Source organism: Molossus molossus, unplaced genomic scaffold, assembly GCF_014108415.1.
Source record: "Molossus molossus isolate mMolMol1 unplaced genomic scaffold, mMolMol1.p scaffold_m16_p_2, whole genome shotgun sequence".
Taxonomy (NCBI): domain Eukaryota; kingdom Metazoa; phylum Chordata; class Mammalia; order Chiroptera; family Molossidae; genus Molossus; species Molossus molossus.
Window position 1 is genome coordinate 91697669 of NW_023425355.1, and position 139425 is coordinate 91837093.

The 139425-nt window shown below is 52.4% G+C and overlaps 6 protein-coding genes and 2 pseudogenes across 8 annotated transcripts; 3 read left to right on the plus strand and 5 right to left on the minus strand.

The window, feature by feature from the left end:
* Positions 1–12657: 12657 nt before the first annotated feature.
* Positions 12658–27237, minus strand: BGN (biglycan). Of its 2 annotated transcripts, none has more exons than XM_036270825.1 (8): positions 27130–27237; positions 17439–17690; positions 16978–17090; positions 16214–16427; positions 15623–15733; positions 15338–15431; positions 15114–15252; positions 12658–13859 (listed from the first exon to the last, which is right to left on the minus strand). In XM_036270825.1, the coding sequence occupies exons 2-8, from the start codon at positions 17686–17688 to the stop codon at positions 13662–13664; spliced, it is 1119 nt and encodes a 372-aa protein (XP_036126718.1). In that variant the 5' UTR covers positions 17689–17690; positions 27130–27237; the 3' UTR covers positions 12658–13661. The 2 variants fall into 2 exon arrangements, with proteins under 2 accessions (XP_036126718.1, XP_036126719.1); XM_036270826.1 differs by lacking the exon at positions 27130–27237 and adding an exon at positions 19549–19672.
* A 7741-nt stretch (positions 27238–34978) lies between these two features.
* On the minus strand, positions 34979–41081 carry LOC118635395 (extracellular matrix protein 2-like). Its single transcript, XM_036270104.1, is given in 9 exon segments — positions 34979–35034; positions 35744–35864; positions 36669–36990; positions 38977–39116; positions 39582–39739; positions 39966–40026; positions 40028–40107; positions 40546–40650; positions 40952–41081. Coding segments are annotated over 9 exon segments (1173 nt in total).
* An 11291-nt stretch (positions 41082–52372) lies between these two features.
* On the plus strand, positions 52373–80335 carry HAUS7 (HAUS augmin like complex subunit 7). The gene is made up of 10 exons (XM_036270939.1): positions 52373–52530; positions 53432–53547; positions 59009–59076; positions 61676–61737; positions 72018–72109; positions 72545–72700; positions 72792–72888; positions 73411–73623; positions 74761–74875; positions 80097–80335. Exons 1-10 carry the CDS (start codon positions 52432–52434, stop codon positions 80165–80167), a joined length of 1089 nt encoding a protein of 362 aa, XP_036126832.1. The 5' UTR covers positions 52373–52431; the 3' UTR covers positions 80168–80335.
* A 1923-nt stretch (positions 80336–82258) lies between these two features.
* On the plus strand, positions 82259–83922 carry TREX2 (three prime repair exonuclease 2). 2 transcript variants are annotated; one of them, XM_036271426.1, is made up of 2 exons: positions 82259–82296; positions 82918–83922. In XM_036271426.1, exon 2 carries the CDS (start codon positions 82949–82951, stop codon positions 83657–83659), a length of 711 nt encoding a protein of 236 aa, XP_036127319.1. In that variant the 5' UTR covers positions 82259–82296; positions 82918–82948; the 3' UTR covers positions 83660–83922. The 2 variants fall into 2 exon arrangements, with proteins under 2 accessions (XP_036127319.1, XP_036127320.1); XM_036271427.1 differs by having other exon boundaries at positions 82275–82296; positions 82915–83922.
* Positions 83923–99251: 15329 nt separating this feature from the next.
* ZFP92 (ZFP92 zinc finger protein) lies at positions 99252–102394 on the minus strand. Its single transcript, XM_036270105.1, has 5 exons — positions 102362–102394; positions 102007–102133; positions 100884–100988; positions 100450–100555; positions 99252–100335 (listed from the first exon to the last, which is right to left on the minus strand). Exons 1-5 carry the CDS (start codon positions 102392–102394, stop codon positions 99252–99254), a joined length of 1455 nt encoding a protein of 484 aa, XP_036125998.1.
* Positions 102395–113226: 10832 nt separating this feature from the next.
* Positions 113227–113324, minus strand: LOC118636774 (annotated as a pseudogene).
* Positions 113325–113426: 102 nt separating this feature from the next.
* Positions 113427–113823, minus strand: LOC118636409 (annotated as a pseudogene).
* A 7903-nt stretch (positions 113824–121726) lies between these two features.
* On the plus strand, positions 121727–124415 carry LOC118635397 (paraneoplastic antigen Ma6F-like). The gene is made up of 3 exons (XM_036270106.1): positions 121727–122090; positions 122196–122246; positions 122677–124415. The coding sequence occupies exons 1-3, from the start codon at positions 121727–121729 to the stop codon at positions 124413–124415; spliced, it is 2154 nt and encodes a 717-aa protein (XP_036125999.1).
* Positions 124416–139425: the final 15010 nt, after the last annotated feature.

Consider the following 139425-nt stretch of genomic DNA (forward strand, 5'->3'; position numbering starts at 1 on the left):
AAGGCAGCGGTGAGCTAGTCCTTGGGATGTGCTGAAAAACCCTTCTGGAGAACAATTTGGCAGAATGAGCTCCAGTCTGGGCACTCCTCAGGACAGGGCGAGCATCACCCACTGAGGTGCTCAGCAGAGCCTCACCTATGAGAATGAAATGAATCTGACTGCCTGGATCTCCACAAATAGCCAAATAATTAAGCGAATTACACTCTCTTGAGAGAATATTATTCATCCATTAAAAATTGTAATTACAGCCCTGAGGACCGCCCTGATACATCCTGGGTGCTTGATAAATAGCTGTCGAATGAGTGGATGATCATTTGCAGTTCCTTCTTTGCATAATTCAAGTTCTTTCTTTATTTTTGCAATAAGCACTTACTGCTTTTACAGCCTTAAAAAAATTAAACTATAACCATTTTGAAAAAATTTCATTTAGGAAGGGATTATATTAATAAGGAAAATGTGTATGTGAAATAAAAAATAGATTACACAATTATGCCCATGGTATAATTACAGTAATGTGAAAATAAATAGCCTATGCAAAGAAAACGGAGCGGAAACGAGTTCAATAAAATGGAAGCACTGGCTTGTGTTTTGATGACAGGATGGAGGGGGCTTCCAATGTCTTCTACTTCTCTGTGTTTTATGAATTTTATATGTTAACAGCATTATATGTAAATGGGAAAAAAGTGAACGTTATATATTTTTTAAACCCAAGAGTCTCACCTATGTGTGTAGAGCCGCCCGGGCCTCTCGGGCAGGCCCCAGTAAGCCATCCTGAGCACAGGGCAGGGGCCTCATCAGAAAGGAGCAGGGCTTTGTCTCCAGCTGGTGGGCCAGGGCCACTGGGGTCAGCATGGGGCCTGGGCAGGCTGGGCATCCTCAATGCATGGTGGGCTGTTCTCTCTCACCTCCCTCCTCCATGGAGTGTGTGGGACACCTGGGTGAGTGTGGCAAAGGCCCCAGACTCTCCAGGGGACTGACAAGATGCCCTTCTTAATCCACTCCCTCTCAAAGAGCCATGGGGGGGGGGGGTAGGCATTGAGTCTGCATTGGCTCTAAAGCGACACCGTGTGACAGAACCTTGTGGAGTGATAGAAATGTTCTCTGTCTGCACCGTCCAATACAGTAGCCACCAGCCACATGTGGTTACTGAGCACTTGAAATGTGGCCAATTTGACTGAGGAACTGAATTTTAAATTTTATTTAATTCTACTTAAATCACCACTTGTGGCTACTGGCTACTGCATTGGACTGTTAATCTCTAGAAAGTGCCTTGAGACTGTGGCTGCAGTCTCTTTTAGATTTCTTGTCTGAATAAAAGGGTTCCCTTTTACTGAAGGAACCCATGTACAAAATGCCAAATCAGGCTCAGAATTCCTTTACATAAGGCATTCTCCAAGGATAATGACCATCGCATCCCCTTTGCACAACTCTGATTTGGACCCAAGTCTCTGGAAAGCTCTTGTGGCCCAAGTCCCCTGCCAGTTCTTGAGGTGAGACTTGGGGCAAACCTCCAGCCCTTTGCTCCCACCTCACCCTGTGGCTCTGGTTAGGGTTCTGCCACCTATTCAGCCATGTAACCTTGGTCTTGTCCCCTTCCCAACCTTGGGCAGTCCAGGATGCCTGGCCTTTGATCCTACATCTGAGATCCTCTTTCCCTCCGTCCTGGTGACGTGCGGCCTCAGATCCTGCTCTCCAGGCAGCGCTCCCAGGCCCACTTCCAGCACCTCCCACCCAACAGAAGGTGCACAGGCAGAAGAGGGCTTTCCAGCCAGGCGCCACTTGGCCTGGCTTCTGCCAGCTCAGCCAGGGCGGGGAAGAGAGAAACAGTGAGGAGCTGGGGCCCCAGATAAAGAAGTGGCCTTCTGGGAAATGATGGGGGGCAGGGAGGAGACATCTGCATATTCCAGGTTTCTGCTTGCCCTGCCCAGCAAAGTCACAGCTAGAGCTGGCGCCTGGGCCCATCTCAGATATAGCACTGGTGAGGCTCCAGGGCAGCAAGCGTCTGTTTTTGGTGCTACAGCCCAGGTCCCAAACTATCAGCTTCCGTAAGTACACGCTGAGATTGCCTCTTCATAGAGATGCACTGGAGGGGCCACGCAGAAGACTTACTGAATCACAAATCATTCCCTAACTTGCTTCAGGTTGATATAAATCCACGGTTTGTTGGTTTTTCTCAGTGAACCGATGAGGGGCACAGGAGGCTCAGCTTCTGAGCCGTGGGGTCTTCCCCAGGCTGGAAATGCCCTTGACAAACAGTTCACATGCACAACGTTCCAATCTGCTGAGTTCAACAGAGACTTCTAGAGATTATGGAACTAGTGGCTACATAAACAGACAAAACTCAGGAGCCTGATGGCCTGCCTTTCCATCCTGGTTTTACCATCCACTGGCTGTGTGACCTTGGGCAAGTTGCCTAACCTCTCTGGGCCTCAGTCTCCTCATCTGCAAAGTGGGGATAGTAATAGCCCTTGCTACATTTGGTTGTTGTTTCAATGAAGTGAGGGGATGTCTGTGAAGCACTGAGAACGACGTCCGGCACAAGACGAGTGCCATTATTATTATTACTGTCATTACCTACAATATTTGATGTGCTAGTAACCTCTGGTAGAGACAGCAACCACCAGTTAAATTACATAGCTCCTCAGTTTAAAATTGGAAGAGTGCAATGGGCACAGCCGACATCTGTGCCTACAACTCACTTTGTAAGGTGGGAGGAAGGAAGCTGGGCTGAGCTTTGCTGGCTTAAAGAGTCCCAGCTGAAGGTCAGCTCTCAAAGCCCCCAGGGGCCCAGTACACTTTTATCTTGTCCACCAGGAAGGCGGGGGGTGGGGGAGGGAGGGGATTAAGCGGACCCCAGCACCCTTTGGCTGCCTCCCTGGACTGGGAGAAGACGTTCTAGGATGGAGAGAGTTCACTGACTCACTGCCGGGTCTCTCCAATGATTCAACCTCTGAAGCTTCAGCTGGGAATCCTGAAATGTCATCGTAGTGCACTGAGACCCCCGCCACTGGAGTAGGGAAGGGGCTTGACCAAGGTCACAAAACCATCAGTCCCAGAGCTGGCAGCAAACCCAGGAGCTCCTCTAAGCCTTCTTTACCTATCAGGAGCCTGCTACAGTGCCTCTGCGCCTGTGGTTGTAGCTCTCTCCCCAGTCCCAGCACTCTTAGCCCAGGGTTTCCGTCCACAGAGGACTGACTCTCCTTCTGGCTCCGTACAAAGCCCCCTCCTACGCCACCCTAGTGCCATCTGCCTGCATTACCCCCCCCATGTCTGTGCCAGAGCCGCCTGCCCCTTTGCTCAAACCACCTGGCAGCCCTGGGCATGGACCAGGTTGATCTGTCCTTGGCCCTGCTTCTCCTCCAGGCTAGCAGCAGGGACGATCAATACCCGGGGACCACAATCGCCCAGCCCCTTCCAACGCCCTCAGACCCTCTGCCAGGCCTCAGTTGAGGCCCTGCAGGGACCTAGGCAGCCCCCAGCCTTCCCCTCTGAAGGTTAGTTTGGGTTGGTGTTCCCACTGCCCAGGTCTGCATCCCAGCTCCTCTCTAATGAGCCCCATGGCTTTGGTTTCCTCAGCTGTGAAAGGGGCAATAAAAACAGCAGCTCACATTTGGCGCTGTTGGTGAGACTCAGCTGAGGGTCCAGGAACTCTCAGCTTGGAACTGTGCCTGGACCTAGAGTGTCCCCATCTATCTGCCCATCCAGTCAATGCAGGTCAAGTCCTTTCCCCTCTCGGGGCCTCAATTGTTTCATCTGAAAAATGGGGACAAAAACCTTGGCTTTGCCTCCCTCATTGGGTGATTCTGCACATTCAGTGAGGTCAAGGTCATGAATGTGCCACACAGAAACCTGTGCTCAGTCTGAGCCACACCTGGGCTGGGCACTTGATTAAGAACTGGCATAGATTAAGAACCAGTCCCTGCCTTAAGATGTTCACAGACCAGTGCTTAGGGCACAGAGCTAGTGGGCAAATGAAGGAGATGCTTGCTAGGCTGGCACCCAAGTCCTTGCAGGGAGACAGGGGAGACTGGGATGGCCAGGGTCAGCCTGAACTCAACCCTGCAGCTGCCAGGGACACACTTTAGGTTGGAGGCCCAGTGACCTCATCTTTGAAATACTGAGTGGCTCCACTCCCCACCTCTGTCTGGGAGTGTCAAATGCCTAGTTCAGGGATGCTGGCCCTTCCCTGCCCCTTGAGGAAGAAGCTTTTCCCCCACTCTGTCCCAGTTCCTCACCCGGGCCCTCACAAGGGGCTTTCCCAGGTCCCCACCAGGCCCCCATCTTGCCTGCCACCCACCCTCATTTGGCCTGGCCACTAAGCCCTGCAAAGCTATCAGAAAATCAGAGGACTGTTCAAGGGGGAGATCCAGGGCTCCCTCCTTGGGGACATGCCCCCTCTCTCAGTGCTCCAAATTCCAGAATCCTAAACCCTTGTGAAAACTGAGGCCCAGACAGGAGAAGCCTTCTGGCCAAGGTCACACAGGTGAGGAGGGGGGAGGACAGCTGTGCATGGAGGGATGGAGAACGAGTTACCCAAGTGTGGCCAGGACGGCTTGCCATTCGCACTGCTCATGCCAGCGGAAGGGTCGGCTGGGTGTCTGTGTGGGCGTGCGGGGACAGTGTGGGAACGTGTGCGGGGTTTCTCAGACCGTGTGTGTCGGGGGAGAATAACAGTGTGAGGATGCGGGGGAGGGGTGCTGCGAAGCTCCGGAGGTGCGTGCGCGAGGCCAGCTTGGCCCAGGTCCCACGCCCCGACTGTGCCCTCCCGGGACCCAGCCCGCAGCCCCCGGCGGCCTTTTTCCCCAGATGCAGATGCGCGTGCGCGCGGGATGCGGGGCGCAGGGTGCTGGATGCGGGGCGCTGCCCACCAGCCCGGGGCTGCGGGGTGACGCGCGGAAGCGGCGCCGCAAGGACACGCAGGCCCCGCGCGGGGTGCAGGTGCTGCGGGCGGGGACCCACGTCCCCCCACCTGCCAGCCTCGCCACCTGCCGGATGCCTGCCCTGCCCCGCCCGCGCCCACCCCGGGGAGCCGGTGCGCCCCGGGGCACCACTTACCAGGTCATGGGCACGGCCGCCGCCGCGGCCTCGGCTCCGGCGGGTGCTGTCGCTGAGGGCGGGCGCCCGGCCGACAACGATCCGCTCCAAGGACGGAAAGGCCCGGGCACAGGGCAGCCTGGCCGGCGGCGCGGGCGCGACCCTCCGCGGCGGGCGAGGGCTGCGGCCGAGTGCTCCCCACGCTCCGCACCGGCGGCGGCGGGCGACGCGGCGCGCTCGGCTCCAGCCGCAGCTCTGAGCGCGGAGGGAGGGAAGGAAGGAAGGAGGGAGAGAGGGAGGGAACGAGGGGGGGTGACGAGGGAGGAGGGATCGGGCGCGGGGGGCGGCGCACTGCGCGGGGGCCGTGGGGCTCTGGAGCCATGCGTCCGATGCGCACCCTTCTGTACCCCAGGACGCTCGGGGTGCCTGCCCTTCCCGGTCTGGCAGTGCCCCTGGAGGGCAGGGCGATGGCCGAGGTGGGGTGGGCGCGACTGGAAACTGGGGGCCCTGGCAACTGGGAGAGCAGAGAAAGAGCTGTGAGCATGCGACTGGGACACAAGGCTGTCCCTCTTTCTCAAGACCCCTGCCCTTAGAGTCCCTCTCCCTAAAGTCAAATGGGATGTGGAGCTGGCGCGCTGATATGTAGTACGGGGTCCACAGGTCCCTACCTTGGGGGCGGGGAGCATCGTCCTGAAACTGCCTTCTAACCGCTGGGAATACAACATCTAAAGGTGTTTTCAGAAGGGAAGCTGGAGCTTCCAACAGATTTTCGAGGTCAGTGACCCCAAAAGGTTATTACACAAACCCCATTTTACAGGACACTGAGAGATATTGCACACAGGTGGACACCAGAGATAGACACACGGAAACATAAACATTTGTGGACACAGACATTCGTGGACACAGTGGAGACAGACAAACCCCAATGCAGAGAAGACCATACCCACAAACGCACGGATGTACATCTGTGGACAGAGACCCAAGTGTGTGCCCATGGACACCCAGGCGGGAACTGGCTGGCTTATGCCACTCGTCTTTAGAGCCTCAAGCTCCACAGTTCCAGGGACAGTGGGTGCCTCTGAACCCACATCAGGCCCTTGTCACCATCTGTGAGCAGACAGCAGAAGTGCAAGGGGGTGGGGGTGGCACAGGGAGGGGCTGAGTATGTAGGCGAGAGAATTGACAGGCCCACAGTGAGCATCACCACCCTGGAGCAGGCAGGGCTTAGAGCCCAACAAAGTGGCAGGTAGAAGACACAGCCAGACTCTTTCCTGCCTTGGACAAACAGAGCCCTAGGGCATCTTGTGTGCCAGGCCCAGACTGGGCACTAGGGACACAGCAGGGACCACAAAACAGGGAGCTGGCAGGCAGAGAGTAAACGCATGGTCACACAGTGGGGGTAAGAGCCCGGGGAGACCGCCGTTTGTGGGAGAGGAAAGATGGCACTGAGAGCTAAGGAAAGGCTTCTTTAGGAGGTGCCACTGTGGCAGAGACCTAAGGACACAAAGGCACTGCAGGAGCGCTTTGCTGGGCCAAGAGACTGTCACACCTTCCTACAGTCATTTCTGCAGGAAGCAGCTGGCTCCTTGCACAGCCTTTGAGACCTGACACTTCTCAGTGCAGGTAGAGGTCACGTGCACACACACGCTCACTCACAAATGCTGACACATGCATGCTCACACATTCATGCACACTCACTTGCACATCCTTACACACATTTACTCATACACACATGCTCAATCATACATGCGTACTCACACGGGGCCACACATACATAGTTGATACTTACACACGCTCAAACACCCCACACATGCTGACACATGCGCAGCATGCTCACATACACTCACACAGCTCACTCATGCACAGTCACTATGCCACACACTCACACCCAATTATTCACACATAGTCTCATGCTCTCACACACACTTGTACACATTCAGAGTTAGTCACACACATGCCTAGTCACTCAAATTCACATTTACAGTTATTCACATATATTCACAGTCACACCCACTCAGTTACTCAGTTACACTGTCACACACACATACTCACTCATAAGTCTCACACAGACTCACAGTTGTTCACACTCTTTCACACACATTCATTCACACATGCTCACTCAAGCATTTGCTCACACACACACTCCCCTTCCACTCCAACCCAGCCACTTCCCTGGGTGTTTGCTCTTGGAGTGACCTGCCGATCCTGCAGGCGCGGGAGGAAGGTGCCCCAGCACAGTGGTCTGGCTGTTGTGGGCTCAGCCCCCCTTCGCCCCACAGCAGTCCCAGAGCCTGGCCTGCCTGATCCTCTGTGCCCAGATAGGAAAGATAAAAGCTGAAGCCAGCCCTGATTTTCTGAGAACCAATCACAAGCTTGGCACTAGCTGTGGAGTCTCATATCATTGTGTGAGAGCCAGCCACCTTGGAGTTGTTCTTCTTGCCATCTCACACTTGGAGGGGCACCAGACCTCACCTTAAGCTAGTTGTAAAGCTGGACTTTCACCCTGGCTGGGAGATGGGGTGCCAGCCGCCCCTGGACACCCACACAATGGAAGAGGAGCTCCAAATGATGGGAGCACCTCCTGAGAACCCTAGGCCTCCCCTCCCTGCCAGATCCAGGTTGGGTCCCCTTCTTAGCCTTCCACAGTGTGACAGGCTCCTTGGGCATGTTCTTCCGTCCTGGGCCTTGGGTCCCTGGCTCCAGAGCCAGAGGAGGTAGGGGTAGGCTGCCTCCTTGGCAGGAGGTGCACCCTGGCTGATAGCAAGCACCTCACTTATCAGCCAGCCCCCTAGCAGACCTGTGTGGGCAGCTCTGGGACGACAGGAGTGAGGAGGAAATGGAGGCTGAGAGGGGAAAGGAGAGACCACATGTGCAGGCCTGGAAGTGGCTGAAGAAAAGAGAAAAGACTCCCTTGGGACTATGTCGTTGCCTTCCCTTAGAGACCTAAGCAGGTAATGAGCTAGGAGAGGTGATGGCCCCCATCCCCGATTGCCCCTGGGGGCATGTTCATTTTATTGATGGCTGCTGCCCACATGGCCGCATTAGCACCAGCATGTGAAGTCCGTCCTGCTCTCAGAGCTGGGAGCCAGCTGCCTTGGTTGGGCAGTTACATTTGGCCCCCTTCTCTTCCCGTGCTTGGCACAGGCCCCCTTTGATGAGAAGGGGAGAAAGTTTGAGGCAGGGATCACCAACCAATGCCCCTGTGCCTCTTCTCCCCCACCTGGGGGCACTGCCCAAGGCGAGCCCAGGCAAGAGTTGGCCATGCCACATGCCCCTGTGATGAGGTATGTGGCTTTCAGGAGGGCTGAAGGGATGGAGTCACAGACCTTTAAGATGTCATCGAAGACCTCAGTCCCTAGCCAACAGCAATCCCCGAGCAGCTAATGGGCCAGGAGAGGGGATGGTCCGCTTTCTGTGGTTGGAGTCGGTGGGTCCCCAGGCCTGGAAGTGAGGGAACCTCTGGTATGTCACTGATGGCCCTTGTTCATTGGCCAGCCCCTCTTGGCTTCTCCATCTATATACAGGTGAGTGGGGAGAGCTTCTTTAGGAAGTTCTTCCTTAGGTCAAACTCTATCTTCTGTACTGCAAATGCTTAGAGGGCCGCCCCAGGGAGGCCCATAGCTGGGGCTGGGGGTGTGGCAGGGGAAGGTGCCTGGCCTAGTGGCCCAGACCTCCCTGCTTCCCCGTACCCTCCCCCATCCTTCTCCTCCTGTCCCATCCCTAATTCCCACTGTGTCCTTGTTCCCTTCCGCCCCTCACTGCTACGTTGTCAACAGCTGCCTGTCCACTATTACCTCCTGCTCCCCTCTGGCACTCTCTGGCTTAAGAAACAAAGTCAAGAACAAGAAGCCTGCTCTCAGCCCATGCCCCACACACTCTTCATTTTCTTCTGGCTCATCACCCCTCCCTCATTTCTTGCCTTTAGCCCTCTTCAGCCCTCACTCTCCTCCCCTGAATGCTTTCTTCCCCTGGTCCTCAGCCACTGCCTATCACCAGGCATCTCCTCTCTGTGGGCCTGCAACTTCCACCCCTTCTCCCTTGTCTGCTTTCCCTCCTGCCACTTTTAGTGTGACTGTCATAGCCTCCTCTAGAAACAGCAACTCCTCAGCCCACCCATGAATTGAAGGAACCTCTGGCTGGGCCCCAGGTCCCCTCTCTTCTCTGTGTATTCACTCCTTCTCTGGCTGAGATCACAGACCCCCCCCAAGACTTTGGGGGCACCGTGGCAGGCTGAAATGCCCCCTGGGAGATGTGTAAGTCCTGAGCCCTGGAATGGGACTGAGACCTTATTTGGAAATAAGGACTTTGCAGATGTGATTAACTTACGGATCTTGAGATGGGGAGATCATCCTGAAATATCTGGGCAGGACCTAAATGCAGTGACAAGTGTCCTGGTAAGAGGGAGGCAGAAGGAAATTTGACAGAGACACAGAGCAGGAGGTTATGTGAAGATGGAGGCAAAGACTGGAGTGACGCAGCCACAAGTCAAGGGACACCTGAAGCCACCAACAGCTGGGAGAGGCAGGAAGGACTGTCCCCTAGAGCCTTCAGAGGGAGCATGGACCTGCTGACACCTTGATTTTGGACTTGTGGTCTCCAGAACCATGAAAGAATCAATCTCTGTTCGAAGCCACCAGCATTCGGTCCTTCGTTAGCCATTCCCCCCCCCCCCCCGAAACTGACACCAGCCTGGCCTGGCCGACCTGTGCCCCACCTCCCTTCAGATCTCCCAGATGCTGGATCTCAATAGATGATGGAAAGCCAGAGTGCTCTCCCAACAGCTCTGGGGGTGGTCCTTTGAGCACAGCTCCCTCTTGCGAGACTGGCTCCAGCCTCAGGGCACTACTTCCCTGTCCTGGCAGCCTTTGTGCAGTGGGCACTGGGGCTCTTCCCTGGTGATGGTGCCCCACGTGTCCAGGGTAGAGCTCAAGACTGGAGCCCGGAGCCCACAGGGACAGGGCCTAGAGACCACAGAGGGACTGGCAGTGGATGAACACTGCCCCCCAAATTCTCATAGCAGCCCCTCCACTGGCCCCTCAGGCTCTTCAAAGAGGGGTTGTCCCTCTGAGGTGCCCTGCCCCCATCCCTGGCTGTGGCCTTCAGACACCTGGCTGGCTGCCTCTCTGACAAGCCCTGACTCGTCTAAACCGAAGCAGTAGATTCGGCTTAGTCTCCAGCTGGGCCCTGCCACATCCAGAAGGCACCTGACCGGTAATAAGTACTCGGAAATGTCCCCCACCCCAGCCCTGGGTCATTCAGAGTCCGCTCCTTGGCGGCCTCTCCTTTCACGGGATTGCCCTCCCCAAGGGAGCTATTCCCATGACATTCATTGCCCTGTGTGTGCATGCGCATGTGTGCCGGCCCGGCGAGCCCTCTGGCTCAGACCCCTCCTCTGAGCTGCACCTGCACACCCATGACTCCTGGGGCGCTCCCAGCTCTCAGGTGGCATTCCTCCAGGGACCTCAGACCATGGGGGCATCACACTCTCAACCTGCCCACTCCTTCCTCTCACCCCATAAACAATTTGTCACCAAATCCAGGGGCTCCTACTCAGCCCAAGATCGGGCTGGAACCTGGCCCCTCCCCCACATTTTCTGCACTTTCTAAATGGGTCCCCCCTGAGCCCACTCAGCCATCTACAGCTCAGTGTGGCCATCCCAGCCCTCTGCAGCTTTGCCACCCTGAGGATTCCTGTGACCGAAGCTGGGCCCTGAGCTGCACCGGGAGGATGCCCTGCATGTCAGGAAGTGCATACGAACCTGTTCATGGAGCTGTTGTCTGGCAGGGGTAACCTTGCCGCTGCCGTGGGTATTTTTTTAAGCCCAATCATTTTCAACTTTTGTGTACATATTCCCTTTCTTCTTCCTATTGTTATTCATCAACTAATAGTTTGCAATACAATTGATATCAGAGTGAGGCTAAGTAATTTGTCTTTGATCAACTGCTCTGGTTGTGGAGCCCTCCCCTCCAACCAGGACCCACAAGCCCTGTCGGGGTGCGCCCTATTCACCTCCCTGGGCTCCTGCCTCAGGGCCAAGTATTACCCTGGGTGCCTCACAGCCTCTGGTATGGGCAAGGGGTGATTCCCACCTGCAGGGCAGTGTCCCCTCCTGTGAGGAGTGACCCACCAGACCTTCAGGATATATTCCCTGGGGTACAGCCTCAGGGTTCTCCTCTGTGCCTAACAGTGTTAACACTCTTGTTTCACTAGCTTGTTGTGGCACCTGTGTCCCTAGTGAGAGGGAGGCAGAGAGAAATGGCAGGAAGGCTGGGAGGGAGGGAGAGAGGAAGGGAGGGAGGGAGGGAGGGAGGGAGGGAGGGAGGGAAGGAGAGGAGACAGAGACCCACAGTAGGGAGGGGCTGTGTTGGACCCACACAATAAGGTCAGGTGCTCAAGGGTCAGGTGCCCAAGACCCGCCAACAGAGAAAGGGCCTGAGGGCCCCATGTTTCCGACTCCAGCACTGCCCCTCCTCCCAGCCAGCAAGGGGACTTGACCGAGGCCCTGACTCCTGGCCCCTGGCCAGTGCCCTTGCCCTGAGCCTGCCCAGCTCAGCAGAGATTGCTGGGCTGTGGAGCACATGGCCCAGAATAGTGCTATGATGCCGACGGGTGACATTCTATCGCTGGGCCACCTCTGTGAGCGGTACCTTCCATCCCCAAAAGGAGAAGCCTGGGAACACCGGGCATCCCGGTTCCAGGCCAGGTGGGAGGGCAGGTGGCTGTGTGCTCAGAGGCAGTGAGTGTGCTGCACCTCCGGCTCCTCTACTGGGCTGCCACTCCCAGTGGGCCCTGCCTGCTCTATTTTCGTGAGTGGCTTGTGGCTGTCCTGGGAAACCCCGGCTCTCCCCACTGGAGACTGAGGCCCCTCATGTGGGATGAAGAAAGAGCAGCCAGGTTCTAGCCCAGTGCCACCTCTGCCCTCTGGGCATGCCATCTGAGGGGGTATTGCTCTGGGGACTCTCCCCTCATGCTGCCTTTCCAGGGCAAACCTGTGTAGCCAGTGAGCAAGATTTCCAGGCTGTGCTCTGGATCCTCCCTGCAGCCTGGGCTTGGTGCTGCTGGCACACAGTGTGCCCTACAGGGTGGAGGTTGGACCAGGAACCTGGGCCAGGCCAGTTCAGGTGGGCACCCACAGCACACAGCACACAGCACGCTGCCCTGCCTGGGAGTGCACCCCCTGATGCTCACAGGAATCCATCAAGAGGGGCAGTGATGGGGTCCCCTAAGATTTCCTGGCTCCCCTGAGAGGAGGTCTAGCCGGGTGCTCTGCAGCCTGCAGCCGCTCGGCAAACGCTCGGCTCTGGGAGGACGAATACTACCTCGGTGGGCCTGCTTCAGGAGCCCGTCTCAGGACAGCTAGGGCAGCGGAAGGGCCTAGAAGTGAGAGGAAGGGGCCAGGCTGGGGCCTTCCACCTGGTCGCCAGGGCCTCCTTGTACAGCCCCATACCTGCTGAAGGCCAGGAAAGCAGCAAAGAGGAAGCCCCAGGCTTGAAGGGGGCACAGAGAAGCAGAGCTTGGGAGTTGGTCAGAGGCAGCCCCTCATGGTTCCCCTTTCTGCTCAGTCCCCAGTGCCACCCCAAGAACAGTGACAAACACAGCCATATTGCACAGTGTTCCTTTAATTGAAAAACAACAACTGATCTCAGAAGCAGCCCCTCCTCAAGCTGGGTGTGATTGCTCGAAACCCCACACCAAGGGCTGGAAGCGAGGCAGGAGGGTAGGGGAGACCAAGCCATCATGGGGGAAGGAGGGTAATGAAAAGCGTGCTTGGGACTCCAGTGGGATGCTGGGCCCCTCTCAGGGGCTGACTTCCAGAGTCTGACTGAGCCCAGTGCTTTCCCTCTTGACTAGAGCATGGGTGGGGTGCAGACCTCCACCTGCCTCCTCCAGGACCATCCAGGCTTGGGGGAGGGGCCTGGGCAGGGCAGGTGGGTGTGAGGGGCAGCTGCACCCCACCCGGCGGCTTGGGTAGGGGCTGGTCCGAGGCCTATTGTGACAGAGACTAGATCCACCTCAAGGATATAAGAGAGGAGAAGGAGAACAAGAGAGACAGAGAGAGAGGGAGAGGACTGGTCTAGGAGCCTGTAGAGTAAGGAGACTTGGATGGATGGGCCATGAACTTGCATAAAGGTGGGAAACCATTTGAGGCCAAGGGTAGCAGACCAGGCCAATGAGGGCTAGAAGCTGCAAGTTCACGTGAAGGAAGAATGTGCACCAGGCAGATGTAGTGGGCTCGAAGGGGTCTGCTGTCTTCATCCCTGCTCATCCCCTCCTGCTCCCCAGATCCAGGGACTGGTTTTCCTGGACTGCAGCTTCGGCCAATTTGGTTTCAGGGTGAAACAGAAGACAATTTAGTGGGGGCGCCTCTGAATGGCTGTGATGGGGGGAGGGTCAGCTCTGAAGCCAAGGGGACACTTGATGGGGTCTGGGCCTCCTGCCCCACCTACACGCTTGGGAACCAGGGTGAAGGTGTCAGGGGCAGCAAGTGGGGCCTGGGGATCAGGGGTGGGGCTGGGTTGGGTGTAGCTGGGCACTGGCTTCCCTCCCTTGCTCTGCCACCCCCTTCAGGACATTCGCTGTGCTCCTCAGAGACCCAGCCCAGGCCACCACAAGCCTGTTGCTGCCTCTACTTTTTGTAGTTGCCAAACTGGATGGCCAGGCGGTCGGTGACACAGCGGAAGGTGGCTGGCTGCACCTCCCAGTAAGGCACAGGGTTGTTGAAGAGGCTGATGCCATTGTAGTAGGCCCGCTTGACTCCGAAGCCCATGGGGCAGAAGTCGTTGACACCCACCTTGGTGATGTTGTTGGTGTGCAGGTAGACCACCTGGGACAGAGGGGAGTGGCCTAGGTTCAGTGCCAGTGGCCCAGGCCCCTCAACCACCTTTCCTGAGTCTTGCCTGGTGGCCACCCAGGAATCACTTCATTGCATTGCATCCACTGGAAGGAGCGAACCAAGGCTTGAGTACGTGGTCAGGCAGGTGTGTGACCAGGGGCTGGGATGAGGGGCTCAGGGGTGTGTGTGGTGGGTGGGAGTCTAGGGGCACATGGGGGAAAGGGTATGGGGTGGGGGTATCCATGCAGGAAAGATGGCACCTTGGGCTCATAGAGGGCCCCTGGCATCCCCTCTGGATTTTCCGAACTCCCTCTGGGCCTGCCCTTCGGCCTCTCACTCCAGGGACCCAGGGGCATGAGAAGAGAAAAAACCTTCAGGGCGATTTCCTTTTCCTCCCAGTCGTCAGGGGCACTTGCCTTCTATCAGCCTCCCCGAACCCCCTGAAGCCCCTCTCTAGGGGAGGGGCAGAGCGGACAGAAGCGTGAGTGGGTAAGAAGTCCGATGATGGGGGGTAGGGGATGAGGCGCTCATCCGCAACATCGCCCTCTAGAGGCGGAGAGTAACCAGCCACTAGAGGGCGCACTCATCCCAGCACTGCCTGCGCTGCTGCTGCTGCAGCTGGGCTGCCCAGCACGCAGGGCTCCACTGGACTCGGCTCTGGTTGGACAGCCTGTGGGAATGGCGGGTCTCCCTGCACGTGTGAATGAGGCTGAGGAAGACACTGAGGGGGCAGAGCAGGGCTGGGCAAGACCAAGTTCACCCGTGTGACTGGAAATCAAGCCAGGGAAGGGGCCCTTAAGAGAACTCCAGGCAAGGCCCTGCACTACTCCCATATCAGCCCACTTTCTGTCCTGGGCTGTCCCTATTTTGGCACATATTTGTACATCCCCATGCCCTCACTGTTCCCCGATCTCCCAGGCCCTAACCTCTTAGGAGACCTTCAGCCCCAATATCTACCAGACCACCTCCTGCTTATCCCTCACAACCTCTCTCCACCCCTGCCCCACCTTCTTGCTGTCCTGCTTTCCTCCTCCTGTTCCTCAGCACAGACCATTGGCCCTGAAGGAGGGGCTCCCGTGACTGCCTTCCCCGATGAGGAGAGAGGCAGAGAGAGCAGGAGTTCCTGTTCCATTCTCTGCTAGGGTGCGCATGACGGGCAGGGGGCCAAGAAGCTGCCCTGGGACATGGGCTGCTCCCCTTAGAGAACTTGCTACTGGGGATTGCCCCCCCCCCCCCAGCTCTCACCTGGAGTAGCTTGAGATCTGGAAGGCCAGCAGGCACCTTGGACAGCTTGTTATTGTCCAAGTGCAGCTCCCTCAGGGTGGGCAGAAAACTCAGGCTTCCGTTCTCTATCATGCGAATCTGGTTGTGGCCCAGGCCCAGCCTACAAAGGGATGGATGAGGTGTAATGAGAAGCCAGAGAAGAAGAGGCTTGAGGGGCGAGTCACCACCCTTGGCCCCCAGCCCACCTGTATAGTTTGGAATAGCGGAGCAGATCCTCCAGCTCAATAGCCTGGATTTTGTTGTGGTCCAGATGGAGTTCATTCAGGGTCTCAGGGAGGTCTGCCGGAGGAAACAGGGTGCTTTGAGATGAATGCAGGAGTGTGTGGGCTGGTGCGGTGTGTGTGTGTGTGTGTGTGTGTGTGTGTGTGTGCAGGGGGACTGCTAAAGCCCTCCCAAAAGAGACCAGGTGGCCCCAGAAGCCTCTGGACCCCAGCTCTGCCCACTGTGGGAAGAAAGGGCTATCTTCTTACCTTTAGGGATGCCGGTCAGCTTGGCTTCGGAGATGCGCAGGTAGTTGAGCTTCAGGCCATCGAAGGCTCCAGGTTCAAAGCCACTGTTTTCCAGGGGATTCCCGCCCATCTCTAGGAGAGAGGCCCCCTCAGCCCTGGAGCCAGAGCTGAGCTGCTGCTTGTACACCCCAGGGCCTGTTGGCTTCCTGGCTTGGGCTAGCCTGATGGACCCTATTAATTGCTCACTCCCCTAACTCCCCCTGAAAGCAGCCACTAATTTATGGGGCAAATTACAAACTCCCATTTGTTCAAGAACACTAGCCCCCAAGGGCACTAGCCCTGGCACTGGCTTCAGGGGGCAGAGGGAGCAGTAGGAAAGTGAGAGCCCATGGCAGGCCCCAGCCGGCTGTCTGGTGGCATAGGCCCTCTCCCTTCCCTCTCTCTGCAGTCCCCTGGTCTTTCTTCACCTTGCTTCGGCCACTCCGGGGTATGCCCTTAGACAAGGCTCCGGAACATTTTGTGAGACCCATTCTGGCTGGAAGAGGTCCCTCTCCCTTACCTTTCCTATCAGCCACCTGGGTGAGGACTGTCCCAGGCCAGGGTCACACTTACCAATGCAGTTCATGTTGCGCAGCCCACTGAACACACCCTTGGGCACCTTGCGGATGCGGTTATCATGAATGCGGAGCTCCACCAGGGAGCTAGGCAGGTTGGGAGGAATCTCCACCAGGTGGTTCTTGGAGATGTAGAGCTTCTGCAGCTTCCACAGGGGGCTGAAGGCCTTCTCATGTATCTTAGAGATCTTGTTGTTCACCAGGACGAGAGCCTGAGGTAGGGTGGGCATTGGAGGTGAAGGCACCAGCTCCCCAGCCCCCCCTGCCCTCTCCTCTCTCTCCCTCCTCTGCCACCTGAGCCGGAGATTATTGGGATTTCACAGGTGTCTGAGTCCCAGCTGGGCCTCAAGGAGATGGTTTGCTCGTGGGCAAAGTGCAGCGCGGGAGCCAGCAATCAGGCCCAGTGACGCCACTACTGCCTAGCGCAGCCCAGCGCTTCCCTGAGCCTGTTTCCCCACTTGCATGCTGGCTACAATGAAATATGTTCTTGGAAAGAACCAATAAAATGAAAAATGTTTCCAGCCGAAAAGGGAATTAAGCTAAGTGATCTCGTCCTGCGCTTATGGTTGCTGACACCCACACCCGTGACCCTGACCCTGGGCACTCCCTCCATTTCCACCTCCAAACTTCTCTCAGGACCCCACAGTTCCCTGGTTCCTCTTGCACTCCGCAAGTGCATGCCCATGCCCATCTGGACCCAACTGCCCAGCTGCAGACTGCCCACCTCCTTTGGGCCCCTTGAAAGGGCCGGGGTGGGCTTACGTAGAGGTGCTGGAGGCCTTTGAAGTCATCCTTCCGGAGCTCAGTGATGTCGTTGTTCTGCAGGTCCAGCAGTGTGGTGTCAGGTGAGATCTCTTTGGGCACAGTCTTCAGACCTGGGAGCCAGCGCCACTATCACCAATGTGAGCCCAGGTCATGCCCCAGACAGGCTCAGAGCACGGGGACACACACACAGAGCCACGCGCCCAGGGACTGCCACAGACAGGCGAAAACTCCAGAGCTGGCAGACAGAAGCTCTTCTCGCTCCCCACTCGCTTGCAACCAGACAACTGGACACCCTCTCACACTGAAATCAGGATCCTCGAGCCTGCTCAGGGTCACCCCATCTATGTTCTCATCTTTCCACACCCATGCCACAGGACAGACATGTGCCCCCTGGATAGGAGCACTCAGGCTGTGCCTGTGCTGCCACATACCCCTCCCACCACAGCCCCATGACTGACCCAGGTCAGAGCACTGAACAACCCGAAGGTGGCAGTGGCAGCCGAAGGGACACATGGCGCTGAAGGTGGGTGTGAGGGAGTCCAGGTCCGGGACGCCTGAGGTTGTGTCGGCACCCGAAGCCTCCTCATCATTCAGCATGGGCAGTCCATCATCCAGGGTGAAGTCCCAGAAGCCCTTCTGCTCAAAGGGCAGGGCCTGGCTCAAGGTCAGTAGGGACGTGAGGAACCAGAGGGGCCACATGGTGGGCATGCCTAGGAGGCCAGGGTGAGAAGGGGCCATCAGGAGGGCCTAGCCAGTATCCGCCCCATCCTCTCGGCCCTTTCCCAGCCACCCTCCCAACACCAGGGACTGGGGCTCTGCATGTGTTGGCATCTTGTTCTCCATCCATCACTGGGGCACAAGCAGCAGAGAGAGGGGATGTGGGCAGCCAGGAGGCACCTGGCAGGATGGGGGCACCACTTCCCATTCCCCTCTGCTCCCAGGCAAGACCTGGCTTCAGTGGGAAATGAAGTGTCTTCCCAGCTAGGGAGTCTGCAGCCCCCACCCACCCCCACACATCACTGAGTCAGCTGGCAGTTGCCTGGGGGGTCAGTGAGGCTAGTGGAGGAGGCAGAGAGAGAAACCCAATCATTTGCCCCCCCCCCACGCTTTGAAGATACCACTGTGGCCCCTGGCCAATCCCACATGTTCAAGGCAACGTGGGCGCAGTTGGGGTTGAGTTAAGGGATTATGAGTCACTTCCTTTTCTGCCTGAGCCCCCCACCTTGCAGCACACCCACATTTTTTTTACGAAAATCAAGAGGCCAAGGCACCAGGCTGGGCACGCTGGGCCAAGACCTGGGCTAGTTCCGGAGGCAAAGAGGGTCTAATACAATGAGCAAAATCACAGAGGTAGCAGGGGCACAGTCCCGTGGCCACTTCGTGTCTGCTCTTTGGGGCCTCGGCTTTCTCCCCTGGCTGGGCATACAGAGTCCTGGGACTCCCACTCTTCCTTCTGCCCTTCCTTCTGCCTAGGGCCCAGCCCCCTGGAGAGGCCCCCCCCAGGGCAGCAAACTGCCACCAGGGTGATGAGCAGGGTCAGGCGTGTGTGGAGACCACCCTGGCTGGGCTGCGAGGTGGGGGTGGGGAAGCTTCCCTGCCTGAGCCTGCCCCTGGCACCCATATCTGCCTGCCTCCTTCTTCCTCCAGCAGAGGCCGCCCCCAGTCAGAGCACTCCTCTGCCCAAAGGCTCTGTACAGGAAACAGCCAGAGCCCCTCCCTCTCCCATCACCCTTCACCTACAAGGATTTCCTGGGAAAGTCCCAGCCTGATTTTCCCTGTCTGTTAAACAGGCATCAGAGTGCCCACCCTGCTTGCCTCACGGATCTGGGGGGGCGGGGGGGCAGCGTGAGGCTGCCCTGGCTGCATCTGCGGGCAATGAGCCTAGCTGACTGCCAGGGCCTCCTGCAGACCCAAATTGGCCCCGCTCCAGGGAGACCCTCACTTGGGGCCCATCTTGGCCAGGGAAGGGGTTGTTTGGGGCATTAGTGGGGCTGGGTTAGTTCCCTGAGCCTGACTGCTAGCTGCAGAAGTGGAAGAGAGACCCTGGGGGGGCAGCGCTCTGCCCACTCTGGGCCAGCACCTTCGGAAGAGCTTGTCCCTGCCTGCTGCTTTCCTGGGGCCACCTCCAGGCCTGGGCACACAGCTCTGCCCCTCAGATTCTCATCCATCCCTGTCTTGCTGTCCCCTCTGGTACTCATCCTGCCCCCCTTCCTGCCAAAGGTCCTATGGCTTTCCCTGGCTCCCACCATCCCTGAGGACAGAGCTTCGGGAGGGGATGGCAGGAGGACCCAGGACATGGTTCAACTGACTAAGCTGCAGAGTCATCCTCAGAGAGGCCCTAGCAGGAGCCAACAGCCCTTCTGAGTGCATGATCTGCGGTGATAGGCTCAGAGAAGCTATCTGCCTACTCCAAGTCACACAGCAAAGTGAAGATCCCCCACGTTGGGGCAGCATCCAGCCTCCCTGGCTTCCGCCAGGTTCTGCCAGTTCCAGGCTGGCCATGCAGGACTCAGGGGACCCCCAGAAGGCCTTGGCACAGAGTAGGGAGAAGGCCCGGGGCTTGCCTACCTGGACAGCAGCTCCTTCCTTCTTCCCTTGAGTTTGCAACTCTCAGGACAGAGCAGCGTGGGTCTAGGCCTCCCGTCCCCGTTGTTACTACTCAGGGCCCTTGCCCAGGGTTCACTGGATGCCCAGGGCTGAGAGGAGGAGGAGCAGTGGGAGAGAAGAGGAAGGGGAGGATGAAGGCAGGAGAGCAAGATGGAATGGGAGAGAGGGAGGAGACTGCTCCCCCTTTGTCTGGCACCCCTGCCAAAGCCGCTACCTCACAGCGGGGATGAGTCAGGGCTGGAATGCCCAGCAGGAGCCTTGGAATTCTCTGGGATCCATAGTCCACCTGGATAGGTTGGGGTGGGGTGGGGTGGTCTGGCCAGGCCCAGGAGAGACTGTGGGAGAGGTGGGTGCAGACAGGCCCCGTACAGCCTGCTGGAGCTGGAGAGGGCTGGGGATGTACACAGGGTACATCTGCCCTGGTGTCTGACCCCTCCACCAGGGCAGAGGATGGACAGGCACGTGGAAGGCCAACCAAGTGGTCTCACGGGACCCGCCCTAGGAGGACGGGGGCTCTAGAGGAGTTGAGACAGCTCAAAGCAAACCACGCCTGATGTCACTGCATCCTTGGGCCAGCCTGGCTCCAGTGCAAACTCACTCTGAGGGGAAGGGAGGCTGAGAGCTTGGAGGCTCTACACCAGAACCCCATGACAGAGGCAGAGGACAAGGTTTGGCTGGTTCTCCCCGGTTCCTGGCTGGGTCCAGGCAGTGGGCAGGCTGGCGGGGTGGAGGCTGGGCGGGCTTCCCGGCACAGCCCTCATTTCCCCTCGAGGAACTGGCACAAGACTCAGCCAGAACTATGCAGAGAGGAGGGGGCCGGCTGGACACCAAGCCTGCAAGGGGCGGCGAGAGACCTCCACAGAACCAGAAGGGGCCAGGAAGGGGCCTAAGGGGATGCCTAAGAGGAAGGCTTCCCTGCATCTAGCGCAATTAGCACCTCCATTTTCTGGAAGAGAAAACTGAGGCCGAGAAAGAGGAATAGATTTCCCCCAAGTCACTCAGCCTGAGACTTGGAGTCCAGCTTGGGCAACTCCAGGCCCTGAGCTTTCAGACCCCAGCCGCATTTCTCAGCACAGTGTGGGGGTAATGGGGGTATCTGGCTGGCTGGCTCAACGTGGGCAGTCCAGAGAGTCTGGGGGAGGAATTTGAGGCTGGTGATGGTCAGGGTGGGGGGCTGTAGGGCTATAGCCAGGCCCAGCTGCCCCACTTTAAGCATGGCCCTGCCTTTGCCCCACTACCTCACACTGGGCCCCCCTTTCAGGAACACACACGCATAGAAGGCAGGAGGGCCAAAGCCCAGGAAGTGGGAGCCCCCCATGGACAGATACTGTGAGACCCACAACAAGTCCCCCCCCAGCACCACCTTCCCACACTACCTGGCCCTTTGGTCCTCAGTTTCCCTTCATTGGCCTCCCCAGGCATGGCCCCAAGGACTTCAGGGAGGGCCTCAAGCCCCATCAAAGTGCGCTCTGAGCTCGCTGGACTCACCTCCTCAGAGCAAAGGAAAGAAGTGGTAATGGCCGTGAGGCCTTAGGCCTGGCACCCACAGGTGTGAACCAGGGAAGAGGCCAGGCTTCCTGGAGCCTGCGCCTCCGACCCAATAAGGGCCCTTCTTGTCTGGCCCTCTGAAAGTCAGAGCAGTCCTCCGAGAAGAATTGCTCCAGGTCACAGCCAAACAAGACACATTGGCAGCCTCTGAGAACATGGAGGGGCTGTGCCAGGCATTCAGGCCAGGCCAAGGGTGGCAGGAGCAGGACTTGAGGTCTGGCACGCAGTGGGAGCTCCTCGGCAGATGTGGGGCTCACAACTGCCAAGTCATAGATGCCGGGTGCTGTCCCTCGGCCTCAGCCCAAGGTGTCTGGCCCCACTGAGCCAACCGACGTGAATTCTGACACTGGTGCCATCTTCCCCTCAGCCCTGCCAGGTCCCTGGGACTAAGTGGGTGAGGTGGGGGTATGAGGGAGACAGGCAATTCAGGGTGTACTTCCTCCCCACCTCAACCCATTCACCAAACTGTCTGGGCCCAGCTTCAACCAGCAGGCAAGAGGCAGGGATGCTGCCCAGGCTGATCCTCGGCTGCTCCCTACTGCCTTTTCAGGCCCCAGCTCATCGGCCCCCTCACAGTTCTAGTTTGCACTTGGATGTTAACCAGAGAGAGGAAACATGTGCCACCCATGAGTCTGCTGAAGCCTACATGTGTGTGCATGTGGGGGCAACTGTGTGAAGGGCTGGTGGTTGGAGTGGAGGGGGGTTGGTCCTGAGCCCCACCCTGTCTGTGTCTGCACCCCGGCCACCCTGAACTCACCGCCGTTGTCTTAGCTTGCCCTTCAGGCTACAAGAGGAGCAGATGCCCAAGTTCGGTTTGCCAGGGCAGCTCCTTCCTGCTGTGGCCCTGGCGTTGCTGGGGTGACTGGACAGGTCTTTAGGGACAGACTCGACATGGACATGGGTGTCAGAGTCTGCAGGAAGCCAGCCCATTGACTGCAAAGGGCTGGCACCAGGAAGGTGGTAAGGCAGCTGGTGCTGGCCAAACCAGACTTCCCTCGCCACAACATCGAGGAGAGCCATCCACGCCTGCCCCCACCCTGCCAGGAAACCTCTGGAAAGCAAGAAGGTCAACCTGCTGGCCGTCTGCCATGCCAGGAGTCAGGTAGCAGATAACCTGGGTCAGCTGGGGGTCCTGAGTTTCCTGGTCCTTTTGCATCTAAGCTGTGTATCCTTCTTCCCACTCACTGAGCTCTTCACCACGTCCTAGAATCTTTGAGGAAGAGGGAGGACGCAGCAGGAAACTCAAATGATTTCCCAATGACCTTAAGAAGAAAGCACCATTTTTTACTACTTGATGAATGGGTAAGCTGAGGCTCAGAGTTTACCCAAAGGCACACAGCAAGGACATGGTAGAGCTGGGACTCCACTGTCTGTCTGTCTGTCTGTCTATGGACCATGTGTCTGGCCCCATCCTCTGCCAGCAATTACAGAGTTTGTTGCAGGCCCCAAAGCCACACGATCCTATGCTCTCTGGGCTGTGAAGGGGCTGGATCAGCCCCTGGGGTCCCTGGAGAAGACTGCTTGGCAGCTCCCTCACCCCAGCTGGGAAGCACAGCCCTGCTCTGTGGCTCCTATGCCCCCTTTCTTGCATCATGAATCCTTTGGAAACAGCACCTCTCTCTGGCTGCCACCAGCAATAGCTCCCCACTGCCCGAGGGGCCTACTTCCTTGGTTGATGGGTCTGGTGGCAATGTTTTGGCTCAAGTGTGCCCACAAAGCCAGCTCTGCCTCTATCTGCAAGGAAGTCGCCTGGAAAAGCCATCATCCTGGCAAGCCAGGGAAGTTCCCCTGAGCATTTTAGGTCCCAGCAGGCGCCAGACCCCCCAGGGCGATGCTCTTAGTCTGGCTACTGGAGCCTGGGGCCCTGCCTGCCTCATTTCCTCATTAAGCCAGGCCTAGGCAAGGGAGCTTGGCCTGGCTCCCAGGGGAGGAGAGCTTCCAGGCACCCTGGAGGGAGGCTCTGTAGCCCCTTCCCTTCCTGGGCCCAGGGGTTCCTGCAGCCCCTTCCTTGCACAGGGTCCCAGCTCTTCCAGGGGCTCTGGCAGAGGTGGGACCCAGCCCTCGGCAGCCAGCACAGAGGCTCCAGGACCAGTTCACCTTCTGCCTCTCCCAGGGTTCCCATTCTACAGACTCTTTGTAGCTGGAAGGCGTCTAAGGCCCAAGGGACCATAATGAAGGCTGAGCTGGGACTCAGACTTCGAAGAGGATCAAAGTCACACTCTCCTCTGCCTATAGGACTTCCCTTGTCTCCAGGGACAGGGCTGCCAGAGCAAGCCTCTCTCTGACTTCTGCCCATCTCCTTCAAGCCTGACTTCTATTCCCTAAATCCCCAATCCTTTGGCCAAATGGGCCTCTGACTGCTGTATCCCCATTGGCCATCTGACCTTCCAGAAGCAACTGGTAGGGGAGAAGCAGGGATGAGTTCAGAGTCACAGAGTCTGGGACCTCTCCCATCCCACTACCCCCTAAACCTGAGAGATGTGTCACCACAGGGAGGGGGCAGATGGGAGTCATCTGAGGCCCAGAACCTTCACTGGGCTCAGGAACGTCAGCGATGCTGGTGCCCTCCACGGTCACTCCAGGAGATACCCCTACCCAGAGCAGAGAGGGTAGGGGACTTTCAGGAGCCTGGAGTCCCAGTGGGAATGATGGATGCCCTAGGACCCTTGGGCTGTGTGCTACAAGTGAGGGAAGGGCCTTCACTCCAGGACCGGACATTTGGAAGGTGGGGAGCTGGTCTGAAAGGCTGGAGAAGGACCTAGCCATAGGGCTGGCCAGTTACCCTCAGTGGGCCTTGGGCCTGGGGCAGGACTGAGCAGACATCGTCCCCATCCCCCCAGCACAGCCCCCTCTGCTCACCCCCCACAGGCTCCCTCTAAGACGGGATTTACACAAAGGGTTCTGTGGGTGGCCCAGTGTGTGAGCAGAGGAGGACAGGAGGGTGGGGAGGGGGCAGAGCTGGAAGGTTTATGTGCCTTCAGAGGGAGCAGGGGCTCACCTTTACTCTACGGCTCACAGCAGGGTACTCAGGAGAGCCACTGTCACCTCCCAGCCCCTCAATTTGAGGCAAGTCTTGGGCTAATGTGTCGCCTCCCACCAGCAGGGCAGGCAGGCGTGGGGTGTAGCAGCCCGGGGCAGGAGTAGCAGGAGGAAGGCTTGGTGGGTTATGGAAGGCCTCTTTAACGATCAGGATGAACAAGGACGGTGAGGGGCCCTGGATGTGCCACCTGCAGTACCAACAGCCCAGTGGCCCAGTGGGTGGGGCTTCCGAGGCCAGGATGCTGGTAGGAGGAAAGGGAAGCCCCCTTGGAAGGTCCTGCTTGCAGACCCTTGAGTTCAGGCTCATTAAAACACCCTCCTCTGGGGACTTGACGCTGGCACTGGGAGAGACACTGGTTCTGAGTGAATGCAGAATCTTGCTGAAGAAAGGAAACTCTTTCTTGTCTTACAAAGAGCCCCTTTCTTCCTACCCTTCCCTGTTCACGCTCCTCCAGTGGGTCAGGGCCACTGGTAGGACTGGGAAAAATTTGGACTGATGCTCGGAAGTCACCTTGCACGATGGTCAGAGGGTTGGCACCCCGACTTTCTGGGCCCTTAAAATGGGCTGACACAGAACTGCCACCAGACCTGCTGCAAAGGGGTTGGGCCTCAGACTCCCCATCTGCTAAATGGGGATTCTGGTCTCTGCTCCAGGGCAAGCAGAGCACAAAAGCAGTGGATGTTAATGCCCACTGGAACCTGGGTCCTTGGGGTTTGAAGGTGGGCCAGTGGGCAGGTGGGCCAGGGCTGCTGCTCGGCAGCTGGCTCGCTATTGGAGCTCTCTCTGCTCCCTGGCTCCCAGCCTGCTCCAGCTGCCTGGCCCCTGAGGCTTGGAGGCAGCTCTGTGCCTTCCTTTCAATGCACCCACACAGTCCTGCCCTCACAGGCTCCCCCATGTTGGCCCATGGTAGCCAGACTTGGGCAAGCACCACACGAAGGTACCTCTGCCCTGGACCAGCTCTCCCACCGTGTGGATGGCATAGGCAGCAGCACGTTGCCTGGAGCACTCAGGCGCGTCATCTCGTGCACGCGTCCTTTCTCTGCATGAACTCGTACTTCTGGATACAGATCCCTAGGAACATCCTTTCTGGCACCGAGGGAGGCCTGAGCATCTCCATCTTGTCTCAGTTCCAATCAGGCCCTAATGGCGGTGAGTTGGCAGGACAGAGAGGGGTGGGGGGCACAGGCAGGAGCCTCCTGAGAACAGATGGGACTGGCCGCATCTGCAACCTGAATGGCCCTTCTGAACACTGTTCAAGAACTATCTCCCAGGTCTGAGTGAAGTCTGCCCCACCTGATGCCACCCACTGCCCCGCCCTGAGGACCCTCGGCCTTCTGCTCCCCTCAGCAGCCCTCACTAACCAGCATCCAGGCCCCAAGCCAGCTCATGGTGCAGCAAATGGGGTGTTCCTATTGTCCTAACCTTCCAAAGCACTCACGGGGCACACCCAGGGAGCTCTGGTCTACCTTCCTCCTCGCCTGTGTTCCTTGGCAGACCCCTCTACATGCCAGCCATCTTGGGAGCTTGCAGGACAGGGGCCTTACTACCTCCCACTTCGATCATCTTGCAGTCCTGTTGACCACAGGCTATTGTCATCAACACTAAAGTGACTTTGACAATTCCCTGGGTGGTATGGGGTCAATATAACCAGAGTTTCTCAGTTAGAAGCCCTGGGTCCTGACCTCAGCTCTGCTCCTGAATAGTTGTGCAACTGTGAGCAGGTCCCTGCCCCTCTCTGCGTCTCAGTTACCGGCACTGTACAATGGATGAGATGGGGGGGCAGCAGGAGTCACTCCTCCCCTGCTTTAGGGCCCTAGGGGCAACCTTCCAGCTACACTTTGCTTCAGATCTGGGGCTCTCACTCCATTCAAAAGATGCCACATGCACCAGTGGCTGAGCTGCCTTTAGGGGACAAGGCATCTAGTCAGGGAGCTCTTGAAGTTCACCCATCCCTAAAGGCACCCTCCTACAATAATGGTCCCAGCTTGGAAGTGGGTCTGTGGCCTAATATTTACCCAGTGTCCCCATAAGCCCTACAGGGCCCCAAGCCAGGCCTTCCCAGGGTAACATGGCATGGTTGCCAGAGTTTCTTTCTGCCCCACCTCAATTCTGAGTCCCAATCCAGTGGGGTTCTGGGGAGACAGGGTCGAGCCACCCAGGCAGCCCCACCCAAGGCCCTGGAGCTCAGGGCTCCATGGACCCACACCTCGCCCAGAAGGAGATAGAGGCAGGGTATTAGCCTGTAAGCGAGGAATATCTGGGCAGGGTGCCTGGGGTGTGCCTGGAAAACCAAGTCTCTGAGCCCCTGCCAAAGACTGGGCCTGGGCAATGGGGACCGCTCCCTGGCCTGTGCTCCTGCGGAGGCCCTGAGGTCCTCCTGACCTGCGCCAGGGGAGAGACCCTGAGCAAGTAGGCCCCAGCAGAATGAGCAGAACACAGCGAGAGGCCGGTGGAGTGCAGGGTGCACCGCAGCCTTGCAGGAAGGAGAGGGCCATTGGCGGGGCTGGGGTGCCAGCCACCCAGCCATGCCTTGGTGATGCTCTGGGGCAGCAGCCAAGGATAACAACCCCAAGGGGGAGGCAGAGAGGGCAGACATGGAGCTGAGCTGAGGGAGGTCAGAGGGGAGAGGGAAAGCGGGTGGAGAAGGCTTCTGGAAGAGGGAGGGAATAGAGGCAGAACTGGGACAAGGACCAAGGGTGCCGCAGGGTGGAGATGAAGGGGCACAGACCAAGAGCCTGCAGCAGTGCCATGGGAATCCGCAGGCATCCTGGGGGCCGGAGAGTGTGGTAAGGGGGCAGCAGGGACAGGGATAGGGACATGGAGGGGCGGCATGAGGGCAGCAGGGGCAGGGTCTGGGACTTCCTGAGAATGGTGAGAAGGCAACAGAGCCAGGGATGAGACATGGAGGGCAGCTGGGGTGCAGGGACAGTGAGTGGCTGGTGTGGGGGCCCTACCTGAGGAAGGGAAGCACGGGTGCAGGCTGGCTAGTTGGCAGGCTTGGGTGTCAGGCAGTCCGTGTGTCTGTCTGTTGGGCCGTCCAGAGCAGCTGCTCACTCCTGGGCAGTTCGTGGAGAGAGGGAGACAGAGGCGGTGGGAGGGAGGCTAAAGGCTGGGCGGGCGGGCCAACCGGGGAGGGGGCGGGGAGGGAGGAAAGGAGGGAGGGGGCTGGTGGGGACGAGAGGGAAGGAGAGAGGGAGGGAGGAAAGGAAGGAGGGGGGCAGGCTTCCAGGCCCCCCTGGCAGCTTCAAAGGGAGCAATTTTCTTGTAGACGGCTGGGCTAGCTGCACCCACTCCTGGCTCCCGCTCACAGACCCCTCCTCCAGCACCTCTGTCTCCCTGCCCCGGGCACAGAGTGAAGGGACACACATTCTCACTCACACAAGGACCCTTGGTGTCTCTGGGCAGACCTAGCCTCAGAGAGTCAAACTTTCCACTGCCCAGATGGGGACACTGAGGCCCAGAAAGGGGCGGGAACTGGCTTTCTGGCACTGGGCCTGGCAGAGGAAGGCGAGAGGGCAGAAATGAAAGAGAGATGAGGGGGAGGCAGCCTCTGGTTGCTAGTCCAGTGAGTGGCCCTGGAATTCTGTCCTGAGCCCGCCCAGAACCTGTGGCAGCCTAGGCCTGAACAAGGAAGTGGTTCTCTGGGATCTGGGAGGTAGCTGTTGTAGATTTCTGGAAGGGCTTGATCTAGGCTCCTGGGAACTCTGGAAAACTCCACCCCCCACCCCCACACGCTCCAGCCTTTTTTTTCCCTAAAAAAGAGGAACTGGCCTTATCTGTGTGATCTTAGGATGAGACCTAGCTGGGGGTGGCAGGAGTGCTGCACAGATTTGGGGGATCCCCCCTAGCTTGCCCGCCCTGGAGCTGAGAAAAGCTGAGTGGAAAGCTGATTCAGAGAGAAGGCACCTAGCGAATCATCCTTTGGCTCAATCCGTGCAGGTCCCCTGGGCTGTGATAACCGCTCTGTGGGTGGGCACTTCCTTAGAGCTGGAGCTCTGTGCTGGCTGCTTACTAACTGGGCCAGCCAGTGAAACATCCCAGGAAGAGGCTATCAGCCACTACACCGGTTCAAGCCCAACTCCACCTGTGTCTAGGGTCCAAGGCCTCCCTGTCCAGTGGGGTCCCATTCTTCCCCGGTCCATGTACCCGGCATGCAGCGGTGTCAGGCCAGAGCCAGCCTCTGTCATGGGCTGACACTGCATTGAGGGAGTCTCTCACAGGAGCAGCGTCCAGGAGACAAAGGTGAGGATTTAGAAGGAGTAAGAAACCAAGGTAGGGGGGTGACTCTGAAATCTGCACAGGAGACTAGGAGGCTGAGAAGGGAAGACACTAGGGCAGGACGGAATTCCACAGAGACCAAAAGAGAAAAGTGTGTGGGGAGAGACAAAGCTCAGCAGGCGGAGGCTGAGTGGGGAGGCCGAGGAGAGGTTGGTCCAGAGGGTGGAGAACGGGGACGAGGTCTGCAGGTTCTGCCCATCTGGCCAGCTGTCACTCAGTTATTCCATGCTCAGCCCAGGGCCAGCATACAGGTGGAGTCTAGAAAGTTCTGCCTTGGGGAGTGGCTGGGCCCAGGCCCTCTTTCTTGCACCAGTATCAGTTCAGGGCTCCCGGCCGGGATTTGGAACACAAGGTGGTCTGACCAAGCTGTGCTGCCTGCCTGCAAGAGACTTCTAGGATGGGTCACGGAGAGGGGGAACATGGGAAAAGCAGGGTCTGAGTTGGGAACTCTGACACCTTCTTATTTGGGGGCACAATGCCATTGCAAAAGTTTGAACCAGGAGACTGGAGAGAAAACATGCCCTTCCAGACAAGGCGAGTCAGTTTCTCTGCTTGTTTGCTTGTGTTTTTCACTGTTTATTGGAGACATATTTCAACATCTCTGGCAGTAGAAAGACTAATATCATGAGGCTCACGTAGCCTCACAGGGCCCTCTCAGATAAGAAAGAGGGTCCAAATTACACAGACAACATTGTGCTCCATGAAAATAGCCTGTTGCAAAAGACCACTGATGATATGATTCCCCATGAAACGTTCAGAATGGGCACATCTATAGGGACAGAAAGTAGTTGAGTTGTCTCTTCGGGCCAGGGGGATGGGGGATGGAAGTGTGACAGCTGAAGGCATGAGTTTTCTTTGTGAGATGATAAAAATGTGCTAAAAATGACTATGGTGATGTATACTGACTATACTAAGTGAAAACTATTAAATTGTACATTTTAAATAGGTGAATTGTATGGTATGTGAATTATAACTCAATAAAGTTGTTTAAAAATGAAAAAAAATAATAAAACCACGTAAGGCATGCCCCATTGCCCAAGGAGGCCCACCTAGCCTTGCCCCCAGCCAGCCCTCTGCTGCACCCCGCACTGCTCTGGAGCACCAGAGGCTCAGGAAGACTTCTGGAACAGGTGACTTGGAAACAGGAGTAGGGAAAAGGGATATGTTGCTGGTATGAGGAAGAGCACACAGCAAGGTGCAGAAGGTGTGGGGAGCAGAGCGGAAAATGTCACTGAGATTAAGTGGGGAGGCCTAGTGGTGGGCCAGCCTCAGTCTTCCCTCGACAGCACTCACCCTAGGCTGTCATCCTGGCATGTTCCTGGAGGGAGCTTGGGGTGGCGATGAGGTGGCACCTTGCAAGGGGCACATATGCACCTTGGAGATCTCCATAGCTGGAGGACACATCTAGGGCAATATTTCTGTAAATATGGTTCCTGTGCCTGGAAGGCTCCTGCGTCTGTGGTTTGCAGTCTGCAATAAGCCATGACTGCGTGCCCGGCCCAAGGCCCACTGAATCACTGGGCCTGGCCCTCTAATTTGGGGGCCACTCCCAGACCAGCCAGGCAGCACCTAAGTCCTGGGCTCCCCTCCCCCTCTTCTCCCTCCTCCCCAGGCCTCAGCTCTCTTCGAAGCACCGGAACAACCTGGATCCTAGCTGATTGGCACTGGGAACAGCACATCCTTGCTGGCTAGTGGGAGGTTAGAGGGCAGGGCTTGGAGGAGGCAGCAGGAGACAGGGGAGGGCAGGCATGGGGGGCAAGGCAATAAGGAAGAGAAGGCATTTCCTGAGGCCTCAGGCTCCAGAGGAGGCCAGTGCACAGCTATCTGAGCTTCACAATAATGAGTGGTGGACAGCACTGGACCGGTCATAGTGGGCACTCAAGAAGGGGTGGGGTTGGCAGGGGAGGCAGAACCTGGCCCCCATCAGCATGAGCCTGAGGGTGACCAGGGCCCTCTTCCAGCATGCTCTGCATCTCTGGGACACCACCGAACAGGCCCCCAAAGCCCCACCCCAGGCAGGGCAATCTAAGCCCATTGCCACTTTGTAGGCCGATGTGTAGAGAAGGGCCTGGAGTTACCCGCAGCTTGTCCCTCCACAGCTGGCTTACAGCTGTTCATGTTCTGGCTTCAAAGCTAGAGGGAGAGGCCTAGGAGAGAAGCGGGGCACCCAATGAACAGGTTCAAGCCATTGGTCCCCTTTAGGCACAAAACTTGTCTTTGGTTTGTCTCTGGAGGGCTGAGCCTGGGAAGTGGCCCAGTGGGTGAAGCTCCCAGGGGGTCAAAGGAGCCTCTACAGAGGTGGCAGCAGTGAGAGTGCCCCCTGAGCTCCAGCCCACCCAGCTGCTGGCCCCTGAGCCTCTGGGGCTTAGAAAGAGCAGCCAGCCCAGAGTTCCAGGGGCCCTCTGCCAGTCTCCTTCTGGGACCTTCTCGGCCTTCTGGCCCTGCTAGGTCTGGCTGGCTCCCTGCTCACTCCTGCCTCAGCAGATCACTCCCCATGTCTGTTCTTTCTGGTTCCCCACTGCTTTCTTGGGTCTCCCCTCTGCCTCTCTGTCCCATCCTTGAGTGCAGAGTTAGTCAGCCTTGACTTCCACTGAGAGTGCACGTGCTGCTGGACCAGAAGCAAGATGATGACTGAGTGTGATGAGTGATCAGAAGGAAATAGTGCCCAGCCGGTGTGGCTCAGTGGTTGAGTGTCAACCCATGCACCAAGAGGTTGCTGGTTCGATTCCTGGTCAGGGCACATGCCCAGGTTGTGGGCCCAGTCCCCAGTGGGGGGCATGCAGGAGGTGACTAATTGATGTTCTCTCTCATCAATGTTTCTATCTCCCCCTTCCTCTCTCTCTAAATCAAATATATATATATATATATATATATATATATATATATATTTATATATATATTTTTTTTTAAAAAGAAGGAAATAGTGCAGGTTTACATACTAGCATGGGTACGAGGGCACGGGGAGGGCTTCCAGGAGGAGGCATCTCTCTTGCCTCCAGCCCCTCCTTGGAGTGCTCACATAGGACTCTGGCAAAACCAGCCCAGCACAAGGAACCTTGCCCAAGGGAGCCCCTTTATACTCCACACACATCAAGGTCACTTCTCGAGCAAGTGACCTTGCCCTGAACTCAGCTGAAGTCTCTGAAAGGGCCCTCAAGGCTCCCAGGTGTTGCAGCCTCTGAACCCAAGCCTATGTCCTAAAGTTCATGGCTTTATGTGGGCCTCACTCATAGCTGACAGGCCTCATCAATCCCCAGTCTCTGCACTCTCCGGGGCCGGGCGGGGGAGGGTGAGGGCCAGGCCCATAGTCACGAAGGGGCAGCCCCACCCACCTCATGGGTCCTTTGAGGCCAGAGTTGGGACATCCTGGAACCCTGAGGCAGAACACATAATTTGTGCTCAGGGGGACCCTCTGGGTATAGGGGTCTGGGACCATTCCCCAAGAGACTCAAGCTAACAGGCCCAAGGGGGAGCTGAGCTGCTGCAGAGTGGCCGAGCCTCCACTGTCTAGAAGCTTCCCAGTGCCGATGGCCAAGGTGTGGCCAGTGAAAGCTGGCACTCTCTATGCCAGAGCTTTTTTTGACCTTCCCCTGAGGACATAATCACACAGTGGCTCCCCGCCCAGGGCTGCCAGGGCTGTAATTTCAGGGCCCAATGGGGGCTCTGTGCAGGCTGGCCTACGACTAGCTATCTTTAGAGAGGCATGGTCTGGGGTGTGGCCAGATGAGAGATGGTGGACAGGGGGCTGTGCCACAGGGAGGCATCCATCTGTGGGACCCCTTAGAAACCTGCAAGACACAGAGATGCCATGAGATACCCTGGAGCCCCCATGGTCTTCCCCTGGGGGAGGTCAGCCCCCAGGAGCTGTGCTTGGATCTGCGAGCTGCCTGCAGGGCCAGGAGGCTCTGATGGGGGCTGTGGGTGAAGGTGGGCACAGGGGAGGGGGCCGGGCAGCTAGTGTCTCCTGGCCTGGCCCCGGATGGCCGCCATGGTTGAGGAGGCATGGCACAGGGCATACTACCCTAGATACATCTTTTGCCTTCTGCTCCCTATGCTCCTTCCTGGACCTGTCTCTCCTGGACTTGGGAACTGGGGCCAGGTTTGCCATGATTTGAGCTATAAGGCAGCGGGAAGGCATGGAACCAGATGTGCAGAAGGATAGGCAGGGAGACCTGCAAAGGAGCAGGTGGTTGGCCCTCAAGTCGGGGCACTGGGGACAGAGAGGAGTAGGTAGGTTGGAGAATTTGGAGGTCAATGGGCAGGGCTCTGGGTCTGTGGCTGGGAGTAGGAGGTCAGATGTGCAAGTTTCTATCGAGGTCCCTAAGAGGGGACATCAGTCCAGCCCCAGGGAATGCACTACTCTTCCCTGTCCTCATTCTCTGCCCCTCACATTTGTTAGCTTCTGTGTTCCTCTCCCAGTCCCCACTGTTCCACTGTTCTTACCCTCGGTCCTACTCCCACCTCCTACTCCTGTCTCAACCCAGGGACCAGTGAGTGCTTCCCTTCTTGCCACCTGACCCCAATCTCTCCTACTCTGTAGTCACCACCATCACAATTTTCAGTGTCCCCCCAGATTCCCACTGATGGAGCCAGCACCTGCCCTGAAGGGGACACAGCACCCAGCGCCGTGCTGGTGTGAGAGAGCAGAGGATATGGGGTTGGCGCAGAGGTGGAGAGGAGGCAGGCACAAGGTGACAGGCAGGCTCGGTCCCGCCACCAGATATCCACTGCACTACAGTTGCCCTCCTCGCTGGGATACCCCTGGCTGAACTGGTGATCATCCTCCCTCACTGGGGGCACATTGTGCCACCACTGTCCCCTCCCTGCTAGGAGTGGAGCCCCCGGCCTCCAGCTGCAGGCACCCCTAGCCCTGAGCTCCTGGACCTCTTGGGGGATAGTCTGGGCTGGAGAGAGAACCCTCGCCCCAGTCATGTCCTCTTTGCTAGGCAGCCCCACCTAATGATGACAGGGGGTATAAAGACCCAGTCCTCTTGCCCCAACTCAGGACCAGCTCAGCGTCAGAGCACCCGGGGGCTTGGCTGGACCTGCACAGTTGGCTGCAGGCCTGCTTCCCTCTGGGCTCACTCCTGCTCTTGTCCTTCGCTCCCCTCGGTGGTAGCTCCAAGAGCCTCCCAGGGAACTTCCTGCTCGCTAATCCTAACCTGACCAGTTGGCCTCCTGGGAGCCCGATGGCAGGTTTGGGGGCTCTGCTGTCTGTGCCGCCTTGGGCCCAGCTCTTGTCAGCGTGGTCGCCAAAGGATTGGCCTCTGGGGCTGGGTTCAGCCTACCTCACAGCAGCCCCAAGAGCCTAGCAGCTTCCTGTCTGAGAAGTAGAATTAACCTGACCACCACCTGTGAGCTGCCTGCTCCTCCATCCCCTGCCCTCCTCTGCCCCCAACCCCCACCTGGCAGCCATGTTGCCCGACCTTCTCCTTCAGGCCCTCTAGCCTCATCTGCTCAATGGAGGTGAGAGCAGTGGGAAGTGGGGGATTCACCCAGCCTGAAATTCCTGTGCCTCCCAGGGCCTGAACTCTGTGACTGTGGGGAAGGAGGCAGCTGGGGATTGACCGGAGCAGGAGGGGTGGGGAGGAGGGGTCGTGAGAGCTGGGAAAGCAGCAGCCTTCCCCATCAGGGCCAGCGCCTCAAGGGCTGCTGACCTCTGACCCAGCCCAAACAGGAAGTGCCATATCTGTAGGCCTAGGCCGGGTTGGAGAAGGAATGCAGAGATGAGTCCAAAACAAACACTCCACCAGCTTCCCAGGCTTCTCCCCGCCCCCTGCCAGAGTCTGGCCCTTTTCTGTTGAGAACTGGTGGAGGGGGGTGGAATGGGGTGGGGGTGAGTGGCGACAGAATGGGACCAATGTAAGGCTCACAGTTCCCAGGCCCAGACTCCAGCCAGAGGTGGTGGCAAGGCAAGGTCTGTGCAGTGGGCTTGTGGTGTCCTTCCTCCTTCACTCTACCACAGCCACCAGCATGGCAGACGGGCCGGTCCTGCTCTTACTGCATTCTTGGAGCCTATGGCTTGGCTGGCTCCCCCATGCCATCATGAGGTCCCCCACATTGCTCTCCCCATTCTTCTCAGCACCAGGCATGGTGGCATCATGAGCTGTTAAGGCTGACCCAGTAACCCCACCCCAGTCCTGGTGACTCCCCTCACACAGGCAGGACAACTACTCCAGTGATGTCATGGGGCTTCACAGACCCCGTGTCCCCACCCAGCACAGCTGGCAAGTCTTGTCCTCAGAGCTCAGCAGGGCTGAACCACCACAGCTGGCTCATGTCTGAGTCTGCCTCTCCCACCAAGCAGATAGTCAGCAACTTTGGCCAGGGGGCAGTTGCCGCTGGATTCCCCAGGGCCAGGCCGGGCCTCCCAGGGACCAAGCACTCCTTTCCCAAGAGCTGTCGAGCAGATGCCACTCCCCACCCTCCCCTGGCACCAGGTCACAGGAGGGCACGTCTGGATCTCACATCCTTGGATGCCTGAGCCTGTCCCTGAGGGCTGTGGGGGGCAGGGGAGCTGGGGACCTACAGGGATGGGTGTGCACCTGGGATGGGGGGCACCAGGATGAGGGCCCCGGGACCTTGAATAGAGGAAGAGGGAGAGGCAAAGTGTCCCTGGACTGCGTGTAGGTGTGGATGTGGGCATCTCCAGGACAAAGGGCTGGCACCAGGGGCTTCCACAGTCAGCCTGCTCTGCCAGCTAGGCCCGCCTCTGCGCATGCACACCCAGGACAGGGCTGTGTCCTGGAGGACAGGTACTGATGCTGCTCTGAGCAACAGAGGGGAGCCTGACCCCCAGATGGCTTGGGGACTTCAGGACCCTGGCCAGGGCAGATGGCGGTAAGAAGGCACTTGGAGAAGCTTCTGGAACCAGGCACTCTTAACCCCCTGCTGATGAAGCAATGTCCAGGATGCAGGCCCTGGGGACTCCATGCACAGCGGAGATCCAGCATGCTCACGTGGCTTCCATCCAGGAGAAGGGAGGGGAGGGGAGGGGAGGGAGGCTGGGCGAAGCCATGGGCTTGAATTAGATGCATTTATTCTGTTCATTTCCAAACTAGCACTGTAACCCACCAGGCTGTTTACTAAGTGAAGGGACCTCAGCAGTCAGTGGGAAGTGGGCACATCTGAAGAATCAGGGAGTTCTAGATCTTTCTCCAAGTGGTGCAAAGATCAAGTGGAGCTGGGCCTGATCCCCCTTTACCAGTCCCAGAGGATCAGGGGGTGGGGAAGTCCAGCAGGGTAGGGCTAGGAGCCCCCCCTCCCCCTGCTGGGGTTGGAGGACCACACTGTGGTAGGCCTGGATGCAGGAAAAGGCAGTGGGTGGGATGCGGCGCCTATCGATGAGGTTGTTCTCCAGGTGCGTGGAGATGAGGTTGGAGTCCTGGGCCACTCGAATGTCACAAATGGACTTCAGGGCTATATGTCCGTGGAGTGGGGGTGGCAGGGCCGAGCAGAGGAGAGAAGACCCCAGCAAGGGGAAGCAGGCATCACATAAGAGTAGAGGAAGAACCCTGACTGGCATGGCTCAGTGGTTAGAGCAACAACCCCTGTGCTGAAGGGTCACAAGTTCGATTCCTGATCAAGGGCATGTACCTGGGTTGCAGGTTTGATTCCCAGCCCCATTGGGGGTGAGTGTGGGAGGCAACCAATTGATGTGTCTCTCTCACATCGATGTTTCTTTCTCTCTCTCTCTCTCTCTCTCTCTCTCTCCCCTTCTCTCCCTCCTCCCTTCCACTTTCTCTAAAAAAATTAATGGAAAAAATATATATCCTCAGGTGAGGAATAACAACAAAAAAAAGAGTAGAGGAAGAGAGAGCCCCATAGTAAGGGGCAATGCGATCATCGCACAGAGACCAGACCCAGGGCAGAGGGACAGGCAGGTGGCTCAGCCCTTGTTGCTCTGGACTGGCATTTTTCTGCCTTCTCCTTGCCCACCCCACCCAGATTCTGCTGTGTGCTGCCCTTCACCTTGGCCTTCCAGGCCTGAGAGCCACTGGGCACAGACTCCCATCACACCAACCAAGATAGGTGGATGGGGGCAGTGAAGGATTCTCCCACAGTTCCACCCTCAGCCTCAGAGGCCGCAGGTGAGGAGCTCACAGGCCAGACCTTCCTGGCCCACCTGGCAGGCAGGGCCTCATGGCCTCAGCCCCGGCTAGAGTGGGGAGTGGGGAGACAGCAGGACAGGCACAGGTGGACAGCCCTACCTGACCTTGTTGTGGCTCATACGCAGCACCTGCAGCTCCTTGAGGCCCAGGAGGCCTCGTGGGATGGCCTGTAGCTGATTGTGATCCAGCAACAGCTCTGCCAGAGAGGTATGCAGGCCCCAGAAGGACACGCTGTGGATGCCGTTGGCACGCAGGTTGTTGTGGGACAGGTGCAGAAACTTCAGGCCTGGCTTCATGTGTGCAAACACATAGCCCGGGATACGCTCAATGAGGTTGTGGTGCAGCATCAGGCGCCGGAGGCCCCTAGGCAGGAAGGAGGGTACGTGCACCAGTCCGTTGTGGGACAGGTCAAGGGTTTCCAGCTTCCTGTGGGGCGCATGGGTTGGAGGTGAGCTGATGGCGCCCAGCTGCAAGCACAAGAACAGCTGGAACCCAAATCATAGTCCCTGGTCCACACCCAAGAGGAGAGTGGCGATTTGCCCCCAGGCAGAAGACACAATCAGAGCTACACCTGACAAAGAAAGTACAAATGGAGGTGCTTGCGATCAGGGGAAAGAGCGAAGGAGCTGGGGGCAGTTGAGTTGTCACCTACCTTCCCTCTTTGCCCTTTCTTGGCCTCCCAGCCTCCTCTTGCTATCCCGACACTCTCTTGTCCTCTTCCTGCCTCACCCAAGCTAAGCAGAAGAGAGACCAGGAGGGAAAGAAAATGAGTCTTTCAGAGTCAAGGCCAGGGGACCCTGAGGGATCAGGGAGGCAGGCAGTGAAGCTCAGACCTCTATGGGCTCAGGTCACTCTATGCTGGGTGAGGATAAGGGCTGGTCTGGAAAAAACAGGAGCAGAGGGTGGTGATGCTTCTAGACTGGCTCAGAGCAGGGAAAGGGGCTTCTCTCTCAGTGATATACTCCAGTCCCAGTCAGTGGGGTCAGTCCTTTGGCCTTGGGGGCCATGCTGTCCTCAGCCCACAGGGCTGGGGGCTCAAGTGCCTCCTGAGCCTGCGGAGCCAGCAACCCCCACCCCTTCCACCATCCACAGAAAAACTGGGCGGTGCCAGCCCTGGCTTGATTGGCCGCCAGCTCCCCCCCCCCCCCCCCCCGCCCCATGGCGGGAGTGGAACAGCAGCTGGGTGGCTCCTCCCTAGGCTGCTGTCTGCTTTCCTTTGCCCCCTTGGCAAGAATGAGAGAGGAAAAAGGAATAATTAAACCCAAACATTCTGGTAAATTTTTCCTGGAACAGGAGGATGCAGGGCGGGAGGCTCTGATCCCTGCAATAGTAGGTCGGACTATCTGTCGACCCCTGTCTGTCTCTCCCACAGCCCTCCCGCTGATCCCGGGGCTATGTCCTGACTCCTTAGGCAGCAACTTTAAGGACTGGATCTCCTCCTGGACCCCTCCTGCCAGCACCCCCACCCAGCTGTCCAAGCCAGATTAGGGGGACTCATCCTGGAGCTTCCTATAGTGGGATGAATAGTGGCCCCCAAAAGATATGTCTGCCCAGAACAAGTAAATGTGACATTATTTGGCAAAAGGGTATTTGTACATGTAACAAAGTTAAGGATCTTGAGGTAAGATCATCCTGGATTACCCCGGTAGACCCCTAAGTAAAATGACAGGTATCCTAAGAGACAGAAGAAAGACAGACACAGAGGAGAAGCTACATGAAGACAGAGGCAGAGACTGGAGTGATGTGGCCATGAGCCAAGGAACACCTGGGCCTACCAGAAACTGGAAGAGGCAGAAAGGACCCTCCCCTAGAGCCTTTGAAGGGAGCATGGCCCTGCTGACACCTTGATTTTGGACCTCTGGCCTCTAGAACCATGAGAGAATCAATCTCTGTTGCTTTAAGTTGACCAGTTTGTGGTAGTTTGTTACAGCCACCCCAGGACTCTCATCCACTTCTCTTTCCCGTGCTCTACCATCTCGTCCATGACCCTTCCTTCCTCTGTTGCCTCTTAGCTAAACTCAGCACCAGGCCAGCTCTTACCCCCCGTGCTGCCCCCTCATCCAAGCCCACGGGACCTCTTAGGTGAGCTTCCTGGGTGCCTGTAGGGCAAGTCTAGGCATAGGCAAGGGAAGGGGTTTCTGTGGCCTTGGGGATTCTGCCAGGTGGGAGGCACAGGAAAATTTTGGAGGTGCAGGTGTTGGCTGAGGGCCCAGGTTACCCTGAGCTCTGGGTGGAGAGACGGGTGACTCAGGTGACTCACCTGAGACCAGGCCCAAGCTACAGGGCCACCCCCAGCCCTCTCTGCCTTTCCACCTAACTCTCTGGGTTCCTTTGGGCACATCTTCCCTCTATAGCCTCCAGGTGCCCATTGAGGTGAAGCTTGGGTGGTGCCAGGGCAGTGGTGGCACTCACGGGAGATCGATCCAAGCTCGGGGTGCCAGCCGGTCCTTCTGGAGCTGGTTGTTGCTGAGCACCAGCACCCTGAGGCTGTGGCTGCAGTTCAGCGTGCCCTCTGTCACCCCCTCGATGATGTTGGCACCCAGGTGCAGCTCCTAGGACCAAGGCTTGGGGGGAGGGGCTCACTCACTGGTGGCCTGGCCCTGCTCCCTGCCCCCTTCCTCCTCGTCCCATCTGTGGTCCTCAGGCGCCACAGTCTCTGCTCATCTCAGGGCTGTGGCCATCTGTGCAGAGGATCCAAGCGGCATCTGCCAGTGGTGCCATGGCTCCTCACGGCCTCACAAGACACAGCCCCAGAGGGTACTGCCAAGCACAAGGGGACCATGTGGCCCAGACAGGGCATAGACCTTGCTCAGGGATACCCGGTGTGTCTAGGAAGGTCCCTGAGGCCCAACTCTGGGCTTCTAGAAGGTTAGGTCAGGGAGAGGGAGGATTTGGCACTGAGGCCTTGTGGGTTTAACATCAACATTCCCCCATGGGCAGCTCTACTAGCCAGAGGCAGATTCTCTGGTCATTTGACCACGATATTGCGTCTCCTGGACTTGAGTCTCCTAGGTCACCTGCAGGGAGGCTGGCAGGCCAGGTGGGATGGTCCGCAGCCGGTTCTGGTCCAGCCTCAGGTACAGCAAGCTGCATAGGGGCTGGAAGGCCAGAGGGGAGATGTTCCCATCATGCAGCTTATTCCCTTCTACCTCTAGCGTCGGCAGCTGGCTTAGCACTGAAGGGTGGGTAGGCAGAAGAGCACCTGAGCCGACCACAGAGCTATGAAGGCCCACTGGGAGTTGCCTGCTGTAGATCCCTTAGAGGCCAGGGTCACTTTCCCAGACTGGTGGTCCCTCCTCTGCCCTCTAGCCAGGCTGCCCTGGGCAGACCCTTTCCTTGCCTGCAACTTTCCAAGGCCTCCCTGACTGCCCAGGCCTGACCCCTTTGGTCCCTGCGTGCACCCCGGAAGCTGCTGTGCTGTAGGCCCTGCAGGAGGCTGCTGTTGAGTTTGAGTTCCTGCAGAGGTGGGCGGGGCCGGCACGGTGGACAGCAAGGTTCCGTCCAGGTTCAGCCGCTTTAACTGTGTCAGATTTTGGAAGTGGGGTGGGGAAAGTAAAAGGGGCCGGGGGCTGGGGTGCTCGTGGGCCAGGACTAGACCTGCAGGACTAGGCCTCCTAGGTGAAGCTTTGAGCTTATCCCACCCAGGGAGTACCCCTAATGGATTACATCATGGCTTCTTAGTTTCCACTTAGGCCAGGCCTGTCTGGGGGTTTCCAGACCCCCCAACCCCCGAGTTTCTCCCAGGAGTGCTGCTCCCTCATGGAGCTCCACAATTTGGGCTGCTCTCCACACTCCCAGCTATGGACCGTGTCACCTCAAATCACCCAAGCTTGTCATGCTGGGCACTCTGTACGGTGCTTCCTCTAGGCCTTCTCTCCCAGGCAGGGTGGGCTGAGAAGTAATGGATGCCTGGGGCCACTTTGGACTGGTCCAGGCCCCTGGAGGAGCAGGTGGTGGGGCTGCTGTGCACCGTAAAGGCATGGGGGTGCAGGCCTCGGGCATCCAGCTTGTTCTTGCTCAGGTCCAGCCACTCCAGGTTAGGCAGCCCCAGGAATGTGTGGGCCAAGATCTTGGCAATTTTGTTCTCTGTGCACACACATGGGGAAGCCATATTCCATGTCTCCTTGTCCCCCTCCCCTCTGCTACTCTGTACCTCCCCCATTTGAGCTAGAGGCAGCAATGACACTCCTTGAAGGAGCTGGCTCTTATGGCTATCCTAGGTCTGGGATCTTCTCACTCCCAACCAGGACCCATGGGAATGTGAACTATTTCCAGGACACAATGGGGCGGCAGTCACAGTGGCTGAGGACCCACTAGCGGAGGAGCTTGGGTGTGTGGCCTTCTCACCCTTGCTTCAGGGGTGGGTGTGGGGAAGAAGGCCACTCACCTGCTAGGTAGAGTGTGGTCAGGTCAGGGTTGGTCAGGGCAGGGATGTGTTTCATCTTGATGTTGCCACAGGCGATGGCCGCCTGAGTCAGGAGGCATGAGGCTGGCAGGGAGGGCATGGCCTGCTCCATGGTACCTGGGTCTGCAGACCCTCTCTCATGCCCTTGCCTGCTGCCAGGCCTTTTCCGCCCAAGGCTTATGGTCTCTGAGGTCCTGCTGCCACCGCGGCCTCGACTGCAGTCCTTTTGATGCCAGCCCCCTGGGCCAGGTTGGCAGGAGGCCCCTGGAGGACAAGATGAGACGCAGCCCCAGCCAAGTCACATAGCAACAGGGGCCCGCCAAGGGGCAAGGCCTTGCCCGGGGCCCCTAGATTTGCCAGCAACTTGGCCAGCTGGGCTGGAACACCAGGCCACTGGACCTTCTTCCCTGGGCACCGAGGACAAAGGCCCAAATGGGGGCTCTGAGGGTGGGGAAAGGGTCGTGCCTTGGAGAGCTCCCCTCCTACCCCACAAACGAGGGTGCTAGTCTTGGGCATATTAAGAGTGGGGTGGGCTCTCAGTGGCTCGCAATGCTGGTGTGATTGGTAGAGCTTGGACCAAGGCTCGGCCTCTTCAGACTCACACACGCCCCGTCACCCCCACAGGTTCCATCTGGCGGCTGCCTGTCCCGGCCAGTCCTCACCTTTGAGGGGCCTTCTGGGCTTTAGGCCCCTTCTCCTGGCTTCCCAGCCTCCTGCCTTCCTGACCTGGCCTTCCTCAGCCACTGCCCCCTCTTGTGCTCAGGGGCCCTGCTGGTCTGCACGAGCCTGAGTTTGGCAGCCTGGGGCCTCGCTGCCTCAGCCCCCACTGCAGCCGTGGCCTGGAGTAGGGCCTGCTTGGAGCCGGGCCCCTTGTGACTCTGTTCTTGCTCCCAGGCTACTTGAGGTGACTCTTTCTTCTTGGCCAGCCCTGGCCTGGCAGGGGCCTTCCAGCTGGGGACTAGGGCTTGGGTGGGAGCTCCATGGGCCCCTTCCTCAGAGGTGGGCTGTGTCTGTGGCCAGTCCATCTGCCTGTCCTCAGGCCTGTCCCAGCCACCATTCATGGCGATGGATTGCACCTGACCTGCAGAAGGAGTCAGTTTGGGCTGGGGTGGCCAGGACCCCTGTATGACTGAGAGGCAACACCTCCTTCCACAGGCTGGACAGCCTCCTTCTTTCCCTCTTTGCCCAGGCCTCACTTCAGCCTTTCTGTTCTCTTCTCAGGAGCGCTCATCCTTTTGTCACAGACCCCCATGGCCACCAAGTGTCAGAGATTTCCTGGTATTCTTCCCACCTATCATGACCTCAGAGTAGGGGACCCCTAGCACCAGAGAGAGTCACCGCGCCTGCCTCTCAGAACTGAGGCAGCTCTTTACTGCTGGGACCCTTCATCCTGTTGGCACAAGGCACAGCTAGTCCCCTGGGGTGGGCACAGAAGAGCTTCAGTGGCCCTAGACAGAGGGCCTGGGCCTGCTACTATGCCTCCGGGTCCCTCTGGGTACTGCCTGGGCAGGGAGGGTAGGGATAGCCTCTGGAGAACTGAAGGGGTCGCTGCTACCTGGCAGTTTGCTTTCAGAGGCAGGAGCCCTAGTGCCTGCTGGGAGGGGAGGTTGTTGGGGGCGAGGCAAGCTCTGAGGCCACCTAAAGGGGCCACCATGGCTAAAGAGGGGCAATAGCCCTCAGGCCTCCCCTCCATTGTGTGGCAACATCCTTTAATCAGTACTGACCACCTCCCCTGCAGGTCCACCCCTGGCCCCTCCTGCCCCACCCCCAGGTCTGGGGATGGGCCACCAACCCCATTGGCATATGAGACCAAGAACACTATAGCTGGTTTCCTGGGGCCCCTTCTGCCACCCCATTCTAGCCCAGGTCCCCCATTTCCAGCCTCCCATGCTTCTCTCATTCTCCCCAGTAGGCCTAAGGCAGCTGCTCCCCAACCAGCAAATCCAGATCCATTCTTCCAGCCCCAGCTGCAGTGGCCCCTCCTGGGGGTGGGGACTCTGGCCTCCCCTGCTCCCACCCTAGGTGATGGGCACGAGGCTTCTTAGAGACTGCAATACCCACCTTGCCCTCCAGGAAGGGTTTGCCGAGGCCCATGGGCTCCTCCAAGGCCCCCCTCCAGCACCCAGGGTGGGCACCAGTGGGCAGCCTCGGGGTGACCAGCGTTCTCTCCTTCTGCGCCAGCCCCATGGGAGGTTCCACTAGTTGGGCAGGATGCTCCCCTCCTGCAGCCTCTTCCTGCTGGTGCCACCTACTCACCATCAGGAGGCCCAGGCAGGATGGGCAGCAGCAGTTGCAGGGTGGGCAAAGCCCATGGGGGTTGGTGGGGTCATGGGCTCTCTCAGGCTCTGCCCCTGCTTGGCCAGGGCCCCTGCAGGGCAGCACCCCACCCAAAGAGCCAGGACAGGGAGCAGCATGTTCTTCATGGCCACCGTGCGCGGGCCACGAAGGTTGCCTGGGTCAGCAGAGAGAATGAATAGCTGAAGAGGTGGGAGCGGCCGTCTCGGCAGGAAGGGACACACTCAGGATGGCACTCTCCCTGAGCTCCTGGCTTTGGCTGCAGTGCTTAGAGCCTCCCCACCCACCCTGGCCCTCCCCTAGGAAGCCCCCCTCTAAACAAGCACCTCCCCAGGCCTTGCCCCCCCACCCCCAACATCCCCTGCTCCCACCTGAGGAGAAAGAGAGATTGATTTTTTTCTTGGACCTGAGCACTCTTGCTCTTTTTCTGTAAGGCCTGCATTTATTCTCCACTGGCCCAAACCCAGTGGCCCCCATGAATGGGGCTTCTGTCTCCACACACAGCGGGCCTGTGAGGCCCACCACAGAGCAGGCTGCCCACTCGAGGCTGCCAGGTCCTACCTCCATGGCTAGGAAAAGAGAGGGGCCAGGCCTTGCAAGCAGCAGGCCCTAGGACCTCTTGGGTCCTCTTGAGAGGGGGCAGGTACCAGGGCTACCTGGGCAATGGCAGCTCTGACACTTTTGGAAACCTGTGGGCATCTGCTTCAGGTGCCAATGCTGAGGACTCCCAATTCCAGAGGAAACAGAACATGTGGGCAGAGCTGGGGTGGCAATTTGGACTCAGCCCTTGGGGCCCCATGCACAGCCCTGTCTCGGGATGGCGCTGGAGTACACAGCTGAGCTCCTGGTCCTTCTTTCTACCAGCTCCCTGCCTACTTCTGGGCAGTGCCCTTCCCTCCAGGCCTCTATATCTTCCTTCATAAAATGGAGGGGGTTATATGTACTGTGACCCCCTAGCTGTGCCCCTACCCCCACACTGGAGTGTGTGTGGACCAGGGACTGCCGGGCTCGTCAGGGACCCCTGGCCTGGGCAGCCTGACAGTGGCCTGAGCAAGGCCATCTCACAGGTACCCCCAGACTTCTTGACCAAGAGTCCCAGGTCCTAGTGTGACCACTGTCATCAGGCACTCCAGAGATGCCCCCACACCTCATACATGCCCTCTGGGTCAGAGGAGAACCTGTAGGTCAGGATGGGGCAAAGTGGAAAGGAGACCAGGCCGAGGGCAAGGGCAGCAGGGTAGAGCAAGAGGCAAAGAAGGGGGTGTCTGACCACAGGCCCTAGGCCAGCCCTCAGAAGGCCCCAATCCCAAGTCTGGCTATGGGAGCCAAGGGCGGGGGAGGGGTGCTGCTGGGCTCACCACGAGGCTTTTCAGGGCCAGCGTTGAGGAAGCTTTTCCTACAGCTCTGTCCAGTGTTGACTTATGTTTGGAAGCGATCTTAAAAGATGAGTTAATTGTGGGCAAGGCTTGGGTGAAGGAGTGGAGGAAGGGCAGAAGAGGAGCAGAGCTGGGAAGGCTCTGTAGGGAGGAAGCTTCCCATCACCACCTGGGGTTCAGGGTCTCTATCTGGGGCCACATGGGAGTGTGTGAGACCTGGGAGGGGTTGGGGGATGGTCAGCAAATGGGTCTTCGGTGGGCTCCTCAGCATCTGCCCACTTGGGTCTGGGTAGCTGCCAGCCATACAGCACACAGGGTGCAGCAGGGAAACCCTGTCCAGTCCAGGGCTCTGTTTTACAGACCGAATTTGGGACCATGTCCCACACAGACCAGAGACAGGGACTGTCTGGAGAGTGAGCATGAGCAAGCATCATGAGAGCCAGGGATGAAGCCACCATCTGCCTGTACGTCTATGGGTGACACAGGATGTCCTAGGCTGGCAGTCTGCTGAAGCTGGGGGAGGAGAGCACTTAGGCATGGGGGGCTTGAGGTGTGACTCGGGGACTAATCAAGGGATCCTGGAAGACAGCACTTCTCGCGCCCCCCCCCCCCCCACCTTCAGTACAGAGAAGGAACCAAGAGGGAGTCTGGCTCATCCAAGTCAGATGCCAGAGGCCAGGCCTCCAGCCTTCCCCTGAGGTGGGCCCTTGGAGACAACTCTGACCCTCCCCCTGCCTGGGGATGGATTCTGGAATCCTGCCCCCCAACCCATTTCCCCTGTTCGCTGCTCCCCAGGCGCTGACTAAACATCCTGCCATCTGGTTCCCATTAGCTGGGCTGGGGGTGGGGGGAAGCCCGCTCCCAGGTTTTTGGCAAAGTGGCCTAGAGAAGGGAGGGACCCTTGCTCCTATCCACCTAGGCAGGAAGGGGCGAGGCCTGGCTGCTCCCTTTCCCAGCTCCCGTGGAGCCCTGTCCTAGATGCCCTTCCCCTGCTGGGGGCCAGTGTCCACATGGACACCTACTTTGTCCAGTATCGGGGCACCCGGCCATCATGGGGACCTTGAAGGAACCCCACGGAGCAGAGCCAGCCTGCGAGGTCCTCCCGCGCCCGCCCCTCCTGCACATGAAACTCACTCGTGGACTTGGGCTGAGGCAGGCAGGGCCCGTGGCCAGTACAACCCTGAGCCGGTGTCTGGAGTGCAGGGTGGGAAAGTGTCGGCATTTTCCAGGAACCAGAGATGCAGCCTGGGCTTGCTGGAAAGTTTTGGGCTCCCAGCCTTCCCCGGACGGACAGGCCATTTGATGTCAGGAGTAAGCCTCCCTGTTCAGGGCCTCAGTCTTTTCATCTCAAGGTGGTGGACATGGGCTCTTTAGAAAGTTCTAGAATCTGAGAGCTGGAAGGGGCCTAGAGAAACTGCATTAACTGATCAAGGTCACTTCTAGCTACACAATCCCAGAATTTTAAGGGCAAGGAAGACACTTCTGCCCCTTTTTCTCCTGCCCTTCCCTTCCATGTGGCCCACTATCCAAACACACATGAACACCCCGCACAAGTCCTGACTAAAATTGGCATCTCAAAGCAATGCTTGGGATGTCAAAGCAACTCTCCTGGTCCCTCAGGGCTCCTTAGAACTTCACAGTTGAGATCTCTGCACACACCAAGGGAGGACTGAAGAATGGATTCTCCACTCACTGAACATTCCTGAGCTCCTGCTGTGGGCCGGGCTCTGTGTTTGGTGTAATGGTAAACCACATGGTCAGCTCCCCTGCACTCACAGAGCTGTCAGTCTAATGAGGAGGACAAGGACCCCATCAGAAAGAAAGGGGCTGGCCATGATGATTGGAGGGAGGGACATTTTTGACAGGGAGTCAGATGAGGACTGTGAGAAAGTGATATTTGGATGGAGACATGAGTGAAAAGGAGATAGCCATGCAAAAGGAGCTCTAGTAAAGAGCCTTCCAAAAAAGGAGAGACTGCCAGTGCAAAGGCCCTGAGGCAGGAAAGTTTTTGGCTCAATGTGAGAACCAGCAAGGGATTCGTGTGATGGAGTAGGCTAAGTGAAAGATGAGGTTGGTGAAGGGCAATTAGGGCCAGCTTGACAAGGTGTCCAAGAGTAGCAGGCCAATTTTGCCTTTGGCTTTGAAGGAAACAGGGATCCACAGTGGACTTCTGAGCAGAAGACTTACATGACCTGACTTTTACATTATAAAAAGGATCCCTGGGGCTGCAGGGTGGAGCACAGACTTGTTGGGGGCACAAGAGCAGAAGACTGGAGTCAGTGTGGAGGCAGCGGTACCCTCCAGGGGACAGATGACCATGGCTGTCCCAGGGTAGAGGCTGCAGGTAGGGGAAGTGGGTAGAGTCAGAATTGTGGGTGAAGCGAGGCTGGGGCAGAAGCTGGGGAGTCCAGCTCCCTACCTGTCAGGTGTGAGGTTGTTGATTAAGACAGCCAAGCAGAGATATCTGAAAGGCAGTTCCATGTATGAATCTGGACTTCAGGGCTAAGGTCTGGGCTGCTTGTCCTCCCCTAAATGATTATTTGTCATTTGACAAGTGCATCAAACTCCCTACTGGGTGGCAGGCCTTCTGCCAGGGCCCAGGGCAGAACATTGGCTCTGAAGCCAAAGACACACCCTAGCAGTGACCCCCAGAGCACAGGAACAGGCCAGTTCTTGAACCTTCCACATTGTGTCTGAGTAACATCAAAAGCAGTGTGTGCATGCTCTCATGTGTACTTGGATGCTGGGTCTACCCGTGGGGCGCATGTTCACACATCTATGGTATATAAATCAATATACAGAGGCCTTTTACCTCTTCAAGCTTTGAGAAGAAGAAGAAAAAAACAACAAACTTTCCATGTCCTCTTCCTGTTGCCAGCAGTTTCTTCCCAAGAGAAAATCCATCTTGTTTTAATGCCATTGAAACCTCAGAGGATCTGGTCCCAATTAAACAACTTTTCTTGCAGATGCTATTGTGAGCACTAAATACATCATCGATCCAGACTTACGTGTCGTGCTTCATTGTCTGAGACCTGGTGTTCCTGAGCAAGGAAGCAAGAGAGAGACAGAAAGACAGACAGAGAGAGGAGGAGGGAAGGGGTACACAGAACCCTAAACCGAACAATGATGGCTGGGGATGGGGTGGCGGGTAGTAAGGTATGCTGGCAGTCAGGGAGAGAGGAGCAGATGCTGCTGGGATGCGGGCGTCTCTGGGGAGGGTGACAGTGGAAGGTGGAAGGGGGGGCAGAGTGCAGTAAGGGTGGCTTTGAGACAAAAAGATCCCAGGTCGGGATGCGGCTGGGTCAAAGGAGTAGGGCCATGATTGAGATAGGGAAGTGGGGAACCACTTTACATCTCCCTCCTTCTCTGAAATTCCAGTTGGTCCCTGCCAATAACGTGGGCCCTGCTTGACTCCCTGTGGAAGCTGCCCTTGCCCCTCCAGGGGGGCATCAAGGGGCCTCAGGCAGAAACTGAGGCTCCTGCTGGGCTGGGGGCGAGGGAACCAGAAGGTGAGGTTGAGTGCCCCCTCCCCAGCCCAGCCAGGCACGTTCCTGTTCCCGTCCTGGCGCCCGCATCTCTAGCTCCAGACGCATGTGACTCAGCCCTGCTGGCCTTGCCAAGCCGTCTAGACCCGAGTGTCTCCCCGCAGAGGGGGCCATCCCGCCTGCCATTTCCTCTCCCGCCGACGCCAGGGGAGGGGAGAGTCTGAGCCCCCCACCCGCACATGTACCATTCTCCCACTCCTCACTGCAGCTCTCCAGTCTGCCTGGGCTGCTGCAAACCAGGAGGGAGAGGGCACAAGCTGGGAACCCAAAAGTTCATAGGGACCCAGCCTGGCCCCCACCATGTGTGGGGCCTAGAGCAAGGGGACATGAAGACCCCAACCCTGGCTTCTCCCCTTATCCGTGTGGGTTCCACCCCTGCCTCCACTGGGGCCAGGAGCTCACTTGTGGGTACACCCGGCACACACAGGCTGGCTCTTGTCCATACCCCCACAAAGATCTCAGACCTCAAGCAGGATTCACCCTCGGAGGTGAGAGGCCCTAGGAGTTGGCTGGGGTCTGATCGGGGTCCTGGGCATATGAGATGTGCTCTTCAAGGAACTTGTATCCTGGGAATGGGTGGTGTCCACAGCTTGGAGGGCCCCTCAGAGGCAGGAAGTGGGGGTTGGGTCCTAAAGCAGGAAGCCTCAGGTAGGGCCAGGTTTTACAGCGTGTGAGGGCAGTACTGCCTAGGTGTCCCATGGGCAGAGAGCCACCTGCCCTCTCAAGGGCTGGCTCTCCAGCTGCCCTTGCCTGGGGTTGCCATGGTCCCCACCACAGCATAGGGACCAGAAGTGACAGGAAGAGGAAGCCAAGGTCCCAGCGCAGCACCTCCATCCTCATGTGCCAGTAGACTCCCAAGGTGGACACAGGCCTAGAATGAGAACATTCTAGAATTGGCAGTCACCAGTCAGGTCCTGGGTTGACAGTCTCATTCATTGAGTGCTGGGACCAGAGACCACTAGACTCCCCCAAGCCTACACTCATGGCAGGTCACCCCTGTCAGGCCCATAGTGGCAGATCTGGAACCCTCCAGATTTATGCCATCCCAATAGCTTGTACTTGGCCAGGCCAGTCCCCAGGGAACTTGGGGTAGGTGAATTACAGCCACCTGTGAGCAAGTCAGCTTAATTTTTGCTCTGGGAACCCTTCAGCTCGTTGCCCATGCCAAAGTGTGGGGTCCCTACAGCGTTGAGGCTCTTCCCCACCTCATGGGCAAAGGCCCCTCGCTTTCATGTTCACCCCTCATCCCACAACTGAATTCTTCCCCTGAAATGTCACACACACACACACACACACACACACGCCTTTTCTTCAAGAGCCTGCCTTTGGTGTTCACCAGGGGACATGGTGACAAGACCTTGATCTTCTTTTCTTATTGGAAGGAGCCTCTATTCCTCAAAGCCTCCCTCCTTTCTGGGGTAGAAGTTGACGGGACCCGCGGGCTAAGGCCTTCTTCCCTGTCAGGTGCAACAGGTGCCAACCTGTCTTCCCTGGAGAGTTAAACCCTTGAACCTCAGATTTGATTGGTGATGTCTGTTAGGGGGCCCCTGATTAAGATTCACCTTGCACTCTGGGGTCTGCTGCTCAAGGCAGCTGTAACAGTGGGGCTGTGATGCTCTCGGGGCCCTTCCTCTCGCCCAATACCCTGCACGGCTCCCACCAAGAGCCTGCTGCCCCAGGGCAGGCAGGCCACTGGGTGAAGCTGCCTGGTTGGCTATACATTTCTGTGCCTGCAGCACAGAATGAGTTGCTTCATGTGCCAGCTGCCTAGGCCTCCACTGCCTGCCAGCCTATCCGTGGCTCAGTGGGGCCAGTGCCTGTCAACTGGTCTCATTTTCCAACCTGTTTTCCAAGCACTGACATATGGCTGAGGCCCTGCTGGGATCTACGGCCAAGTTTCCCCCATGATCAGGAGGTTGGCTCTTGCTGCATGCAGTGCCTGGCTCTGCCCAGGGCCCTACAGTCTCTACTGATCCCACCCATACCTCTGCACTGCACTCCCCCCACCCCCGCCTAGGTAGACAGGTCCTTCAGTCCCATTTTCAGTCCCTGACCTGCATAGCCCCCCCCCCCCGAACTCAGGGGCTCTGGGCATGAATGTTCCTTAGAGAGCTGCCCACTCTTTCACTGTAGCAACCCATCCCTCCACATCTGTACTTGCCTTCCTGGGCTTGCACACCTCCTAAGACAGGGAGCTCCCTCCCTTTTCAGGCAGCCAGCTAGTGTTTAGACAGTGCCCTCTGGGAGAAGTACTTCCTTGTATTGAGCTTGAGTCCACATTTCCAGAAGCTTCTACCACTCAGCCCTTTCTTTCCCACTCCCCAAGAGGCACAGCAGTCTCTGTTTCCATCCCAGCCTCCAGCTTTTCCAGTGGAAGGTGCTTGGGAGGTACCATGATTAGGAGGTGATGTGGGCAGGGAGGCTGTAGCTTGCTGCTTCGTCCTCAGCAGCCATCTCCATGGGCTAAGGGCTGGCCAGCAGGTCCTCCATGTAGAGGGATGGACCCCATGACCCCTTGAGATGGTCTTCACCCCCCAAGGCCCTGCCAATCCCTCTATGTCCCACCCTGTGCTGTAGACAGGGCTGCTGAGTTGGGAAAGGGCTGCTTAGTGTACTGGCTCCATCGGGCTGGGTGGAGAAAGGGAAGTTTCTTCCAGAATACACAGGGGCTGGTTTCTTCCTGATCCTCAGGAGCAGAGGATATAGGGAGGGCGGGGGAGGCCACCACACTGCCGTGGTTTCTCCCGCCAAATTCCCCAGTCCTAGGAAAGATCCACAGAAAAAACCCACAAAAATTTGAACGTCTGAGTTGAGGCTGTGATTGAAATGAAAATTTTAAAAAAGAAAGAAAAACAAAAATAGAAAAAGAGAAAAAAGATTTAAAAAACAACTCAAAGCCCCTATAGCCCTCATCAGCCAAAAGGGCCCAAGGCAGCAGCCACATGGGAGGGGCAGGGGGGGGGTCTTAGGTGCTTTACATGTCATTGGGTCCCTGGGCCAGGGCTGGCTGTCTCATCAGCTCAAGTTCTAAGGTTCTGTGTCCTCAGAATAGATTGGAATTACAAACCATTCAGTAGGGCATCAGGCCCTACCCCACAAAGCCAGGCTGGGGTCCCTTCCTGTTAACCCGGATTCCTGGCCACACCCTCCTCCCAGACAGAGCTGAGCCCTCTCCTGTCACTCAGCAGACTGCAGTTGCCTCCTGCCAGATCCCTAGGTTTCCCTGCCTCTTGACTTGTCCCCTGACCCCACCCTTCAGGAGATGGCAGGGCAAGGCACATGGAGGGATAGACTCTGGAGAGGACTGAGGAAGGCTGGCAGCAGCTGCCTGCCATTAGCTCCCCACTCCCTGGGCATCAGCTGCCCTCCAGCTCCTTCCCACCTAATCTGATCAGCAGATCTTGGGGATGTGGGCATTCACTGAGCTGGGAGCTTTGGAAATATAGGAGAGGACTGGCTGACAAATTTCTTTTCAGACTTATTGAGTTTGAGGGGCCTGAGAGAAGTAAATAAATTTGTAAGTGGACAGGGAAGAAAGGAGCCACAGAACCTTCCATGAACCAGAGAACCAGAAACCCAAAGAACCAGAGACCCCACAGAAGCAGAGACCCATAGACTGGCTTGGGGAGGGAGACGGGGAAGTAGCAGAGCCCAGCATAATAATAGCAAACTTTTATTTTTACATAGTGCTTTTTATGTGCCAGGCACGGTCCTAGGTGTTTCATAGGAATTCTTACCTCATTCCGTCCTCCTCAAAGCAACCCAACGAGGTAACTGCTCTCATCCCCATTAGGTGAGGGCAAGGAGGAACAGAGAGGTTAGGTAACTCGCCCCGAATCACACAGCTAGTTACTGTGTGATTCGAACTCAAGAAATTCCTCTTTAACTACTGTTATGTGGGAAACAGGAGATAGAGCCTCGCGCTGCAAGATGGGACATAAGCCTCAGTTCCATCCAGTCTCCAAGGCTCCCTTTCATCCTCTCAGGGAGAACCCGACCAAGGAGCGCCCTCTCCTGGTGGAGGCTCTCCCGGAGGCGTCATCAATCGGGTCGCCCGCCTCGTAGAGCGGAGCTCGGCTAGCAACAGAGAGCCCGCCCCGCCCCTCTCAGGCGCGCGAGGAGCAGCGGCCCAATGGGAAGGCGCGGTGGAGGCCCCGCCTCGGCTCGGGAAGGGCGGCGGGCCGAGGACTAGCGCCTGGCTGCAGGGCAGGCCTGTGAGTCCAGGGCGTGGCTCAGAGCGTGAAACATGGCCGGGCTGGGCGCTGGCGAAGGCGACTGCGGCCACGAGGATCAGCGCGATGACAGCGTGTTCAAGGTGGCCACGGAGGTGTTTAGGAAGCTGAAGGTGCTGCGGGCCCAGGGAACGACCCGGGGCGGCTGGGAGGGCAGGGCCTCTAGCGGAAGTCCGTGGCGCCTTGCGCACCGCCCTGTCTCGGCTCCTGGCTGCGCGGCGTCTCGCTGCAGGGGACGCTTTGGGGGGGCGTCCGTATCGGCCCCTTGGGCAGCTCCGGGCCTCTGTTCTTGCTGTCCCCACGGCCAGTGCCGCTAGTGTGCTGCACCTTCTGGGCACGCGAAGCAAGTGGAAGGGCGTGGAGGGCACAGACCGTTAGTCTCAAGGAGCATGTGGGGTCCAGGGGAGACAGGCGGGCAGAGTCCGTGCCCTAGGCCAGTCTGCGGTACAGGCTAGTGGTAGTAGTAGTGAGGAAGCCCACCCCACAAGGTTGGATAGCTGCCCCAGGTTCCGCTCCCCTTCCCCGCCCCTCGGCTCCCCTTCCCTCCCAGAGGTCTTGTGGCTCCTCTTGTCCTGTTAGTCACATAGCCAGGAGCCTGCATTGGCATCTCAGAATCTTGCTAAAGCCCTTACTTGCTACTAGGCCAAATTGCTAGGAGTCCAGAGAGGGGTGTATTTTAAGGAGGTGGGATGGCTGGTTGTCATAGATGGGGATGAGAATGAGAGGAATTTACCCCTGGGCAAGATGAAGGGGAGGGCTCTGCCAGCTGCAGGGAGCACGGGGGTGGGGGGAGGGTGGATAGTGTGCCCACGGTGGGGGTGGATGGTGTGCCCACGGTGGGGGTGGATCGTGTGCCCGTGGGCAGTTGTAAGTGACCTCTAACAAGCCTGGTTTGTGCCTGGTGGCAGTAAACATACGTGAAGGAGCATTAAGGGCATGAGCGCAGAAGTGCATTGCAGCCCTTGGTTGATTCTGGCTTTCTAAAGCTTCCTGGCTTTCTCTTTCCTTGCTTAGGACCTCAACTGCCCCTTCCTCAAGGGTCTACATATCACAGAACCAGAGACCCTTCAGGAACTGCTGTGTAAACCCTCGAAGTACCGCTTGGAAATCCTGGAGTGGATGTGTATACGGTAACTGAGTTGTTTCTTCCTCCCCTATTCCAGGAGCACACTTGGTGCCACTGAGCCCACCTGGGCAAGATGGGGTTTGTTCTGTTTATAAGTAGCTGTCCTCCCAGAGGGCTCTATACCCTACCCCAGGTCACTGGGACAGCAGCTGCTAAGGTAAGAAGTGCCAGCCATAGAGCCATGGTCGAATTTGGGGTGAAAGTGCCCCCAGCATTGCTTTGGGGAGTCTTTCACCACCTGGCTGAAGTGCTCAGCTTGGCTTCTGAGCATTTTTTTTTTTTTTTTATCCTCACCCGAGGAAATTTTTCCATTTTTTGTTCAGATAGAGTGGAAGGGAGAGAGAGAGAGAGACATCGACATGAAAGGGACACGTCGAGTGGCTGCCACCTGCACGACCAACCAGGGCCGGGGATAAACTGCAACCGAGGTACGTGCCCTTAGCGGGAACCGAACCCGGGTCTCTCTGGACCGCAGGCCGACGCTTTAACCGCTGAGCCAAACCGGCCAGGGCGCATTTTTTTTTTTTCCTTTACTGATTTCAGGGCTGGCAGGGGCCTGAGAAATGATCTACTTACCTCAATCCTTTCATTTTCAGACTGGGAAGCTTAGGGTCAGGCTGGAGTTGTAACTATCTCTGGTCTTATCACTGAGGAGTGACAAGCAGGACCAAGACCCTCGTTTCCCAGTCATTCAGGTCAAGGTGTGGCCTGGTGTGTGTGCTTGGTACTGTGTAGGGGAAGCAAAGCCTGCCCAGATGGCAACGGGAAAGATCCAGAAAGTCCCTCAGAATGTGTTTCTTAGGAGAAGCAGCCCCTGAACTGCACATCTGTCTTAAGGTTCCGGTGGTGGACAGGCCCTGTGCTTTTGGGTGTGAGCCCCAGGGCCCTCTCTGGACTCTCTGGAGTGCCCATGCTTGGTCGGTACAGGAGTCTTTCATGAGGCCAGGCCTGGGCCTGCCCCTCTTCAGCCTGGCCTTCCTGCCCTTGCAGCTGAGGAAGACACCAGGAAGGAGCCTGGCAGTGGAGTACCGAGGGTCTAGCTGGTGCCTGGATGTCAGGAGGCCTGGCCCTGAGCTGGGTGTCCTAGGGACAGCCGGGAGGAAGGAAGAGGCGTTTTCATGTTTAAGCCTCTCCTGCTTCCTTCCAGGCCCTTCCTCAGTTTCCACCACAGGAGTACCAGCACTCTTACAACCTTTTGTTCTCAGCACTCTGACTTGTTCTCCAGCCTGGAGATCCCCTTTAGGTCTCTGCATGTCGCACATACTCCAATACAGCCTTCAAAGACCCAGGTCACAGGTTCTATCTCCTTTTATTTTTATTTTTTTATTATTTAAAAAAAAATTTTAAATTGATTTTAGAGAGAGGAAGTGAGAGAGAGAGAAACATCAATGTGAGAGAGAAACATCTTTCAGCTGCCTCCCACACATGCCCCAAGTGGGGATCCAACCCACAACCTTTTGGTGTATGGGCCGACACTCCAACCAACTGAGCCACACCAGCCAGGGCACACCCTATTTCCTTTTAAAAAGTCTCCAGTTCCCAGGGCAAAACATATTCTTCCTTCCCCTGGACACCCACAACCTTTGAGTACACTCCTACCAGAGCCCTTAGCCTATTGGTTTTGTCTTGGCCTGCTGTCCTGTCTGCCTCTCCAAAGCACTGGGAGCTGCTGGGGGACCATGCAGGACTCCCCCATCAGCCCCAGGCTGCAGCAGTATTGTATTGTCTAGGGGGGTCCACTGACACATGCACACCTGGACCATTCCAGGCGCCTCAGACGTGAATGGGTGTCCTCAGAGAGCTGGGGCTTTAGTGTCTGCAAAAGGCCCAGGCATGAATCCCAGTGTTGGGCATACCTCTGCAGTCTGAGTGCTGTGGACATTGGCAGAGAGGAGGTGGCATTTGATCTGGGATGGAACAGGTAATGGTAGGTTCTCATTTCGACAGGAGCAGGGAGTCGAGGAGGGAGAGCCAGGCAACAGTGGCCTGAATGGCACCCCAGGGCAGCTCATGTGTAGACTTGCAAGTCATGTGGGGCCCTTGAACTTTGTGCTCTGGGTAGGAAGAGCATGAGACCAGGGAAGCACCATATTGAAATTGGCATTTTGGCAAGGTGACTCGGGGGTTCTGTGGCAGATGGATTTGTGGGGGAGAGGCCAGAGGCAGGGAGACAAATATGGAAGGTGTAGCAACAGCCTCAGGGAAAGATGGCAGGATCCTGGCTCGGAATGGCAGTTGGCTCATGTGACAGCCATTGCCAGCTCTGAAGGGACCAGCACCTTGTCCAAGAACCTGGGAAGATAGAGAGTACTGGGCATAGTCTGGGCTACGGCAGGGGTCTTGAGCTTGCTCCCAGAAGGAGAGAGGCCAAAGCTATGGCTTGGAGAGGCTCTTGTGGGAGGGAGCCCAGATCTGTCTGGCCAGATGGAAGCTGGGGACTGGGTCGCTCTGCTGGCCAGAGAGGCATGGGAGCAGTCTACAGCTGCATTCCTCAGATGCTTTTAGTACTTTTTTAAATATAAGAAACTGAATCCCTTTTATGATCCCAAGCTGACAAAAGTGCTATAGTTTTTTCAAGGGCCCGAAAAGAGGATTGGACAGAGTTCAGTTTCCCCCCAAGTTCATGTTGCCTTTATTTGCATGTGGCTTTCCATTTTAGCCCTTGTTTAGGGCCACCTTGTTCACCCCTCTCTCAGCAGAACCTGGAAGCTGCACCCAGTGTTCGCTGGAGAGCCCAGCATGGCAGCTCTTGGTGTCCGATGTGCCAGCTGAGTTGGCCTTCAGTGCAGGAGGGGAGCAGAGCCACCGGGCCCTCTGTGTGGCTGAATTCAAGAAACGTGTTACCTTGGCTTCCAAAGAGCTGTTCTTGCTTTTAAGGTTTTGAACACTGTTAGTTTCTGCCCTGCTTCCTGCTACTCCAGGAAAATCAACTTTTATTGAAAGCCCTTTCCGAGCGAGGTCACTTAGGCTCTTGTGGATCTGTTCTTTAGCGTGTTGAAGTGGTTTGCTGTGGTTCAGCCTGATGGATCGCTGAGCACTCTCCACTGCTTGGTCCCTTGTGAGTGGGAACATTGCCTGGCAAGCAGCCCCAGGAGCCAGCCTGCTAGCATTTCACATGGTGGGGCTCTTTCTTCTGTCCTTTTTGTCCCCGCCCTCTTTGGCAGAAAGGGGATGGGGTGGGGTTGTGGGTGGTTGCCTTAATGAATTATGAAGACAGGTGGTGCAGCTCAGCAGCTGAGGCTACTGGTCCAGCCCCCTCTCTACTTTAGTCCAGTGGTGTGGGGCCCCAGGCCTAGGCCTGGGGGAGGCCCACTAGCTCCCAGGGCCCCAGCATGCTCAGGGCAGGTGTGGCCTGGGACATAGGCATTTGCAGGCATGGCCCTAGGGAAGGAGCAGTGACCATGCCTTCTCACCACACTGAGTTGCAGGTCTCTAGGTACCTCAATGGTCTCAGACTCCACCATCCTGTGGCAAAGAGCTTCTTGTCTTTATGTAGGCAGGGCCCGCCATGGCAACCAGCTCCTGAGGCTCAGATCATGCCCCCTCACAGAGGAGACCCAGTGGGAGGCCTGAACTCTGTATCACTTGGGATGCCTGTGAAGGCATTGCAGCCCTTACTGCCTTTGGATGTGATCTGTATTTAGAAAGGTTTCTGCTCATCAGCTCAGTGTCTTAAGGTAAGATGCTTATGAGTGGCCACTGTTTCATTTATCTGTGTGGTGTCATCAAGGCCAGGGCTCTACCAGGTTAAGGAAGCACGGCTGGTATTAGTCTCCCCACCCAGAAGGTTTGGTCTGTGACCCCAGAGCCCATAATAGTAGGAGCCCCCAAATGGCTTAAAGTTATAACCTGGAGTAGCTTAACCCCCTGCTCATTTTTACTTTTTAAAAAACAGAAAATGCGCCCAGCAGGTGTGGCTTAGTAGTTGAGTGTCGACCTATGCACCAAAAGGTCGCCGGTTTGATTTCCAGTCAGGACACATGCCCAGGTTGTGGGCCAAATCCCCAGTGTGGGGCATGCAGGAGGCAGCCAATTGATGTTCTCTCTCATCAGTGTTTCCGTCTCTCCCTCTCCCTCAAATCAATAAAGAAAATAAATTATTTTAAAATAGAAAATGTTCCTTTGCTGAAAAAGCTAAGTGTGGACATTAACTAATGGCAGATTATTCCGTGGCAAGAGGACATGGTTACTCATTTGTTAACGCTCACTGGCCACCTTTCCTTTGCTGGCTACTGCATTAGGCCCCAGAAATACTGGACGGAAAGCCAGCTCCTGGCCTTGGCGAGCCAGAAGTCTGGGGGGCAAGAGCCCAGTGAAGGACAGTGCTCAGGCCCTGAAGTAATGGAGGGATATCAAGGTGGCTTCCCTTGGGGTGGTGACATCAGCCATGGGCTTCAAGGGATGAGTGTCGCTGACTTTGTATGATCCAGCAGGGAAGCTGAGAAGAGCAGACACTGTGAAGAGAGGCACAGGAGGGGGCCCAGGCAACCTGCAAGGACGCCAGAGCAGGAAGGGCTGTCCTCGGACATCTTCCAAACAAACCTGTGCCATGATTTAAGAAAAAGCTGGCCCCTGCCCTGGCTGGTGTGGTTCAGTGGTTAGAGCATTGGCCCACGCACCCAAGGGTTGCAGGTTTGATTCCTGGTCAAGACCATGTACCTGGGTTGCAGGTTCAATCCCCGGCGTGCAGGAGGCAAATAATCGATGTGTGTCTCACATCAGTGTTTCTCTCTCTCTCCCTCTCCCTCCCTCTCTTCCACGCTCTAAAAATCAATGGAAAAAATATCCTCAGGTGTGGATTAACAAAAATAAAAGGAAAGAAAGAAAAAGCTCGCTCCTTGGTTCCCTCAGAGAAAGAGCTAGAGCTTCGAGGAATTCCGTTTTGTCCTCTTGGGCAGTCGTTTTCTTTTTAAGTGTGAGAATTTTAATTTCAGTCTTCAAATTCATATTTCTGAGGTAAACTTTCAGAAATATTTTGTTTTTTTTTCCCTTGATGATTTATGGAGCTGAAATGCACATCAAACAGAATTATCCAGTTTAGCCTTGGCTGGTTTGGCTCAGCAGTTAGAGCATTGGCCCTTGGACCAGTGAGTCCCAGGTTCAATTCCAACCAAGGGCACATACCTCAGTTGTGATTTGTCCCCAGCCCTGGTCGGGGTTGTGCAGGAGGCAACCAGTTGATGTGTCCCTCACATCATTGTTTCTCTCTGTCTCTGTCTCTCTCTGTCTCTCTCTCTCTGTCTCTCTCTCTCTCTCTCTTTCTCTCCTTCTCTCTCTACTTGAAGATAAATAGAAAAATATCCTCAGGTGAAGATTAAAAAAAAATTATCCAGTTTAAAGTGAACATTTCAGTGGTGTTTAGCATATGCACAAGTAACTTACTTTTTAGAGTTTGTATAAAGAAGGGTCATGAGGGGGCCTTTGCAGCCCCCTCAGCCCTGACTGGTTTTGCTCTTTCCCTGCAGGGCCTGTCCCTCCTTGAAAGACAGGTTCAGCTCGCTGTACGGGGCCCCAGTCGAGTTGAAGATCCAAGGTGGGTCTGTGTTAGGGAAGTTGGGAGTTGGGTGGTGGATTATGGGCAATTCTGAGCTTGCGCATGGCCTCCTTAGTGAGTTATAAATTTCCCATTGGACTGATGTTTTCTTCTGGATGGTGTACACCCTGTGGTTGTTGCTAGAACCTTCTAGAATCAGGCTTCCCCCTCCACTGGTGTGGCAAATGGGTATACTACTATTGTAGGGGCATGTGACTAAGACCAAGAGCCTGTCTCCCTGCCAGCCCATCCCCTGAGGCACTGTGGGCAGAGACAGCAGTTCTTGCTGTTGCCACTGGTGTGTGCACGTGCATACTGCACCTGATGTTCCTAGGCAGCTCTCCCCAGGTGCTTATCTTGTAACAGCTTCCTTTCAGTCCTTTCTTGGAAGAAACTGTCCTTAACTCAGTAATGGACATTATTAGGTAAAATGAAGCAAATTGAAGTCCTTAAGATGGTGGCTGACTCTTCACCTTCACAATAATGTCTCCAAAAGTTGACATTTCCTTGGGCCTTCGTTTGGCTCAACTACTCCAGGATGGAATAAACTGGACCTTGGAGTCCTGATCCATGCCCCAGCTGCCATTGCCAAACTAACTGTCCCTAAGGCTCAAATAGGCCAGAAGAACAGGGCATCGTGTCTTGGAGCCTGCAAGGCTGGCCCGTGGGCTCGCCCAGCTGCGCAGGAGCACTGGCCTTCTCCCCAGGGCTCTGTCCGGTACTTTCCTGCTTGGTAGGACCATGCCCAAGCTGGGTAAGCCTGGCAGTCAGACAACAGCTGAATTTTCTAACACACATGCACGCACAGGTGCTAACCCTGGCCCACAGCTTTGACCTTACCATTCCCAGCCTCAATTTCCTCTTCTGTAAAGTGCAGGTGCTGTCTTCAGCCTTGCCCACCTCGTGGGAGCGTGCTGAGTGTCAGAGCAGGTGGTGGACACGAGTGCTCGTCAAGGAGTGTAAATGGGAGAAACTGGAACAAATGGGATTAGACTCACGAATTATTCTGCAAGTATTTATGGAGCACCTGCTATGCAGTCTGCACTGTTTTAGGCTCTGGCAGCGCAGCAGTTAGTTATGCTGCTCTCATGGTGCTTAATAAACAAAGAAGACAGCAAGATTCTGTGTGGCTGGTGAGAAGCACTATGCACAAAGCCAGGCAAGGGCAAAGTGGTGCCTGGGTGTGCTAGGAGAAGGGTTGTGCTGTTGATATAAGATAGCCAGGGAAGTCCTCTCTTTTGAATAGAGACTTGCAGAAAGAGAGGAAGTGAGTCAGGTAGATACCAGGAGTAGTATTCGAGGCACGAGAACAGCAAGTGCAAAGGACTTGAGGTAGGCTTGTGTGTACCTGGCAGCTTTGAGGAGCAGTGAAGAGGCCAGAGTGGCTGGTGCCGAGTGGAGAGCAAGGGGAGAGTGGTGGGGTGAGGTTAGAGGGGGGTGGGGCCAGATTGGGCCAGGCCTTGTGGCATTTACTTCGAGGAAGGCTGTAGCCTGACTTCGGGTTTCACAGGGTCCCTTGGGCCACTGGGCTGAGAATAAGAGGCCCAGGCAGAGGCAAGGAAACCATTGGGAGGGTCTCGCAGTGAACCAGGCTAGAAATGGCGGGGCAGAGTTAAAGGGGGCGCCGCCCAGATCCTGGATTTATAGCGAAAGGAAGGTCAACCAGACTCCCTGGGGCTCGGATATGGCCTAAGAGGGGCCAGGGAGGACACGAGGATTTGGGGTTAAAGACTGTGGGCAAAGTAGGTGTGCTTGGGGGTATAACTGGCATTTGTATGGTAGTCCAGGATTACTAATGCTTTTACATAGATGTGCTGCTTGCTTCTTGCACCAAATTTTTCAGAGCAGATGCCAGAGTTCTGCCTGTTCTGCCACTGAGGCACGTGGGGGTAGGAGATGGGCTTAGTCTGTGAGTATAAGGACATTGCCACAGAGCTAGGTGGGGAGTGTGGAGCTGGCAGTGGCCCCCGGCTTTCTGACTCCAAGTCTTGACCTTTCTCTGTATACGAAATGGTTCCCAGAAAATATGCAGGGCACCCTGGACTCAGTTTCCCAACTTGTAGAATGAAGGCTAAGGCCTGCCTCTTAGGGTTGGTAGCAGGAGGAAGGGAGACAATGACATGAAAGGTGTGTAGGAAATTGACAAATGTGAATGATGGTTCCTTCTGCTTTGGCCTGGCGAGGTCTCTGAAAAGGCAGCACACAGCGTGTTTGGATGGTTCCCCAACCTGTCTCAGTTCCTCAGGCAGCTGTCTGGCGTCTGCTGTAAGCCAGAAGTTCCTATATGGAAGAGCATTGGATGTGCTCCTTAGTTTCAGGCAAGGACACTGATACCCAGAGAGGGGCAGTGACTGGATGCAGGTTGCACAGCAAGAGGCAGTCCTGGCGCCTAGGTGTGTGATCCACTTGCTTCCTTATCCACCTGGGTCTTTCCGGCCTAGCTCAGCCTTGTGGAAACTGGACCTGCCGACACTGGCGCGAGAACACCCTTACCAGAGAACTACTGTGAACCCTGCGTGTTTGTGCACACTCTGGGTGCATGACGTCCTCTCCTATTTGGGTGGGTATCTGCAGTAATAGAATCCTTGTGTTTTGACAGTGATGGTGAAACTAGGCCATGAGCTGATGCTGTGTGGGCCAGATGATGAGGACCTCCTGCAGGTAAGAGAGGGCCTTCTCTGTCCCCACTCATTCCCACCTGTGCTCTCTAGCCCCCCCAGTGCAGGAACCCATAGGATTCCCTTGAGTAGAGCCTAGCCATTGCTGAGGAGGCTGAGGCAGATCTCGAGCATATGATAACCAAACAGACAGAGTGCATCTTGTACTCAGTCGATGACTTCATACATACTAGTACTGTGGTAAGTACTTTACATGTCTGTAATTGTCACACCCACCCTTGGCAATAATACTTGTCTCAGCCCCATCACAGGAGGGGTGACAACTCACTTGAGGTCACCCAGTGACAGAGCCTGGCCTCAAACCCAGGCCCGTGGCTCCCGAGCCCATACATTTTTCCCCATGTGCTGCCCACTGCAGGCTTCTCTACAAAGATGGCCCTAATCCACACCCCTCTCCATCAATCACCCCTGATTCAAAGAAACCCTGCCCTCTACTCTTAATATTAAAAAAAATTGAAATAATTATTTCCACATTTTGGCTATTAAAAGTAATGTTGCTATGAATATTTCTGTATAAGGATTTGACTGGAGACATGTTTTCAATTCTCTGGGTTATATAGCTAGGAGTGTTATATGTCTAGGAGTTGCTGGGTCATATAGTAACTTGACATTTAACTTTATGAGGAACAGCCAAACTATTTTCCAAAGTGGCTGTACCATTTTTACATTCCCGCCAGCAATTTTGAGGCTTCCAGTTTCTCCACATCCTCGCCAACACTTATCCATCTTTTTGGTTCCGGTTAGGCTGGTGGGTGTGAAGAACCATCTCATTGTGTTTTTAATTTGCATTTCCCTAATGACTAGAGCATCTTTATGTGCTTATTGGCTATTTATTGATCTTTTTTGGAGAAATGTCTTTATTCAATTCTTTTTTTTTTAATTTGTTTTCCTTTATTGATTTTAGAGAGAGAGGAAGGGAGAGAGAGAGAGACAGAAGCATTGATGAGAGAGAACATCGATTGGCTGTACCTCCTGCATGCCCCCCACTGGGAATTTGGCCCACAGCCTGGGCATGTGCCCTGACTGGGAAACGAACTGGTGACCTCTTGGTGCATGGGTTGATGCTCAACCACTGAGCCACACTGGCCGGGCTTTATTCAATTCTTTACCCACTTTTTAATTGGGTTATGTGTCTTTTAATTGTTGAGTTATAAGGATTCTTTGTATGTATTAGATACAAGTCACATCATATATTTGAATTACAAATATTTTCTCCCATTCTGTGGATTGTCTTTTCACTTTCTTGATGTGTCATTGGAACACAAAAGTTTTTAGTTTTGATGAAGTCCAGTTTATTTACTTTTTCTTTTGTTGCTTGTGCTTTAGGTGTTATATTTAAGAATCCATCACCAAATCCAAAGTCATGAAGTTTGACACATATGTTTTCTTCAAAGAGTTTTATAGTTTTCAGCTTTTAGATTTAGGTCTTGAGTTAGTTTTATGTCTGGTGAAAAGTATGCATCCAACTTCATTCTTTTGCGTGTGGATGTTCAGTTGTTCCAGTACTATTTATTGAAAAGACCATTTTTTTTCCTCATTGAATTGTCTTGGTATCATTGCTTGAAAATCAATTTAACTGTAAATGTGAGCATTTATTTCTGGATTCTCCATTTTAATCCACTGATACTTTGTCTATTTTTATGCCAGTACTACACTGTCTTGATTACTGTAGCTTTGTAGTAAGTTATAATGTAGAATCCTCCAACTTTGTTTTTTTAAAGATTGTTTTGGTTATTAGGGGTCCCTTGAATTTCCATATAAATTTTAGAATCAGCTTGTCGGTTTCTGTAAAAAAGCCAGCTGGGATTTTGATGGAGATTGTGTTGAATCTGTAGGTCACTTTAGGGAATATTGCCATTAACTATATTGTCTTCCTATCCATGAACTGTCTTTCCATTTATTTAGATTTTCTTTAATTTCTTTCAAAGGTGTTTTATAGTTTTCAGTGTACAAGTCTTATACTTCTTTTGCCAAATCTATTCCCAAGTATTTTATTCTTTATAATGCTATTGTAGATAAAATTGTTTTCTAATTTTATTTTTGTATTGTTTATTGCTAAAGTGTGGAAATACGATTCATTTTTGCATATTGCTCTTGTATCCTGCCACCTTGCTAAACTTGCTTATTAATTCTAATAATTTTTTAGTGGGCCACTTAGGATTTTTTTGTATACAAGATCATGTCATTTGTAGATAGAGCTAGTTTTATATATGCCTTTCCAATTTGGATGCTTTTTATTTCTTTTTCTTGCCTAATTGCTCTGGCTAGGACCTTCAGTACAATGTTGAATAAAAGTGGCAAGAGTGGATATCTTTGTCTTGTTCCTGATTTTAGGGGGAAGCATCTGATCTTCACCATTGAGTGTGATACGAACTGTGGGTTTTTTTTATTGATGCCCTTTATCAGGTTGAGGATGTTCCCTTCTATTCCTACATTGTTAAGTTTTTATCATGAAAGGGTGTTGAACTTTGTAAATGCGTTCTCTGCATCTACTGAGGTGATTGTGGGGTTTCGTCCTTTATTTTATTCTTCCTTTGTTTGTGATGTTCCAAGTTTCCTCCTGGTATCATTTTACTTCTGTCTGAAGAACTGCCTTTAGCAATTCTTTTAGAAGTGTTCTGCTGGGTCCATATTCTCTTAGATTTTATTTATTTGAGCATGTCTAGTTCCCTTTCATTCTTGATAGATATTTTCACTGGATATAGAATTTTGGGTTGACAGTTCTTTCTCCACAGGATCTGATGAGAAATCTGCAGTCATTTGAATCATTTTCCCCTTGTGGGTCATGCATTGTTTTTCTCCTACCACCTTAACATTTTTTTCTTTGTCATTAGTTTTTATCAATTTGATTATGTGTTTGTAGGAGTATTTTTTTGGGTTTGTCCTGTTTGGATTTGCTCAGCTTTACAAGTCTGTAAATTTGTGTCTTTTGCCAAATATGGGAAGTTTTATCTGTTTCTTCTTTGTTGCTCATATTGGATAGTTTCTGTTGTTTTCAAGTTCACTGATTCTTTCCTCTGTCCCCTCCATTTTGCTGTTGAGTCCATTAGTGAGTTTTTTATTTTTATTTTTTTTACGTTTCCATGTGTTTAAAAAAAGATATTTTCTGTTTTCTTTTCCTTTTTTTTTTGGTATGTGCCCCTAGCGAGAACCGAACCCAGGACTCTCTGGTCTGCAGGCCGATGCTCCAACCGCTAAGCCAAACTGGCCAGGGATATTTTCTGTTTTCTTAATGATGCTTTCTATTTTAACTTGTTTCAAGAGTGTTCATGATGACCTATTCAGCATTTTTCTGATGACTGCTTTAAATTGGTCAGGTTATTCCAGCATCTGTCCCATCTTGTCATTGATGTCTATTGATTGTCTCTTCTCATTCAAGTTGAGATTTTTGTGGCTTTCTTCATGCGCCAACTAATTTTAGATTGTGTTCTGGACATTTTGACTATTACTTTGACTCTGGGTCTTTTTAAATTTTATGGAGGAGGTTTGTGTTTTAGAAGGTACTTAAACTGGTTAGTTTTAAGCTGCATAGTCTGCCTACTTCTCTGGCCTGTTGTACCAGTGTCAGCTTAGTTTCCACAGCCTTTGTGCCATTTGGATTTGTCCTGCATGTGCACCACCTGGTGGTTGGCCTGGGACCTGGGCGTTGGTTTCTCCACTGGCTTAGTAATCAGAGTCTTCAGTATGTTCACCACGATCAGATCTACCCTTACGTTGGGTGGGGTGATGGGGTGAGCCCAGGTGTTCATAAACAGATTGATGGGGTCACTTTCCTAAGCTCTTTCCTCCCTGTCATTTCATTAATACTATCTGGTTCCTTGGGGAGGGGGCTCTCCTTTTGCATCCTCTGGCCATAAATCACTCACTTCGTGACTGTACCACAGCAGCAGGGGGACAAAGAGGAAGAAAGGAGTAACAGGATTTGGCCCCATAGACCCACTGAATGGAGAGGAAGTTCCCTGTCCTCAGAGTGTTGCTCCTGCTTTTTCTGCTGTCAGCCACTTTTGTTGCTGCTGCCACCCCCTCCATGATATTGCCCGGGGTCTGACATCTGAGAGAACAAAGAAGAGGGAGAGAAAAAGGCCAGAGATTTCTCCCACTCTCTCTGAGCCTTAGGGGTTCTCTTTTCTGGAGTTCTCTGTCTGTACCACCATGCTCTCTTTTGGGTTTGGGCTGGACTAAGTGCAGGTCTGGAGGGAGGAGAGGAGAGAACACAGTAAATCGTCACCAGTCTGAATGGTCACCTTGGTTTCTGTGCCTCCCCAACAATCCTGTTGGCGTTTACTTTTCTGAGACTGCCACATGCATTCTGTCCCACTCTGAGACATGGGCATTTCTTGGGAGAGGAAGGTGGCAGGTGTTCCCCCCATCTTCCCCAGAACTGTAATCCTTCCCTTTGTTTTTATTTTTTAAATTATTTTTATTGTGGTAAAGTGCACATAGTATAAAGTTTATGATTTTAACCATTTAAAATATATTTCCCAGCAGTCCCTGAAGGGGTTCTTCTCTTTCTTAAAAATATTTTTATTGTGGTAAAATACAAATAACATAAACTTTACCATCTGAACCATTTTCAGTGTAGTTGGTGATGTTAAATAAACTCACAATGTTGTGTAACCGTCACCACCTTCTATCTCTAGAACTTTTTTCACCTTCTCAAGCTGAAATTGTAGCTAACTTTTAAGCCATTTTAAAACAGACAATTCAGTAACATTTAGTACATTCCTAATGTTGTGAAACCATCACCTTTATCTAGTTCTAGAACATTTTTACCATCCTAAGAGGAGATCCGGGCTCATTAAGCAGCTTCTTTCCATTACCCCGGGACCCACTACTCTGCTGTCTCTATTTCATAGAAATGGAGTCATATAATATGTGACCTTTTGCGACTGGCTTCTTAGCACATTATTTTCAAGGGTCATTCATGTTGGAGCATGGATCAATACTTCGTTCCATTTTGTGGAATATAAAATAAGAGCAAAAGCCCAGCCTATGTGGCTCAGTGGTTGAGCATCGACCCATGCACGGAGGTTGCCAATTCAATTCCTGGTCAGGGCACATGCCCGGGTTGTGGGCCAGATCCCCAGTGGGGGGCATGCAGGAGGCGACCAATCGATGTTCTCTCTCATCGATGTTTCCATCTCTCTCTTCCTCTCCCTTCCTCTCTCTATAAAATCAAGAAAAAAAAAAAAAAAAGAACCAAAGAATAATGTATGTTGGCACTAGTGAGTGTTGGGAGTCGGAACATGGGAGAAAGGCAATGTGGGTGTAATTAGGTTTGGTCAGAACCTGTAGCCTAGAATTTGAATTGGAAATATCAGTGAGAGTTCCTAAAGTATTTTAGCTTAAAAACTCTCTGTGTGTGTGTGCGTGTGTGCATATGCATGCATTTCCTTGCTTTGTCCCCTGAAAAGGCCAAGAACAGTGATGCCCAGTCATAAAACAGGGCTGGGGCAGGAAATGTACCAATTGAGGCAGGAATACCTTCCAAAGGACTCAGGAAGCAGCTAGCAATAGAAGCCCTCACTGACCAAAGAAGGGACATTGTGGAGATGATGAATGCATTGTAAGGACAGTGACTACGGTAGACTGAGGCCCTATATAAATATTTAAATCCATGAGCTCATAAAGATATTTTTAAAAAGTCATCATTTTATTGCTTCTCAGCCTTTTGGCTAAGATCAAGTATAAAAAGTCATTTTGATATCAAAAGCATAAGCGACAAAAGAAAAAATAGACCAGTTGGACTTTATTAAAATGAAACACATTGTTGCTTCAAACTGTACCATCAAAAAAGTGAACAGGCCCAGCCAGTGTGGCTCAGTGGTTAGATATTGACCCATACACCAAGAGGTCACTGGTTTGATTCCCGGTCAGGGCACGTGCCCGGGTTGTGGGCCAGATCCCCAGTGGGGGGCATGCAGGAGGTGGCCAGTCGATGTTCTCTCTCATCGATGTTTCCATCTCTCTCTCCCTCTCCCTTTCTCTATAAAATCAAGAAAGAAAAAAATAAAAAAAAATAAGAACAAAAGAATAATGTATGTTGGCACTAGTGAGTGTTGGGAGTCGGAACATGGGAGAAAGGCAATGTGGGTGTAATTAGGTTTGGTCAGAACCTGTAGCCTAGAATTTGAATTGGGAATATCAGTGAGAGTTCCTAAAGTATTTTAGCTTAAAAAAATCTCTGTGTGTGTGTGTATGTGTGTGCGTGTGTGCATATGCATGCATTTCCTTGCTTTGTCCCCTGAAAAGGCCAAGAACAGTGATGCCCAGTCATAAAACAGGGCTGGGGCAGGAAATGTACCAATTGAGGCAGGAATACCTTCCAAAGGACTCAGGAAGCAGCTAGCAATAGAAGCCCTCACTGACCAAAGAAGGGACATTGTGGAGATGATGAATGCATTGTAAGGACAGTGACTACGGTAGACTGAGGCCCTATATAAATATTTAAATCCATGAGCTCATAAAGATATTTTTAAAAAGTCATCATTTTATTGCTTCTCAGCCTTTTGGGTAAGATCAACTGTAAACAGTCATTTTGATATCAAAAGCATAAGCGACAAAAGAAAAAATAGACCAGTTGGACTTTATTAAAATGAAACACATTGGTACTTCAAACCACAACATCAAAAAAGTAAAGAGGCCCAGTCAGTATGGCTCAGTGGTTGAGCATCAACCCATGCATTAAGTGGTCACCTGTTTGATTCTCAGTTGGGGCACAGGCCCAGGTCGTGTGCTCCATCCCCAGTAGGGGGCATGCAGGAGGCAGCTGATCTACAATGTTTCTATCTCTTTCTCTCCCTTCCTTTCTCTTTATAAAGTCAATAAAAAACATATTTAAAAACAAAGAAAGTGAAGAGTATCCACAGAATTAGAGAGAATCTTTATCAATTACATGTCTGATAAGGGTCTAGTATCCAGAATCTATAAAGAACCCTGACAGCTCAATAATAAAAAGATAAGAATCTGAATAGACTTTTCTCCAAAGAAGGTACATAAATGACCAATAAGTGCATGAACGCAAGCTCACCATCATTAGTCATCAGGGAAATGCAAACTGAAATCCCAGTAAGATCCCACTTTATACACACTAGGATGATTATAATAAAAAAAAAAAGGAAAATAAGCCACATTGGTGAGGTTGAGAAGTTGGACCCCTCATGCACTGCTGCTGGGGATGTAAAATAGTGCAGCCGCTGTGGAAGACAGACCGGCTGTTCCTCAAAAGGGTAAACCTAGAATTACCACATGACCCAGCAATTCCACTCCTAACTGTGTATCCAAGAGAACTGAAAACTTATCTCTACACAAAAACTTGTACATGAGCAGGAAGTAGTATTCTTAAGAGCCCAAAGTAGAAAGAACCCAAATTTTTATTAACTGGTGAATAGATAAACTAATTAGCAATAATAAAGAACAAACTACCAATATATGCTACAATGTGGATGAACCTTGAGAATATTCTGCTGAGTGAGAAGTTCACATAGGGTATGATCCCATACATATGAAATGTCCAGAAGAGGCAAATCCATAGAGAAAGGGGACCAGTGGGTGCCAGGGGCTAGGGTGGGGGGCATGGGAAGGGACTACCAGTGTGGATGGGGTTTCTTTTGTGGGTGATGGAAATGTTCTGGACTTACACACTGGTGAGGCTGCACAGCTCTGCGACTATCCTAACAACCACTGAACTGTGCACTTAAAAAGGGTGAATTCATTTTTAAAATATATTTTTATTTATTTTTAGAGAGAGGAAGAGAGAAGGAGAGAGAGGTAGAAACATCAATGAGAGAGACACATTGATTGGCTGCCTCCTGCATGCCCCCCACTGGGGACCGGGCCCACAACCTGGGCATGTGTCCTGACAGGGAATCGAACCAGTGACCTCTTGGTGCATGGATCGACACTCAGCCACTGAGCCACACCAGCATAGGGAAGAGGGTGTCTGGGGGATAAAGGAGAAACATCTGTAACAAAAAATAATTAATTAATTTTAAAAAGGGGTGAATTCATGGTGTGCGCATTATATCTCAGTTAAAAAAAAAACTAACAGTGCAGCTGAAGAAAAGGAGCATATCTGTAAGAGCAGTGCTTTAGGCTCAAGAACAGTGAGAACAGCTCTGAGGTGGCACAGGCTTGGTCTGTTCTAGAATCAGCCTGCTGGACACTTTGGCTGGAGTGGAACTGGGGGATGGGCCATGTAGGACGTGGTAGGCCTGGGGAGGCCTTATGATGTTCTTTTCTATGTGGTGGGTGACCACTAGAGAGCTTCTGTTCAGTAGCACAGAGATGGCTGTGGCTGGGTGGCCTCTAGAAGACCTGTTGGCAGGCTGCAGCTATGCCCAGGCACTTGGGTACCGGCTTGGGTAGCTGCTGTAGCAGAGGCAGTGGAGGAAGCAGTTGGGTTCGGCTGTGCCCACCAGGTTTGCTAATGGAGGGAGTGGGGTGGGGCCCAGGAGAGGGAGTCCTGCCTGGTGCAAGGGGAGATCTGGGGTCTCTTGGATTTACTCTGCAAACCTTTCCAAGTATCCTCGCTGGGGAACAGAGGGGAGACAGATGTGATGAGGCCCCTACCTTGTGTTGCTCCTGGGTCATTAGAGGCTATGGATGGATTTCAGCAAGGTGGCTGCAGTCCAGCCTGGGGACTCTTAGATCTTAGAGGGGCTGGGCCCTGATAACCCACAAAGGACCTCTGTGGTCCAGGCCTGTGTCCAGGGGAGCTCATAGGGAGACATAGGCCAGGAGGACCCAGTGGGTAAGTGCCACAGTACCAGCCCAGCCCCAGGCTGGCAGAGCTCTGAGTACAGGCACCTATCCCTTCCTGGCATTGGGAGGGACTATGGGAGCTGGGTCTATGCTGGGGAGGGGATGGCAGGCAGGGTGTCCCAGTCCTGGCCACTGGTCAGAGCTTTGTGAGGTCCTGAGTGATAGTTCCTCTCATGTTTCTGTCTGGGCTATCCCCTCTCTAGACAGTGTCCCCCCTCCCCGTCTCCTACTCCTAGGCTGCCCTTTAAGTGTGTCACTTTGGCTCAGTGTCATGTGGGCAGATTGGGAGAATGAGTCAATAGGAGGTAGTTATGAGGCCTGAGAAGCCAGTGGCAGGCTGAGGGTGTGGAGCTGGAGATGCCAGAAGCTTCCAGAGACACCGGTCCTGTAGACATGGCCACACAGCTGGAAGCCAGCCTTGCAGGGAGTTCCAGGCAGCTGCAGCCATGAGGCCCAGCACCCGTGGACGCGGAGCTAGGCTGTAAGCATTATAGCAGAGCATGCCCCTGTCCTCGGGTCTACTCCCCACCCAGGGCCACCTGGCCTAAAATCATCAGTAGCCTCCTGGCCCATTGAGTTCAGCTTGTGCCTTCCACACCCACTTTAAGTGCAAATGCTTTTTGGAGGGCTTTAAGTCTCCAGGGAGGCTGTCTGAGTGAATCATTCTGGCACATTCCCAGAATAGTGGGTGTGTAGGGCAGGGCAATGAGGAGCTAAATGGAGCTGCAGGCCCAACTTTCTTTCTGGCAGCCTTGCTCACAAAGAGCTCTCTGGGGCAGGCCGGGCCTCAGGTTGTAAGTGGGTCCTGGGCATCGGCTCCTTTTTCTGGAAGGAGGAAGGAGTTGTACTTCTGAAGCCGTGAGCTCCTGGCTGGGCAGCTGCCTGCTAGGAATCCCAGCCATCTTTAGGGCAGGGGACTAACTCAGCTGCTGCTTGGGGACCCTGGCTATAAGGCCGGCCGCTTGCTACTTGTCAAGGACAAGTCCTTGTTCCTGTGAGGAGCAGCGGGGTCAGCACAGGCCTCTTCCTCAGCCCCATTTTGCTGTGTCAGTCAGCTTTGGTCATTGCTGGCCGAGAAGGGTTGTCTGCCGAGAAGGATGGACCTCCTCCTGGAGATGTTCCTGAGAAACAGGCTACCATCAGGTCCCTGTAGGCTGTGTTCTGCCTTCAACAGACCCTGCTGCACCCTGCACGCCCACCCAAGAAGCTGCACTGTTGGATGGGTGATGAGCACACACTCCCATATGTTTCTGTAGCACTTGTCACTTCCAGAGTCGTCCCAGGCATCATTGCAGCCCAGAGCTGGGCCTGAACAGGGAGTGCTCAATGATAGCAGCCCCCAAGACTAAGGTCCCGGAGCCTGTCCAAGACGTTGCTGGGTGGGGACCAGGGAGCTGGAGGCCCAGGCTTCTCCTTTCCACCAGCTGCAGCAGGGTAGGGTATGGGGCGGGGGCACCCAGCATGCCTTGCCAGTGAGTGCATGTGGTGTTTTCTGCCTAGGGCCTGGCCTGCGCCCAGAAGCAGTTGCATTTCATGGACCAGCTGCTGGACGTAGTCCGGAGCCTGACCATCAGACGCTCCAGCTACTCCAGGTACAGGCTTGGAATAGGCCCTCCATAGAATGGCCAGTAGGTATCCTTGGTTCTCCTTCTGGAGCTGGTGGGCCCGGGGGCCTGCTCGGTACCTGGCCCTGCCGCCAGGCATATCTCGAGCTGGGGTTTCACTCCCCACCCTGGTGGCCGCAGCTGCATACTGGCCCAGGTACCAGGCTGTCAGGGTGAAGGGGTTGGGTCTGCTGAGGAGAGTGGGTGCTTGGGCTGTCCCTGCTGGTGGGCAGATTCTCAGAGGCATGGGGCTCAGTTCCAGCTACCAAAGCAGGAAGGGGCTGGAGGAGACCCCTTCTCTTGGCCTCTCGGCTAGCTCTTGTTTGGCCTTTTGAGTTTCCGTGTGGGACCTCAGCAAGGCTGCCAGCACAGTCCCTGACACTGTTCCTGCCTGTGATTGTGTCCCTGGGGCTGCCTTCGCAGTGTGCAGGAGCAGTTTGAGGACACCAAGCAGAAGAACGAGGAACTACTGGGGGACCTTCACTCCAGCTCCCAGCTGAAGACTCTCCTGAGCCCTGAGTGTGACCCAAGTTCCCTGGACACGCAGCCCCCTGATAAGCAGGGTGATGATGGACAAAGGTATGGATCCTGCATGGTTCTGTGATATAGGAGAGACTGTTCCTTCCATAAGTGGCCTGTGACAGAAGTGTCTCCCATTCTCTCCCTGCAGGGTCAAGCCCTCTGTGGAGTTGAAGGATCAGAAGGTGCCAGAGCTGGCCAGACAGCTGCAGGAGAACATAGCCAAGCTGCAGGCACTGCGGGCGGAGGTGAGGGTGCTGGCTCCCAGGGCCTCTGGCGCCCCTTCTTTCCAATGAGCATGTTGGGAGATTTAAGTGAAGTAGCATGTGCGCGGGGCCTGATGGGCTCTAGAATGGAGTGGATGCTCAGCTCACATGAAGGGGAGAGACAGACAAGCTCTGGGCAGGAGCTGGGAGGCTTCCTGCAGAATGGAAACGATTGGCCTCAGGTGGGCTTCATGCCAGGCCCTGAGCTCCAGGTTTCATGCGTTGCCTTGCATGTGACCTCCCCGCAGCCCTTGGCCTGGCTTCCTTATTTTCCTGAAGAGGAGACTGATGCCCACACTGGCTGCAGTGGCAGGGCTGAGGCCAGAAGCCAGTCATCTTTGCTCGAAACCAGGTTGTTCTTTTCTGCCTCTGGTCTTAGAGTCTCCTGGTTTTCGGAAGCCTGGGGTGGCCGCAGACCCTGCTCCTTGATGGGTGGAAGGGACGTGATGCCCCATGAGCAGGCAAGGTAGCCTGAAGGGACCCTCTCCCTCTGGCTTTGTGCAGCATAAGCAGGCGGTCGCTGTAGGTGGGGCCGACACCAGCACCCTGGACCAGAAGCTGCGCCTGGTCATCTCTGACTTCCACCAGCTCGTCCTGGCTTTCCTCCAAGTCTACGACGATGAGCTGAGTGAGTGCTGCCAGCGCCCAGGCCCCTACCTTCACCCGTGCGGCCCCATCGTTGAGGCTGTGTACCAGACTCTGACTTCATGCCGCCAAGTAAGAATCACCCTCTTCCCTCCCACTGTTGCCCCCAGCGAGGGACCTGAGGGCTGGGATAGGGGGCTGGGAGGGGCTTGGCCCAGGCTCCCTGTGAGCAGGTGGCATGGCTGGGTTCCAGGCTCCAGCTCTCGGCCTGGGATCTTCAGTGGTTCGGGGCAGGAGATTCTCTTGGCTCATGGAGGGGATGAGGGCTAATGTGGGTGGACCCTTCAGGGCCCCACTGCACTTCAAGGGGGTGTTAATTGAGCCAAGACCTTGTGCACTGCCTGCACTGGGTCCTAGTTCTCTATGATACCCTTGCTCTCACTGGCATTTTTATTGTGAGCATTGTTGCATATTGTTCTGACTTCTTTAAAAGCATGATCTTAGTGGCTGCAGAGTAATTCATTCCAGTTTCTGTCCTTGTATTTGTCTCATTCTGTCTTCCCGAGACACCCAAATGTATCATGGCCTGTTTGTTCTTATGTGTATGATCAAGAACTATGCCAGACAGGCAGATGCTTGCCTGTTTGTACCCTTGACTAAGCTCAGAGAAACAGGAAAAAGTGGTCTCATGCTGCCGAGCCGACTATTTGAATATTTACTCATTTTGTTGTTCCACATTTCAGACTCCCAGTGCCAACCTACATGCAGGCTTTGGTTATGAGTATGAGCACAGTTGCCACATGTGGAAGTCTGACATTGGCTCAGGGCTTCTACAACATTAGTCTTGGTTATTGAATGGAAAGGCTCCTAGACTTCCAAACCTCTGGTCAGCCTGTCCTTTGTGACTCTGCCAACAGGGCTAGTTGAGGTACAGTCCTCCCCCATCAGAAAGGTCCTTTTATTTGGGAACATTGATTCCCCACCGTGCCACTGACTTTGCTTGGCTACCAGTGTGGGAGGGGACACACGATAGTGTGGCATCCCCGCTGGGCCAGGAAGAAGGAAGTTAGGTTGGAGAACTCTGATTGGTGATTTTCCAGGTACCTGGGAGTCCTGTTGTCACCCATGGGTGTCCTTGGGGGTGAATGCCACATGCTTGAGGACCTCAGGAGGAGCACACGCTAAATGTAAACATGGGTGGGAAGCAAGAGATACCTTTTATAGGTCAGATCTCAGCACTTAATGCCCATATGTGTCCCTCCCTCCCAGCTGTTGAAAGCAGTGGTGGCGGTCTCTGACACCTCAGCAAGCGCTGTACAGACTACGAAGCAGCAGCAGGGTGAGCAGATCAGTTGGAGCAGCGACAGCGTTGTGAAGAGTGTAGGTACGTGGTCACCACCTTCGGCGGCTCTGGTTGGCTGCTCAGCAGTCACGGACAGGGCCGTCCCAGTGCACCTTGGCTTAGCACCTGCCTCATGCCGGTGTTCCTTCTGTGCTCAGCCAGTATTTGGGGAACATTTGGGGACTGGCCCCTCACTTCTTTCTTCTTTTTCTAATGCAGTTTTCCTTCCCTTGAAAACATGCTTTTGACAGATTATAAAATCAGAACATTAAATTGTAGAAATTTGGGAATACTCAAAGATGAGCAGAGGTAAAATAAAAACAATCCATAACCTGGTGGCCCAGAAATTGTCAGTGTTAATATTTTGGTCTATTTCCCTCTATTCTTTTTCCTCTCATAATTTTTTTTTGATTTCTTTTTATGAGTTAAGTGTGATACACGTGTACACTTTTATATTTTTATTTTCTTTCCCTTGGACCTCATTATAAGCATTTTTCCATGTTCTTGAAGTCGCATTTTTAATTATCAAACACTATTCCATTCAGCCATTTGCTTATCATTTTCTGTTACTGAGCCTGTAGGTCATTTTCAGATTTTAACTATAATTCATAATGCAGGATTTATAATAGTGTAAGACAAAAACAAGAAGCTTTGCTATTGGGTAACACTCAGGTAGGTAATGGTATATGTATATGGTGAAATAATATTCATTGTTTCAAAAGTTGGTGATGACACCATGAGGAAATGCGTGTTGTAGAATGTTGAAGGGAGAATGCGGGGTGAAAAGGAATACACAGTGCAACCTCACCTTTCCGAAGGAAAACAGCCCCTTGCAGGAAATGGGCCAGAACCTGGACATTGGTTTTCTCCCTGTTGGATTCAGAGGTGGTTTAGTTTAATTTCTGTTTCTTCATCCTGCCTTGTAGTCTTCATATATTCCCCCATTAAATGCATATTACTTAGGTTATTCTTTCATTGTCAGTCTTTTAAAAAGGATGCAGTGAACGTGTTTATATATAAAGTGCGTTCCCACTTTAGATTCGGTCCTTAGGATGGGTTCCTGAGGTTGTGGTGGTGGGGCCAGGCTCATCACCGTTCGCAAGGCCATCCGGTTTCCATTTTTCTGTATCCTTATGAGTGTGGGATTTGATCCTTCTGACATTTCCACTACTGAACAGGGGCACACATGTAGCTTAATTTAGTTTCAATTAAACTTTTTTTTTCTGAGTAAGTTTATTTTTTTTATTTTGGAAATGTACACTGAGAAAACGCTTTCTTTGGTAAGAAATATGGCCTTTAGGGAGGAGTCAACTCAAAAGGATAGGAACATGAAATAGTTGGATATTTTCCCTGTGTCACTCCCCCCCAACCTCCCTTTATTCCAGTTCAAATGATTTTAAAGTGAATACTTGTGTAACCATGACCCAGGTTGAGAACTAGAACATGCCTACAGCCAAGAAACCCTTCATGTGGCTCTTCCTGCTACAGCTAACTGCTGTCCTGACTTGGTGATACTTGTGTCTCTTGTTCTTATAGAAGCCCCTTCCTTGTACAATCCCTCCTCTATTCTTTCTTTTAATTTTTTTTTTATTGATTTAAGAGAGAGAGGAAGGAAGAGGGAGAGCGAGATAGAAACATTGATGAGAAAGAACATCGACTGGCTGCCTCCTGCATGACCCCCACTGGGGATCCGGCCCACAACCTGGGCATGTGCCCTGACTGGGAATCGAACTGGGACCTCTTGGTGCATGGATCTACGCTCAACCACTGAGCCACACCGGCCGGGCCCCTCCTCTGTTCTTGTTCTCAACATTCTCTTGGTCTTTGGCTTTTGACAGTTTGATTAGAATATGTCTTGGTGTGGATTGAGTTTATTCCATGTGGAGCGTTTTGAGCTTCTTTTATGTGTGGCTTCATGTTTTTTATTAACACCCAGCCAGACAGTTGACAATTCTTCCCTCTTCTTCACTTCCTCTTTGCTCCGAGCCTCAGGGTCAGCCGGAGGTGATCACTCAGGGCCCTCCCAGGTCTCTCCTGGGTATCTGCACAGCCTCAGGCGTGCACACAGCCTTTAAGATTCCCTTGTGGGCATCTCATTCCCCAGCTTCTCCTCTGATACTTTCTGCTTAGTCTGTGGCCTGCCCCAATTCTTATTCACCACCTCAGACAGCAGCTACTAAATCATTTGCCTATAACTGTTTCCCCCCAGTGTACCCCCAAAGAGTGGCTTGAGGTTGTATAGCTTCTGGGCCCTCCCTTTGGAGAGCTGTGTTTACATGAATTCTCTAGCTGGTCCTCTCCTGGGGCTGCTGGCCTTTTCCCCGCCTTTGGCTTTGGCACAGATACTTACCATACGTATACCGGGCACTCAGGAGTCTCTCTTCTTTCTGACTGAACTGCAACAGAATCCTCCATTTTCACCTATGTCCTAATGTTTATCCTGGTCACCACTGTCACTATGACTCTCACCCCGAGTGTATATAACTGCTGTTAATAAAATGCTTACAATCCACGCTGTCATTAATATAATAATGATCATTAGTGTTCTTCACTTTGTGCCATCTCACCTGTGGTCGCAGGACTGGTAGCACATTTTACCTTTAGATAGGCACCCCTTTCGTCTTCCCCTCCATGCTCACCCCTTCCCCTCTGTGCTTTGTTAGGTGGTGCTGCCTTCCTTGGAGGGCTCAGTTCTTGTCAGTACAGTGTTCTGATTTTGGTTTGAAAGGAATTCTTGGGCTGCAGACACGCCAGTGGAACGGCCTGTTCCTACCTGGAAAATTGAGGGCATTGATGTCCATGACCTCCTCAGGGTCTCCCACTATGGAAGTAGCTGTGCTACTTCCCCTCCCAGGATAAGAAGCTGGCAGGTAATGTTGGTCGCTCATCCGATTGACATTCACCAGTCACCATTTAAGTTGGGTGGCCCTGAGGCCCTATTTGATTTCCCAGGCCTCCAGAGACTCCAGTGCCATGAAAATATCGATGCATTTTGAAAACATGCATTTTGTCAATGCTGGGAGTGAGGGAGGGGAGTTGACGGCACCAAAACGGAGAGATGGTAACAGGCTTCTGGAAGCTAGAAGGTAGATGAGAGCGATTTGATGGATGCGAGGGGTGAAGAAAGTCACAACCTAGAGGACAGCCTGAAGCAGCAGTGGGACAGCGCACCTGCCTGGGGGACCACAGCGCCGCCGTGTGGCTGACAGCTCCAGGGAGGGGCCTTGGCAAGCAGGCTGGAAGCGGAGGGTGAAAGCAAAGCAGGTCTTTAGAGTCTGGTGCACCCAGTGAGACCCTAGCCTGCTTTTTTGTAAAGAAAGTGATGGAAATGAACGGTAAACCCAGGCTTCTAGTGTGGCTGGCAGCAACCCAGGTGAAACCCGTATCTTTCTGACTCTGAGGGTCCAGGGCATGCCGGCCGCCCGCCTGCTCGGCCCCTGCAGAGCTCGTCTGGTGGGAGCGCAGACTCTGCAGGGAATGGCGCCTCCAGCAGAGCGCAGCAGGGCCAGCGCGTGAGAGAGAAGCCAGACCTGGCAAAGCAGGCTAATGGATCATTCAGAGAAATGAACTTTCCAACAAACTGGATTTAACATACTCAGTAAAGCAGGACCTTGAATAATGTCCTTTTATTATAATGTTGATAAGATGCTATTTTATCCATTAGCCTCTGGTAAAATTGGTTTCATTATACGCTGTTCTACCTAGGATCGCAGAATCTATCGACATTAAGTGAGGACTTACTGTATCATGTCCAAGTGAAAACCAACAAGGAGAAAAACAAGCAAATACTCCTGGAAGTTAAAAAGGCTTGCCAAAGTGTCGAAAAGTCAGTAAAAAGGGTAGAAAATAAAACGAGGGAACAAATCTCTAAGAATAGAAAGAAAACAGATAAACAAAATGAAGACAAAAGATAAGTAATGCAGAGGCCCCATCTAGGCTCTCCAGAGAAAGAGAGGAAGGAAAATGGAGGGGGGAGGATACTAGTGAAGCAACAGGGGAGCAGAGATGAGAGGGTGAGTCTCCAGATTCCAAGCCTAGAGCAGATGGAACCAAAAATACACGTCCCCAGGCCCGCCCACCCTTCTGAAGGCCGGAGGAGCAGGGATGCAGGGCTAGGGCACGAGCTTCCAGAGAGAAAACCTGCGGCCTCCAGAGGCTGATGTCTGCGCGCATTTGGAAGGCCTGGGGCTTCCGGCCTAGCATCTCAGACCCAGCCAAGCTCAGCCAAGAGAGGGCCAGGTACTGTCTCGAGCCTGGGACAAAGGGGGCAGATGTCTGCGCGCATTTGGAAGGCCTGGGGCTTCCGGCCTAGCATCTCAGACCCAGCCAAGCTCAGCCAAGAGAGGGCCAGGTACTGTCTCGAGCCTGGGACAAAGGGGAGATATGTGAATTGATTTAGCAGCTGGGATGGGGGTAGCCCTGGGAGAGCAGTCGGCTACAGGGTCTAGAGGTTGGGTAAACCTAAGGATTCCGTGAAGGCAGATGATACCCAGAGTGACTTAGGAAGACCCCATCTGTGGAGAAATGTGATTGCAACAGGAAGGGTGCTAATCTGACCCCAGTGAGAGCATTGATGCTAATTGGGGAGGGTCGTCAGGGCCAGTCTGGGGTGGGCCAAGCTTGGTCCCAGCTCTGCTAGGAGTCTGCTTACTTCAGCATCTCCCTGAGACCGGTCACCCTGAGGCACACCCCATGATTACTGAGCTTCAGAGTCATTCTTGGGATGGGCAGAACTAAACGCCAGTGAACTACCTTGCGATGTGGATGGGCGAGGAGGCAGGGACACAAGTTGGTGGAGGAAGGAATAGGTGTCTATTTTAGGTAAGGCACTACCACCATGGAAACTCCCGTACCCAGGGTCGGGGAGAGGAGTGATCTCGTCTCCACATTCCATGCCCACTGGCCATCATCTGAAGCTGGTACCTTGAGAGACAGGTGCATGTTGTGGCAGTGTCCACCCCTGAAAGCAAAGCAACAAGTCATAACGAAGGCTCATGTCCTTTGATTTGTGTTTGATTAGATCACAAGCCCCGCCCCTGGGGGGGAGGCAGGGGCCTTCTGTCTGTGCATGACCCTCACTGCCCTCCAGCACGAGGCGCTCTCCATCCCCTTCAGCAGCTCCGGGTTCAGCTGTTGCTGGTTCACTGTGGGAGTCAGGTCCCTTGGCTGCAAGCCCCTTGCCAGCCAGGGGCGGGGTGGGGGGGAGCAGGATGGGAAGCGCTAGACTCACTTTGAGGTTTGTATTTTTTTTTTTGCTCTGCAGCCACCAAAATGGACGAACTGACCCAGAAATATAAGCTCCTCAGTGAAAGTCTGAACAAAGGCCTGAAGTAGTCTGGAAGCAGGAGGCTGGTGCCCTGAAGAACCAGGCGGCCGGGGAGGACCGAACCATTGGCAGGAGAAGCAGTTACAGCCTCCGTGTTCTTCGGCATAGCCTCCAGATACCTGGGCCTTCAGCTCCTTGGGAGGGGGGAGGAGGAGGGGCAGGGGAATGTGAGCTGGAGAAAAAGAAAACATAGGTTAGAAGAAGTCGCCTCTAGCCTGCTTTTTGCTTCTATGGCTCTGCGTGACGGCCTCCTTCCTTCTGCTATCTGGCCAGGGCTGAGTGGACCATGGTGCCTGCTGCCCAGTCCTCCCTTCACATCCTGGCTATCCCAAGGCCTGGGCCACACCTGACATCAGCCTCTTGCTGTCCTGGGGGCCTGGGCCCTGCCCCTCTAGTGCCTTGTCTGCCCTGGGCACTAGTAGCTCCTGTTGCTTCGCTCTTTGCCCTGCCTCTGCCCAGTTAAGCTTGTCAATGCCAAGTGCTGGAAGTCTCCACCTTGCAATGACACCTGGCTGCCTGTGACCAGAGCATGCCCCCTCCCCGACTGCAGCCTCTTCCTGTGATCAGTCTCAGGGTCCCACGTGAGGACTCCTTGCAGTCCCTCATCCCCGTCCCTTGCACACACTACCTCTGGGCTCCAGTGGGCCGGCCCATGTTTCCACTTCCCTCCTCTCCAGGGTGCCTGGTATCAGCCAGGGGAATTCTTACTGGTGACCTGACTGGTTGTCCAGGAAGCTGATCTCTGGGCTTTTCAGGGTGACCCAATATCTTCCTGAGCAGTGTGCCTGTCATAGCCACCTCCCTCCCTGCTAGCACAGGAACAGGTGCAACTGGTGGAGCCCCCGCCTTCCTCAGCCCAGGGTCAAGCCGAAGTGGGGTCGGGGAGGGGCCTCCCTCTAAATTCTTGGCCTGCTGGGGAGGCCCATTCTGGCCGCCAGCCTCACTTGCACCCTCTCTGCCTTGCTCCCTGCAGCTGCACCTTTGTTTCCCCAAGTCTCTGGTGGGTGCTGCAAACTGGAGGTTTCTGGGAGCCGGGCACCAGGCCTCCTCCTAGAGCCCTTGGCCTCAGATGCCTGCCTGGGGCATCCCCCAGACAGCTACAGTGGGAGGTGGGGAGACAGGTAGGCCCATGGTCACCAGTGCCCAGGTGCTCCAACTTAATAGGCCAAGTGCTCAAGAACGAGGTTCTCAGATGATGCCACCTGCTTCCTGGACCAGGGTTGGCCTTGACTCTGTCCTTCACCCTTGACTGAACCTGGTGTGCTGGGAAGGCCCTGAAGCCCAAGGTCTGAGGGCCTGGGCTTCACTCTTGCTCCCATGGTCCTGAGGCTGTGGGTGCCGCTGGGGCAGCCCCCCCCCCCCCAACCCTTCACATTGCTCATTCTTCAGAGGGGAAGGATCAGCTCAGCTGAAGCCCACGTGGCTCAAAGGGCCAGGCCTCGTGCCTCCCTGCCTCTTAACTCAAAGCCTCTGCTAAAGGATTCTTAGATATGGGTCATTGTACCCGTGAGGCAGAGACCATTCCCCCTTCCTGGTCACAAGGTGGGTAAGCTGCCCCCAGTCACTGGGGTGCTACTGAAACTCCATCCTTAGAGCACACCCTTCTTCATGGCCAACTATGGTGTGTGCAGGTGCTTCTTTCCCACTCCAAGGTCACCTTATCCTCACGAGAGGCAGCCTGGTCCCCTATGAAAAGGGGAACTGTTCCCTGGAGAAGAGACCTTGTGCCTTTGTGAGAGGTTCCCTAGCATGGAGCTGGGCACTGAAGCCAGAGTGGCCAGGCCCAGCTGCTGTGGCCCGGCCAGCTCACACTTGGAAAGAGGGCTGAGCGGAAGGCTCGGGCTTCCTCCTTGTGCTTGTGATGACATGTCCTTAGCCCATGGCCAATGGGCTGGTGGAGATTCTGCTTTGGGAGCCTGCTTTCCAATTTGTAAACATGGGGCGTGTATCGTGGTGGCTGTGAGCAAGTAAGAGGGTGGCGAGCCGGCCACACAGGTCCTGCGGCCTCAGGCCTCCTTGTTGCTCAACAGGCGGCTGAGGGCGGGCCACGGCTGCTCATTAAAGGCCGCCTGGAGCAGCCTGTGCGCAGGAGACAGGTGCCCAGCAGCCCAGGAAGCCGCCACAGCGTCCGCCCCAGGTAAGCCAGCGGGGCTGGGTTGGCGAGGACAGCCACTGAGAGCCTGCAGGCAGGTGGAGGCCAGGTTGGGGCCAGCACTTGGGTGCCAGGGAGGCTGGGGATGACCGAGGCTTTCTCAGGTGCCTGCTTCCTGGCAGCTGACCCTAAGGGTGCAGGCTCTGCCTGAGGCTCCTGGCCACAGTGTCTCAGTGAAGATACCATCCTGGGCTGTACCTCCCCGCTTTCCCAGTGACATGGACCTGAAGGCAGGAGGCAGAGGCCTCTGAGCAGGGGTCTGGGCACATCAGATCTTCCTGATGCCATTTACTAAGTGGTAATGGAGATGACCAAGGAGGGGCTGGGGGCCAGAGTGGAGGGGGTGATGAGCCCCTAGCAGGTCTCATCCTGGACAGAAGTAACAGACCCTGGTCACTGGGTTCTAGCTCTGGAGGCCCCTTAGCAGTCTCCCTGGATGTGGGCCTCAGAAATTGCTCCTAGAGCCTCAAGTCTTATCAGATGGGGTGGGGGTGGCACAAAGTAGACCCAGAGGGGTTGGAGCCTTAGCCACTGGGATGCCTGCAGGTGGCTGGGCCAGGCATCTTCATCTCTGGCCCTTAGGCTTTGTACCTCTTGTTCTAGCAGCTTTAGGTGTCACTATCCCTGTGAGAACACCATGTCTGAGGTCCCCCGGGCTGAGACCTTTATCTTCCTGGACCTGGAAGCCACTGGGCTCCCCAATGTGAACCCTGAGATTGCTGAGATCTCCCTTTTTGCCGTCCACCGCTCCTCTCTGGAGAACCCAGAGCGTGATGAGGCTGGCATTCCTGTACTGCCCCGGGTCCTGGACAAGCTCACGCTGTGCATGTGCCCAGAGCGCCCCTTCACCTCGAAGGCCAGCGAGATCACTGGCCTGAGCAGCGAGAGCCTGGCACAGTGCCGGAAGGCCAGCTTCAACGAGGCCGTGGTACGGACGCTGCAGGCCTTCCTGAGCCGCCAGGAGGGCCCCATCTGCCTTGTGGCCCACAACGGCTTTGATTACGACTTCCCCCTGCTGTGCACGGAGCTACAGCGCTTAGGTGCCCACCTGCCTCGGGATACCACCTGCCTGGATACACTGCCAGCACTGCGGGGCCTGGACCGTGCCCATAGCCATGGCACCCGGGCCCAGGGCTGCAAGGGTTACAGCCTGGGCAGCCTCTTTCACCGCTACTTCCAGGCAGAGCCTAGTGCAGCCCACTCGGCTGAGGGAGATGTGCACACCCTGCTTATGGTCTTTCTGCACCGTGCTGCCGAGCTGCTTGCCTGGGCTGATGAGCAGGCCCGCAGCTGGGCTCACATCAAGCCCATGTACACACCACCTGATGACCTGAGCCTCGAGGACTGAGTGCCAGGGGCTCAGTGACATCACTATCCAGGGGGACAAGGCCCACTTCCTGCACCACAAGCAGCACCAGCCTTGACTGTTCAGCCGGACTTTGAGGCATAGAGCAGGCACTGGACCAATGCCGCGCTGCCTCGCCACCATCCTCTTAGCCAGGCATCCTCTTAGCTGGGTATTTGCCAGGCCTTCCCTGGGCCCTGGCCTACCTGGTCCTACAGCCTCACCTGGCCCACTGGAGTTTGCTAATTTGGGCTCCCACCCTTCACCCTGTCTCACAATAAACATTGCCAACTGTTCACCATCTGACTTTCTGGTCACAACCCCCCATGTCTGGCCCTGAGGGGCAGGCAGGGAGCCCAGTCAGGGGCCAGGGGAGAGCCCCTCAGGGCCAGCCCCTTGTGGCCTATCCATGCAGTGAGCCCAGGGGTGGGGCAGTGGGTGGGAAAGATGTCAGTGTTCACAGGCTGTGGACCCCGAACCACAGGCCTCCTCCCTGGCTGATCTTTTACCTTTGCCTCAATTATCACCTCCTCCCTGCATTGTCACCTCAGAGACCCAAGAAATGAGTAAACAGGGACTTAGGGATATCTGTAGTGGCCCTGAATCTGTGCCCTGATGGGAGAAGAAAGAAGGAGCTGCTGCCCCAGCTCCAGGGAGCTCCGGCTTTATCAGCCCAGGTGCTGAGCCCACAGGTACAAAGCTCAGCTCCAGCACTTGCCCCCTACAGGACCCTGAGCCACCTCCTTCCTCTCCCGGAGCCTCCGTGCCGGCTCTGCAACAGGATGCAATGATTAGGCTGGCACAGCAAAACAGTGCCTGGCACGATTGGGGTGCTGGGGAGGAAGGAAGGTACTCACAGCCACAGGCAGGCACATACGTACAAAGGGCCCACGAGTGTGCGGGGTGAGGGTATGATGGGGGCTCCAGGCTGCACCTAGAGGCAGGCTGGGCTGCATGGCTGACCTGAGGCATGTAGAGGAGGTGGGGTAGGCAGTGCAGTGAGGGCGACACCTAGCAAGGAGTCCGTCCTGGGCCCTGTGTCCCTCATGACATGACCGGAGGAGGGCCAGGAGGCAGCTCTGTGGGGAGGACAGCTTCTCGGCAGCTGCTTCAGCTGGGCTTCTTGGGGAGCCAACTAACCTGCTTCTGGGTGCCCCACCTGTGTCACCAAACAATGGGGCAAGGCAGGGGAGGTATGTTCAAGAGACAGAGAGAGCAGATGAGAAGGAGTGGGGTGGGTGGGGTGGCCACACCCGAGAATGACTCGCATGAACAAAGTCTTGAGTCTTGATCCAGCTGGGCCCGTTTGGGGAACCTTAAGTAGGTCAGTGACTAGAGCCACTACAATGTGCAAGGTGGCAGAATGGTGAGGCCAGATCACAGGCAGTGGCCATGTCAGGTCATCCTCATTGCCTGGGCCATAAAGTCTGGACTGACCCTGAGAGCAATGGGTAGCCACAGAGGGCTGTAAGCAGAAGAGGGGCAAGATCTGGTTCCCGTCTTTATAACACCTCTCAGACTGCTGTGTGGAGGAGAGCAGGCCTGGGAGGGGGAGGACAGCAACTGAGAGAGAAAGGAGTAAAGGGATTGGGGCCTGGCCAAAGGCAGGATGGAAGGGGTGGGGAGGGTGGGAAGTAAGGGGAAGACCATCAGGGGCTAGTTTGAGAGCATGGTCTGTGCTCTGCTGAGCTTCCTGAGGAGAATTAGTTGGCTCTCTGCTCCAGGACAGCACCGACCTCGGAGGGTGCCACAAGGCTGGGCTAGGGTGAAGCCTCAGGTCAGAAGCCTGCACCAAGCAGGAGCTGAAAGAATTGGGGAGCCATGAAGATCTAGGCAGCCAGGGCTCCTCAGATCCCCTGGTGCCCAGGCAAGGCCAAATCCCCTTTATCTCTTGCTGTCCAGGCTCCAGGCCACTGACTCACTGAGTGGGTGATGCCAAGAGGGTCGCTTCTCACTCGGCAGGTAAGCCAGGAGGGGATGGACTCCAGGGCCTGATGAGCAGGTTGACACCCCAATTCATGACCACTGCCATTGCCCCAGAGTGGTGTCTGGTTTTGTGCCCTCTCATCTTTTGTAGGCCCAGGTGCCTCTCCCTCATCACTCTGAGCTCTCATGGTGGCCTGGCCTTGGGTGCCCTCCTGAGCCCATGCTTGAACTGGCCAGGCCCGACTTAATGCCTCTGTGCTGCACAGACAGGCTGAGGCCTGACACTGCTGCCTAAAAGCAGTGATGTGCTGATAAGTGGGTGACCACAGCTTTCCAGGAAAGTAAATGCAAATCTCTTTCTCTCGCCCTGGCTGGTTTGGCTGAGCAGTTGGAGTGTCGGCCTGCACACCAGAGAGTCCCGGGTTCAGTTCCTGCTAGGGGCACATACCAAAAAAAATCTCTCTCTCTCTCTATATATATATATACACACTCACACACACACACACACACACACACACACACACACACATATATGATCCCAAAAATGTATACACAACTTTGAATAATTATAAAGCCAGTGTTTATTAAAATACATTTCATTTCCAAAATGTAATGGACTCTACAGACACCCTGTATACATTTTTTGGACACCATGTATATATAAATATATATAAGTTTATTATAAATTTTACTGATATGAAGGATGTGAGCACACAATTTACAAAGAATAAAATCTCCAATATATGCAAAATATACAATCACATATACAATACACTGTTTATAAATTTCATATGGTCAGTTGATTCTCACAAATCCCCTTCGTTGATGACTTTCTGCCAAACTCTTGTATCTGTGCCCCACCCACAATTGCAACTGATGAGTGAGCATGGTTCCCACGTTAATGTTGGTTGATATTTTCATTTGTCTTAATGAGTAAGACAAAAGTGAAACAACAAAGATGTATGTCAGAACTTCACACGTTCGTTGGTGACATGAGTGACTCCTTTGCTGAATTGGATACTTTTTAAAAAATATGTTTTTATCGCCCTGGCCAGTTTGGCTCAGCGGTTAGAGCGTCGGCCTGCGGTCCGGAGAGACCCGGGTTCGGTTCCCGCTAAGGGCACGTACTTCGGTTGCAGTTTGTCCCCGGCCCTGGTTGGTCGTGTGGGTGGCAGCCACTCGATGTGTCCCTTCACGTCGATGTTTCTCTCTCTCTCTCCCTTCCTCTCTCCCCCTCCCACTCTATCTGTACAAAAAATGGAAAAATATCCTCGGGTGAGGATAAAAAAAAAAAAAAAAAAAAAATATGTTTTTATTGATTTTAGAGAGGAATGGTGAGGGGGGAGAGAGAGAGAGAGAGAGAGAGAGAGAGAGAGAGGTGAGAAAGGAGCATCAATCCGTTGCCTCCCAGATGCACCCTGACCGGGAATTGAATCCGACGAAACCCCTGGGTATGTGCCCTGACTGGGAATCGAACTGGCAAGCTTTCGGTGCACGGGATGACGCTCCAACTAACTGAGCCACACTGGCCAGGTCTGGATAATACTTTTTGATATTGGAAAAGTTTTTCTTTCTTTTTTTTTTTTGCTATTCACAATGGAGTGACTACAGACTCAAGTGTACATAATCAACCAAACAATAATAGTTCAAGCTCTGGTTTGTAGCATGTACTGATTCCCACGGTGTAAATTTCAGGCTGCACATGATGCCAGTGAATGTGAAGTTGAGAAGAGATTCCCGGTAGCACACTGTAACATAGATTACCACCAAGTGGATAGGACAGGTAATAGTAAAATGTGGTGAAATAAGACATGAGTTTTGAGTATCTCCCATGGTTTTAATATAATTTATTTAAGTGGAAGTTATATAATTTAATTTTTAGTAATTGTGGTGTTTAACTCTCAAAATTCCTGAATATTTAACATCTACTAACATGGTGAAAATTCAGTAGACCAAGCACACGAAGTGTTGGTGAAGATGTGGGGGAACTGGAACTCTCAAACATTGCTGGGGGAATGTAAGATGATACAATCACTTTGGAAAAGTTTGGCCGTGTCTTTAAAAATTAAACATGCACCTACCGTAATCTTTGGGTAAATAAGTGCCCAAAGATTCATTACCCAAGAAAAATGAATTAAATGTGTCCACACAAAGACTCGCACACTGTTCCTGGCAGCTTTATTTATTACAGCTCCAGACCGGGAACAACCCAAATACTCAGGGGATGAACAGTGGGGTAAAACCGAGGCATGTCCACACCAGGGAACTCTGCTGAGACGGACATACATGGTAGTTTGCAAGGGCTGGGACTTACAGTAATTATGCTGGCTGACAGGTGCCAGACCCAAAGGACCAACTCTACTGCTGCAGCTCTCGCCCTGGCTAAGCACATGCCCCTCATAAAATTCATCACTGGCTGGTAAGCCACATCACTGTCTGCCCATGGGGATGTGGGTATGATTAGGACCATACTTGGGGGACATCTGACCCAAGCCAATGGGAACCAGAATTATTGCAGAGGGATGAGTACCAAAGTAACAGGGCCAGAAGCATTTCTGGGTCTTCTTTGCGCAGGAGACAATGTGAGGACCAAATTTCAACCAGGCCATGCAAAAACCTGGAGCAGAAAGCTAGAGACATGGAATGGGCTGGCCCTCCTGCGTTGTTTTCTTGGGGAAACGGAAGTGGCTGGATGTTGGTGTTCGCTGTAACCAACGCTGTGCAGGGTTCACGCAGTACCCATGAGTGTCTGAAGAAAGATTCACATTGGAGACCGCCATCCCCCAAGAGCAGCTTTGGCATGGTGGGGACCCTGCTTTTGCACCTCAGCTTGTACACACTGCACCTGACACACACACAAACGCGCACACTCACTCACTTGCAACTCCCCACTTTTCCTCACCACTCACATGCACCTTCACTCACACCACATACTCCCCATTCACACTCACACACACACTCACATGGGTCTACACACCCCACACAGAGACAACCCTCACTCCCACACATTTGCTCCCTCCACCCCCCACATGTTTACATACACCTTATTCACACTGCCCCCCCACACCTACACACACACTCACTTATGATTTTGTTTAAATGGGATCTTGTTAGATGTCCCTTTAAAAAAAGTTATAAACACCTTTGCTGTTGCAGAGTCTGTAAAATCCATTTCCTCTAGGTGTTCAAATGCATTGCCATAATTTTTTCTGTTTCTTCAGTATTTGCAGTGATATCTCCTTTGTCATTTATACATTCCATTGGTCTTTTCCAAGAAAAAAAAAAAACATAGGATTTTGATTTTTTCTTTTATTTTCTGCTTCATTAACTCCAGCTTTTACCTTTGTTAATTCCATCGATTTTCTTTTGGTTTAGTTTTTGTTCTTTTTTTCTAATTTCTTAAGAGGAAGTCTAACCTCCTTTGTCATCTTCCATCTTGAACAATGAAGGTGCTCAGAGCCAGCGATCTCCCCCTGAATGACATTTTCCTGTGTGCCATAGTTTTGCTAGTTAATATTCTTCTTTGCTTTGTATTAGGGAAGGTTCCTAATTTTGGTTTTCATTTCCTCAACAATCTAATGCTTGCGTAGTACAGTTTACCTTAAAAAAATTTTTTTTCTTTATTGATTTTATAGAAAGAAGAAGGGAGAGGGAGAGAGAGATAGAAACATCAATGAGAGAGAACATGCCTACATGCCCCACTGGGGATTCGGCCCACAACCTGAGAATGTGCCCTGACCAGGAATTTTACTGGTGACCTTTTGTCGATTGTGTTGACGCTTAACCACTGAGCCACACCAGCTGGGCAGTACAGTTTATCTTAATTTCTGAGTCATTAAGATGTTATGGTCAGTCATCTTTTATTATGCATTTCTAATTGTACTGTATAATGATCTGAGGATGTGTTGCTTAAGGTTGTTTGGGGCTGTTATGACTTTTCTAGGGGACACAATTATATAACATTATATTAAAATAATCCATTATAATTGCATTTTATGGAGCTCTTCCAGCATGTGTAGTAGTTTTCTCTATGCATTTAGTTGCTATGTGTTCATGCTGGCAGCTTTGTGACTGGGTCAGGTAAAGGGTCTCCTGAGAAACAGAACCAGTAGGATGCATATATCAGGAATTGGCTCACGTGTTTGTGGGGGCTGGCAAGTCCGAAATCTGCAAGATGGGCCGGTGGGCTGGAGATTCAGGGAAGAGTTGCATTTTTTAGTCCAAAGGTCATCTGGAGGCAGAATTTCTTCCTCTTTGATGATCTCAGTCTTTTTCTTGTGAGGCCTTCAGCCTATTGGGTGCAGTCCACCCACATATGGAGGGGTGATCTGCTTTGCTCAAAGTCTGTTGATTTCATTGTTAAACTCATTTACAAAATCCCTTCATAGCAACATTGAGACTAATATTTGACCAAAATCTGGATACCCTAGCCTAGCTGAGCCAAGGTGATGCGGACAATGAACCAGCACAACGACTGTCAAGTGGTCTTTGTTCTCTAGGCTTTATCTCATTGCTTAACACCCATGAATCCTTGCCCCAGGCCTCAGATCCACAGCCTCCCACTGAGGCCCCCTCTCCCTAGACCCTGCTCACCCACAGCGTCCTCTCCACAAATGTGGAAAGGAAAGAAAACAGCTTCACTACTGCTGCCATACCTATGGCAGGCTGTCGGCCAAGGAGATCACAGAGCCAGAAGGTAACCCCAGCCTTTTATCTAGCTGGGCAGATGATTCTCAAGATAGCCCATCCTCATTGGTCACCTGGTAATCAGGGCCACCACCTGGGCATTCTTTGAGCTGCAGACAGGTGGTAGAGCCAGAAGCAGAGCAGGGGCTACCCTCCTTAAGGTTTGCATTTCAAAGAGGAGCTTCTGGGCCCTTAAGAAGACCCTTCCTTCCTGTGTTATACAGCTGGTAGGAGGCTTGTCACTGTCCAGTGCAAAGGTCAGGCCAGAGCTCCCAAAGCCCGTGGGCTCCAGAGGGCTGAGCTGGGGCTAAAGGCTGCCGATGTCCCGAGCCCTCTGTCTGCACTGTGGATGACCTAGGGGACAGTCAGGCAGCTCTCTGCCAGATGGAGGGCTCAGCTTCCCATGCACACTCAGCATGTGGCCTCTCCAGTGTCCCAGGTTGATTGTGTTTTCTTTAGCCGGCTTCCCTGCCATCTTTCCACTTCTTGTCACTGCCACCAACTTGGATCAAACTAATTTCCTCCCTTGTAAACAGGAGTCAGGATAGTACCCACTTCAGCCGTGAGAACATGCATGTGAGAATGCAGAGTGTCGGCATGTGGGAAGCTAGAGCAAGGTTGATGTCCTTTCCTCTTTTTTTTTTCTAATCCTCACTAGAGGACACCTTTTTTTTTCATTTATCTTCAGATAGAGTGGGAGGCAGAGAAGGAGGAAGTGAGAGAAACATCGATGTGAGAGAGACACATCGAGTGGTTGCCACCCACACGACCTCAACTGGGGCCAGGGACAAACTGCAACCGAGGTACATGCCCTTAGCTGGAACTGAACCCAGGACTCTCCAGTCCAAGGGCCTAAGCTCTAACCGCTGAGCCAAACCTGCCAGGGTGATCTCCTTTCCTCTTGCCGACACAATGCTACCCAGCCTGAGCTCCAGGGGTAGAAAGCAAGGTGTCAGTTTGGCTGAGCTCCCACCAGAGGCTCTAGGGGAGGATCCTTCCTCACCTTTTCCAGCTTCTGGTGGCTCCAGACATTCCTTGGCTTGTGGCCGTATCTCTCCAATCTCTGCCTCCATCTTCACACAACTGTTTTCTCTCTGTCCTCTCTTATAAGGACACCAGTCATATTGGACGAAGGGCCCAGTTACCCCAGGGTGACCACACCTTAACTATTTACATCTGCAAAGATCCTATTTCCAAGATCTTGAGATGAGGTCACAAGGTATTGGGGATTAGGACTTCAACATACCTTTGTTGGGGAACTGCACAATTCAATCCATAACACCATCCAATCCATTCTAACCTTCTTCTCTGGGGATAAGACTCCAATTTTGTCCAGTGCATCAGGGAGCTTAGCCTCAGGTGACAGGTCATGACAATCCTGTCCTATGCTTTCCCAGACTTTCTTCCAAGTAAGGATGGCCACATGATCCAGTTCTAGCTGAGACCCAAGTGGAAGTATGCTGGTCGAGCCTCTGGGATTTTGTTGCCTTCTAGATAAAAGGGACAGATGCAGTTGTCCTTGCTCCTTCTGTCCTTGAATGCATATGTGATGGCTGGAGCTTTGGCAGCCATTTTGTGATCAAGAGGCAAAACTAAGCTATTTAGAGAGATGCCAGTGCTCTGCTGCTGAACCAGTGCCAGCAAGCTACCTCCAGATTTCTTTTTTTAAAATGTTTTTTCTTTATTGATATTAGAGAGAGAGAAAGGGAGAGACAGAAACATCGATGAGAAAGAACATCTATTGGCCGCCTCCTTCATGCTCCCCACAGGGGATTGGGCCCACAACCTGGGCATGTGCCCTGACCAGGGATCGAACCAGAGACCTCTTGGTGCATGGGTTGATGCTCAACCACTGAGCCACACTGGCCAGGCTAGATTTCTTATGTGATAAAATTAAGTATCTAATTATTTAATCCACCACAGTCAGGTTTCCTATTACTTGTGACCACTTTCCTAACTAATATTCTGTATTTGTTGGTTCCTCCATCCTACCTCCATAATCTGAAGAGATAACAGAGTTGTCTTCCCCCCAAGTATGTAAGCACTGCAAAACTACCCTGCTTATCAACCTTTCTTTTCTCTTTCCTCTTTTGTCCTTTTCTCCCCACCCCTTCTTTGCCTACCCGGTTCCCTCTCCTTCTATGTCCTTTCACCTTGTTCCCACTTAACTAGCCAGAACATGGAAAGAAAGGACATTATATATTATGTAAGAAATATTCTGAGAAAAAACAAAAAAATAATTTGATTATTACTTCCTTATTTCAATTTGATTTTGTTTTTATGTTATAAATCTTTGCCAGAAAAAAGGTTTAAAAATGTTTTATTTATTGATTTGAGAGAGAGAGGGGGAGAGAGAGAGAGAGAGAGAGAGAGAGAGAGAGAGAGAAAGAACATTGATTTGTTGTTCCACTTATTTATGCATTCATTGGTTAATTCTTGTATGTGCCTTGACCAGGGATCAAACCCGTAACCTTGGTGTATCAGGATGACGCTCTAACAAACTGAGCTACCCGGCCAGGGCAAGAAAACAGTTTTTTAAAAAATCTTGGAACAATGATAAAATTTCAGAACAATGAACATGGGCTACAAAACTCTGTTTTATATCATGATCAAGGCCATTATCAAAGCTAAACAAAGGCATCATAGCAATAGATACATGCTCCTGATTATGAATGTAGGCAAGACATGTGCCTTACTTACCTTCACATCCCAGCAAGCAGTTAAATGTGCACTGTATGTCTGGGGAACAAGGCCTGCAGGGCAACTAAGGATGATCGAAGCAATATTAGAAATCAATAACTGCACATAGGGATAAATCCAACAACACACGTGAAAGACCTGGACTCTGAAACCACAAGCCATTGCTGAGATGAATTAGAGAAGGCCCCCAAATGAAGACATATGCTATGTTCACAAATTGAAAGGCTCAGTATTGTTCAGATGTCAGTCCTCCCCATAACAATTGATAGATTCAGTGTAATCCCAATCAAAATCCCAGCAACATTTTCCCCCATAGAAATGACAAGGTATTCTAATACTCATGTGGAAATGTGACAAACTTTGGATAGACAAAACAATTTTGAAAAAGAACCATGTCACAGGACCCAAATTACCCAACTTCAAGACTTAATTATAAGTCACAGGAATCAAGAGAATGTAACATTGGCATAAAGATAGACAAGGGAATTATCGGAGCACCATTCAAGAGTTCACAAGTGGACTCACACATGGCCAATTGATTATCAACAAAGGTGCCAAGGCAATTCAATTGGGGAAAAGATAATCTTTTCAACAGATGAAGCTGGAAAAACTAGATGTCCATATAGAAAAAAATGAATTGGGAATTCACCTCACACCATACACAAGAAGTAACTCAAAATTGATCATAGTCCTAAATGTAACAGCTAAAACTATACAACTTCTATAAGAACACAGAATCACATCTTAGTGATTTGAGTTTTGCAAAGATTTCTTAACTGTGATATGAAAAGCACAGACCATACAATTTAAAACTTCATAAACTGGACTTCATCAAGATAGAACAACTTCTGATCTTCAAAAAAACACTGTTGTGAAAGTAGAAAGGCAAGCCACAGTCTGGAAGAAAATCTCTGCAAAACATATTTGTCAAAGAACTTGTATCTAGAACCCCTGCAAGTTAACAATAAGACAAGCAACCCAGCTAAAAAATGGGCAAAAAATTTGAGCAGACACTTCACTAAAAAAAAAAATATATGAGTGGCATTAAGGACATAAAAAGGTGTTCAACCTCACTCCTCATTAGGGAAATGCAAATCAAAACCACAATGAGACATCACGTCACACAACCAGGATGGCTAGAATAAAAATGATGAACAACAACCAGTGTTGAGGAGGACATGAAGAAGTTGGAATCCTCATACACTGTTGGTGGGGATGTAAAATGGTGCAAGTGCTTTGGAAAATAGTTTGGTAGTTTCTCAAAAAGTTAAACAGGGTCACCATATGACCCAGCAATTTCACTCACAGGCATGTGTCTACCCAAGAGAACTGAAAACATATGTCCACCCAGACATATGTCATAGTAGCTTTATTAGTCATGGCCCAAACCGGGAAACAACCCAAATACTGTGGTCCATGCACACAGTAGAATAATACTCAACAATAAAAATGAAGGATTGATACAGCAACCTAGATGAACTTTAAAATCATGATGCTGGGTGAAAGAGTCCAGACAAGAAAGAGTGCATACAGCAGGATTCCATTTACATAGAATTGTAGAAAATACAAATGAATTAAGTGACAGAAAGCAGAGCAGTGGTTGTGGCGTGGAAGGCAGGGAGGGACAAAAAGGAGGGAGCACTGAGGGGACAAAGTAACTTTCGGGGATGATGGATGTATACATTCACTGTCTTCATTGTTATGACTTCACGGGTGTGTCTATATAAAAACTCATCCAATTGTACACTTTAAAGATGTGTAGTTTCTTGTATGTTAATTATACCTCTATGAAGCTATCAAAGAAAAATGAAGAATCAGTAATCTTCAAACCCTGGAGGGAGGCTATGTTTAGAGGTCATAGACACATCAGTGCTAGCATAAGAGGAAACCAGCTAAAAATACCATGGGACTCCCGAGAACATCAGTTGAGGCTGTTTGTGTCAAAGCATCATGGGTGGTGGACTGCTGCCATCTGTATGCACGTGTTGACACCAAATGAGCACTCAAACCATCTAGATATACAATGTGTATACTTAGTGGTCGTCAGTGTGTAAATTCACACAATCTAGCAGTTATATCTTACATTAGCTTTCCCACCTCGATCTTAGAATATTTCTGTCATGGTTTTAAAAATTGATTTTTATCAGGAACTAGCTAGAGTCCAAACTTCTTCCTCTGGCATCCCAGGCTCTCTATGCTAATTCTAATGACCTTTTACCTCTGACTGTCCCACAGCAAGCCTCTGCCCTTCTAGGGTTCCTGAACACACCGTGTGTTCTCCCTTCTTCCCTCCACCCCGAGGGAAGACCCTTGATCTCTACTTCCTGATTTGAGAGATCACCTGGTACTTACTCCTACCCTGGCCTTGAGACACTGCTTGTCATGCTTTGCTACCTAACAAGGCACTCACTTAGCACCCCCAACTGAAAGCCTGCTGTGTCCCCTTGGCTGAGTAAAAGAGTGAAGATTCGGGGTCCTGGCCCATCCTAAATGCTTCATGGAGTCGACTCTGACACCAGCGTCCTGATGCAGCTGTGCTGCCATAACGCCAACCAGAATGCCCCAGGAGTGAGGGTAAACCATTCAGTAAACATTTGGGAGCTAAGGATGAGCAGCAATGACAGTGAATCTTCTGAGACCCCCCTTCTCAGGCCTTTTTTCTCCTTCCTTGAGAGCAAATCTGGGATTCCAGCCACTTGGTTCCAGAGAGCACAGTCCTTGCTTATTTCTTTGTTGAAGGCACCCGGAAGCTTTGCCAAGCAAAGGAATTCTTGCAGGCAATCTAAGCAAACGTTCTAACACATCGACCATACTTGGAAAAAGCTAAGGGCCCAGGTCTACTTAGAGCCCAGACATGGATGCCACCATCAACCCAGCACTCACACATGAGGGCAGATGGGGCTGGGCCAACCATAAGTGGCAGTGGACAGGATTCGGTGGCTCAATGACCATTGAACATAAAGGACAGAGGGAAGGGCCAAGGACCCCAAGCATGGCTGCGGGAGGAGGGAGGTAGAGAGGAGACCCAGGCACCATGAGGTGGCAAGGCCAGGGGGAGGGGCTTCTGGGCCTACAGGACAGATGGGTATCTATGCTGGTGTCCCTCCACAGAGAGAGGTTAAGAAGCAAACAAGGGAAGGGTGAAGGTGGAGCTGCCCTCTCGACAGGGCCACACAGGGCCAGACAGAGCACTCACACTGATGAGTGTGGATGCTGCCATGTTGCCTGAAGAAAGGCAACAGAAACAACTGGGAGGAGGATACAGCTGCTTCTCAGGGGACTGATGTGATGCTCGACCCTTCCTCATCTCATGTCACGGTGTCTGACCAGCCTCAGGTGGTTGCCCTTGATCCCTATGCAACTGGCCCTCAAGGGTGTCTGCCTTACCTTCGCAAGGGGCCGAGGATGCTCAAACATGGCATCTCAGCTTTCCCTCACAATCCCATGCTTATCATCTTCCCTGACATCTTTGACCCAACTGGTATCTGGTTACTTTAAACTATCTGATGGTTACCAGTTACACAGAGATACTGCTACAGCATTTAAACAGCTCTCGGAAAGTACCCAAAGTTTCAAAGGTCAAATGGTCCACAGGCTCAGATGCACTATGAGCTGACCTGGAGTCTTGTTATTGAAAATGTCACTTATCTGGGTAAGCATTGGGGCACTCCAAAACTGGAGTGAAATTGCCCGGCATTCTCTCCAGGCAAATACACTTTTTGCTAAAAACATCTGTGTGTTATCCCCGCCCCACCTAGTCATCTTTGCTTGTTGGTCCTAAGGTGGAAAAAGGAGCTCATGTTAAAAATCAAGTTGGATTATCCAGTAGAATCAATGGGATGGCATTATCCTTGGGGGATCCAACTCTTCTTTATTAAAAGCTGGTTACTGACTGGCCTGTAAGCAAACTTTCTCACTTACTAGAACACTCTTCCCGATTCCCATCACGTGGCAGCTGTGGCCCCAATCCCTTCAGGCCATGGTTGAACAAGATTGGAGCCCCAGCATGGGGCCTCCTGCCCCTGTCTCCTGCTCTGCATGGGGATTGGTTTCCTGACCTATGCCAGACCTAGCAAACATTGTCTGTGCCTTAGAAAAACACATATTTCACAATGATCTCTCCATGGACTTCAGACACTGTTCCTAATGCTCCTTTTTCTACTGGAGAACCCAAAGTTGCAGAAGCTTCCAACTGCCTCAAGGTAAGGCTGGAGCTGACTGTGGTCTAGAACCTGAGTTCAATGTGCTCAGGGGCCAATATTCATTTCACAAGCATTTACTAAGTGCCAAGCACTGGGCTTGGCAACTAGGGCACAAAGATGAATGTGACAGCAGAGCAGAAGGCAATCAAAGGACAAGAGGATATGGACCCAGTGAAGGAGGCTATGAGGATAAGAGCAAGTTACAAGAACTTTCTATAAGCCAAAGATATGTAAAATCCTTTAAATATATCTATATAAAATATCTACATCTACATTTACATATACACCTATACCTTTACCTATACTTATTTCTGGAGCCATCCTAGAGATTGGAGCTCCAAGCAGCATGTTCAGAAGAAATCCTGTGCTTTCAGGTTTTCCCACACTCTTCTGATGGGTCTTTGACCCTCCCCTGTCTTGCAGGGAATGTGCATACTCCTTGGAGGCCGGGTGGGGGCCTCCAGCACAACTACCACCTGCCTGCCCTCGGGCGCTCTGTGAGACAGATCAGAGTCCCTGGGAGTGAAGAGGGCTGGGAGGAGGTGGCAAGCCAACCAGGGTGCTGGGCTGAGAGCACCAAGGGGCATAACTCCTGGGCCCAGCTCTGGGACAGCATAGGTGGAATAGAGCCTGACAGGACAGCAGCTGTCCCCTGGCCGGCACAAGTTTCTCCTTGAGAACCTTGCTTAGCCTGCATTAAAGTGCCAATTGAAGGGTGTGTCCTGTTTCCACCGGGCAAAAGGGGAGGAGAAAGAAGAGTGGCCACGCTTGCCACCACACTGATTGTGTGTCAGGCCTCAAGGGCCCCTTTCTCCTGTCTGAGTACTTCTCAGAGGGTTGGCGGTAGGAAATTCTTATTTCAGGAGCCATTCCCTGACACTCTCATATGGCAAAAATATCAATCTTCAACTTACATTATCTCGAATGCAAAAATATTCAAAGCAAATGAACCTCCTACACTTTAAGAAATGTCATACAAAGACAGAGCTAATGAGAGAACCACAACTGGGCACCCTCTGTGCAAATTCCTAACCCGTTTTGCTTTCCTCCTGCTGGGCACAAGCTACAAGGGGTGGCTGCTTGTGTGGGTGGGTGGGGGGAAGCAGCTAAGTTTGAAGTTTTAGGCACTGAGGGTGGGGAGGAGGGTCAGAGAAGCCAGGGTGGCCTTTGCTGGTGGGGTCTGGGGGGCAGAAGGCAGCAGGTGGGGCAAGCCTGGGGTCTGGGGGGCAGGGAGAGGACCAAAAGTAGCAGGGCAGCCGGTGGCAAATGTTGCCATGTTTTGCCTGGAGCCTGCTGCTTCAAGGGACCAGAGCTAAAGGGCTCCTCTCTCGGGGAGGAGAAGCTGAGAGTCCCTGAGCCTCATCCTCTCCACAGACCCCCGGCCAGCCATCCCCCAGAACCCCCAAAGTTCCGAACTCAGAGAAGATGGGGCCTGGTGCTGCTCCTCCGAGAAGCAACAGGTGGGGACAGCCATGGAAGGCTGCAGTTTTCAGGCACAAAGACAAATGGCCTGGGAAAAGAATGGGTCACTGCTCAGCATGATAGCAGGGTGTCCTGTGCCTTCCCACGGAGCAGAGGCTGACAATGCAGGCACGAGCAGTCCACGAGAACATTTGCTCGAGTCTTTTCAGACCGTTTCTTGACGAATTTGAGAGCATGTCACAGTCAAGCCACAGCCTACTTGCAGAGCTCATGATTTTGAATTTCCTCGAGTCCCTTCCAGTTATAAGCTCTAAAAGGATTAAAGTGCTTTTATGTCTTCTACCTGGAAACACTAACGAGTCTTGGGGTGAAGTGAATGACCTCATGAGGGAAAATAGACCCCTTTCCTTAACTCGAGGTGCCTGTGCCCTTGGGGTGGCCCTACTCATAGGTTTCCTCCTGCAGCACGAAGTCCCAATGGGTGTGCAAGAGCCCTTTCAGCAGCTCACATCCGCTTCACATGCACGCACACCTGTGCACACACATGGCAGCGTGTCATCAGCCCAGGACTCAGGCTGCAGTGAAGTTCCTGATTCAACTACATTATCAACAACAGAATGGAGGGGAGCAGGACGCTCAGCCCTCCCATGACAACCCTTTCAGATGGCACTGTGGGTAGCCGTGCATTCAGAGTCTGTCTCCTGCTTCTCATCCGCAGGGTGGGGCTCTGCAGTGGGCCTTCTGAGGGCCAAGGAGTCTGGCTCTTTTTCACAGTCACTGTCGTCCAAAGTCTTCCTTCCATGGCGAGTTTTCTGATAGTGACGAAGCTTCAGTTTCCCCTTAAAGGCCTTGTCACACTTGCCACACTCACCACACGTGCAGGGCTTCTCACCACTCTTGCTGCAGGCTTTCCCACACTCATGCGCCCGCCTATGCTCCAGGAGAACTAAACTGCTCCGGAACACCTTCCTGCAATCTTGACACTCGTAGGGCCTCTCCTCGCTGTGAACTGCCTGGTGCTTAAAGAGGTTGGATCTTCTGCTGAAGGTCTTCCCACACTCGCTGCATTCATAGGGCTTCTCGCCACTGTGCACCCGGCGGTGCTGACTGAGGCCTGAGCGGCCCCGGAAGGCCTTCCCGCACTCCTTGCACTCAAATGGTTTCTCCCTGCTATGGATGCGCTGGTGGTGAATAAGCTGGGAGACACCCTTGAAGGCTTTGGGACACTGGCTGCACTTGTAGGGCTTCTCACCACTGTGAATACGCTGGTGCTCGATGAGGTTAGAGCTCCTGCTGAAGGCCTTTCCACACTCATTGCACTCATAGGGCCGTTCACCACTGTGGATGCGCTGGTGCTCCAGGAGTGCGAAGCTGCGCCGGAAGAGTTTCCCACACTCTGGGCACTTGTAGGGCTTCTCACCACTGTGGATAATTTGGTGCTTGATGAGGTTGGAGCTGCGCGTAAAGGTCTTCCCACACTCATTGCACTCGTAGGGCTTCTCGCCACTGTGGATGCGTTGGTGCTCCAGAAGGGCGAAGCTGCGCCGGAAGAGTTTCCCACACTCAGAGCACTCATAAGGCTTCTCGCCACTGTGGATTATGCGGTGCTTAATGAGGTTGGAGCTCCGGCTGAAGGATTTCCCACACTGTTGACATAGGTACCGCTTCTCTTCACCTTTGGAACACTGTTGCCTTAGAACTGAATCCTGCCTAACACCGTGGCTGCTTCTCTGCACCATATCTCTTCCCTCACCCGAGGAGCTGCCTTGGCCTTTCTCCCTGTGATGGTCACCCCTGCTGGAACCTGTCTCTGGAGAATGGACATGTTTCTGTCTCTGCTCAGATGTTTCCTCCAGCAGCCTGGCTACCTGGCCCTTTCTGCTACCCTGAAGATCAGCCCCTGTGAATTCTTTTGGACATTGTTTCTTCTTGGAACTCAATGTCTTGCTCTTGATCCTTTCATCTGTAAAGACAGAGAGCACCAATGAGTGTTGCTCCCTCCCTGTATCTCTATTAGGGTTTGTTCTTCACCCACACCCTCATGCCAAGGCTGAGAAGAGATGAACCAGGAGATGATTGTGGGCAGGCAGAGAGGAGAGCAAGAAGGGAGGAAGTGGTGTGAAATAGCAGAAGGTGCACCCTTCATCTGGCACCTCCATGGGGGGAACTCCTTGGGACATTTAAATCTGCCACAAAAGAGAATTTCCCACCCAAATTGGCCATACCACCCTCAACTGGCCACTGCTCTTTGCAAATGGCTCAGGCAAGCTGGCCGAGCACCCATTACTCACCTGCTTGTATTCCTGTGGCATCCCTTGTCCTGTTGATGCCTGCTACCCAAGGCCTCTCCCCTCGCTCCAGCAGGGAGACCAGGTGAGGTTTGGAGGATGAAAATCCTGTCCATGGAAATGAAGCGAATCAGTACTTTCAGGAACAGAGAACAAAGAACTCTCTCAAAAGTGCCACTGCGAGGGTCCAGAGAAAGGGCAGAGTCCCTCTAAGGAAGCGAGGGGCTCTAAGCATACAGGGGCCAGGCAGGCATAGGAATCTTAAGTAGCCCAGAAGATAAAGATATTATTTGGCCTGTGTGGAGGACAGACCTCTTGTGTGTGTGGACACCCTGAGGTACAGATGAAGGGCTAGAACAGGTATCCACATGGGGCAAGACCCTAGGGAGTATCAGGAATTGAGCAGAGCCTAGGGGCTGCCTGTACCCCAAATGCTGAAGTCCCTTGGGTTACCATCAGACATAGTGGATGTCTCAGTTCCTTACTCCAAACTCAGCTGGGGATTCCTGAACTCCCCTGGGAACCCCAAATTTTCCTGGTGAGGGTCAGAAAGAACCTAGGGGAAGAAGGTAGTCTCCCTCTGTGGGAATAAAGGACAGAGGTGAAATCTATTGAGTCTAAAAGAAAAACTGGAGCAAGAGGATCCATTGCTGCTCCAAAGGCAGTGGGTGCCACAGGGGAGCCTGCCCCAGCTCCTATCCCAGCTTTTCTGTATGCCTTATCCTGGGCCTCCCTGTCCTGGGCCCTCTGTGGCTCAATGCTGCTAAAGTCTCTAACGTGAAAAAAATGTGAAATGCAACCTTGGTAAAAGTGAATTAAGTCTCAAATGTTGCATAGGGTAAGTTGCACCTATCTTTTGGGTAGAAGAGGTTTAGTTAACCTATGAGTTTATATGCAAAATAAGTTTGGTGGGGGAGGGCACACATTTACCTAAAACATTGACAGGCCCAAACCACTGAGCTAAAAACTGCCCTGTTGAGACAAAAGCTGGGCTGCAATTGATTATGGATCTGATGGGGAAATGCATTCCTTCTTGGCCTCACAGTAATCAACCAGCAAAGAAATTCAGAAATAAACTGATTTCAGAGATAGTGCAGGGGGCACTGGATGTGTGTGAGGTCCTTACCCAGGGACACCAAATGGCGGTAGTTCTCCAGCATCACTCTCTTGTAGAGGATCCTTTGTTTGAGATCCAGAAGCTTCCATTCTGTCTTGGTGAAGTACACGGACACATCCTCAAAAGATACTGGCACCTAAAAAGAGCCATTCCTGTGGCTAAAGGGAAATTCGCCCTCATGGGTCCTAGGATGAGGTGTCAGCAACTAAAGATCAGACAAGGGTGGTACTGGAGAGCTCAGCAGCTGGGGGAGGCTCAGAATTGCAAGAGTTGTGAAGCTGGGACATGAGGAGGTGGCAGATGGAGACCGTACAGGGGAGATACTGAGGCAAGGGGCCACCCACAGCTGGGGAGACCCACTCACCTTGGGTCTGGTTGTCAGAAGAATGGCTGCCATGGCAGGTGCACAGAGAAGCTAAGGGAAGTGGAAAGAACCAGATGAGATGAGGCCCACCTTACTCCCGCATAGCCCCATCCAGATCAGGTGCCATTTACAGCTACTGGGGACAGGACTTCAACATACTATATCTTTTTTGGGGGGACACAATTCAACCCTTAACACTTTCCCAAACTGAGCTTCTGTCCCCTCTCCTCACCTATGTAATGGACCACAGACACGAATTTACTCCCTCCCCATGACAGCCGCACCTAACCAGGCTTTCAAGGGAGTGTTTCCTGTTTCCTTTCTTTTTCTCATTTCTTTCTTCCCTTGGCCTTCTTCTCATGTGGGCAGTACCCATGACCCCAACTTTCCATCCATCCCTTTCCCCTCAGGTCAGGGTTCTTTTTTTTTTTTTTTGCATTTATCTTCAGATAGAGAGGGAGGGAGAGAGAGAGGAAGAGAGAGAGAAACATCAATGTGAGAGAGACACATCGAGTGGTTGCCACCCAAACGACCCCACCCAGGGCCGGGGACAAACTGCAACTGAGGTACATGCCCTTAGCGGGAACCGAACCCGGATCTCTCTGGTCCGCGGGCCGACGCTCTAACCACTGAGCCAAACCGGCCAGGGCCAGATCAGGGTTCTTACAGGAAAACTCCAAATATACCACCTCCACCTGCAACCAGACTTTCTCTCAAGGGAAAGAGAAAGACCAGGTTGGTGAGCTGTGCAATTAAGGGACCACAATAGCTAGGGAAGGGGTGCTCTCTGAAGAGGTAATATTCGGGCCAAGAGCTGAAGGTTGGGGTGAATAAAGAGAGCAGCAGGCTAAAGGCACGGCCCATATCCAGCCGTCAGATAGGCCTGAGTGTAGCATTCATGGGTGGGGGGTGTTGCAGAAGGTGAGGCCATGTGGGTCTCTCGGGGACAGGAGGGAGCTGGGACTCCCACTTAGGGCAGGAAGAGCATGTCACTGACAAAGTGGACAGAATCATATTTCTCCATATCAGTTCTCAATGTCAGAAGACAGTGGGGAAGAAGAAAGTTTGCTCTAAGGATGTTACTTTCACCCAACTGGAGACCAAAAGGTGGAAGTCCAGGGTGGAGCAGCAGAGGAACAAGGCTATGGATGGTGAGCAGGTGGGCCTGTGCCCAGAGTTTTTCTTATGCTGATGTGGACGAGCACATCTTCTTTGTGCAACAGGAGAGAGGGCAAGGGGATCATTTAAATTACTCCAAAGTCCTCTATCACCTGAGATGAGTTGTCAATCAACACTGGCCCAGAAAATAAACTCATGTGTCTGATGAAGAAGTTTATATTAATCAGAGAGAAAGAATCTCTCTTAAGGTCGAGTGGATGCTAAAACCATTAGGTGAAGGACAGAGGAAGAATGGACATCCACATGATGTCAAAATGTCTTCCTGGGCTACTGCTGGTTACAAGAGAGAAAGCTAATCTTACAGTGGTGGGACAGAGGTGGGCTGTGCCTTCGGGGATGTTGTGGGGAGTGCTCAGGTTGCCCAGGAGGGCTCTTGCCAAAGCTTGACCCAATTCTAATGCAGCCTTGGGACCCAACCTGCAGTTTACAGAGGATCTCAGGGACAGAGAAGACCAGTTCAAGACACCACAAGGAAGCATGCAGCTTGATCCAGAAGATGGGCTGTTTCCTGGTCTCCTCTGCAAATCAGTGCCATGGAGAAAGGAGGAGGCTAGGGAGGATGACTATTCTAGGTGAAAAGAGATTTAAGGGGCCAATAGCCAAGTGCAGTGGAGTCCTTGATGATATCCTGGCATGAACAATAGAGGAGTCAAAGGCATTGGGGGGCATGGAGGTTCGACTGCGGAATGACTCTCAGAGGACAGTAGGAACCACTGCTGCCCATGTGTTAGATGGATAATGGCACTGGCTGTGGAAGAAACTGTCTTTGTCAAGAAATGCACATTGAAGCATTTGAGGAGAGAATAGCCTGTAAACGTACTTTAAAATGTTGAGAAGGGAAGGGAAGGGAAAGGAAAGGAAGGGCAGGGGAGGGTAAACAAGCAAATAAGGCAGATGGAGGCCACTGCCAACCCTGGGAGGTGGGTACATGGACTTCATTAGCCTAGTCTGTCTACTTGTCTGTTTGCTTGACGGTGTTCAAAATTTAGAGGGAAAATAATTCGATGGTTTCTCAATAAGTAAACATAGTTATCATATGACCCAGCAATTCCACTCCTGGATACATGCTCAAAAGAACTGAAAACAGGTGTTCAAATAAAAACACGTACATGAGTGTTCCTAGAAGCATGATTCACCAGAGCGAACAGGAGGAAACAACTCAATGTCCATTGACTGATGAATGGATAAACAAAACATGGTCCATAAACACAATGGAATATTATTTGGCCATAAAGAGGAATGAAATGTTGATACATACTACAATGTGGATGAACCTTGGAGATATTATGCTCAGTGAAAAAAGCCACACACACACAAAAGGCCACAGATGGTATGATTCCATTTATATGATATAATATAATATTTCACAAGAGCTGTCTTGACCTAGTTTGGAAGTTATGACTAAAAACCCTCTTTTCTCTGCCCTTAATGGGCAGTTTGTTAAGCTCCCATCCCAACTACCTCCCTCATCAGGGTTCCTCTCTCTGGGGCCACTAAACATGCTCCCAGCCCCCTTATTGGGCTTCCACGCTCAGGTGCTACTACCAGACAACTGGGGACAACCCTTATGCCCAGAGGGACCCCACAGAAAGTAGTATGCTACCCTGGTGCACCCCTCTCCTTTGGAGTTGTAAGTAAGAAAGAGTTCTGCCTTTCATTTCTCCAAGTATCACTGTCTTGTGACCTGCCATCAAAAAAAAAAAAAAAAAATCCTCCCTGGCCGGTTTGGCTCAGCGGTTAGAGCGTCGGCCTGCGGTCCGGAGAGACCCGGGTTTGGCTCCCGCTAAGGGCATGTACCTCGGTTGCAGTTTGTCCCCGGCCCTGGTTGGTCGTGCGGGTGGCAGCCACTCAATGTGTCCCTTTCACATCGATGTTTCTCTCTCTCTCTCTCCCTCCTGCTTTATCTGAACAAAGAATGAAAAAGTGTCCTCGGGTAAGGATAAAAAACAAAACAAAACAAAAACTTATTTTATAAAACATATGACATGTCTAGAATAGGAAAATCCAGAGTCACAGAACAGATCGGTGGGTGCTGGGGGCATGGGTGGGAACGGTGTGTGTGTGTGTGTGTGTGTGTGTGTGTGTGTGACTGCTTCATGGGTATGAGGTTTCCTCCATGGGTGATGAAAATGTTCTGGAACTAGATAGTGGTGATGGTTGCACAACATTGTGAAAGTACTTAATGCCACTGAATTGTTCTTTTTAAAATGGTTAATTTTATCTTATGTGAATCTCATCTCAATAAAAAAAAGGGAGGGGCAAGAGGTGTCACTGTCGAGTAATCATTCTGATGTTCACACGTCACGTGTTTCATTCTGACACACCATCAGTCACTGGGGGACCTAACGAGCTAAAGGTGCAGGGCGGAGACTAGTGATAACAGCCAGGATTTTCAGACCAGCAGCACATTGTTTTGAAGAACAACACATACTTCTTTTCTCTCTCCCGTGCTGTACTGTCAGGTCATGATCCATCTTGGAAAACACAGAAAAGTCTAAAGAAAGAGGCATTATTTCTGGTCTCCCACTCCAAGCCCCCAATGGAGAGCAGCTGTTGAGCTGTGACCAAGAGAGAAACAGCATGGATAGGCTCGCCTGGAGATGGAGATCAACACTTAAGTTCAATACCACAAGGTGCATTGAGGGTGTGGGTCATGATGAGTGGTCACACACAACAGTGTCTATGCTTGGGACCTAGATCCCCAAAGTCAGCATACTTTCAAATCCTGGAAAGAAATACACGACAAGCCCTGTCCTCACAGACTATAACTCCAAGTAACCCTCCAGGTGAGAATGGGGTGACACTCCCTAGCACGTACATAAGGAACAATCTAGAAGGAGCCTGTGGAACTGGAAAGCAGCTTCTCCTAAGACCCTTTGACCTTGGGCCACCAGAACAGAGGAGAAACTGAAAAATGATCCCAGACCCCGAAGCTCAGCTTTCCCCTGAAACCCAGCACTGGGCATGCAGGCGAAGGTCCATCAGACAGCAGTGCCCTGGGCCAGAAGCCAGTAAGGCCCTGCCAACCTCCTCCTGGGCTGGTTCGCCCCCAGGAAGGGGGCAGACTCCCACCCTCTCACTGATGCTGGAAAGCTGAGAATGAGGAGCCACTCACCCACCGCCCCAGGGGAGGAGGGGGTGCAGGGGGTACAGCAGTGCTGCCAACTGAAGTGAAGCGGCTCCAAAGCAGGAGGGGCAGCCAGTGGGCTTCTGTGCTGATGCCTGCGGAAGACCACGAGATGGGGCTATTTCCCCAGAAAAAGAAAACAGAAAACAAACAAACAACTGGAGAGGCAGTCCGCAGTCCTACTCAGGATGGATCAGGAACTGGGGATTTTTCATCCACAAGGAAGGACACCCAGGACCACTGCATCCGGTCTTCTTCTGTCCTGGTGGAACTTCCTCTGGGGTCTAGTGATTCAAGACCCCCAACTGCCTTCTCTTGGCCCCAACAGCCTTCTCTGAAGCGTACATCACCTGCCACCCACCTAGTGGAAAGGCTGGAAGACCCAGGGCCTGGGGAGGCCAGTCTCAGTGCAAAGCCCAGGTTTGGCCTGAGAGCTGTCACGTCAGCCCAGGGAGCTCCATGCAGCCTGGCCCTGCAAAGCCCTCTGAGGAGCAACTCTGCAACTGGTGTCTCCAGGCCCTATAGGGGAGGGGGGCAGAGGCAGACCTGGACATAAAGAAAGCCACCTCCTACTAGGGTTCTGTTTTTCCCTGCTTAGAGCCCTCCCTGAAGTGCCTGTCTCACTCAGAGTAAATCCACGTGGCCCTTCCTGACCTCTCCCTCCCATCCCCCACACCCTTGCTTCCTCTGCTCCAGCCACACTGGCTTCTAAACTCTTCCTCCTACTTACCAGGCCACCCCTGCCTCAGGGCCTTTGCACTGGCTGTTTCCTCTGCCTGGTAGGCTCTCTCACCTCCTCCAAGTTTTTCAGAAATGTTGCCTTAAACTAAACATGCAATCCCACACCTCACCTCCCTTCCCTTGCTCTATTTTTTCCCGTGGCACTTCCCACCGTTTAACATACTTTATAATTCTTAAATTAAAACCTTTACCATTTATTGTATGTATCCTGCCACTAGAACTGGACCCACCAAGCAGGGTGTTAAGCAAATTCACTCCCTAATATATCTCCGATGCCTGCAGCAACCTGGCCCAAGTGGGAGCTGGGCAGGTATTTGTGAGAACTGGTCCTGCAGGGCAGCCCTGTACAATTCCTGCACAATCCAGGCGCAGCTCTGTACAGTCCCTCTCTTGCCCTTGTGGGCCTTCCATCCAGCCCTCGGCTTCCTCTTAAGCCTTCTCCTGTGTTGCACGTAACCGCCAACACCCCACACCAACGAAGGGCACAACCCCCCACCCCTGTGCCTGCGGACGTCTCGCTGGTTGCCTCCGAGCAGGAGTGCTGCGACCGCCGCGCCTGGCGCTCCCACATGAAGAGGCGGACAATCCAAACTTACCAGGCGGCTGGGCGACGGGATGCGCTCTGCCTGCCTCACGGTCGGTGGCGAACTGCAGTCAGTGGACAGGCACTGGGAAACCCGGGCTGCCTTTCCCGGGCGCCCAGGAAGGGGACAGCTCCGAGGGCCAGTCCCCAGCTCCTCGAGCTCCTCGCCTCCCAGGGCGTCTCGACGGTCGCCGCAGCCCAGCCGCAGCTCCCTCGTCCCTCGTCCCTCGCCCCCTCGCCACCTGCGGAGACCCCGCCCCGCCCCTACCTGGCCCCCCAGCAGGTCCGAGGCCAAAGCCGCCGCCTCCGAGAAGCCCTCCGGAGCAGCCCCCAGGAGGCGGCGGGGTTCCAGGAAGGTTCTCGGACTCGTCCCCTGTCACCACTCGGGAGGTGCGTTCTGCACTGCCGTCGTCTGTCTGTCTGTGGGTCCAGCACCAACGTTCGGGCAAGGAGCTGGCTGGGCAGGGGCGGTGGCGGCGTGGGAAGGGGGGGGCACGGAGCATGCGCGGCGCGGCGGGAGGGCGGCCCGGCCCTCGCCCGCCCCGGCGCGCCCCGCGGGGATTCTGTCTTGGCTCCTGATGCACCCCGAAGCACTTCTGCTCCTGGCCGATATGCTTCTAGGGCTCCAGTCTCAGTGGCCAGTCCACCGCATTCCCCCAAGGGGACAGGGAGGGGCAACATTGGGCTTTACGTCCATCCAGTCATCCATCCCTCCATCTGGTATCTACGGAACCCCTGCAGGGCAGCTAACAGCAAAGGGACCAGGCCACTTGATCCAGGAAGGCAGAGATGAGAAAGTGGGAGACAGTGAGAGGAGATTTGGGGGAGGGCAGTGTGCAGGTAGGTGGAGGGAAAAGAGATAAGAGCAGGAAGTGAAGAGCTGCTGGGTCCATTCATGTTACGCTCAGGTCTCCCCGTGTGACCCGAAAACCGGTCTGTAGGATAGGCATTTGGGTCCCTATTTTCCCACAGGTCACTGTGCGTCCATGTCGCAGAACCAGGATTGAAATCCAGGACTGACTGGGGACAAGTGCTCTGTTGGCAATGATGAGTTCCTCGAAAAGTTGGGAATATGAAAAAGGCTGTCAAAGAAAAGCAGCAAGGAAAACCAGGCACCCTGCGTGTTCCACCCCTCCCCCAGCCCCTGGTCACTGGGAATTGCGCAGGGGCTGGGCACCTCTCTGCCTCTGAGTGCTACCTCTCCTTACAAAACCAGGAGAACCTGAGCCTCAGGGAGAAACCTCAGCACCCCTGCCCCTGGCTTACAGGGATACCTAAGACACCCAGTTAGGGTACTTCTAGCTGTGAGGAGCAGGGGCATTTTCCTGGAGCAGAGGTAGAGAGATTCCCGGTGGCCCTTGGCCATGGGCCCTGCTGCCCAATCTTGTCCTCTCACTGCGGGGCTGGCTGGGCAAGTCTGAGCCTAGGCTCTGCAGGCTTAGTGGGGTAAATGGCGGCCCCTCAAAAGATATGTGTGCATCCTAACTCCCAGAACCTGTGAATGTGACATTTTTTTGGAAAAAGGGTCTTTGCAAATGTGATGAAATTAAGAATCTCGAGATGAGGTCATGGTGGGATTATCCAGGTGGGCCCTAAATATAATGACGTGCATTTAAAAGAAACAGAAAAGAGACATAGACACAGGGGAGAAAGCCATGTGAAGGTGAAGGCAGAGATGGGTGTGATTCGGCCACAAGCCTCGGGATGCCTGGAACCCCACGAAACTGGAAGAGGCCAAAGGAAATGTCCTTTTCTAGAGTCTTTGGAGGTAGGGTAGCCTGCTGACACCTTAATTTTGGATTTCTGGTTTCCAGAGCTGTAAGAAAATAAATTTCTGTTGTTTTAAGCTATCTGGTTTTTGGTAATTTATTGAAGCAGCCCCAGAAAATTCATACAAGAGAGAATAGGCTGAGCTCACATCCCTCCCAAACCAGTTTCTGGAAAGGGGCTGTGCCTTTGCACCGACACCAGCTACTAGTAGTTAGATGTGCGCGCGCGCGCGTGTGTGTGTGTGTGTGTGTGTGTGTGTGGCGATCTCCTGTAAAACAGCTCCTTTGGCCTTGGGCAATTTCTAAAGAGCATTGGCATCCAAGCTTCACCGAAGGATGGGAGAGCCTCAGGCCTTGAGGGAATCTATGGGACTGTACCCCACATCCACTGCAGTGTGGAATGCTTGTGTGCTCTAAATATGTAGTTGTAACAGAGCTATAAAAATAGAGATGGAAGACAATGCACAGTTGTCTTAAACTGTTTTGGGGTTACCGTATGGCTGGTGGTAGCATTACTACAATTAGTCCAGAGAACATCAGAATGCTTACAGCAAAAGTGATAGACCTGTGAAGAAAAATTGATAAACTCACAATTGTACTGGGAGAGACATTTCCCTTCTAGATTGTTTTCAACATTTCATTATAAAGAATTTCAAACACATGCCCAGCCAGTGTAGACAGAGTAATATAACGAAAGTCTGTGGACGCACCAGTCGGCTGTAGTCCACACAGGGCCATCCGGTCCATCTCTCCTCTGTCCACCTCCCTTTATTGTGGCAGGTGGCCCAGGACCATCTCTGAGAGAAGTGGCCTCACCTCTGCAGGCAGTGATGGCACCCCGAGGGCAGCAAGCCCGGATTCAGCCACTCTGCAGCAGGTACCTGGGACCCCAGTGAAGAAGAGGCCTGGAGAAGGGGTCCGGGGCAAAGGCAAGTCATCAGTGGGAAGTGAGCAAGCCCCTCTCTCAGTAGGGAAGGGTCTGAGCCTGGTCCTTTATTGGCTCTTCTTACCCCATCCTTCTGTTAATGTTGGTGTTTGTTAATAGTTATGAATGTTTAGAGGCTTCATATTACTTAGTGGAAGATAGATGAATAGACATGATCCATTCTGAGAAAATGAGAGGAAAGAAGATTAAAAAAATGAAAACCCCAAACAGAACCCCGGTGAGTTGTGGGATAATATAAAAAGGTCTAACACGTGTATTTGGGATCTCAGGAGAGAAGAGAGATGAGGAAGAAAAACTACTTGAATAAATAATGACTGACATTTTCAAAACTTGGAGATTGATGTAATTTACAGATTCAAGAAGTTCTGTGAACCATAAGGAGGATAAATACAAAGAAAAACCACATGTAGACTCATCGTAGTCAAACGACTGAAAACAAAGGATAAAGAGAAAATCTTGAAAGTAGTCAGTTAGATAAAACACTTCATATAGAGGAACATTAACAGGAAAATCCACTGAATTCTTATCGAATGATGAAAACCAGGATACAGTGAAACAACATTTAAAGTGCTGAACAACAGTAAATAACTTTCAACCCAGAACTATCTATATCCAGGGGAAAAAACCCTTCAAGAATGAAGGTACCCTTTTCTCCACATCCTTGCCAGCACTTGTTTGATGATTTGTTGATGGTAGCCATTCTGGCAGGTGTGAGGTGACACCTGATAGTCATTTTAATTTGCATCTCTCTGATGATTAATGATGTTGAGCATTTTTTCTTATGTCTCTTAGCCATTTGTATGTCGTCCTCTTTGGAGAATTGTCCAATCCAGTCCTCTGCCCATTTTTTAATTGAATTGTTGGTCTTCCTTTTGTTGAGGTGTATAAGTACTATGTATATTTTGGAAATTAACCCCTTATCTGATGTATCATTTGCAAATATGTTCTCCCATCCAGCAGGTTCCTTTTCATTTTGATGCTGGTTTCTTTTGCTGTGCAGAAGCTTCTTAGTTTGATGTAGTCCCATTTATTAACCTTTTCCTTTGTTTCTCTTGCCCTAGGTGACGTATCTGTCAAAATTCTACTATGTGAGGTGTCTGAGATTTTGCTGCCTACATTTTCTTCTAGGATTTTTATGTTTCATGACTTATGTTTAAGTTTTGTGTTTTTTTTTAATCCTCACCCGAGGACTTTTTTTTCTTTTGCATTTATCTTCAGATAGAGTGGGAGGGAGAGAGGAAGAGAGAGAGAGAAACATCGATGTGAGAGAGACACATTGACTGGTTGCCACCCACACGACCCCAACCGGGGCCAGGGACAAACTGCAACCGAGGTCCGTGTCCTTAGCAGGAACTGAACCTGGGTCTCTCTGGACCACGGGTCGATGCTCTAACTGCTGAGCCAAACCGGTCAGGGTTGTTTAAGTATTTTATCCATTTTGAGTTTATTCTTGTGTACACTGCTGATGGGAATGCAGACTGGTGCAGCCATTATTGAAAATAATATGGTGTTTCCTCAAAAAATTAAAAATGAAACTGCCATTTGACCCAGTGATCTACTTCTAGGAATATATCTTAAGAAGCCTGAAGCATCGATCAGAAAGAATATATGCACCCCTATGTTCATAGCAGTGCTATTTATAATAGCTAAGATCTTGAAGCAGCCCAAGTGTCCATCAGTAGATGAGTGGATAAAAAAGCTGTGGTACATTTACACCATGGAATACTATGCAGCTGTAATAAAGAGAGATCTCTTACCTTTTGAGATGACACGGAGGGACCTGGAGAGTATTATGCAAAGCAAAATAAGCCAGTCAGAGACAGACAAGTATTATATGATCTCACTTATTTGTGGAATATAATGAACAAAATAAGCTGACAAACAAAATAGATCCAGAAACATGGAAGTAGGGAACAGACTTATAAACATCAAGGGGAGGGGGTGGGGAGATGGGAAGAGATAAAGCAAAGAACTTACATGCATATATGCATAACCAACGGACACAGACAACAGTATGGTGAAGGCACGGGGGTGGGGTCTGGGAAGAGAGTGTCAGTGGGGGAATACTTTCAACAATAAAGGAAAAAAAGAATGAAGGTGAGCCCAGCCAGCTGGTGTGGTTCAGTGGATTGAGCTTTGTCTCATGCACCAAGAGGTCACCAGTTTGATTTCCAGTCAGGGCACATGCCTGGGTTTCGGGCTTGATCCCCAGTAGTGAAGGTGAAGGAGGCAGCTGACTGATGTTTCTCTCTCAAATTGATGTTTTTCTCTCTCTCCCTCTCCCTTCCTCTCTCTCTAAAAAAATCAATAAAAATATATTTCAAAAAAAGAATGAAGGTGAAACAAGGACCTTTTGAGATAGATGAAAGCTAGGAGAATTCATTCATCAATAGACTTGCACTGAAAAAAAAAAAAAGCAATAGAAACATGATAGTAGAGAGAAACATTGATCTTTCGGTAGAAATGAAGAACACCAGAAATGGTAAATGTATGGGTAAATATTTATATACATACTTTAAAAAAAATATGAAACGCTTTACGAATTTGTGTCATCCTTGCACAGGGGCCATGCTAATCTCTGTATCGTTCCAATTTTAGTATACGTGCTGCCAAAGCAAGCATTGTGTGGGTAAATATTAAAAAATATTTTCTCTTAATTTCTTTATAATACACAAGACTTTTTTTTTTTTTTTTGAGAAACAAAAGCCAAGTTTATTTGTTCATTTCTTGCATTTGAAGTACTCCTCGATGACATCCTTTGCCTGAGATTCTTTGCGATAGTCCTTAACCACCACACAACTGCAACCAACCACTTTACGGGGTTTTCCCTCTTGGTGGATTTTGCAGAGGCCTACCCATTCTCCTAGTTTCTTTTTGTCGCCAACCTTGATGAGGTTGATTTGGTGTTCTGCACACAGGGCCTCCACCGACTTGACATACATAAGCTCCTCACAGTTGGATACCAGCACACAAAGGTGGGCTTGGCGCTTGTCTAAGGCTTTGGCAGCTTCGCGAATTCCGCTCGCTAGGCCATCCTGGATGAGGGCGGTCTGCAGCACCTCTTGTAAAGCTGTTGACGTGCATTATGCCTCCAGCAGCAATGCCTTCCTCCGCCATGGCGGTGGGTTTTGGGTAGAGCCGAATCTTGAACGCACCCAAGCCTCTGCCTCCACGCAACTCCGCGGTGGCAGGGAAAGAGAGCACAAGACTCTTTAAAGTAAAAATTATAATAGTGTATTGTAATACATCTGTATAGTAGTGTGTTGTAATACATATAATAGTATTCTATAATACCTGTAGGTGTAATACATATGGTAACTACAGCATAAAGGATAGGTTAGAGAGGGAATTAATCTATATGATAGAAGGTTCTTACATTTATGTGAAGTACAATATTAACCTCAAGTAGACAGTGAAAAATTAAGGATATATATTATAATCTCTAGAGCAACCACTAAAAAACAATGCAAAGTGGTAATTGCCTAAAAAGGCAATAGGTAAGTTTAAATGGAATTTTAAAAAATTGATTATCTCAGGCAGGAAAAGGGGAACATAGGAATAAAAATAGATCGACAGTGCTATAGACTGGATGCTTGTGTGTTCCAGAAAACTCACATATTAAATCCTAACCTCCATGTGATGGTGTTTGGAGATGGAGCCCTTAGGAGGTGATTAGGTCATATAGAGGAGTCTCCACGAATGGGATTAGTGCACTTATTAAGGAGACTCCAGAGAGTTCCCTCTCCTTCTTCTCCCATGTAGGGACATGGTGAGAAGACAGCAGACTATGAACTAGGAAGTGGGATTTCATCAGACACAGAATATGCTAGTACCTTGATCATGGACTGCCCAGCCTCTAAAACTGTGAGAAATAAAAATTTGTTGTCTATAAGCCACCCTGTCTATGGTACAGTAAAGCCTTGATTTTTTGGAGCTCGATTTAATGGACAGAATTTCTGGTCGGTATGTCATATGTGAAAATTAACATCCTGTTAATTTTAAAATGCTTTTAACCAAGATTTGCTTATAATTAAATTAAAAGGTTATTTTTGTTATTAATTCACTGTTATTTTTACCAAATTTTAGCGAATAGGCCATATGTTGGAAAAAACACTAGTAATTTCATCAACATAAGTAAACATTACATATCTACAACTATAGTCTACATATTTAAATCCGAGTCACTGTTTATAAACAATGTTCGGGAAATGATTAGCACTTGATAACACTGCATCGTGGGTGGTGGTTGGTGGTACTTGGTTCTGTTGTCCTGTGGGGTGACTCTCTGCAGCAGTTTTAAGAGTGCCAGCCGATGCTCCCACGTATGCTAAGCCATGCCCTAGTGTGTGCGTTTCTTTACTCGCACTGAGTGGTGCATGCATTTACTAGACCTATTCAATACACATTTAAAATTACAGTAATACATACAGAAAACTTTTGAGATTAAAGTTTTAATACATACTTAATTTTAATTACACCAACTTGTCTACATAAGTAAAAACAGGTAAACTAATTTGTCAATGTTTAAATACTCACATTCGGAAAACCTAGTTTATCATATAACGGAGTTTTAGCTTTAATGAACACCCCTTTACCTGAATTAGTCCGTCATATCAAGGTTTTACTGTGGTTTGTTATAGCTGCTTGTGTGGACTAGCTAAAAGGATAGACCTAAATTTAAATACATAAAATTTACACTCAGTGTTAATGGGTTATATGCTCTGATGAAGAGGTAGAGATTGTCAGCATGAAGAAAAGAGGAAGGATTTTGCTGTCTACAAGAGATGCAGTGTAAAAATGAAGACTCAGATGAATTGATATTAAGAGGATTCAAAATTATATACCATGCAAAAAGTCAGCATAAGAAAGTGGGAATAGCTACATTAATACTAGACAAAACAGATTTAAAGACAATACTAGATGAAACAGATTTATCTCATATTTACCTGAGATACAAGGCAATAATGACATATATATTAGTTAATCAGGAACACATAGAGTTCGTAAACGTATTTGTACCTTATAATAACACGCTTAAAATACATAAAACAAAAGTTGCTAAATGGAGAAACAGCCATTTTCCACAGTTATAGTGGGGAATTTTAACACTCCTGCCACAGCAATTGATATAACTAGACAAGAAGTCAGTAAAAATATATCTTTATGACATTTTCAACCGCAATAGAAAACAAACTATAAAGAAAATTTGCCCCATTTGCCACAATGGGCTCTGCAAGTTGACTCCGCTAACTCCTCTGCTTTGTTGGTAGGCCATTTTGTCGCTGGAGGACCAATGGGTGTGCTCCTTGCTTTCAATGCCTTCAAGACTTGGTACATCAAGGCCTCACCGCTCGAGGTCTATATGGTACAGGAGGCTACTGTAACTTATTGCCTCCTCACGTGCATTTCGGAGCCAATCATTTGCCCTGCACGCAGATGCAATCGAGAACTTTCTGGGAAGCCCTCGTGGCCTTAAGACGGAGCATTTGAGAGACGGCGCCACTTGGTTCCTGGCTGCGCAGCGGAGGCGAGCTCTTCACCCCTCGCGGAGTGGGGCTCCAGGGTCCTGCACAGGGCCCAAAAAGTAAGGCCCCTGGGCAGGGGTGTGGCGGGGACTCCGCAGCTGGAGTTGGGGCGAGGGCCACCCGGGTGAGGAGGTGGGAGAGGAGGGCTAATATGTGGGGGTGCAGGAGCGGGAGCCATGCGCCCCGCCCTAAGGAGGGCTGCTGACTAAGGGGGGCTGAGGGCCCGATTCCCAGTTTGGGTCTGCAGGGTGGGTACCGCTGGCGGCAAGGAGGCAGGTGGGGGGCTGCTCTGGTGTGGGGAGGCCATGGATGGGGTTAATGGCTAAGCGGGCTAAGAGGTTGAGGGGGACGTGGAAGGGAGGGCTCCTCAATGCTGGAGGGGAGGCAGCGACTGTACTTCGAGGAGGACGGAGGGCAGGGTCACCTGCGGAGCGGCCGGGGAGGCTTTGGGGGCTCCCCGAGGAAAAGGCTGCTGGCTATGGATGAGTGGGTATGGGGCAGGCAGGCTCCCGGTGCCCCGACGTGAGGGGAAGAATAACGGTTACTGTGCCGGAGAAGGGAGGGCTAGTGGCCAAGGTGTGAGGATCGGGAGGACTCCTGCGTGTGAGGAGCTTCCACTGTGCGTGTGAGGAGCTTCCACTGTGCGTGTGGGGAACGTCCACTGTGCGTGTGGGGAGCTTCCACTGTGCGTGTGGGGAACGTCCACTGTGCGTGTGAGGAGCTTCCACTGTGCGTGTGGGGAGCTTCCACTGTGCGTGTGGGGAGCTTCCACTGTGCGTGTGGGGAGCTTCCACTGTGCGTGTGGGGAACGTCCACTGTGCGTGTGGGGAGCTTCCACTGTGCGTGTGAGGAGCTTCCACTGTGCGTGTGAGGAGCTTCCACTGTGCGTGTGAGGAGCTTCCACTGTGCGTGTGGGGAACGTCCACTGTGCGTGTGGGGAGCTTCCACTGTGCGTGTGAGGAGCTTCCACTGTCTGTGAGGGGGTGGGGTAGAACCCAGGCCGTTACACTAGGAGGACTGCTCCTGCTCCCTATGTAGAGAGCTGAAATAGGCGGGCTACCAGCTCCAACGCATCCCTGAGCAGAGGGGCGGGGGGAGGAGGAGGAGCCAGAGGAGAGGAGAGGGCTCCTAGCTTAAGCGCTGGTGAGGGGTGCTCCCTGGTGTAAGGAGTCTGGAGGGGACCGCTAGTGTCCTAGCAGGTGTGGGCGCGTGTGTCGTGAACTCGGAGGGCCTCTTGCCTCTGGACCACAGGGGAAGAGGACTGGCTGCCAGCATGGGAGGGGAGGGGGACCATTTTGGGGGCCGGGAGGGGGGCTCTCCTGTGTGAGGAGGCCAGAGGGGAAGACTAACGTCGAAGCCGGTGGGGGCGCCCTGCTAGAGGCCAGCGCCACCGCTGGGAGCAAGGCACAGCATGGGACCGCGCTTTGCAGGGCGGGAGAGGGTGGCGCCCCCTGCGTCCAGGAAGGGAATGATCTGGAATGTAGAGCCACTGGCTGAGGGTGGGAGAGGAGCCGCCTGGCTGGTGGGGAGCAGGTGACAGTGAGAGCGGGGCATACTGGGGTTGCTGTGATCTGTTGGAGGCTATTGGATATTGCAATTGGAGTGAAGGGGACGGTTTAGGGTGGGGCACTACAGTTGGAACCGGTCACCTGTTAGGGGTGACATAGGGATGGCAGTGTCAGGAGGGGAAAGACCTTGGCCTATACAGAAAATATATATTCTATACAAGGGTGCTTTTTACACCATACATCCGGTCATAAAAATTTTTCCAAAAATTTAAAAGGATCGGACTTTTGCCTTGGCCGGTTTTTGCTCAGTGGTTAGAACGTCCATGCACACACCGGTCTCAGGTTTGATTCCCAGTCGATTGCACGTACCTGAGTTGTAGGTTCGATCAGGCCCCAGTTGGGGCATGTGCAGGAGGCAGGCAACCAATCGATGTGTCTCTCTCACTTTGATATTTCTCTGTCTCTCTCTCTCTCCCCCCTTCTTCCCTTCCATTCTCTAAAAAAAAATATCAATGGAAAAATATCCTTAGGTGAGGATTAAGAAAATAAATAAATAAAAAGGATTGCACGTTTACTTAATAAGTTCTCATTTTATTTGAAACTCATTTTATTTGAAATAATTTTGAATTTTATTTGAAATTAATAATGATAACATATCCCTAAATATTTGGAAATCCATGGATCAAAGAAAATCACACAGGAACTTAGAAAATATTTTGTGCCAAATATTTTAAGAAGGAAAAAAATACAACTCACCAAAATTAGTGGAAGGCAACTACAGAAATAATCAGAGGAAAATGTATTGCTCTAAATGCTTACATTACAAAAGAAGACAGGTATACAGCCAACGACCTAATGGTCCATTTAAAGAAGCTAGAAAAAGAAGAGTAAAGTAAATGTAAAATGAATTCACTGAAAAAAACAATAGGGCTGCTCTGGCAGGGTGCTCAGTTGGTTGGAGTGTCCTCCCATGCACCAAAAGTGTGTGAGTTTGATTTCCAGTCAGGGCACATACCTAGGTTGCAGATTCAATCCCAAGTTGGGACCCATATGGGAGGCAACCAATCAATGTTTCTCTCGCACATTGACATTTCTCTCTCTTTCTCTTTGTCTAAAAAAAAATCAATTAACATATCCTTGGGTGAGGATTAAAAAATAATAATAGGGCTAAGAGAGAAAATCAGTGGCAGAAAGCAAATTATAGAGACAATTAACAGAGCCATATCTTGGTTCTTTTAAAAGAGCAATGAAACTGACAAAGCCCTAGCAAGACTAATCAGGAAAAAAGAGAAAGAGCACTAATCACTGATACCAGGAATGAAAGAAGGTTACCACTACAAATCAAATAGACATTAAAAAGAGAATGAGAGTAGCCCAGGCAGGTTTGGCTCAGCAGTTAGAGCGTTGGCCTGTGGTCCAGAGAGACCCGAGACCCGGGTTCAGTTCCTGCTAAGGGCACATACTCGGTTGCAGTTTGTCCCCAACCCTGGTTTGGTCGTGTGGGTGGCAACCACTCGTGTCCCTTTCACGTCAATGTTTCTCTCTCTCTCCCTCCTACTCTACCTGAACAAAAAATGTCCTCGGGTGAGGATAAAAAAAAAAAGAGAGAATGAGGGAATATTATGAAAAAAATTATGCCCCAAAATAGAAAATTTGACAAATTCCTTGGAGAAAAGGTGACTTCTTAAAACTGATGCCAGGAAAAAACAAAGAAAAGAAAAAGAAATGAGTAGCATTATCTTTTTGTTATTGTTGACAGTATTACAGATGTCCCCCATTACTCCCTGCTTGACCCCCTTCCGCTTACCCCAGGCCTTCACCACACTATTGTCTGTGTCCATGGGCTATGCATATATACATTTCTTTAATTTCTTCCCATTCCCCCACGCCCCTTCCCTCTGAGATCTGTCAGTCTGTTTCATACATTCATGTCTCTGGGCCTATTTTGCTAGTTAGTTTATTTTGTTCATTCTATTCCACATATAAGTGAGATCATATGTTATTTGTCTTTCTCTGATTGGTTTATTTAGCTTAGCATAGTAATCTCCAGGTCCATCCATGCTATTGCAAAGGGTAAGGGCCCCTTCTTTTTTAAAGCGGCATAGTATTCCATTGTGTAAATGTACCATAGTTTTTTTTTGTTTGTTTGTTTTTATCCACTCATTTACTGATGGGCAACGGGGCTGTTTCCAGATCTTAGCTATTGTAAATAACACTGCTATGAATGTAGGGGTGCATATATTCGTTCTGATTGGTGTTTTGGGATTCTTAGGATACATTCCCAGAAGTGTATTGCTGGGTCAAATGGCAGTTCCATTTAAAAAATTTTAAAATAGGTTTTTATTGATTTCAGAGAGAGGAAAGGAGAGGAAGAGAGAGATTAGAAACATTGATGAGAGGGAAACATAGATTGGCTGCCTCCTGCATGCTTCCTACTGGGGATCAAGTTTGCAACCCAGGCATGTGCCCTGACTGGGAATTGAACCTGTGACCTCCTGGTGCATGGGATGAAGCTCAACCAACTAAGCCACACCAGCTGTGCCCATTTTTAACTTTTTGAGGAAACTCTGTACTGTTTTCCATAGTGGCTGCACCAATCTGCATTCCCACCAGCAGTGCACTAGGGTTCCCTTTTCTCCACACCCTCAACCAGCACTTTTATTGATGGTAGCCATTTTGGCAGGTGTGAGATGATACCGCATTGTAGTTTTAATTTGCATCTCTCTGATGATTAGTGACGTTAAACATTTTTCCATGTCCATTGGCCATCTGTATGTTGTCTTTGGAGAAGTGTCTATTGCCCATTTTTTAATTGGATTGTTTGTCTTCCTGATGTTGAGGTGTATGAGTTGTTTACATATTTTGGAAATTAACCCAATATCAGATGTATCATTGGCGAATATATTTTCCCACGTGTGGGTTCCCTTTTCATTTTGTTGATGGTTTCTTTTGCTGTGCAGAAGCTTTTTAGTTTGATGTAATCCCCTTGGTTAATTTTTTCCTTTGTTTCTCTTGCTCTAGGAGATGTATTGGCGAAAATAGTGCTACGTGAGATGTCTGAAATTTTACTGCCTATGTTTTCTTCTAGGATTTTTATGGTTTTGTGGCTTATATTTAAGTCTTTTATCCATTTTGAGTTTATTCTTGTGTATGGTGTAAGTTGGTGATCTAGTTTCTTTTTTTTGCATGTACCTGTCCAATTTTTCCAACACCATTTATGGAAGAGATTATCTTTACTCCATTGTATGCTCTTGCCTCCTTTGTCAAGTATTATTTGACCATATTGGCAAGGGTCGATTTCTGGGTTCTTTGTTCTGTTCCATTGCTCTCTATGCCTGTTCTTGTGCCAGTACCAGGCTGTTTGGATTACAGTGGCTTCGTAGTATAGTGTGATATCCACTATTGTGATCCCTGCAACTTTGTTCTTCTTTCTCAAGATTGCTGAGGCTATTCGGGGTCTTTTTTGGTTCCATATAAATTTTTGGAATATTTGTTCTGGATCTGTGAAATACATCATTGGTATTTTAATAGGGATTGTGTTGAATCTATAGATTGCTTTGGGTAGTGGGGACATTTTAATAATGTTAATTCTTGCAATCTGTGAACATGGTTTGTATCTACTGTCCTTTAGCTGAGATCCAAGTCTTCTGGTCATCTTCAGCTCGCTTGGTGAACAGCCTTTCAGCTCCACTACTGTCAGCCAACCCCACCGCTCACTTCCATTTCCGGGGCACGACTAGCATTATATCTTGTAAGTTTACTATTTTCAAAAAAGTTTCCTAAAATCAAACAAACAAAACAGGGAGAGGAGGTGCTCCAGGCCTCTGCTGGGAGGGTCATGGGGCTCTGGCTGGGAAGTGGGATGGGCTGTGTGATATGAATATTATTCTCTCCCCTTTGCACCCACAGGACAAGGAGAGCACTGTGATAACCTGCATACCCCTGTCCAGTCACTTCTCCCCATCCCTCAGGTCTTCAGTGATGGCGATGGCACTGGCAATACTACAGGACTGGTGCGGCCTGATGGCTGTGAACGCACAGCGCTCCCTGCTCATCCTGGGCATCCCAGAGGACTGTGAGGACCAGGAATTCCAGGAGTCTGTGCAGGCTGCCCTGAGACACCTGGGCAGGTACCGAGTACAGGGCAAGATCTTCAGAAGGGAGCTCCAATCCAGGGTTGCCTTGATTGAGTTCACTGAGTATTTAAACCGAAGTTTGATCCCCCGACAAATACCAGGCAGGGGGGGACCCTGGACTGTGGTCTTCCTGCCCCAGGTCCCTGATACTGAGTCACAGGATAGACCTGATTTCCTTGCACAGCCTCAGAGGCAAGCAGTGGCTGGCAGGGTAGGTGAGGAAGGTGCAGATGAGGCAGGACCTGCAGGTGAGGCAAAATCCTCTGATGAAGCAGAAGCTGAAGGTTTGGCAGGAGCTCCAGGTGAGGAGGGAGTTAAAGGTGAGACTGGAGCTGCAGGTGAGGGAGGTGCAGGTGAGGATAAAGCTGCAGGTGAGGAGGGAATTAAAGGTGAGACTGGAGCTGCAGGTGAGGATAAAGCTGCAGGTGAGGAGGGAATTAAAGGTGAGACTGGAGCTGCAGGTGAGGATAAAGCTGCAGGTGAGGAGGGAATTAAAGGTGAGACTGGAGCTGCAGGTGAGGATAAAGCTGCAGGTGAGGAGGGAGTTAAAGGTGAGGACTGGAGCTGCAGGTGAGGATAAAGCTGCAGGTGAGGAGGGAGTTAAAGGTGAGACTGGAGCTGCAGGTGAGGGAGGTGCAGGTGAGGATAAAGCTGCAGGTGAGGAGGGAGTTAAAGGTGAGACTGGAGCTGCAGGTGAGGATAAAGCTGCAGGTGAGGAGGGAGTTAAAGGTGAGACTGGAGCTGCAGGTGAGGATAAAGCTGCAGGTGAGGAGGGAATTAAAGGTGAGACTGGAGCTGCAGGTGACGAGGGAGAGGCAGATGAAGAAACTGCAAGTGGGGAAGAAGCTGCAAGTGAGGAAGAAACTGCAGGTGAGGAAGAAACTGCAAGTGAGGAAGAAGCTGCAGGTGAGGAAGAAGCTGCAGGTGAGGAAGAAGCTGCAGTTGATATAGCTGCAGGTGAGGAAGGAGCTGCAGGTGAAGATGAAGCTGCAGGTGAGGTAGGAGCTGAAGGTGAAGCAGGAGGGTCAGATGAGGAGGGAGCTTCAGGTGACACAGGAATTGCAGGTATGCCAGGATCTGTGAGTATGGCAGGAGCCGCAGGTGAGGCAGGAGGTCCAGGTGAGGAAGCTGTAGGTATGGCAGGAGCCCCAGGACAAGCAGGAGCTTGGAACCAGCAATGGAGACAGGCCTTGCAGCCTATGCTAGAAAATATGGCCTACCAGGAACTGAGAGCCTTTTCTGGGATGGAAGAGCCAGGCCAGGAGAATGAGTCCTTTGAGAGCTGGCTGGACCATGCCAACGACATGCTGTACCTGTGGCGCCACATATCAGAAAGGGAGAGGAGGAGGAGGCTGGTGGAGAGCTTGAATGGTCCCGCACTTGATCTCGTGAGTGGCCTCCTGAATGAAAACCCTGACATCCCTGCGCAGGACTGCCTGGCTGCTCTGATTCAGGTGTTTGGGAAGAAGGACAACCAAACAACTGCGCGGCTGAAGTTCGTGACTTGTGCCCAGCGGCCCCAGGAAACCCTCTTTGCCTATGTGATGCGCCTGGAAGGCCTGCTGCAGGCAGCCATGGAGAAGGGGGCCATCCATCCCTCCACAGCAGACCAAGTACGTGCCCGGCAGGTGCTGATGCGGGCCCGCCCCAACGAGATGCTCTGGAACAAGCTGAGGAGAATGCGGCTGGAGAGGAGACCTCCTGGCTTCCTGGGGATGCTTCAGCTGATTCGGGAGTCGGAGGCATGGGAGGCCACTTCAACTACGAGCCAGCAGTATCAAGTGCAACAAGGGGCCTGTGTGGGCATTGGAGACCTGGCTGCTGTCCAGGCCGCCCCAGCCCATGAAGATGCTGCCCAGGCCGCCCCAGCCCATGAAGATGCTGCCCAGGCCGCCCCAGCCCATGAAGATGCTGCCCAGGCCGCCCCAGCCCATGAGGATGCTGCCCAGGCCGCCCCAGCCCATGAGGATGCTGCCCAGGCTGCCCCAGCCCATGAGGATGCTGCCCAGGCCGCCCCAGCCCATGAAGATGCTGCCCAGGCCGCCCCAGCCCATGAAGATGCTACCCAGGCCGCCCCAGCCCATGAGGATGCTGCCCAGGCCGCCCCAGCCCATGAGGATGCTGCCCAAGCTGCCCTTTCCAAGGAAGATTGTGCCGAGGCCTCTCTGGCCAATGCAGGGGCCATCGAGGCAGGTCCTGCCACTGCCAGTCCCAAGGAGGCTGCTCCTGAAACCCGTGATGCCACTGGGGCAGACCCTGCCCCCAAGAAGACCACCAAGGCCTCCCCTGCCACTCAGGGAGAAGAAAATGCTCTCGCTCTTGCAGGCCTAGGTCAGGCAGGATCCTCACCTGCCCACGTGGGCAGTGCTTTCGGGGTGGGCCCGGGAGGTCCTGGCAGTGATCCAGAGGGCCTGGCCCAGGAAGGAGGTCAGGAGGTTGAGGAGCCCCATGAAGAGGGGCTCAAGTCCATCCCAGAGGAGTCAGAAAGGGAGGACAGGGCTGGGGAGATGAGTCCCCCTGAGCCCTCCTGTGGCATATAGGCTTGGAAGGCCCAGAGGCCTCCTGTTTTCTCAGGCAGCAGAGCCCTGGAGGCAGGGGAAGGCCAGGCCAGAGCAGCCTCCTCACCACATGGGGCACAGGGCCCAGCAAAGGGTCTGCCCAGCCCAAAGCAAGACCCTGTGCTCCCCATTACTCCTAAGGGGCCCTGACCACCATCATCAGCCCTTCCAAGCCACCAATATGACCATCTGTAACACCAATGGGATGGGAAGAGGTGCCCCCTCATAGTATCACCACATCCGGCCCCTGCCTACTGGGGCAGCCACCTTGGGAGCACCCCTGAGCAGCCAGTCCCAGCCCAAGAGAGGGGCCCCTGAACACGTCTGCCACCTGCGCTGGACTGGGAGACTTTAGGGGCCATCTCAAGGGTGTCAGTCTCTGGGACCCCCATCCTATATCCCCGGGGGAGCCCCCACTCTGTTTCTCTGTAGGTCTCATGCTGACTCACGTGTCAAATAATCACACCCCTCCCCACCACACACACACATTAGCCGTGGTCCTTGTGCAGAACGGCCAGGTGTGTGTGAACCCCGTGGGTGTCCTGACCTACCTCCCGGGGCAGCCGCCTCTCAGCCCGGTAGGTGCTGTGAGCTGCACAGACAGCCAAGGCTCTGCCAGCTCTCGTCCAGAGCCGTGAGCTCAACCTCTGCTTTCTCGGTGTAGATTTAGGCCAACCGCTGCTTGTTCATGTGGAGATGTGTGTTTTTCTCTGAGAAGTTTCCTCCCCCCAACCTCACAAACACCCCTCATCTCGGAGATCCTGTGCCCAGTCCCAGAAGAGGGCAGGAAGGACGGATGAGGGCGTGGCCAGCACTCAATCAGTGAACTTGGGAAGGAAGAAGTGAACCAGGACAGAAAGTCATTGCTGGAGGCTCCAACGGGACTGTGCTCTGATATGCCACCCTGTTTCTTGTGACTCAGTTTCCTCAGCTTGATGGAATGTCCCCTGCTGTATTTTCCAGTGTCTTGTGTCTGTCCTGTGCAGGTCGCAGGGCAGGGCCAGGCCCCAGCATGTTGTTCAGAGGGGGAGGGGAGCCCTGCAGCGAGTGGACATCGCCGGTGTCCTTAGTCCTGCAAAGCCGATCGTGGGGCTCTCAGGGAGGGGAAGTATGGTGGGAAGGTTGTGGTGTCGAGGGACAGCTGAGGCACCTGGTCAGGGATCCCAGGAGGATGGGGGTCGTGACCTGTGGCCTCTAGTGGTCATTAGAAGCCCCTCTTTGTTTTGTCATTCCCTCTGTTTAATGGTTTCAGTAAATGTTTCTTTTCAATAAATTTCATTCAATGTTTAAGCTGAGTTTTGCCACGGGCAATTGAATGAAGGGTCTGCTGGGGTTGCGGCTGGGGGTCAGAAAAGGATTTCTGCTTAGCACCTATGGGAGACTTTTCCAGGGAGAGGGTAGGGTAGATACATGGGAGTTTTTGTTACATTTAATAGGTGAATTACAAAGTTTTGGGGTCCATTTGTTCTTGTCTTGGGATGATCCTGTCCCCTTGGTCTTTTGAAAATGGGTAAGGGTAATCCTGATTTTCTCCTTGACTGGAGGGAAGGAGCCATTGGCATCCAGTGCCTGAGATTCAGAACTGCTGAGTGTGTGTGACGTGTGGAGTGAGGCCATGGAACAAAGAACTCACTCCCCAAAGGCCCATAGCATCATTGGTGAGAAACTAGTATTAGACTGATAAGACTTTTGTAAAAACCCCAAGTATATTTTTTTTAAATATGTTTTTATTTTTTAAATTTTTTAATTTTTAATTTTTTTTTAGAGATAGAGGAAGGGAGAGATAGAAACATTGATGTGAGAGAGAACCATCAATCGGCTGCCTCCTGCACGTCCCCCACTGGGGATCAAGCCTGCAACCCAGACATGTGCCCTGACCGGGAATCGAACAGGGACCTCTCAGTCTGTGGGATGATGCTCAATTCACTGAGCCACACCGGCCAGGCCCCAAGTGTATTTTAATCTGAGGTACCATAAAATATCACCATGGAATAACAATGGTAGCACTTACCGAGCAACTCAAGATCTCTAGACACTTTTGGGGTTTCTGGGAGAATGGGCAGTAACATATCCATAGCACCTCCACCTGCAAAAAGACTTGCTCTCAAGGACAAGAAAAGACTAGGTTAGTGAGCTGCACAATGGAGGGGCCCGGGGAGGCGTTGCTCTCTGAAGGGGTAACATTCAGGGGTGGCAGGTCAGGATTCATGCTAAAGGCAGTGGGAAGCTGTTGCACCATTTAGTTGGGCCCACTGGATACTGCTCATTTGTTCTGTTTCCAGAAATTGCCACTTTATGAGGCTGAGCCTCATCTCCCATGAGAGGAGCTGAAAATGCCTGGTCTGTGTGCTCCCAGCTTTTCTTGCAGCTAGGGTATGGGCACGTGACCAGGATACGTCAATCAGATGCACCTGCTGCCAATTGACTCTGGGCCCAGAAGTGGGAAGAAGCAGGACCACACAGATTCTACTTGGGTGGTGGGTGGCAGCAGAGGCAGTGAGACTTGTTACCTGAGGAGCAGTGATAGCCACTGTTCTCCTGGCAGCACCCAAGTCCCACATTGGTGGTGAAAACCAGTGTTCGTTCCTAGTCATTGGAGGGAGCCAGCCCAGCAATTTGCCATGATGCAGACCCTTGTTCCTCCAAGCTTGGCTCTCAAACCCTCCCCAAACATCCATGAGCCGCCTACCATCCTTCAGCTAATTCCCTTGGAACTTCCAGAAGCCACAATGAGATGTGATGGCTAAAGACGGGGGGTACAAGAGTCTTCCAATGACACTCACCAAAAGAGCACCCACCCCAAACAGGAGTAAATATCTGCACTGCAACTTCTGCTGGGTGGCTGGGATTTGGGAATGCCATGCCTGATGCCTCCGGGGCAGGTCTGAGGGAAAGCAGGTCCCTGGAACTTAAGGTGTAGGGCCCTGGGGGGACAGGGTCAGGGTGGATAGGCTTTTGCCTCTTTTCTCTTGAAATTGGGTGCTGTGGCTGAAGTCTTGGGGGAGCTAATCTGGTGGAGAGAGGGGAGCCCCCACTCTGGGGTGAGCAGCAGAGCACATCTGCCAACTGGGTGCACCTGGTCAAGGACAGAAAGGAGCCTGTGGAAGGGCGGGGAGAGGCCCTGGGATTAGGGGGGTGGGGCTCTGGACAAAGCTTGTGTGTGTGTGTGTGTGTGTGTGTGAGAGAGAGAGAGAGAGAGAGAGAGAGAGAGAGAGAGAGAGAGAGAGAGAATTGGGCAAGGTGGTTTCTCTCAGTCTGCATCTCTTCTGACCGGAACCTGAGACTTCCAGTGGCTTCCCTCTTCTCCAGGAACTGAGGAAGAACACCTACGCCAGTGCCAGCCAACTCGGGCTAGAGCAGACTGGTTGCTGGGGGAGCCCCTGTCCCCATTCCCCACAGCTCATGTTTCAGATGGGATGGTCAGAGACATCCCCACAGGCCTTGACAGTGCTTTTCACATTTCCTCCTCTTATGTTTTCTGTCCAGCTTGCAGTCCAAGTTCATGTCAGTTTAGCCCCCCCTGTCCCTGCTTGTAGCCCAGGGCAGCTGGCAGAGTCCTGAGGAGTGGGGAGCCCCTCCACCCCATTTGCTATGTCTTTCCAGCCAGCAGGGCCAGATTCACAGCTGGCACAGGGAGTAGCGACTCAGTGGATGGCCTTCCCTGAAGCCTGGTACAGACTCTGTTGGCACCCTATCCCAGCCCCATGCCCATTTCCAGCCCAGCCCAGCTCCTATCTACAGAAGGAGAGATAATATTCACCAAATGACCACTGGGACTCCACTACATAATGGTCCCCCCAAAATGACAGAGGCCAGTTGGCTGCTGGGGGAGGGGCAACTTGATTCCTACGCCTTAGGAGGCACTTGGGACTTGGCTTTCAACACTTCCCTGACAAGGGCTTGCTTTAGGGGCCTGAGTCTTATTCTGTGAACACATTCCATTCCGATGGCCACACCGGACTTTGGGGGACAAGTCTACCAGAGCAGGGCTCCAGAGACTCTCCTAGCTGCCAGGTCCCCATGGAGCCAATGACTTCTGGGTGAGCAGGGATTTGGGCTTATGTGGCCTTGGGAGAGAGCTTAGTGAACCTGTGCCCCAGTGGCCACCTTGCAGGCCCCAGAGCCCAGTCTTTCCGAAGGTTTAGGGCTGTAGAAGCAGCACTAGCCAGCTCGCGTAATGGACAGCTCACATAATTACACATCATTGTGTAAGTTGCCTCTTTTTCCATCTGGCACATTCCAGATTCCTGGGACCCTGGCAGACTCTGCCAAGGGGGCTACATCAGGAACTCGTGCTCAGCTGACTACAAATACTGTTGCAGGGGCGGTGACTCCTGGCCGTGCTCTCCAAGTTGCCAGCCCAGGCAGTTTCCCCTCCAGCCCTGCCCACCAGTGCCCATGGGGACAGGTGCCCACAGGGCTGTGGGGAACTTGGGGAACTGAGGGCACATGTGTGCCTCTGAAGCATAAGGTGGATGTCCCCAGGTGCACATAGAGGGGCAGTGGAGCAGGACTGAGGAAGCAGGAAGGCACCCCAGGGAAGGGACCGCACATGTGAAGCGTACTGTGTGCACTGGGTAAGCTGAAACTTCTCCCAGAATTTCCTTCCCTTTATGGTCCCAGGCTTAGGTGGGTCACAGGAGAAATTTTCTTGAGATTTGGAAGTGGAAATAAAAATGTATTTTTATTTTTTTAATGCTCAGAAGGTCAGACTAGCACAGTGTCATTGATCTGTTGTCTTGACTCACCTGCTGCTGCCACCAAATCACTTCCTTCTGTTTCTCCAAGTTTTGGGCCCGCTCAGGTGCAGTTCCATGGGGATAGACAGCCATCTCCTGCAGGCCACTGCATCATCCAGATTTGAGGTGGTGGGACACATACATGGCTCTCAGTTCATGCTTACCCCACCGCTCCGCTTCTCAGCTGTCTGCGTCCCTTGGGCCAGCCCTGCTGACTGCAGGCCCAGAAGCAGCAGTTCCCTGGACTGGCCTTGAGGGCGTCATCCCCATAGTGCATCATTTGTATCACTCAGGGAATAGGTTCTGCTTTCGAAGGAACCTTAACTAGCAGGCACACCATGTCCTGGGCCTGTCTTCCTCCCCACAGAGCAGCTCTCAGTTCAGATGGGCTAGGCCCTAATCTGGGTTGGCGTCCCAAGTTGTGGCCCGTTTCCAGTTCCAAGCTTCCCAGTGACTAGCTCAGCCTGAGAACAGGTAGAGCTGGGGTACTCTGTCCTCTTGCCTAAATCTTAGCTGGCTGCAAAAGATACCGACTTAAGAAATTCCTTCCAGGCCTTGGGCTCTTTTCCTCTCCAATTATACAGAAAAATGATGAGCTGGCCTAACTTCAAACTTAGCTTCAAAGAGAAAAAGAGCATTGAAAATGGCTAGAACCCCAAACCACAAATTAGGAAGCTCTCCAGTCAAATACTGCTCTGTTTGCACTGGGGTAGAGGGCCAGCTGGGCCCGCAATGCCTCCTCAGAACTGAAGCAGGAGTCAGACCACCCCAAAGTCAAAGGTCACAGTCTGGAAGTCAGAGAAAAATACAAAACAAGTATCTGGTTCAATTAACGAAATGTAAGGACACAGGCTGTAGGAGCGGTGGAATGTCATTGTGGAGACTGGTCAGATAATGTGGTAGTGGGAGACGAAGTGGACATGTTGGTAAAATCAAGTGTGTCCACAACCCAATGTGGGGGTCCTACACATAAATTGGCAACAATTACAAAAACAATACAATGAGGAAAAGAACAGAAGCAAACAGTAGATGAAAAGCACATTGCTAGAGGAATTACACAAAAATACAGGAAGACAATAGACAAGAAAAAAAACCCCAAACTTCTCCACAGATGCAAGGAAATTCCAGAAAACACTATGTCTCAAAACAAAAGAGAATTTAAAGAGGAGATCTAGAGTTTAAAGAAGATATTATTAAAAAACCGAAGGAAATGAAAGGAAGGTAGCAGAACCCAGAAAAGAATTGGAAGAGAAAAATAAATATTACTGAGATGAAAGCATTTTTCATAGTTTTATTCATTAACTTTTGTGGATCTTTTAGAAACTAATACCTCTTGTGAAGAAACATTTATTACAAATTCAACAATTATTTAAGTTTTCTTCCAGTTTCTTTTTCTTTGTCACAATCAAATAAAATGAGTGTAATACTTCAGATTGAACACAATGTATATATAATGACCTCATTTTTCTGAGGTATAATACACATACCATGAAATTCACCCTTTTAAGGTACAATTCAGTGTATTTTGTCTCTTCACCAAGTTGTATGACTGTTCTCTCCACTCCCAGGACATTTTTGTTGCTCCAGAAGAAGACTCGGTGCCCACGTGCAGTCACTCCCCATCCCCTGGCAACCACTGGTGTGCTTCTGTCTCTGGATTTGCCCATTCTGTACATTTCATATGAATAGATTCATACACTATGTGGCCTTTTGAGTTTGGCTTTTCTCATAAGTATATGGGATGATCCCATTTTGGAGAAATAGTTTCGTCTCACCTACCCGTTCCTGTATCTGTCCATCCTTCTATCTCCTTGCACCTAGGTCTGATGCAGTGTTGATGATGGAAGTTTCTGGGTGCTGGGATCTGGGGTGGATTCAATCTCATTTCTGGACTTTTCTGGAACACTTGAATTTTTCCCATGTGCATGTATCCTCTCTCCTGCCATTGCTAGTTGCCTCATGGCAATCTTTCTTGCTCACTTATTTATTTGAGAAGTGTTTACTGTACCCCGCCTGTGTGCAGCTGTCAATAGAGTGACGACAGGGCCTGTGCTGGAGTAAGTGGCGGGGAGAATGGAGAGGGGTGGATGGCTGGACTCAGGGTGCGCCAGTGGGTTGAGATAACGAGAGTTCAGATAGATTGGCAAGGGTGCCAGCTTGCAGTTGAGGAAGAGAGGGAGCCAAGGATGATGTGCAGGTTTTCAGCCTGGGCAACTGGATGGGGTTGCTAACCAGCAGGTGTGTCCATCCCGGGCTGGGAAATGTGCTCTGAATCTGGGTTGTTCTCAGGTTGTGAGAAGGAAGAGAAGAGCCCTGGTCCAGGGGGACAAGGAAGCTCTTGGACTGGAAGTCAATGCGAGCACAGGCCATCCCCTGCAGGCAGCTTCCGCTGGGCCTTACTCAGTGTGTCCTGTTAGAAACTACCTCCCTACCACTCTGGCTTCTGGGGCCAAAGGCTTGTAGGACTCCTCCTTGCTGATGCCTTTCTAGGTCAAGGCCACTTTCATGCTGGTCTGGGAAGCCAGTTCTGAGGGTATGCACAATTTATGTGGCAAAAGAAATAGACTCGAGTCCCAACGAGCTAGTCCTGTGTCAATCTGCATTTCGTAGAGGTGTGTGTGGGAGAGAGGGAGTGTGGGGGGAGCTTTTCATAAATGGATCCAGGCACCCTCTTTGAGAAACCATCATTTCCCAGAGCCTGTGGGCCCACCCCCACTGCCACACCTCCTCAGCTCTGCAACTACATTGGGTGACAGGGAATGGGCAGGAGGCCAGAGTGCTGTCCCCTCCACAGCAGCCTCCCACTCAGAGATGGGAGAGGACCCTGAAGGCCCCCTCTGCTTCCAAACAACAGCTGCAGAAGCTTGTCTTGGCTTGAAACTCCCCAACAGTACCAGAGGGGTGCTGGAGCTCTCTCCCTTTCTGTCTGTCTTTGTCTCCCCTGCCTGAATGTGTCACACACATAAACTTGAGCTAAAGCTGAGAGGCCCCTGAGGAAAGCTGAGACCCTGCTGGGTACAAGGTAAGCCTGTGTGGCTTCCAGGCAAAGCCAAGAATGATCTAGCCCTTCCTGTTCTCAGAACTGTGCTGTTTCCTAGACAACGCATTTTGTGTAATCATGGTCAAGGCAACGTACATTTCTGCTCAGAATCAAGGTCACAGTATAATACCAATTCACCACGGCAACAGCAGACTACTCCTCTGACATGGGAGATGGGATTGCAAGGAAAAGCATATGCTGAGCGCTCGTGCCCAGCCTGCTCAGCTCACCTTTCTTGATGGAGAGGCATGGCGACCCTGCACCATGAAACAGACCTCACAACAGTGGAATCTATAATCTAGTCCTTAAAAGGCACAGAGTCCCTTGTAATATCGACATAAGTAATTTGCAATACAGAGACAACCAGGCAGATGGTGTCCCAGGTAAACCAACGTGTCACAACAGGAGCCATTCTACCTGACCTGGCTTCAGGGGTTTAGTTTCAGTCTGCAAATCCATCTGAGTCATCTTGCCTTTTGTAAACAAGGCCTGTGCTGCTCCAAGTCAAGCTAAGGATTTGATGAACTCTGTCACCAGCTCACTCTGGGACCAAGGCAGGTACCTTTCCTTTGGTGGGTTTCAGACAAATGAGCTCTGACGAACAAAACCCTGTAGCTTAAAATTTGATCATGTTCCTAATTTCTTGGCCCAAGACCAATTGTCAGTCACCTCCTGGCACATCCCTCTCCTCTCTGGCACCTAAAATCAGTGCCCCTCTGTTTTGGTAAGTGTGGGCCTGGGGCTATTATGCAGTCTGTGGGTCTGAGCACAGTGTGGGTTTATGCCCTTCCCCAAGGCCACCTGCTTGGATGAGAGAAAGGAGGAGGAGACAACCCCGCAGGCCTGTGGGGTAAGGTTTCTGTGAAGGTGAACAGTCACCTGGAATGGTCTTTGGATTTACCCCAACCCCCACCCCTCCTGTCTGACCCCAGTGAGGAGGCCTCACTGAGGCCCCAGGTGGAAAAGGGCAGAAAAAGAACACAGGCAGTAGGAAGGGCAGGATGCTTCAGGGAGGGCCCCCTGGGCATGAGCCCGGCCCTGTGAGGAAAAGGCCCAGGGACTGGGATTGGTGTGCTTGAGTGTGTTGTATGTTAGGGGGGGCTGTGGGGATAAGGAACAGACTTCGCACATTCTTATTGTTGTTGATATCAGAACTCAGGATGGCAATTCCATGTCACTTCTGGTGCCTGTCACAAGGTGGCTTCAGGCATTTGAACTTCGGTAATGGGACCCCACAGCAGGGACATTTCTTTTTAAAGACTATGAGCTTTAACACCAGGTTCAGGGGGGCTCCCTTCATCCATCGCGGTGAATGAGAATGCTCAGGTAACCACGTCTGTTGGGTTAGTGAGCCCTCAGAAATGCATGCCCAGGACAAGCCACAGTAGTCAGGGTGGGCCTCCCCCTGGCCCTGTGATGTGCGGCCCTAGGATGTGTGATTGAAGGGCAGGTATTTCTCTAGTGCCTAGAGCATGATAAGTTCCTCAAAAGCACACTGAAGATTAAGTAAACCGTAGAGGGTGGCATGGCCCCATGCTGCAATACTGGGAAAGAGGGACTATGGGAGGGATCTCCCCAGGGCTCCTGAGGCTCAGGGTCCTGCCTTGGAAGCCAGTTTCAAGTCCCCCTCCCAGGGGAGGGCAGGTGATGGGGTCTCTGAGGGGCTTATGGAGGCATAAAACTAGTGAGAATTTCGATTGCCTTTTATTTATGTCTCCGAGTGCCCCAACCTGAAAGAAGGTGGCCCAGAGAAACTAGTTGACATATTTTGTCAAAAGAATCAAACAGCCCAACATACCAGCAACCCCCACTGGCCGCCCTTGCCTCTCCTGGCGTTTGAGGCCCCTGACTTTGAGACTTTAAGACCGAGTCTACGGCCATACCACCCTGAACGCGCCCGATCTCGTCTGATCTCGGAAGCTAAGCAGGGTCGGGCCTGGTTAGTACTTGGATGGGAGACTTTAAGACTGAAAGCCCCTCTTGCCACAGAAACCCTGTCTGGGGGTTACTGCCTGTAACTTCAAGGGCCACCTTTGTCTTACCCACTGGTCTGAGAGCCTCCCCAGTGCCCAGCTGATCCCTCTTTCACCTGAAGGTGCCATTTCTAGAAGCCCTGCCTTGGTGGATTCTGTTTCAGAGCCCCAAGACCTCTATGTTGAGAATTGGCCCTCAGTCAGTGAGTGCAGCTCCAAGGGCAGGGAAAGGAAGGGCAGCCGATGGAAGGGCAGCCAGTAGTGACAGTATCTGTCCTCGATCGGCAGCTTGGCTGATGGAAACATGTGTTCTAACTTAGAGAGTTCCATGACTTAGGCAAGGGTCGCCCAAGAAGGGCTGGGGGGCCACTTCCACGGCCACGCGGTCAAGTGGTTAAAGCCATCTTGCCAGGAAATGCTCTCAATTCCACTGCTTTGGTTACCAACTTTCCGAAACTTACATTCCATTCAGACCTCACAGTTCAAAGAAATGCCAAAAACACTTTGTAGCAGATGCCGTGCTGGGCACTTTTCCACAGCTCACCTCATTTCATCTTCACAACGCCTCCCTTTGCTTATTCTGCCCACTGGTGTTGAGGCCCAGCCCACTCCAGGATGGACATGGGAGGTGGACGTTAATGGAAGATCTGCTCACACGCTAGAAAACAATGAATTGGGAGAAGTGCTCTGAAGTGAATAAACAGGATAGAGATTAAGAGGCATGGGCTCAGGGAAGGGACTTTGAGCAGGTGCCTTGAATCCGAAACCTGAAGGATGAGCAGCAGAGGGCAGGAGAATATTCCACAGAAGTGGAATGCTCCTGCCAAGGGCTTGTAAGGCACCCGTGCCTGAAATCTTAGAACTCGTTAGGAAAGCGAGGCTCACATTGGTGAATGGTGTGACCAGGATGGCGCCACAAGGCAGTGGCTCTACTGTGCTGAAAAAATTTTTAATTTAATTAATTTATTTTTGCTAACAGATGTTTCTCCTTTTTCCCTGTTGACTCTCTCTTCCTGTTCCCGCCCCCCAGCATTGTTGTCTATGTCCATTGGTTATGTTTATATGTATAAGTGCTTTGGTTTATCTCTGCCCCCCACCCCCTCCTCTGAGGCTTGTCAATCTGAACCCTACTTCTATGTCTCTGGGTCTATTTTGTTCATTATATTTCACAAATAAGTGAGATCATGTGATACTTGTCTTTCTCTGACTGGCTTATTTCACCTAGCATAATACTCTCCAGGTCCCTCTATGTCATCTCAAAGAGTAAGAGATCTTTCTTTCTCACAGCTGCATAGTAGTCCATTGTGTAGATGTATCACAGCTTTTCTATCCACTCATCCATTGATGGACACGTGGGCTCTTTCCAGATCTTAGCTGCTGTAAATAGTGCTGCTATGAACATGGGGTACATATATTCTTTCTGGTTAGTCTTTCAGGCTTCTTAGGATATATTCCTAGAAGTGGGATCACTGGGTCAAATGGCAGTTCAATTTTTAATTTTTTGAGGAAACACCATATTGTTTTCCACAGTGGCTGCACCAGTCTGCTGAATTTTTGTGACAAGATCATGCTCTGCTCAGAGCTCCTGTCACCAGCATCATTACTTCATAACCCTGCTTCTTTCCCGGTGAGATGCCTGTTTCCCTTTCATGACCATGGGCTCAGAAAAGGCAGGGCATTCACAATTTCCCGAGGCGCCCCCAGGTTCTAGTCCTTTGCCTGCACACAGTAGGTGCAAGAACATCAACATTCATGAAGCACCCACTCTGGCTAGCCTGGGCTAGGGGTTCAGACCACAGACATGGAGCTTACAGTTTGGTGAGGGAAAGGGAACGCTCTCTGCAGACTCCACGCTTTCCACCCGGAGCCCTATAAGTGGGCCACCAGTGACCACAGTGGTCCATTTGGAAATCTTGGTTGCTGCTTACCCCACCAGACTCACCTCCCAACCCTTGCTGGTTGACACTAAGATGTCAAATCCTTGGGTATTTGGTCTCTCCCTGCTCTCCCTGTGCCACTATCCTTGGCCATGTAACTCCTTTTTCTCTACCTCCTGCTTCAACTGTGGCACAGATGTCTCCAGGGGACATCACCTTGAACTCTTTCTCTTGCTCCATGTACCACAGGGGCAGGAGAAAGGGCCAGTATCCTCTTTGCCCTACAGTGTCACTTCTTGTATCTGTATTCCTCTACACATGTGTAAAATCTGGCCATTCTAGGTTCGCCCCATCTGTCACACCTGTCTTGAGAGTCCTGGTTGTTTGTGACTCCACCCCACCCCGCCGCCATGCCTTGGTCCCCTGTCCTCATGAGCAAACCTTGGGCCTGATCCCCCCGCCAGCCACTTATGCCCAAGTGCTCTCTATGGGCTCACACCTTTTCCTTCTGTCTTCCCATTCACCCTTGCTCCTCTACACCCCTCTGACCATGATGGGAGAGAGTGTCAGTCCCTGTCCCCACCACTTTTCCCAGCCCCTTCCAGGCTCCCTTTCTTCACCTTCTGGGATTCCAGGGCTATCCCCTGACTCGGCATCCCTGCCTCCCATGCAGCTGCACATTCATCCCATTTATTGAGTACCAACTTCACGCTAGGCACTATGCTAGGTGCTGGGATCCAGTCGGGAGTCCAAATTGACCAGCGCCCTGCCCTTGTGGATATTACAGTCTAGACATTGAAAAGTAAACCCACAGTTATACATACAATTACATGCAAATGATGAAAAGTGCTGTGTAGGAAAATGCCAGGCGCCCTGAGAGCAGATGGAAATGTGTTCTAACATAGAGAATCCCATGACTCAGGCCAGGGTCACCCAGGAAGAGCTGGGGGCCACCTCCAAGGAGGCCACCTCTAGGATGAGAGGGAGCAGAGGAAGGACCCTAAGTGACATTTGTGTTGGAATATTCAGGAAGAGGAGGAGCAGAACCCCCATCTTTTGGGTGTTAGCCTGCTGCAGCCATGTGCTTATCTCTCTCTAGCCAGGGGCTAAATCATGATGGGTAAGTATATTAGTCAGCTATTACTGTGTAACAAATTAACACACACTTAGTGGCTTTCACCAACAACCATCTATTAGCTCACAGTTTTGTCAGTCGGAAGTTCCAGGCATGCCATGGCCAGGTCCTCTGCTCAAGCTTTCACAGGTGTTGATAGGCTGCCTTTTGCTCTGGGGGCTCATTACGGCCATTGGCCAGGTTCAGTTCCTTGTGGCTATAGAAACAAGGTCTCTGTTTCCTTGCTGTCTGTCAGCCAAGGCCATTCTCAGCTCCCAGAGGTCACCTACATTTATTGCTATGTGGCCCCCTTCATCTTCAAAGCCAGAAGGAGGATATCCCTCTCTTTGAATCCTCTTTGTACTTTGAATCTCTGACTTTCCTGTCTCTGGCCACTAGACTCAGATTTAAAGGACTCCTAGGATTAGGTCAGGCCCACTGAGGGTAATGTTCCTTTCATAAACTCACCCATGCTATAGAACATAACCATGTCATGGGCTCATCAGATTTGCAGGCTGCGTCATCATACAGGCAGTATATTCCAGGGGGCAGGGATTTGGGCAATGTTAAAGAAAACCAAAGCTGGACCTAGTTAAAGTGGCAAAGACAGATGTTAATCACTAACATATTATGGCAACAGGGAAAAGAGTACAACGTGAACTCAACATAACTCCGATTTGTACAGCGGTGCCTGAGCATTTTAAAAGGAGAACGAGAGAGCAGGGAGGGCAGTGAACCTGGCTCAACAGAGTCAGGGCAGTGAAAAATTATAAAAAGTGAGAAAGAGGGGATGCTCCGTGTGAAGCCTGTTTAGGTTTGCTAACTGGCCCTTTTCGAAGTTTGGCTCCCACCCTCCCACAGAGCCTGGCACATGGGGTCCTGTTTTTATGTATTGGCTGCAATAGTCAATTTTTCTGGCAGCCTTGCATTTTCCTAGGTAGGTGCTTCAAGGGAACTAGTAGTGCCCTAAGGATGCAGACTTGAGCTGTTAGAAGGTATGTTAGTATTTTGTTCAAGTCTTTTTAAAAAATATGTTTTTATTGATTTTTTAGAGAGAGAGGAAGGGAGAGAGAGAGCGCAACATTGATGTGGGAGAGAAGCATCAATCAGCTGCTTCCTGCACGCCCCCTACTGGGGATCAAGCCTGCAACCCGGGCATGTGCCCTGACTGGGAATCGAACCCGGACCTCTCAGTTTATGGGGCAATGCTTAACCACTGAGCCATACCGGCCATGCATTTTTAAGTCTTTATAGGTCAAGGTTGAGGCCTAGTCAAGAAGAGGGCACAGAGGAGCCTGGATAGAGTGGTCAAGGAGAGAGACTTTGTCAGAATCATTTTGGAATTCTGCCAGCCACAGTGACCTGCTTGTGGGAGGTCTCACTTGTTTGCCAGTGTGTGGTTTGGGCATGGGCATGGGTGGATCCATGGTTTGTGGGGCCTAAAGTTTATGCAATTTGGAGGGCTCTCTTTAAGAAAAAGAATATACAGTTACAAATACAAAATTGCTAGGCCCCATTCGAGGACTTAACAAGGAGCCTGTGTGCCCTGATTGGTTTGGCTCAGCGATTAGTGTCAACTCGTGGAGCAATGCATCACAGGTTTGATTCCAGTCAAGGGCACGTACCTCAGTAGCGGTTTGTCCCCGGCCCTGGTCGGGGTGGTGTGGGAGGCAGCCAGTCGATGTGTCTCTTTTGCATCAATGTTTCTCTCTCTCCCTCCCACTCTCCCTCCCTCCCCCTCCATCTGAAGATAAATGGAAAAATATCCTCGGGTGAGGCTTAAAAAAAAAGAAGGAGCCTGTGTGAGTGAGGGGCCCTGGAGCTTCTACAGTTGGGGCAATCAGAAGTCTGAAGTCAGTGTCACTGGGCCAAAATCAAGGTGTCAGCAAGGCTCTGCTCCCTCTGGAGGCTCTAGAGGAGAATCCATTTTCTGGCCTTTTTCAGCTTCTAGAGCTACATTTCTTGGCTCCTGGTCCCTCTCTCTACCGTCAAAACCAGAAGCAGAGCATCTTTAAATCTGTCTGCTTGCATCACGTTGCCTTCTCACTTTTGTCTTTCAAATCACCCTCTTACAAGTATATCCATGGTGGCAAGCAGAGCCCACCCAGACAATCCAGGATCATCTACCAGTCTCAAGGTCCTTAACTATATCACTTCGGCAAAATGACTTTTGCCATATAAAGTCACATTCACAGGTTCCAGGGATTAGTGTATGGACATCTTTTGGAGAGGGGGCAGCACAGTCCACT

Excerpts from the sequence above, each read along its gene's own strand:
- ZFP92 (XM_036270105.1), bottom strand. The coding sequence starts at position 102,394 with ATGGCAGCCATTCTTCTGACAACCAGACCCAAG. Across the intron at positions 102,134-102,361 it reads TTCTGACAACCAGACCCAAG|GTGCCAGTATCTTTTGAGGA; the intron begins GTGAGTGGGTCT and ends GGCTCTTTTTAG. Across the intron at positions 100,556-100,883 it reads TGCCACAGGAATACAAGCAG|ATGAAAGGATCAAGAGCAAG; the intron begins GTGAGTAATGGG and ends CTGTCTTTACAG.
- HAUS7 (XM_036270939.1), top strand. The coding sequence starts at position 52,432 with ATGGCCGGGCTGGGCGCTGGCGAAGGCGACTGCGGCCACGAGGATCAG. Across the intron at positions 72,701-72,791 it reads CAGGGTGATGATGGACAAAG|GGTCAAGCCCTCTGTGGAGT; the intron begins GTATGGATCCTG and ends CTCTCCCTGCAG. Across the intron at positions 73,624-74,760 it reads CTCTGACTTCATGCCGCCAA|CTGTTGAAAGCAGTGGTGGC; the intron begins GTAAGAATCACC and ends CCTCCCTCCCAG.
- TREX2 (XM_036271426.1), top strand. The coding sequence starts at position 82,949 with ATGTCTGAGGTCCCCCGGGCTGAGACCTTTATCTTCCTGGACCTGGAA.
- LOC118635397 (XM_036270106.1), top strand. The coding sequence starts at position 121,727 with ATGGCACTGGCAATACTACAGGACTGGTGCGGCCTGATGGCTGTGAAC. Across the intron at positions 122,091-122,195 it reads AGCAGTGGCTGGCAGGGTAG|GTGAGACTGGAGCTGCAGGT; the intron begins GTGAGGAAGGTG and ends AGGGAGTTAAAG. Across the intron at positions 122,247-122,676 it reads AGGTGAGGATAAAGCTGCAG|GTGACGAGGGAGAGGCAGAT; the intron begins GTGAGGAGGGAA and ends CTGGAGCTGCAG.
- BGN (XM_036270825.1), bottom strand. The coding sequence starts at position 17,688 with ATGCCCACCATGTGGCCCCTCTGGTTCCTCACGTCCCTACTGACCTTG. Across the intron at positions 16,428-16,977 it reads AAGGCCTCCAGCACCTCTAC|GCTCTCGTCCTGGTGAACAA; the intron begins GTAAGCCCACCC and ends ACCCTACCTCAG. Across the intron at positions 15,734-16,213 it reads GCGCAACATGAACTGCATTG|AGATGGGCGGGAATCCCCTG; the intron begins GTAAGTGTGACC and ends CCTCTCTCCTAG.